Raw genomic sequence first — 144,179 nt, 5'->3', positions numbered from 1 at the left:
CTTAGGTGGGGCTACTATAAGGTGGGTGCATAACTGGCTGGATTACCGTACTCAGAGAGTAGTTATTAATGGTTCACAATACTGCTGGAAAGGCATAACAAGTGGGGTTCCGCAGGAGTCTGCTTTGCGACCGGATCTCTTCAGTATCTTCATCAACGATTTAGATATTGGCATAGAAAGTAACTTATGAAGTTTGCAGATGATACCAAGCTGGGAGGGATTGTGACTAATCTGGAGGATAGGGTCATAATTCAAAATGACCTGGACAAATTGGAGAAATGGTCTGAGGTAAACAGGATGAAGTTTAATAAAGACAAATGCAAAGTACTCTACTTAGGAAGGAAAAATTAGTTTCACACATACAGAATGGGAAGCGACTGTCTAGGAAGAAGTACGGCAGAAAGGGATTTAGGGGTTATATTGGACCACAAGCTGAATATGAGTCAGTAGTTTGATGCTGTTGCAAAAAAAGGAAACATGATTCTGAGATGCATTAACAAGTGTGTTGTGAGCAAGACACCAGAAGTCATTCTTCCGCTCTACTCTTCACTAGTTAGGCCTCAGTTGGAGTATTGTGTCAAGTACTGGGCACCGCATTTCAAGAAGGATGTGGAGAAATTGGAGAGGGTCCAGAGAAGAGCAACAAGAATGATGAAAGGTCTAGAGAGCATGACCTATGCAGGAAGGCTGAAGGATTTGGGATTGTTTAGTTTAGAAAAGAGAAGATTGAGGGGGGACATGATAGCCGTTTTCAGGAATCTAAAAGGGTGTGATAAGGAGAAGGGAGAAAACTTATTCTTCTTGGCCTCTGAGGATAGAACAAGAAGCAATGTACTTAAACTGCAACAAGGAAAGTTTAGGTTGGATATTAGGAAAAAGTTCCTAATTGTGAGGGTAGTCAAACACTGGAATAAATTGCCCAGGGAGGTTGTGGAATCTCCATCTCTGGAAATATTAAAGAGTGGGTTAGATAAATGTCTATCAGGGATGGTCTAGACAGTATTTGGTCCTGCCACGAGCGCAGGGGACTGGACGCAATAACCTCTTAAAGACCCTAGTAGTCTATGATTCAATGATTCTATGATAAAAGGACAAACTGTTTGGGTTTGTTTTTTTGTTTTTTGTTTTAGTGTTTGTTTTTTTTTGTTTGATTGTTTTTTTGCTTAACTTCTTTTCCCTGTCATTTTTGGTTTGCTCAACAACTTCTCCTTGGGACATTTTTATTTCCCCATCAACAACTTTTCCCTTGGAAATGGCTGCCCTTAAAGCCTCCATTTTTTTTTGTTTTGTCTTAAAAATCCTTGGAGTTTCTCATGAAAAAAATGTTTTGGTGTTCCTCGGTAGCAAAAGATTGAAATTAGTCAACACACTTTCAAATTATTACTTCTAAAATGAAACACGTTTGCAAAAACAGCATTTTAATTTCCTGCCCTGTTGCTTAAGTTTAAAAATTATAGTCAACATTTAAAAATTATGTATTTTGTAAATCAATGTATATATTATTTTCATGTCATTTTAATTATATTTTAAGTTTCAAAGTAAAAAATTGGTGCTTAAAATATTAGCATTATAACAAAACCGAGTAAGCATTTACCAGACCTCCCATGCTCATATCAAGCTTTCTCCATACTGTTACAAACGTTCAAACATTTCAAAGCCGTCCTACCAGCTATAATTAACTAAACATTTTCTCTACAATCATTATAAAATCCTGATGTTTGGGAAATGCATAGAGTGAACAACAATAGTAATACCATAAGAAATGATACACAAAACTTTAAAAGAAATTGTACATATATTACCCAAATCCTGAACCATCTACTTTGGGGATTAAACTGTGTTAACAGAAATTGAGTTAAACAGTTTTACGACTAAATTGCCTAAAGTGTTAGGCCTAAACTCAAGCCCCCCCGGCACCCTCACACATGACTTGTTCCATCCGCTGCCTTCCTCATGCTTACCCCTCCTTTCAACCCCTCTTCTCCCAGCACCCACTCCTCTCCTTTTCCTTTCTCGTCCCCCAATGCTCCTCCATTCTCCTCTCTCAGCATGACTAACCCCTCCCTCCCCTACCAATACCTTCCCCCCACCCTCTGCCCTTTCCCCTCATTGTCTTCTTTTGGCTCCCTGGCTGGTCTCTCCTCCAACCTGCCCCTTGGTGCCTTCCCCTTTCTTCTCCTGCCCTGCGCCCCTCCTCTCCGTCAGTACAAGCCCCTTCCTCTCCTCACCCCAACCTTCCCCTTAGCTCTCCCCCTGTCCCTTCCCTCACCGTCCTGACACCTGCATCCCTCAACCCTCTTGTGCTGGATGCGGGACTGCATGGCCGGTGGCTGCCCCATGTGCCTGGCCGGAGCCAGGGCCACGGTACTATTTTTAGTATCCTAGCCCTGGCCCAAGAGCAGCTCTACCATGGCCCTGCTCCAGTCCCGGCACCCGCGGCAGCTGAGGGGGTGGACGGGCCTTGGTGCACAAGCTTCCGGCTTGGGGAACAAAAGGCTGTGCTGAAAGGCCAGGGCTTGCCTGCAGCCTCCGCTCCACCCCTGGGCTGGTGGATTCACGAGATGGAGCCCAGGAGGGTGGGAAGGACGCACCAAGGGAAGGGAAGAGAAGTCAGGCGATTGGGAGGTGCAGAGTCAGGCAGGGGCTTGGGGAGGAGGGGACCCCAGCAAGCATGGAGAGGTGTCCCAGAGGCGCAGGGCAGGACTGGCCCTTGCGCCTCCCGGGGAAGAAAGAAAAGTGGCTCGGTCAGTAGCTGAAGGCCAAACCCAGCTCCCCGCAGAAGGCTGCCTCCTCTCCGCGCCCTGCAGGGCTGAAGCGGTGGCTGCCCATCTCTGCTCCTTGGGGCTTTCGGGGAAGCAGGCCCTGTGTGCCGGGACTGAGCTGAGGCCGTGGTTCTACTTTTAGTACTGCTGTCCCAGCAGCTGCAGCCCCCGGTGCTCCTGGGGGCAGGGCCACGTGGCGGGTGGCTTCCCCCTGTGCCAGGACTGGAGCTGGGGCCACGGTGCGATTTTTAGTACTGCAGCCCAGGCTCCAGCTGTGGCAGCTGCCACACGGCCCCACCCCGGGAGCAGCTGGGCTGTGACTGTGCAGCCGCACTGTGGGCGGGACTGACATTTGTGGCGTGTGCCCCTGCAGACACGCACCTCACAGGGAACCGGGGCCAAGGGAGCAGGTAAGATACTGGGAGCTGGAGGCCTTTTCCCCTGGCGCTTCACAGGCCTGTAACTTGCTTCACTGAGCCAGAAAGTTCTGGGGCACGGAAGTGACAATGTAAACCAGGCCTGGGCAAAGTATGGCCCACCAAGCCACCAGATCCAGCCTGCAGAGGCAGCAGGGAGCTCCAGGCAGGCTCCCCTGCTTGTCCCGCATGCCGCTCACAAACGCAGCTGCCTGGCCCCATTTCCCTTTGTAAACTGTAATCCTGGAGGGGAGGGGGGGAAGTTTCAGGTGCTACCCCCACCCCCAGCATGATCCCCTTGGCCAATTTCTGGTGGAGCTGCCTGTTAGAACAACAGGCAGCCACAAAGCACCGTACCCCCTCTCCTCCTGCTCAGTTATTGACCGAAGCACATGGTGGGGAGGGTTGGCTGGATGGCTGAGACATGGCTGGAGCTCTGCAGGCAGGCTGGTTTGGCTGCTGGATGGTAAGTCTCCAGACTAGAGCCTGCCTCTGGTACTGCCAGTGCTCTGCCCCCCACTCCTGCCTCCCTCTTGCACCTCTACCCCTTCCCAGATCTGGCATCCCTGTCTCCTTCCCAAAGTCTGACATCCCAAAACCCTGCACCTCAGTCCCCTGCCATAAATCACAATTGCCTCCTTCACCCAAACTCCTTCTCAGCCTCCATTCTTCCATCTGCACCCCAATCCTTTACCCCAAACTCCCTTCTGCACCCCATCCCCTCCCCCAGTACATAGCCTGGCTCAGTCCTAGCTGGTGCTGGGTCCGGAGAGCTACCCCCACTACGGTTCTGCATTAAAAGTATTTTAGGAGCTGGCGGACAGGCAGCCCAGCTCAGTTCCAGCTCATGTCGGTCCCAGGAGCTACCTCTGCTGCAGCTGCACAGAATAGTATTTTAGGAGCCATGCTGCCTGCCCTGGCTCCTAAATTACGTCCAGTGCAGAGCCGCAATGGGGGTAGCTCCCAGGAAATGGCGCAAGCCGGGACTGAGTGCTTGCAGTGCTAAGCCTTATAGATGAATTGTATAGTCGACTATTTTTTCGACTGCACAATTAATGAATTACATGCATCTTAACAAAAAGTAATGCTTCAGAGCATGTTCATTTACCTGGTATTTACTTCAGAGACAACACAATTGACTAAGGCAGTTGAATTGTTTTATACTTGCTAAGTGATTTCCCAATAAAATGATTTGCAATATAAAGCTTTGTAAATTCGTCAATGTTGGTTCTGAAATTTGGCCAATGTAATTACAAATAATATTATTGTTCTCTTCTTTTTACTGTCTTGTTTATCTTCTGTTTCGTAACGTTCCAGTAGTGAACTGTAAGGGGACATGGCAACCAGCTTACAGCTCTAAAAGAGGAGAACATTTCCTCCTCTTCTGAATAGTTATCTTCCGCTGCACTGTAGGAATCAGAAAATCATTTTAAAAGATGTCGAAGTTGTGAGTGAAATACTACTTTAAAATGAGATAATTATTTGCATTCTGGGAGAATAGTTTTATTTAATTAAAACATGTCGAAGATATGCAGAGAGTGACAGAGATCCAAGTGTTTTGGGACAAGTTCAGTTGATGAAATTGTGACTTGATATTGCTGTTTCTTTGTGTATTTCCTGTGAGGGATCACACGCCTCCGCCTGCCACTAGTTCAGTAGAGACGAAAATTACAAAACAAACAAGGAAGCAGTAAACTTCTAAGTAGCTGCTTGCTATCAAATACAGACTATTGGACGGGGAGTTAATTTTCTGCACCAGACCCTTATCTAGTAAGTTAAAATGTTGAAGACCTCACTGGAGAGTGAGTTCAGTTGTCTCAGGCAAGTGTTTACTGGACATTCTTTCCTCCTAAAAAGCCACCTTAAAATTTATTGGGCATAACAAGGATGTAACAGTGTGCACATTTAACTGATGAGCCCGGGTCATAGATGCCATGGACCGGGCCGGTTCTGGGTGCAGCTTAGGACATCCGCTCAGAGTGAATTGCTCAAATTCGGGGCTCTCTCTAGCCCCCAGACTGGAGGCCTTCACAAATAGACCATAAACCAGTCCCACAGAGCGCTTCAGCTGCCTGCCTGAAGCTTCACGAGCAAAATCCCTCCGACATCGCACCAGTATGCATGCCCCAGATGGTCAGGGACCTCATACACAGGTGACGGGTGTTAGAACCCAATCTCACCTACCCCGAACAAGCTCTGTCCGGTTCCAAGAAACCTGCCACAGTTCCCAGGTCAACTTACACTCTGGATCTTACCCACAAATCACGCTGAGCCAATCCTTTAGAATCTAACATCGAAAGGTTTATTACTACAAGAAAGAAAAGCATGAGAGTAAGGCTGTTAAAGTATCATACATTACATGCATCGAATCTCCCAGTTCTCAATGCAGGCTTGTAGGAGAGATGTTATAGCTGCTGGCTTACAAGTCCTTGGTGCACATCCTATGCCAGGATGGGTCTGCAGTTCTTCCTGGCTCATGATTCCCTACGAGGCCGCATCTGGGGTCAGAAGCAGAGCTGAAGACCAAGATGGAGTCATCCACATGGTCTATTTATACCTCCTTCCAGGTTTCTTCCAAGCTGGCTAGAGTCAAATGGCCAGGTGTGTCTTTGGACTCCAGAGATCCATTGTTCCCTGGAGACTTGCTCATTAGTATGTCCATAGGCAAACATTCCTGACCCATTACTCAACGACATATAGAGAAACTTCCAGTCTCCATACAGAGCACATATTCATAACTCCACACACAGACATTATCCAGATAAATGAAGAGCATTCACGGAACCAGTAGAAAGTAAGCGTTTTTTTGACACCTAACGTGGCCCTCTTTGTGCCAATTTGGGGCTAATACCTCCCTCCCCCCCATGGCTGCAGCAGTGATCTGGCAGCTTCCCTAAACTTCAGTTAACGTAATACCCCCCAACACAAAATTGATGCAGGGCTGGACCTGCACATGTGGGGCAGGCCGCATCGGGGCAGGCTGCATGGAGAGGTGGGCAGGAGCAGGGGGCATTGGAGGGGCGACAGGAGCAGGAGGCATTGCAGGGGCAGGAGGGAGCATTGGAGCAGGGAGCATCGCAGGGGCAGGAGGGGGCATGGGCAGTGCTAGGGGAGGGATGGCGGGGGTACGGGGTACGGCCATGCTGTAATGGATTGCGTGCGCTATGTGCGCTGTGAGGGTTGCCATGGGGTCAGCCATCCTGGTGCACTGGGCCTGGAAGGCGGCCCAGGCCTCCTGGCGGCATTGCAGGTCCCCCTGGACACGCTCGCGAATGGAGCCCTGTATTCCCTCGACCGCAACCGTGGGGGTGCCGCTGCTGCCGGACTGGAGGGTCCCGCTGCAGGGAAGAGAAGAAAGGATGGGTCAGGCAGGCAGGCCAGCCACTGTCCCCACACCTCATGCCCTCCACCCCTGAGCCCAGGTGACCCCACAGTTGTGTGGCTTGGGCCCACTCGGTTCCCTGCCTACCTCCCGTGTTGTATGTTTGCAAGGAGGACCGCCCCTGGAGTAGGGTCCTCCCTCCAGTATTGTAACCGCCGGTCTGTGTTCTGGCCCTGTGGAGGGCGGGAGGGCGCATGTGTTGCATTCACCTGTGGAACTCCCTGCCGTGGAGACTGTGAAGGCTTTGGGCTAATCACTGGTGTTTGACAGGGAGCGAGATGCATCCCCACACAGTTGCTTGGGAGCACGTCTGGCGGAGGTGGTCTGGGCTCTCAGATCCCCAGTGCGTGGGATATCTCCGGGACGGAACCAGAAGAGTGACTGGGGGGGGGGGGGATATCCCAGCCTTGCAGCAAAACTCAGGCAGCCCTAAAGGCGGCCCGAGCGCTTCCCCCCCTTCTTCCTCCCACTGTCCCTCACACAACGGTAGCCCAGGGACATGTGTGGCCGCAGTGGGGACTTCCCTCGGGGAGCCAGCCAAGGCACCAGGAGCAGGCGAGGGGCTCGGTGGGGGCCACGGTCTCAGGGCTGTGACACTGCAGTTTACCCAGGAGCAGCTGGCTGTGCCTCACAGCCAGGCATGGGACAGTGTTGCCGTTCTCCGTGCTGCACCCTTGGCGGAGGTGCAGGCTCTGGTCTGTGTTCCTGGGGCCCTGGCCGGTTCCAGCCGGCATCCACCCTGCCCCCTGGTCCTGCCGAATGTGTGTGAGCAGCACGGTCCCAGGCGTGCCCTGCAACTGCCTGCTGCGGCCACGTGCCACTCGGTCACAAGGCTGCACGTGGTTGCACGTGCTGCTTGCTGCCTAATGCTACACAGCGTGCAGCTCACGTGGCCAGAGTGACATGCTCTCCCCCTTCTTCCCCCTCCCCCCTCCGGGCGCCTGGCTCTCCCCCTCTAACCCCCGCCATTGTGAGTGCAAAGTCCAGCAATCACCGGTGGATCCTTCCCCGGCCTCGGAGGGGCTGCTGGAGGGGGCCTGCTGGGTGGCAACGCTGGCCTCCTCCTCCGAAGCGCTGCTTTCTCCTTCCTCTGCCTTGGTGGTCCGGGTGACGGGGGGGGGGCGCTCGCAGGTGTCCACGGGCACATCTGGGATTCGCGGGGCTGGCTGGCCAAGGATGGCGTGTAGTCGGTCGTAGTGGGGGCAGGTGTCTGGTCCTGCCCCCCTGCACTCGCTGGCCCTCACGTAGGCCAGGCGCAGCTCCTTCACCTTCGCCCGCACCTGGTCGAGGTTCCAGGCAGGGTGTCCGTGCTGGGCCAGTGCCTCAGCCATGCGGCCGAAGATATCAGTGTTGCGGTGCCGGGACCTCGTGTCGTGGAGGCCCTCCTCCTCCTGCCAGAGGTCCATGGGTCTCCAGCTCCCTGGGGGACGATGAGGGAGCCCGTCTTTTCCAGCTGTGGGGGCCTCCTGCACTGGGGGTGCAGGTGGCTCACCGCCTGGAGCTGCCATGGCTGGCTCTGATGGCTGCTGGGCAGGACGGGCGCTGTGGCAGACCTCAGGCCATAGAGCTCTGTGGCACGGTCCTGCCACGTGCGCTCAGTAGCCTGTGACTGCTTAAAGAGCTCGGGTTCCCAGGAAATCCGGGGCTCCTACGGGGTCTCCCGGCGTCCAAACCGCTTTTTTCCATTTAGCCTGCTTTTCCGCAAAAGTCTTAGCTAGCTGTCTACACTGGCCCTTTTGTGCAACAGTTTTTCACAAAAAGGACTTTTCCCCGAACGGGAGCGGCAAAGCTTTTCCGGGAAAGCGGTTGATTTCGCACAGCAGATCGTCATTGCTTTTGTGGAAAATCAAGCGGCCAGCGTAGACAGCTGGCAAATTTTTCCGGGAAAGCGGCTCATTTTCCGGAAAACCTTGCCAGTCTAGACACAGCCAGGGGGAAGAAAATGGCACAACCTGGGTTGCCAATCGACTAATCAAGTAGTCAATAATTCTATGGACTACTCGATTAATTAAATACCTGCCTCTTAACTCAACTATATGAAATAGGGATGTTATCAGTCTTCGAGAACTCAAGTTGAGAATGTTAAGTGATAGTAAATCTCCATATTCTGTTTTGTAGTGGAGTTCATAGTCAGTGAAAGTTAAGCGCTACATAGCAACACCGATTAAAAAAAAAGAAAAGAATCTCTGGGCAGTACGCTTAGTTCTTGAAGCATTCTTTTATTGTAAAGTGGATAGAATTTGTATACATAATCCAATTACATGGTTTATTATAGCAGTCTGCAACAAAAATAATTAATTGATATGTAGAAAACAAATTAAACCTTTCAAATTTTAATACTTTTCCCTCTTTTTCAGGTATTGTCTCCCATATATTACTTATGCAAGGGAGTCACCATTAATTGATCTCATTTTACGCAATTAAAAGTTAGTCAGTTCAGTCCTAATTTTGTTCAATAGTGTAATTTTCTCAAATCACACTCTTTAAACTTTAAACCAAAGATTTTTAAGCCAAAAAAAAAGCCTTGCCCCTTTAAGGGCAGCCATTCCCAAGGGAAAAGTTGTTGATGGGGAATAAAAAAGCCCCAAGGAAAAGTTGTTGAGCAAACCAACCAAACAAAAAAGGACAGGGAAAAGAAGATAAGCAAAAAAACAAAACAGTTTGTCCTTTTAACAGGAGAGCCGGCATTGTCCTTTTAAGGGCGGCCATTTTGAGCTCTGTTTAAATTTAACATCCCTAACTCCCTCTCTCTCTCTGTAGTTCTGAGGCCCTGCACCTACCAGGGGGCACAAATCCAGCCTGTGACCACAAATCAAAATTGCTGAAGTGACCCCCCACAGTGAAAATTATTGTCCGCCCTTGGGTTAGGTGATTGGTCTTTTGTGACCTTACAATCTGCCAAGTACATGTGGCACTGAGCAGCCTCTGATGATTCCATGTCCAGCCTGCTTGATTCCTAGAACTAACATTGAGTGAGTAGGGGAAATGCAGGGGGGAGAGGCTCAAATATGCAGAGGGGCTGGCCAGGGGCAGGACAGGGTGTGGCGGTGACATCACAAGGCCTTTTTCGGTGTCTCCGCTTATTGGTTAAAGGACCTTGCCAGGTGGTGAACTCACAGAGAGTCCATGACAACAGCCAGGTAGGACAGGATGCGGGGCTGGGGCAATTTCAGACTCCCGTAGCTTTCCGGCCGGGAGTCATCTCGAGGTCTGCTCTTCTTACCTTGAGCGCTCTCAGGCCTCCAACATGAACACTAAGAAGAATCTTCTTGGAGTGTTATACAAATCCCTTTCTGAGAAAAGAGACACGTCTCTGCGGAGAAGGTAAGAGCCTGTGATAGATTTGGCGCTGATGCTGCCTGACCTATCGGGTGCTGGCCAAATGGAAGTTGTAGAAACATTCACATTGGAACTATTCCTTACCAGTGGGGACAGTGGATTTTGTGTCTTTTGTTTCCCTTTTCCCATAGTCTCCTGCCCTGCCTGAGTCTCACTGTTGAGTGGATGAGAGAGTGATAGGGAGAAGATCCAGGACTTTGTTCTCTTTAAGACCCAGCAAATGAGCCAGAATGTATCATCTGCTTGGGGAATTGTTCAGCTTCTCTACATTGGTTGGGCCTGAGCAGTTCCTGATTCTGTCAGGAGTGGATTGTTACACCCAACTATCTGCCCTTTGGCTAAGGAGGTTGAGGATGTGTGTGTGTGTGTGTCACTGCCAGGAGTGTGTAATACGAGGTGCCCTATTATATGGAGTCCTTACAGATGAACAATAAAATCAGTGTTCTTTTCACATATTCGTGCAGTAGAGCCCCATTTTTCCAGCCTTCCATTGTGCAACTTTCCATGTTGACCTAATAACCAGCGCATGCAGGGCCAGCAGCAGGCAACCCTCCCATGGCCACTAGATGGCGCTGTGGCCTCACACTTCCCTACTCTCCCGAATATCTGAATTTTTGATCATCTGGTTTGGTCCTGGTCCCAATTTGACATGACAAGTGGGGCTCTGCTGTGTAAGAGCTAGGGGTTGCCAGATGATTTCAGCAAAAATACCCGACACGCTTGACATTACATCACAATCTCCATTACAATGGGAGCTGAGAGATTGTGCTGGGGGCCTGGGCAATGCATGTAGCTCCCCCTTCTCCGCCTCCCACTGTGCCCCACAGAAAGACACATGGAGCAGCCACTCTGAGCTCTGGGGTTGTGGTAGGCAGGGAACTTGGCACAGGGTTCCATTAGGCAGCTAGCCTGGAACCAGCTCGGTAAGTGCCTCCTGGCCAGAGCCTACTCTGGCACCCCAACTCCCCGCCTTAGGTCACAATCCCTCCTGTTTCAGGTCACTACCTCTCTGCCAGGTCCCCCTCCCCCGTTCATGGGTCACAACTCCCTCCCAAATCCTGCAACCCCTTCTAGACCTCTCCTGCAGAACAGAATCCTCTCCTCCACCCCAACCCTCTTTCCTCACATCCCATACTCTCTCCTGCACACCAGAACCCGACCTTGAACTCCCTTTTACATCCAATTTCTGTTCCAGACCCCACCTCCCCTCCATAGAGAAGTGTGGCCCTTGACCTCTTGGAACGGCCTCCCCATCAAAAATTAATGCCCATCTCTGCTTTAAAGCATCTTTAATTTTATTAGTATTTTGAAAAAATGCTCCTCAGATGTTCATGTACATGAAGTGGCTATATGGAATGTGCTCAATATCCTTTCTTTTGCTTCTATGAAAGTATTTTTAGAGACAGGGTGTGATTTAAATATTTTTTCCAACTTCTGCTATTAACACATAACAAGACTATGATGGTTCTGAAGCCAGAGTAGACAGCTTAGGTCCTAGTTTTTAGGTGGCTGAAAGTTCTTTGTTTCCCTCTCTCCAATAGCAGTAGCTCTGTCTCCTCCAGATTTAGCTTTAACAGGCATGTCTTCATGTGCATATTGACTCAGATCTCTTTAATTGGTAGAGGCTAAGATTTACGAACAAAAGAAAGAAGATCTTGAGAGACTCTTTAAAAGAGGCTGTTGGCTATGGGTGGAAGGAGGTGGGAATGTGGTGCTAAAAAGTAACACAATTTCCAGTTGCATTGACCTTAGAAGCAACATCTGTCTCTCTTCTTAAGTGTCTCTTAACTGTACCTTTAAATATAGTAGGTTCCAAATGTCTTGAACTAGTTCACAAGGTTTTGTCAAACAGGGTGAACTGAAGATAATGACCAAGTTTTATAAATAGCTACTGTAAGAGTGAGGAGTACTTCCAGGAGATGGCAAAAGAGAAAGATGACTGAATAGTTGAGGGAACCATTTATCTTTTCAAAAACTGAACAATAAAATCAGTGTTCTTTTCACATATTAGTACATGTCTACACTGGGGCATTATTTCAAAATAACAAGGCGAGCATCCACACTATCAAGCCTGTTGTGAAATAAGATTATTTCAAAATACCCCCATTATTTCAAAAGAGTTATTCTTCACAAACAGAAGAGATTTAAAAATAACTTATTTCTAACCAACCCGGTAGTGTAGACATAGCCACATGGACTAATCACAATCAAAAGTTGTTGAGTGCAAATGACTGTTTTAAAATGTAAAAAGCAGTTCCCCTATGCACCAAGGAGTAAGACTTGTCTCCCCTTGGAGTACTATTTTAACCCATCCCTTCTATTTCAGCGGTGTTCAGACTCCAGCATCGGGAACGTCGCATCCTTCCCAGGTGGTGGTGTCGCAGTCCTCCCGGGTGATGTCGTCACCGAAGCCCTCCCAGGTCACAATGTCGCAGCAGCCCTCCCAGAGGACATCGCAGTTCTCCCGGGGGACAGCGCCACAGACTTCTCCAGTGGTGGCCCCACACCACTCTAAGGTGGTGGCATCGCAGGCAATGCAGGGGACATCGCAACTCCCCCGTGTGGTGGCTCCGCAGCCCTCCCGGGGGATGTCGCAGCCCTCCCACGTGGGAGCTTCCCAGGCCCCGCCACCCGCTCCTCCCGTCCTCACACCCACTCCTCCGGCTCAGCCCTGCTGCCGTCGCCTGTCTAAGTTACAGAGCCAGGGCCCCCGCCAGGGGCAGCAGTGCTCCTCTCTCCTTTGGGAGCGCATCTCAAACCCAGAGAAAAATCTATTCCACCTGCCCCGGGCGACAGTGGCTGCTGAGTCGGGGGGTAGAGCACAGGGGTCATGCAGCACCGCCAAGCCTCTACCGCCCATCCAGCCTCCCGCTGCTGCGGCCTCTGGCCCTGCCACCACCCGTAAGCAGCCGAAGAAGCAGGTAGCTCCTAAGGAGAGGAATCCACGCGGGGCGCCCCAGGCGAGAACCGGCCCCTTGCCCAACTCCCGCCTCTGCGCCTCCCTGCATCAGCAGCAGAAACAACAACAGCTACAGCCACAGCCACCGCAGCAGCCACAGAGGTCGAGCCCGACCCGTACCCGCAGCCGCACCATCAGGAACCCAGGTGCGGCGGCGAAGCCGGAGCCGGCGGCTGAGGTCCCCACCACGGACTACACCATCAACCTCACGGCCGAGGCGACCAGGCTGCTGCTGCGCCGCCACCTGGAGAACCAGAGCGGATGGAGGAATCCCTTGGGCAGCACCACACCCCTGCCGGGCTCCCAGAGCAGGGCCGGCCTGGACCTGACCTCATTAATAAAGATCTCAGTGGTGAATGAGCAGAACCGCTATGATGATGAAGAGTATGAGGAAGATCCGGCGCCGGGGATCAGGAACCTGAAGCTGGTGTGCAGGTGTATGGAGTGGCTGCAAGGGGTGGAGGAAGCGAGGAGAGAGGGCCAGCTGGAAACCCTGCCCCACCTCGATGACCCCTGAGACTGAGGGGAGGAGAGCCATCTCACCGCCGCTCCTCACGGCAATAGCCAAGCCTGCCCGTGTGGTGTTCCTGGGAGCGGAGTTCATCCATCCTCCCCGACACCTGGTCTTGTGACCATCCCATCCCGCTCCACACTTTCATGTCTGCAGATGTGTCCGGAAAAGGGTCCGTTCTACATAAAAAAAGGGGGGGGGAATAAATACATGTTCACCGTTGCTATGTCCTTTGTATTTTCATTCACATGTTGTGGCATTTGGGAGCGAAAATATTGGGGCAGGAGAATCAATGTTACACACATGCTTCTCCAGGTCCAGCTGAGAGCCTGGACAGAGGCGAGGGACAGCTGTCCGTGTGAAATGCGCTGGGACCCACAGGGGTCTGTTCTACGGAAACGGGGGGAGGAGAGGGTAGAAAAGAAATAAATATTCATCGTTGCTATGGCCTTTGTATTTTCATTCACATGTTGTGGCATTTGGGGAGAGGAGAAATTGGGGCAGGCTAGTCAGTGCTTCTCCCGCTCCAGCTGAGATGCTGGATGTTTTTCTTCTGAAAGCAGGAGCGTAGCAGGTTTAATAGATGATGGCCAGGATCGGGACGTTAACCCCTGTGCTTTGGGGGTGTTTAAATGTGACCAAACATGAGCAGAGAAATGTTCTCCGCTAGTTAACTTATTGTAATGCAACAGGTGCTTCATATTCATATTTTATTCACTCCTCAGTTTGAAAGATAAACAGTGATTACAGAAAGATTATAGGCTGATTGAGAGCCGGAGAAAGTGGATAACCTAAATTTCCTTCAAAGACTAAAATGTCTGGAAGATAGATAGCTCTTACCCGGATATACAGTTTGGGCAAGGGGTGAGTGGGAGAGGAAGGCATTGTGCATCATCGGTATATGAATAGTCTAACACAGGGTTACTCAACATGCCATCTGTGAGCCGACCCATTTATTTGAGGCCTGTGGTGCAGTTTGGGTTTATGTGGGGCTCAATATGTGACCCACAAGTGGGAGCCAAAACAAAAAAAAAGTCAATATAATGATCTTCTCTTGGTATGCGTTTTCGAAGTTAAATTCCTGGGACTGTCATTGCTCATTAAAAGTGCATAAGAGTGGAAATCGGGTCACTATTGCATTTTATGAATATCAGCAGAACTGACTTAATTAGGGCCTGCATGTTGTGTCGTCTTGCCTTAATCTTTGTATTCATGCCTGTCAGTTTGAGAGAAGTTATTTGCATATGTATATGCGACCACACTTAAGTTGGGGCTCTGGGCATGTGCTGTGAGTATCACTGTGGCCCCCAGGGCTTCCAAAGTTGAGTAGCCCCCATCTAACTCAATCACATTATGTCTAAATTAAACACTTTCCAATATGTTAAAGGGGATCTGTCCTGGTTAAAAAATACAACATTTTAAAGTTGCTACACACTAAGCTACTGAACCATCGCCCCCCAAAAAGATAAAATTCTTAATTTCTGTGTATTTTATTAATTGCATATGTTGTTAATTGCATATATATTGAGATTGGAAATAGATGATAGTAAAGATATAAAAGAAATAATATTTTAACTTTTCTATTTTTAATTTTGCATCCCTAAAAGTACTGTGCCCGGGGCAAGTGCCCCTCTTGCCCAATCCTTGTTACAATGCTGATGATCCCTTCTACATGTTTTGTTGGTCTTTAAGGTGCTACTAGACTATTCGTTGTTTTTTAAGGTGAAGACCTGTAATCAATAACCCACGCTATATGCAGAATAACCCTATTGAAGCCTTATTGGCACTCTGCTCAATCTATTTCTACCAGGCCTACATGTAAAATTCTAAAAAAAACCAATAAACAGCTTTCAAGCAATCCCTGGTGGGGCAGAAAATATGCCTCGATGTTTTATTTTTTCCACAAATAAATGATTTTCCCACTCTCTACATTACACTCAATCCAACAAAAACTATAAAGGCCGAGCACTGGCAGGAGTCTAATACGAGCCATTAAAGTAAAATGACTTGTCTCACTGAAGACCTGTGACTTTCCCTGTCCTAGTGCTCTGGTATCAGTGTTTCTAGCCTTGACACTTCACCATGTGCGAGTAATGTTGCCATTACAAAAGGGAATTATGGCCTGGATTTGTAAGTCTACTGTTCCTTTTGCAGCATACAAAATAAAACATCATAAAACAATATGTATGAATTGCACAAGCAAAGGAAAGTCCTGAAAACATTCTAAACATGGTTACAAACCCTAATGTGGTCGGAGACTTGGAAGTCATTGTCTCGAACACCATGGAAGGGGGGCTTTTAGAACTGGCAACTGTGCACTAAGAATCACTTCTAAATGACAGGGCTGTTAAAGGTTTCTTTCCAATGTTTAGTTGGGCTTGTGTATGACGTATAACGCAGACCTGAAAGACTAGGTGATGCTCACTGGTAACCAGTTACCTGGCGCCCAGCCTGATCAGAGCAGCCTTGCCAGGCTACGCCACAGGGGGCAGTCCAGGCCAGCTGGGCCGAAACAAACCTCTTCCCGCAGTGTGGCAGGCTCTAGGCAGATGGGCCAGAGCAGCCTGACCAGGCCCACGTGTAGTTTAACCCAGTGTTACTCAAACGTTGGGTCGCGACCCCCAGGGGGGTCACAAACAACTTAGAGGGGGGTCGCAGCTGGATTCGGTTTTTCGCTTGTGACCCCTCTCCCCGGGCCGTGAGCGTTTTAGGGGGTCATGGGATCAAGGTTTGAGAACCCCTGGTTTAACCAGTTAATATTTTAAACGGGATTTTATATCCCCAGTTTTACAAAAACTTTCCGATAACTAATGAACATTTTGGAGAATTGCACAACAGATCAGGACGTCCAAGTCAGAGCTGATTGATCTATTTTCAGTCTGTTGGCTTTTGTGATGTCATGGCTTGAGTTGTCCAGTCATGACCATGTCTTCCAGGCTGAGAACTGAATTTCTTGGCCCTCTTCAAAGAAAAAAGAGCAAATGGGACAAACTCTTTTTTTCTTTCCTGGTAACGTATAGATAATAAGGATGTGAAATATCATTTAATTGAATAGTCAAGTACCCTCATGAATTTTTATTGGTTAGTCGACTAGTCTATAGTCCCTGGGGGGGCAGGGCTGGCAGCCAGTGTGCTCCTGCCACATTCCCAAGGATCCCCTTGCCATTCCACACTGCTGCCTCTTTATCAGGCTGGAGCTGGGCTGCAAGAGTTTAAAAAACATCTCCCCTATGGCTTCTATCAAAGATGATAGTTAAAGTCTCAGATACCTCCTATCAGCGCCTTGAGTATTCTAGGATGCATTTAGTCAGTTCCTGGTAACTGGAAGACATCTAAGTTTTCTAAGTAATTTTTAACTTGTTCTTTAATCTTTAAACTTACCCCATTTCCGCTAACATTCACATGTTAGGCATCCACCACCATCAATCTTTTGGGTGAAAATCAAAACAAAGGTCATTAACACCTCTGTCATTTGCCCATTTCCAAGTTTTCTGTTGTTTCTGTCTTCATTAAGCAGTTGGTCTACTCTGTCCTGGGTCTTTCTCTTTAACATATTTGTAGAAGGACTTCTTGTTACCCTTGTCTCTAGCTAGATTGAGCTTGTTTTGTGCCTTCGCCTTTCTCCTCTTGCTCCTGCATACATGTGTGTTTGCTTATATTCAGCCGTTGTAAATTGATCTAGTTTCCATTTTTTATACGACTCCTGTTTGTTTTTTTTAGATCATATAAAATCTTCTGGTTGATCCAAGGTGGACTCCTGCCAGACTTTCTGTCTTTCCTACAAAATGGAATAGTTTTCTTCTGGACCCTTAGTTATGTGTCTTTACAAAACTGCCAGCTCTTTTCGCTTGTTTTCTCTTAGTCTTGCATCCCATGGGACCTTACCTACCAGCTCTCTGAAGCTAGGTCTGCACTATAGGTCTAGATGGGGTCAAATGGTGGAAAAGCCTCCTTTTTTGGAGGAGTCCTTATTCCTTGGGGAACGAGGCATATAGGGCTCCCCGAAAGAGCGGATTTGCTCTTCCGCAAAAAAACGTGGAAGAGGAAACATGTTCCCTGGACGCGGCGGGGTTAAAACCCCAGTGCAGACATAGCTTGAGTTTACTAAAATCTGCCTTAAATCAAGATGGTGGGGGCTTATTTAGCTCTATCCACTCAAGAGAGATTGTGGCCTCATTGTGGACAGTTGTCTAAAAACATCCACTCAACGTGTAGCAGAAGTCAGAGCCCACAGAATGTTAGGCATCATTAAAAAGGGATAGAGAAGAAGATAGCACATCTTATTGCCCTATAAAACCATGGTTCACACACATCTTGAATACTATGTGCAGATGTGGTCGCCTCATCTCAAAAAAGATGTATTGGCATTGGAAAAGGTTCAGAAAAGGGCACCAAAAACCATGAGGGGTTTGGAACGGGTCCCCTATGAAGAGGGATTATAAAGACTGGGACTTTTCATTTTAGGAAAGGAGAAACTAATCAGGGATATGAAAGACGTCTGTACAATCATGACTGGGGTGGAAAAAGTGAATAAGGAAATCTGGGGGCTGGACTTGATGACCTTCTGAGGTCTGTTTCAGTTCTATGGTTCTACGATTCCCGTAAGAACCAGGGCTCACCAAATAAAATTAATAAGTTGCAGGTTTAACACAAAAGGAAGCTTTTCTTCACACAGCGCACAGTCGACTTGCAGAACTCCTTGCCAGAGGAGATTGTGAAGACCAGCACTTTAATGGGGTTCAGAAAAGATCTCTATAAATTCATGGAGGTTAGGTACATCAATGGCTGTTAGCCAGGATCGGTAGGAATGGTGTTCATAGCCTCTGTTTGTCAGAGGCTGGGAATGGCTGACTGGAGAGCGATTGCTTATTGTTACTTGTTTTGTTCACTCCCTCTGGGGCATCTGGCATCCACCATTGTCAGAAGACAGGATACTGGGCTTGACAGACCTTTGGTCTGACCCTGTATGGCCCTTCTCATATTGTGTTCAGACATTCAACCTGTAGCAAGTACTAACGAAAAAGATTAAGCACCACTGTAGTGAAAAGTGGTTCAGTTTAATGCTTTTCTACTTCAAAATACTCCTACACACTAACACCCAGGAAGAGTTCGCCCTAATCATACACCAGAAATTAAAATACCAAACCATTGTAATAGTTGACTGACAGTGACACTTCCTTCTTACATTATTTCAAACTCTAAGAAATGTTTGTTTTAAGTTTTAATTGGGATGTTAAAAGATCATTTTTGCTGAGGGGGTTAACATGTAACTGCTGAATTATTCAGCGGTTATACATTTATATGTCAGGGGAAAGGTGGCTCCACAGGAGACGATGTGTGTAGGGAACCTACTTTTAAGCCAGCTTCCTGCGCACACTGGCTCTCTCCTGCCCTCCTCACCATAGAGCCTCTGATACAGAGGCGGGGAGTGGCTTGCATATAACTGGTTAACAGTACACTATCACATCCCTACTTTACAATTCTCATTTTAAAATATCCTCCCAGAATATCCCCCTGCGCAACCTAGATGACAATCAAGAGTAACTGCTGCAACCATTTGTCACTATTTAGTACTAAGCCAACCACTTACAATATTGTGGCATTCTAATTCATTTAAGAACACCTGACACATTTAATCAAGTTAACAATGAAACTTTGCTTTGTTTTTCCAAAACAGTTTCCTAATCAATATTATATGAAGAATAAAATAGTTATCAAAGCTACATAATCATCGAAAATATTAGACTTCTTATTCGTCAGTAGCTGCTTAAGTTTTTCTGCATATAGAAATGATTAGGCAAAATTTTAAAATATAACATGAAAACCAGTTTTGGAACTTGTCTATAGAGTTACAGCCATAATCGCTGTTCTGGTTGATCTTTTCTATACGCTGCTGAAAAATTCCATCTATCTGTTTGCATAGTCTATATGCAACAACCTGATAGAAGTAAATTTTTTCCTTCCCCAAGAAATGGAAGCATCAATTTTCACATTTTGTTTGTTACCGGGGTCTACTCTGTTAATTGTACGGCTTTGAAGGTATTTGCACAAACCTAATTCACAAATACCACAGTAACTTCTTATTCCTGCAAAGAAGTAGTAACCTAATTTACCTCTTCATTGGGAAGTGACTTAATGCAATCGTGCATTAAACCTGCCACAATACATGTTTCGATAAGACATTTAAAATAGTAAGGGCATACTATGCTTGGAGAAAAGAAATTCACTAAGACTTTTAGGGATTGATACCCAGTCCCACAAAATGTATTGGCTAAACGGAAACACGTTATTAGCTAGATTTTTGCCTCCATCCCTGAAACACTGCAACCCTCTCTGAGAAGATGTTTGTGTAATGTGTTTTGTAAACACTACTATCAACCACAACTACATTCTCCATCTTATTTTTCCCCATCAAATAATTATGAAGTAGAACCTGATAGCAATATTTCCAGGCATCTTCTTTCTGGAGACTAAGAGAATTGGTCTTTTAAAATAAATATCTCTTGTTTCCTTCCTGTCAATCTAATGTTAATATTTCTATATTGAAGTGGTACTATTTCTTTCAAATTTCTTTGGCATTTAAGAAAAATTAATACTTTCAAGGTACTTTGCACTACATAGAAATGGCTCATTTCGTTTAACACCTAAATCTGTCTCCAGTTAATTTGGGCAAAAAATGCTAATGGTCTTCTTTTGGGCTGTTGTTTTTTCATAACAAGTTCAGAAAATTTTGGTAATCTGGGCATTGGTATCATCTGACTCCATTTCTTCTTTCCATTATAGTTCCTGCTACAATGTCATAGGCTGTTCTGTTATGGTGAAAAACCAGCAGTGTAATGAATGGCAGAGAAAAAGAAGCAATAGAAAAAATCTTGATCAAAGCTTGTATTGTAGACCTAGAATGAGAAAGAAATCAGTTTAATTTCCAGTCCCTGCCCACAATTGTTATGCTACTAATCCGGTAGCTCAAATGAATGCAGCACAAGGTGAATCATGTGGATTTAGAACTCAAGTATTTTAACGTGAAAACCTAAACTATACCTTGAAGTGACCAGATAACCAGTACTTCATTCTTGGTCACCGCAACGCATCAGTCAGGATTATCAGTTTGATAATCAGTACCACAAAGCAGCCTTTAAAGCCAGAAAGGACTGCCATGCTCTTTTAGTCTACTCTGACCTCCTGCACCCTGCAGACTTCATTATCTTGCACGCCCACCCTGCAGCAAACCCGTATCTCAGAAGGAATAGATCCCTTGAATTCTTTGGTAGTAAAAGGCAGACCCCTCATACCCAAGTATGTACTGAGAGATTTCTCACTGAACATGCTTGCTTTAATAAAAAAATTTACAAAATGCTTCGAAGTAATCTTATTTTAAATTATTTAATTGCAGTCATATTAATTTGTTAAAGATGCCATAAAAGGAAGAATACTTACAATGTTATGCTAACATTGGAGGGTGGAATTGCTAACACAGGATTCGGTGCAATATAACAACAGAGGTATCATGTGTCACAACTCACAGTCCAAGCAGAAACTTCCCTGAGGTTGCCCCACCAGCTCCCCAAATACAGACAAGCTGCAAGAGAAAGCAACTCTTTTATTTCTGCAATCCATCACTGTTGCTTGATCATAAGGTATATAGCTTTAATAAGTCAGACCTGTGACATCTGGATTGCTTTGATTTATAGAAATCTTAGTTTTAATACATTGACTATTTAATTTACATTCTCATACACTAAGTTTACTTTACAGAATAGTTTTAAAATAGAAGGTTCAAAGTTAAATTAGCTTGGGCATCAATTACTTATGTATTTAGTAAATTGAGTAAAGAGCAAAGCAAAAGGAACCAGTCCTGGAAAAAAAATTGGCTCAAATGCTAAAATAGAATGCAACATCGAACAAGATGAGTTTTGCAAGGAAGCTATGCTTGAAATATGATTAAGAGAACTCTCTTAACACCTTGCTTCTAACAGACAGAGAAGGGTTGTGGTCTGATAAATTTTATAGTAACCTCCTAAATGCTAATATTTTAAAATATGGGCCTGTGTAAAGAGATAGCTTTGACATCCATAAAAACCAAGGAAAAGGCCCACACTAGCCTATCTGGTCTTAGTCAAGGATGCGGGAAGACCAAGAAAAGTGCAACCCCAGATTGCCCGATTTAGTTCGTAGCGAAAGAAAGCAATTGACGATGAAACCGCTTGTTATACTGTGTAAATAACCCATGTTTGCTCAAGGTAGTTGTCATTCCCATCTGATTACACTGGTGTCACTCAGGATGAGACAGGTGTTCGTAAGATGGGCTTTTGGAGAGTGTACTGAACGAACACTTACGTTTGCTACTGTCTCCATGTATTGATTGCTTATTGTTGTTTATGTTTTTAGAGCAAGGGTATAATTGGGCCTTTGAATTTAATAGAGTTAAATACATTTCTGGAATATCCTACAAGAATTCCACCAACTGCATGTGTCAGACTGTGGTTGGTCTGTGAGCCAGTTAATGAGTTTTTACCAGTTAATGAGTTTTCAAATATTTGATAGTTCTGGAACAACATTTGACCTAGATGGCCTGTTGATAAGTTAGTATTTAATGTTCCTGGCTAGCTACCTCACAGAAATGGACTAAATCTGTAGATAAGGGCCCTTATCATTTTCTGTAAGTCTTCCATGGATGTGTCTTTGTCTATACTTGGATTTTCAGAAAGCTTTTGACAAGGTCCCTCACCAAAGGCTCTTGTGTAAATTACATGGCCATGGGATAAGAGGGAAGGTCCTTTCTTGGATTGAGAACTGGTTAAAAGACAGGAAACAAAGGGTAGGAATAAATGGTAAATTTTCAGATTGGAGAGGGGTAACTAGTGGTGTACCCCAAGGGTCAGTCCTGCGACCAATCCTTTTCAACTTCTTCATAAATGATCTGAAGAAAGGGGTAAGCAGTGAGGTAGTAAAGTTTGCAGATGATACAAAACTGTTTAGGATAGTCAAGACAGAAGCAGACTGTGAGGGACTCCAAGAAGATCTCACCAAACTGAGTGATTGGGCAACAAAATGGCAAATGAAATTTAATGTGGATAAATGTAAAGTAATGCACATTGGGAAAAATAACCCAACTATACGTACAGTATGATGGGGGCTAATTTGGCTACGATAAATCAGGAAAGAGATCTTGGAGTTATCGTGGACAGTTCTCTGAAAACTTCCACACAGAGTGCAGCGGTGGTCAAAAAGGCAAATAGGATGCAAGGAATTATTAGGAAAGGGATAGAAAATAAGATCCAGAATATCTTACTGCCCCTGTCTAAAACTATGGTACGCCCACATCTTGAATACTGTGTACAGATGTGGTCTCCTCACCTCAAAAAAGATATTTTGGCCTTGGAAAGGGTTCAGAAAAGGGCAACTAAAATGATTAGGGGTTTGGAACGGGTCCCATATGAGGAGAGGTTAAAGCAACTGGGGCTTTATAGTTTAGAAAAGAGGAGAGTGAGGGGAGATATGATAGAGGTTTATAAAATCATGAGTGGTGTGGAGAGGGCCGATAAAGAAAAGTTATTTATTAGTTTCCATAATAGAAGAACTAGAGGACACCAAATGAAATTAATGGGTAGCAGGTTTAAAACTAATAAAAGAAAGTTCTTCTTCACACAGTGTGTAGTCAACCTGTGGAACTCCTTGCCAGAGGAGGCTGTGAAGGCTAGGACTATAATAGAGTTTAAAGAGAAGCTAGATAATTTCATGGAGGTTAGGTCCATAAAAGGCTATTAGCCAGGGGATAAAATGGTGTCCTTGGCCTCTGTTTGTCAGAGGCTCGAGAGAGATGGTAGGAGACAAATCGCTTGATCATTGTCCTCGGTCCACCCTCTCTGGGGTACCTGGTGTTGGCCGCTGTCGGCAGACAGGATACTGGGCTAGAAGGACCTTTGGTCTGACCCACTACGGCCGTTCTTATGTTCTTATCTTGGAAATTACAGTCTCCTATAATCCCCTTAGTGCCAGCAGTATCTATTTCTGTAAAAACATTAGAGATCTTTATCCATATCCAAATCCGATCCTGGTGGTCTGGTAGCATAACCCAACCACTGTCCTTGGGGAACCTATGGTAGCTTTCGCCCCGCCCCTCCGCCCCACTCCCCATTCCAAAGTGATTTGGAGCCAGAGTGTTTTATCGATTCCATCACTTCTAATTTCTTTACAATATACCTTCTCATTAATACAAAATACTGCTCCAATATTTTTATCTTTATTTCCTGAATAGCACATGCTCTTCAATACCCATGCTCCAGTCATGACTACTATTCCACTGTTTCTGTTATCCCTATAATCACTTCCTGTGCCAGTGGTACTAGTTCCTCCCGTTTGTTACCCACACATGTTGTTTCTGCTTGGCTTGCCCACATTCTTCATCTGATTAGATTCAGTCATTCTACAGTCAATATTGCCTGTCTGTTAGTACTAATGCCATTTCCTCTTAATGTCTATTCTCCTTTCCTCCACTGCTATATTTTCTCTCTTGATTTTATTCCCAATCAATATCAGACTCAGAAGAAAATGTTGGTGGTATAGGCTGCATCTACACTACAGGACAAGGCCACCATAGTTTCCATAACGTAGAAATATTCCTACCATTTGCAGCACTGTGTGCTCATTGTTGCTGAGCACATTCAGGTGTCTCTATACAAGTTGTACTTACTGCTTTAACTTAGGGATGAGAGACTAGTTGCGTCACTACTCAAATAGTTGCTTCCCACCCATCCCCCTGCTGCCTCTGATAAAGAGGCAGCAATGAGGAGCAGGAGCTGGCGCTGGTGGGAGCTGGCTTAAAAAATAATTCCTGCCCCTCCCCAGCCCTGTTTCTGCTGGAAGGGGCGGGGGAAGTAGAAGTGTAACTTGGAACTGGGCATGAGTTGGGAGTCAGCTGTCCCAGCTCCTATCCAGTCCCAGACCACCGGCTCTGGTTTTTAAATGGAAATTCCATCAACTTCTCAATTAGTTTAGCATCTCTAAAACTGATAAAACTGCTAGTGTGGGACAGTGACAGCAATGTAATAGTGCTCTGTACTGATAAAGTTATTCCCACACGTAAGAATAATCTAGCTCCTAATCAAGGTCCAACCCTATTAAACTAAATGCTATGCAAATATGTAGGTGTCACCCCTTCTCTCAACAGTTTATTCAGAGAAAAATTATAAAGAGATTTAAAGAGGCAAGGAGGCGAACACAAGAATAAAAACCTGAATCATGTGGTTACACAGATTAGGTATGTTGCAGCCTTGACACACCAATCGTATTTCAAATTCACCTTTCCTGTAATTTCTACACACCCAGCCGTCACTGCGTCCTTGGAGAGAGCAGCAGACTTATGCTTGGAATGCCACCAGCACAACCTCTTTTTGTCCTTCCGATACATACCCTGAGTATTACTGTGTCCCAGGGATGGTCCTCATTCCACCAAGTTTGTGGTGTCTATTGTATCAGTATCTTCCTTTGATAGGAGGCACTCTGGTCCACCCACTGAAAATCTAGAGGTCTAGCATTTGCTTGTGTCTGTTTATCTTTGTAGCAATTGTAGACGCGTTAGACGCTTTTTAAATTTGTTTCTCTTCTGCTCTTACCCGTACTCGATCATCTTGTATCCTGTCCTCGGTGTTCTGAGAAGGGGGTATCGTGGGCCAGATGCAGCAGTCTGCAGTGGTACCTCTGTGGTTCCACCAGGTGCCTCCCCACCTCCCAGGATTCAGTTTCTCCCAGGCTGGTCCATGCCCCGTACTGGGATCCCTTCTTCCCAAGCATTCTCCCCCTGAAGATTCTTTTTCTGCCGTCCTACCACAGAGACCCAGCACTGCCTTGGGCAGCCAGGACTCTCAGGCCCTCTAAAGAGGGATCCCTGTGTAGCTCCTTAGGAGGGTTGATTGAGCTTGGAAGACGGCAAAGCGTCTCTTAGGCCTGGGCCCTCAGCCCTCCACATCGGTCTCCCCTGCAGGTACCTGAGTCCTTCCTGCTCTGCTGTCTGTCCCCGACAGCCCTCGCAGTCTAATGTCAGAGCCCCCAGTATCCCCAGCACCAGCCCCTCCCCTGTCCATTGTCTTCTCTCCAGGTAACAGGGTTGGCTGGGTCGCTCTCCTCTCCCCATAGTTCTCCCCTTGCTGGAACCAGCTGGGTCCGTTGCCCGGGTCTCCCCTCTGCTGCCCATTGTCTGTCTGGACAGGACCAGTTGTGTCCTCTGGTCAGTCACTAGGGCTGTACAGTTCTGGGCTGGACTTTGCAACGACACACTCCCTGTCCTCTTGTCACTTGTAACCGGTACCATCCTGGGGCACTGAGTGCCCCCTCTGCACACCACCCCCTTGCATTCCCCAAAACTCCTCATTTCCTCACACTGCTGGACACCCACCACCAGCTGGCCAGGGCTGAAGCGGGTGCCATGCTGAAGTTGGGCAGGATAAGGCATCCGGGGGTGGTGGGCTGGGTTTCTGGTGTTCTCATGGAGAAGGTGGGGGACAAATGCTAAAATGAAGCCAAAGCCATTTTACATCCAGCTTGATTCAGTCCACAACTGTGCTACATCAGGACAGGTGCAGAGGTCTCACTGAGTCTTGTCATAAGCCTCTGAGGTTGGACGGGAGAGGGGGGCTGGTATTGAATATTTAATCCAAAAAAATGTACTGACTGGTTTATAGTTACCCAGTTGTTGGTTGTGAGGTTTCTTTCTGTTCGGCTTTTTCCTTTGTGGAGTCTTCTTTCCCCTTCCCCCTCTTCCACACATGGGGCACTGCTGTTCTTCCTGCTCCTGCTCTGTGATGAGCACCACCTTGTCTCTATTTCAGAGGTGGCCATGTTCTCACAGCTCAAACTCAGAGCACTGTTCTACCAAGCACTGTCTCTGTGCCCTTCTCTGTTCCCTAGCTCTACAAACCCCCAACTAACCACTTCCTCCCCTAATAAAACCCTTCCCTGTACAATGGAGATGTGCCAAACGGGGGCTTTCCCTTCTGCAAACTGTCCTTCCCCTGGTGGTCCCTGCAAAGGCAGTGGTGGCCTGGAGGAGAAATGGCTATTTTCACAATGAGCAGCAAGCTAGTAGCAGCATTTCCATCTGCTTCCTGGCTGGGTAAACCACTGCTGGGCCAGACCTGCCCCGTTTCTGAGGGAAGCATCTTCATGGCTCTGTTCACATCCCTAAGGAAGGAAAGGCCCTGGGTGCTTGCACAGTTTCCCCTTGGGGACTGGCCCAGCACTAGGCCCAGCTCCTTCCAACCTGAGATTTAGTTTCCCTGGCGCTCTCCCACTGAAGGCAGGCAGTGTCGCACTGAACACTGCCACCAGCTGGCCAGCCAGGCACAACATGGACGTCAGTCTGTCCTGCTGGCTGCAGACCTGATTATGGGATTCTCCTGCTAGATGTGCGGGGGCGGGGAGGGGAGAGCTGAAGTCTTGGTGTCCCCCACATCCCCATTTCTACAGAACAGGACTTGTAGAGGGGGTGCAGAGCTGCTCCAATCTGAAGCACGTGAGTGGCAGGAGGAGGAGGGAGGAGATAACAGCAAAACAGATTTCCCTTAAAGAGACAGAGCACGGCTTCTCAAAAACTTGGCCAGCACATGCACATGCTGTGTCTGTGACACAATGTCAGTGAGCGTGGCACAAAGTCTCTCTCACACACACACACACACTTTCTCCCTGTAGCCCCAGCCCAACCCCTTCCCCTGAGACCCCGCACCTTCTGGGGGCCTAGAACCGGCCTGAAATCACATACCAAAATTTGTGAACTGGGCCCCCCGCCGTAAACTTATTTCCCACCCCTGAGCCTTTTTCTGTTACCTTGTTGTGCCTTTTTTAACACCCCGTCAAAGATGCCCCAAAGCAGCATGGCAAGCCCCCCCATCCCATTCTCCTGACATTCCCAGTCCAAGAGCTTGCTGGCAAAGTTCCAGGAGTCCAGCTTAGCACCATGCAAATTAAGACTACGCACAGCTAGTCAGCTTGCATCCAGTTCTATGTATTATCAGACCTGCTGACAGACAGTGACATGTCTTCTTTAAGAAAGAGCACAACATTATGAGCAATTGTTAAAAAAAAAAAGCCAACCACGCGCTCCAATGTACAGATCATTCATAAGGTGGAAAAAAAATTTCTTTACATTTTATGCCAGGAGGATTTTTCCCCCTTTTTTCAAAAATGTTGGGTTGTACAGAAAGAGATCTAAATCTACATCAGCAAAACCTAAAGGTAGACCAGATCACCTGCCATTTGGGACACTTACATACATGGTTTACAATGCTGTCATCTTACCCAATACTGAGTGCACTGGAACTCATCCAAAACAGGGTAAGATCACTTGTCACAGTGAAACAGCTATAAAAGGCAAGTTGCATTTTTGTCCTGCAATACACAACTCTCATGCAGCCGTCCAACACAGTACAGCAGACTTGACACCGCTCACATGTTCCTGGTTTTCTTATTAAAGAGACTTTGCCAAGTAGTTGAGGCCCAAACCCATCAGTGAGGAAACTGGAACAGGTGTTTTAAGTGTGTTGATTGAGAAGGAAACCCAAAAGGTTTGTAGCCAGGAAACAGGAAGGGAAACTGCCAATTAACAGGAAGTAGCACTGACTGAATTTGATTCACTGTTCAGTGTGAATAAAATGATTTAAAAAAAAAAGAAGCAGCCTCAGTGTTAAAAAGCACGTTGGATTTTAAAAGATTATTAAAACTGAAACCGCTAAGGCACAGCATTGTAACTGCACTAAACCAAACCTTGCTGCCCCACCCTTGCCCCTTCCCTGAGGCCCCACCCCCCACTTGCTTCATCCTCACTCCCTTTCACCAGGCTGCAGCAGGGGGTTGCAGAGGGCAGGCATACAGGGTCTGGGCCAGGACTGTGTGCTCGAGATGGGGCCAGAAATGAGGGGTTCAGGGTGCAGGGGAGGATTGAGGTGCAGCCAAGGTGAGGGCTGAGCGGGATGGGAGAAGAGGGATTTGGGGTGCAGGAGGGGATTTCAGGCTGGGGCTGAGGGGTTCAGTGCCAGGAGGGGTGTGGGCTCCGGCTGGGGATGTGAGTTCTCAGATGAGGGGTTTGAGGTGCAAGAGGGGGCTCTGGACCAGGGCAGGGGTTCGGAGCAAGTCTGCGTGTAGGAAGGAAATTTAGTCTGTGGCAGGAAGTGGAGGGGGCAGGGTCCCAGCAGAGCCCAGTTTACCATGGCTCCCAGGAAGCAGCTGCCAAGTCCCTGAAGCCCCTTTTCACATAGTGGGTGGCCAAGGGAGGCTCTTCACGCTCCCTCTGTCCCCACAGGCACAGTCTCTGCAGCGCCCATTGGTTGTGGTTCTCAGCCAATGGGAATTGTGGGGTGGTGCCAATGGGGCTGGGGGCAGCATTCCCTCACCATCCACCTAGAGAATGGGTTCCCAAACTGGGGTGTGTGAAGAAATTCTGGGGGGAGGGGCGAGAGGTGACCCAGCCACACACACCCTGTCAATCCCACCCCAGGGTTTCCTGCTATTTTGGGGGTTGGCATGAGGGTTTCTCAAAAATCAAAAAGGGGGCGTGATGCAGAAAAGTTTGGGAACCACTGACCTAGAGGCTGCAGGGACCTAGCGACCACTTCCAGGAGCCATGCAGAGCAAGGGCAGGTATGTAGCTGCCTTAGCACTGGTCCCACTGCGCCACTGACCAGACTATCAATGGTCTGGTTGGCATGCTGCCCGGAGCCCCCAGGCTCCCTTTTTGGCCGGGCGTTTAACTCCAAAACCCAACTCCTGGCAACCTAGTTAAGGCTTCAGTTCAGGAGGTTTCAGCCACATTTGAGAAGATGACCAGCCTCTCTCTCCTCATGGCGAGGTGGGTGGAGCATCCTGAACTGCAGGAGAGAGGACTCCAGAAATGGGTTTGTATTGCAGCCTGGTGTGGGGGCTCATGTGATAGAAGAGGTGTAGATAGCAACACAGAGGAGGCATTTTTTAACATCACTGTGATCTTGAGTGATCATTTAAACTTCTCACAGCTTCGCTCAAAGCATGGGGTCACAAAACAGAAACCAACAACAGTTAACGTTATGCAGCAGCACAATGACAACCATCTGGAAAGGACTTACAGGCGTCCATCTCAGAACACCTACATATATTAATCTTTATAAATAGAGGAGTCTACACCAGGAACTGTAGAAAAACACCATTCAAGGAAATTTCGTAATTTTCCTTTGTAAATTAGTGTCAACTCAGCGCGCCATGGAATCCAGTTCACCACTTCACAGAGCTTTCAAAGTTACAAACCCCTGCAAGAGTGGACTGGAGTTTACCAGACCTTCTTTAGAAGTCTCTGTTTTTCTGCCATTCTGGTTCAAACCCCTTTTTCCACCTTCCCCAAAACTAGAGATTGGGTGGGTGAAGTCAGTGAGATCCAATTTGCTTTGCCGCTCAAGATGGCGAGAAGGCGACCGCGTTAATGTCTCTAGACGCTTTAAGGTGAAAGCGAAATTGTGAGGCAGGTTCCGCGGCTGCTGCTGTCAGAGTCACTCAGCGGGGAGGGGAGGCCGTCAGAGTTCATCCCTCGACGACGACGCATCGAGAGGTGGCTGGGGGACCAAGGCATCTTTGTTCTGGGCATTGCTGTGGATCTGGCCCTGTTGCCGGGACTTCCAGGAATGGGCTCTGTCCCAGTCAGTTGACACAGTCTCATTGTCCCAGATCGTGGATGTCTCTGTGTCACTGAGGTAACCCGGCTGCCCTGTGTAATGGGTGGGATAAACAAGCAAGGGCTCTGCTGAGAAGGCTTTCAAGTCTCTGGGCTCATAATATTCCTTGTATTTCTCTCTAGAGAGCGTGGGGTTAAAAAAAAGAAACCAACAGCGATTAGTGTTATGCAGCAACACAAGGACAACTATCTGGAAAGGATCGCACACATGCAGCTCAGAACACACCTGTATAAATACAAAGATTCTACACTGGGAATTGTGGAAAGACGTTTCTGGTGTAGAAACCAAATACCTATGGCTGAAATAATTCACCCAGCCCCACCGTGCTTGCTTTGCCTTTCCATGACTTATGAGCTAATCTGCTGAGCTAGGACCAGTCGGTAGGGTTAGATGCTCATCATCTGGGCAAAATAACTGAAAGCTTGAGGTGAACTGAGCAGTGAGGATAGTATTAGTCCTTTTGGAAAAGATATTTTTATGCAAGAAAAGAAAGGATCCTAAAGAATCAGAAAGAAATTCAGAAACCACACACTTCGCTCCCAACTGGAAAGCAGCCAACTCTGCAACGGGACTGCCATGGCTCCTTCCCCACTCTGGCACGATAAATGCAGGAATAGGAGCCAGGAAAACTACCCGAAACCCTTATCTACCAGGCTTTGTATAAAACTTCCCCCCCAAAATCTTAAAGTGTACAGACATCAGATCCCATTTCCCAAGCCATAAAACAATAAAACGGATTTATCTAAACTTTTCCCTACTTACAGAAAGTGAAGAATGGTTTCAATAACTGGAGAGGAACTGCCCCAGCGACAAAGGAGGGGAAAACCCCAAAAATCCTTTGTCCCACCTACGTTTTTATGGGGTGCCTGCCACCTGGTTTAGGTAAGGGACATAGTTCCCCAGGATGCTGGCTAACCCTCCTGATCATGACAGAGAAATGCAGTTATCTGAACAGCATATTTGCATAACAGTGTTTGGAAGCGTATCAGGCCCATCTGGAAATTCTCCTGGGACTGTAGACCCACGGTGGCAGAGATTCCTGGGAGTTGGCATTCGATATGCCAATGAAAAATTAATTCTTCATTTCTGATTTGCACTGGTTGGGTGGGATTTTTAGACGAGTTATGGGTTGGCCTAATTCTGCTACCACTGAAGTCAGTGGTAAATCTCCCCTCATCTCCCGTGGGAGCAGAGGTAGCCGAGAGATAACAGAGGTTATGTCCATGCCACCAGTTTTCTCACAATCTCCTCCGGGCATCGGTTCCAGCACAGCTCTGCCAGGGCTCGAAAACTGGTTGCTGATGTTTCAAATGCCACAACTTCCAATCCCCTCTAGACCTATTCAGGGCCACCCAGTGGTTACGATCACTAAGCCTGTATACAGGACAAGATGACAATTGCCAAAAGGGACCCTGCAGTACCTGTTGGAAATAGAGACCAATGATGCTGCACCCCAAGTTCTTGTAGGGAGATGTCAGACTGGGTAACTGGCCTCTTGGGAACACGATTAGAGGGAATTTGAAGACAGCATTTAAAAACAAGGTGAGCTTTCTTACAAAACAAGGAGATCCATCCTCAAAGAGATTCCACCCGTGTTTTGAGACCAACCCCACTTTCTGGGGCTCTCAGAGAAAGCCCTACAGAGCTCTCCCCATGAAGAGGGAGACAGTGTTGATATGTCCGGCTGGAAAATGGTTACAAAAATGTGACTTCTCCCTGCCACACACACCTTTGCAAGGAAAATCCTGGATTCTGCAACACAGGGCAGTAGTAAGGTGCCAAGTGGATTATGAAAAGGCCCTAAAACCCAGAGTTGTAAAGAGACCTTCCCGGGTACTATGCCAAGTAAAGTATTCCAAAGTCGGCACTATCTAAACCCGTGGTGTCCAATCAGTTTTGAAGCAATAGCCACTATAGTAGCTACTGATACAGCAAACTAGCCACACTCAACCAGCCAAATAGCCACATATAGCTGACAGCTAGCATGTTAGATACCACGGATCTAAACAGTCACCATTGGACATCTATAGAGTTACTTCCAATCAGAGATCTCCAGTTGCTTCAAAATTAGGAATTCATGAATGCCAAAAGACCTCTCTGCAGGAGGATATTATTACAGAAACTCAGGCACAGGAAGGTCAGAAGATTGGCTCTATATCTGCAGCAGCGCTGACAATATCCAAAAATCATAATAATATCCAATAATGTCCGGTCCTCTGCTCCACCTTCTAGCTTACGCTAGGATGATGCACTGTACAAACAGCAACAGAAGATCCAGGTTAAGATCAGTTAGCAAGGTACAGCTCATGCAAAGCCAGCTGACTTCCCAAGGGATTTTACTTACACAGGGTGCTTGTTGTACATGATCGGCAGGAATTCATCCACCGGCAGCATCTTGCTAAAAGGTTCAGCTGCAATTAGTTTCTGGGCCCCTTCAAAGGAGATTGCATAACCCAGGGTCCAGTAAGAGTAATCTGCTTCTACAAGGTTCATTACGTTAGGCACGGCCTTCTCAGGGCGCTGCACCTGAATCCTTTTCCGACCAATGTAGCTGAAGGAGAGAAGACCCCATCAGAGTGGTTGCTTCCATGGTCACCTCTATAGGACAATCCTGCTGTAACTGGGACAAGAGACTCAACCAAGGGTGAGCAAAGGGCTTGAAGTCATGGGGGACTTTCCACAGACTTCACTAGCCTATGGGTCAGGTCCAAAGTGCACCCCACAACTCAAATGCTACTCCTGGAATTCTCCCGTGCCACAACTACAGGTCCCAAAATGCAATGCACTGGTCGAGGGCAGTGAAAGGTTTAGGGGGAAGACCACTTACATGAGCTCCCAATCTAGCTGAACTTGCTCGATATCATCCATCAGTTTCATGAGCTTCCTCTTAAACTGATGCTCAAAGCGCACGTCGTCTTCGATAACAAGCGTCTTCTCCAACTCTCTGTTCACTACCTGAAAGGCATGTTTTGCAATCAGACCAAAATGGCTCATGTGCTGCCGAGGGACCAGTTCTGCTTCCTCTGAAGCTACACCGTGGAACCCACTGGGAACAGGCCTGAGCGCCCATGCTGTTTGATCAGCATAAAGGACCTACATCAATGGCTGTTCTTCAGAATGGGGGACATTCAATTCCACTTGGGGTAGAATCAGAAAAACCTCATAGATGAAATTCTGCAACAACATTTGACCTACAACAAAAAAGCTGCTCCAGTGTTTGAAAATCGCAGCATTCACGGCGATCCTGGGGTATTTACACCAAACTAAGAGACTACCTAAAAATAAAACATTACTTCCTGCCCGCAGCATCTCAATGTAATACAACCGCCAGAGCCCAGACGTTTTTTACCTCTTTCCAGATATAGAAGTGGCTAAGAAAACAGCCAATTTCCCCCCTGGTTAGTGGCCTGGAAGAATAAGGATCCTTGTAACCAGGCATCATGTCAATTTTCAGAGCTTTCAGCTGACTTGTATTCAATGCCCTGAGGAAAAAGAGAGCTACTTTCAGTACCAAGAACCTTCACAAATGTTACTATTTACTCAGGCACAGACCCAATGACATTGATTAGCACTGAAAAGGCTTCCCCGATCTAGGGAAGGTCCCCAAACGGGCTGTGTATTTGTAGCTGGACCCAGTTTAATTTGATCTAAATCATGCCAAACATAAGAGATCATTTAAGACACTCACCCTTAACAGTTTCAAGAAACTGCAGAGTTTTAAAAGGGTCATAGTCATATTGTCAAGAACACTGTCGCTATATTCAAACTGGAAGGCTATAGAACCTCTAGCTCACTTTTCATCATGGTAGGATTTTGTTTGCTTTTTCATATCTCTAGAGCATTCAGTATTGCATTTTCTTAAAGTCAGTTTCACTTTCAAGTTCTAATTGTCCTAGCATTAGAAAGGTCACTAAGGTAGAAAGACATCAGAAGACCCAAACTTCCTAACTGTGTCACTGATTTCCTGAACATCCTAGGAAAAGTCACTCAGCCTGGGACTTTCACATGGGATCTGGGCAGTTGGCTCCCTTAGTGAACCACAGCCTTAACCTCAATTTTCCCATGCATAAAATGGAGATTGCTTTGAGAATCACAACAACAAAATCTGTCTCTTGTGTTTATATTACTATAAGGTAGCACAATGCTGCAGCACTGGGGTCGTATATATTGCAAGGGAATATTTAAATGCCCCCAAAAGTCTTCATTATGATTCCCTATTTAATATTATGACATTTCTTCTCTCCAAACTTTATCTTGAAGAGAACTTTAATTCTGGGCCCAAACTGACTTATTGGTTCTTTCACGGAGATTGGGCAGAATAAGAAAAGAATAAAACAACAGCATGTTCACATTTTTTTTCAAAACTGCATCAAATAGCACATTAAAAATGATAACTCAATCACATGGCATCAAGGAGAATTGACTGAAGTCCATCAAGGTAGCACAAAGTTCTGCTACGAAGAACCAGATCTTTCCAAAGACTCACTTGCCATCCACAGCCTCTACTATCTTGACTGCAATCTCCTGCTCGTACAGTGTCTGCAGCATTCGATCCCGTCTGTCTTTTCGACGCTTCAAGTTGATCATGAAAATCTAGGTTGAGAGAGAAGAACATCAGAAAACTCTTCCTCAGTCAAAGTCCAGATCCAAACTCGTGTCAGAGCTCAGCAGGTTTTAGACCCTGTTAAAGCTCCAGGAGCATTTTCATTTCAGAGCACTGTTTTTGGATTACTATAAATGTATCATGGTGATAGAAATGTAGCCGTGTTAGTCAAAAAACAGGACTATGTAGCACTTTAAAGACTAACAAGATGGTTTATTAGATGATGAGCTTTCATGGGCCAGACCCACTTCCTCAGATCAAATAGTGGAAGAAAATTGTCACAACCATATATACCAAAGGATACAATTAAAAAAAATGAACACACGTGAAAAGGACAAATCAAATTTCAGAACAGAAGGGGGATGGGGGGGAGGTAAATGTCTATGAGCTCATGATATTAGAGGTGATAATTGGGGAAGCTATCTTTGTAATGGGTAAGATAATTAGAGTCTTTATTCAAACTTAAGTGTAAAGTGTCGAATTTTAGCAGTCATTTATCGTATCAGCTGAAATTTTGCATATTTTTCTCAGTCCAGCTGCTGATTTTTATGGGAAGGTAGAGGAAAAAGACAATTCAGTGAAGTTTATGCATGTGTGTAAGAGGGAAACGGGGAGGAAGAAAGCATTTTTGCCTTGTTAATAAAAAACATCAAATCTGACCTTCTTGGATCAATTCCAGCACCTCCCCTATTTGGAGAAGAAACCTGAAATCTGGCCGGGACATTAAGTCAATGACTTAAGGGGTTTTGAAAGTTTATCCATAAGATCCTAAGGGTCAAAATCATTTTTTGAAAATAGGAATTAGGCTCCTAAATCACTTAGGGGCTTTTGAAATCCCCATAATCCCTACCCTATGATGTGTCTGTCTACATTCTGTTACCCACTTTGATGTGAGCGAATTAAGAGTTTTATAAAACATACCAGGCACACGGAGCACACTGATTTGTTACGTGGTTAAGATTTGGTATATTCCATTAAAGTTCCACTTGCCCTGCAAATGCCCAAGCACAGACTATCCATTCAATCTGGGCTTGAATCAAATCCCCTCAGAGTCGAGAGAAAGAACTGTGTTAATTTCCGTGGGTTCTGAATCCCTCAACCTCTGGCTGGCCCTTTGCACAGGTGAGTTAGAAAGGTCTTTTATAACATGTCAGTGCATGGAGTATGCTCTGTAATGTGTGTTTGGAATGAGAACCCTACCCTGTTCTCTACACTGGGCCAAGAACTGGCCCTGACACACCCTCTTGTGCCCTGACTAGAGCCTTTCAAACCCACCTGACCCGGACAGGACCTGAGTACCAGCAGCGGGTTGAGTCTGAAAACAACCCCTCCCTCTCCGGTTCTGCTCAGGTCATCTCTGATCACCTCCTCCTGCCGGTGGGATCAGCCCACTGCTGCCACGTCACCACTCTGCAAGTGATGCCGAGTTCACCTGCCAACGAGCCACAGTGCTAGGGGAGGGGAGGACTTGATTCCAGTCCTCAGGCCAGGAGCACAGGGAGGCGGCAACACTCCGCCCCCAGAATGCCTACAGTAGGCGCTCTAGGGGCGGAGTATGGGCATGGCCAAGCTGGCGGTTTGGGAAGGCTGTGCCTAAGCCGCCGGATGCCCATGAGTAGGGGCCTGACAAGAAACCTGTATCCGAATCGGAGAACGCAGGTTAAACCTCCCTAGTCCAGCACCCTTGGGACCTGAGCGGTCCCGGACCAAAGAATTTGCTGGACCAACGGAGACCAATGCACCCAGATCAATACATTTTCTCGTGGCTGCCCGCTGCCACCTGCGGCTCTGCTCTCCCTTCCCCCGCCTTGCAGCTCTGCTGTCACCTAAGGGTTCTGCTTTTTCCCCACAGCTTTGCTGCCTCCTGGGAGGGCTCCGTGCTCTGCCCGGTGGCCCTGCTGTTGCCAGGGGCTCTCCCCAGCAGCCCCGCTGCAGCCCAGGACTCCTGTGCTCCGTCTGCCTGAGTCCAGCAATGCACCCGGTCCCTGGACAATGCCGGACCAGGCAGTGTTGCCGGACTAGGGAAATCTGGATTAGGGAGTGTCAGCCTTGTAATATAAATACACAGGTGGCAGAGATAAGGTTGTGAGAGCAACATTAACTTTGGCATTTTACTGACTTCTAAATGCTTCACTTTGCAACCACAGCACTCTTAATGCACAGCTGTATGCTGAATTAGAAAGCAGGGGCCAGTTGTGCACTTTGGATCTGGAGTTGAACTTCCCCAAAACACTAGGATGTTTGGATCCAGGCTCTTCTTTGGGCCAATATCTGCCCAAAGATGAAGTTGACATGGTAGAAAGCACAGATCTTTACTAATTGCTGTGTCTATCTTTGGATTACCAATGTGCCTATCACCCTAATATCCGGACACAAGTGAAGCAGGGTCTGCAATGCTGGGTATTTTTAATTACTGCAGATCCTGGACATTTTCTGCTGGTTTGGTCAGAATCAGAGGTGTGCTCCCAAGATGCATCCCGGGCTGGTAAACAGAGATTTCTGGCAGCAGCAGTTAGTCCAGGCTAAGCAGACATATTTTGCCTGGGCCCGGGTAGACTGCAGCCCTTCCAAGCACCCACATTCCTAGGTAAAACACAGACTGCCAGGGATGTGCTTCTCTCTTCAGGCAGCCAAGAACAAGTTCAGCCCTGAGGCCAAATAAAAACCAGACTAAGTCCCAGCCTGGTGGAACGGCAGTAATACTAATAAAATATCAGGCCATTTAAGTGCAGCCACAAGCAACAGCCCAAAAACACACACAGGAATCCAAACATAGAAGACCAAACAAATACAATCACACAGAATCCAGACCTAAATAGCCTCGTCCATAGAAATGTCAGACCGATCCAAGAAAACAAAATACAAGGCTCCCCCAATTTCAGTGATTCCCTCAGTGATTACAACGTCTCTGGCAGCTGCGCAAACAGGCACTGCATGACTCCTCGCAAGGTTTTCTGCCTCAACACAAAATGTCTTAAACCCTGGTACTCCGAGTGGAGCACAGGTCATCTACAAGTATCCTCCATTTCACTCTGTCTTGAGACAAAACTGCTAATGGACTCCAGAAGTGCCCCAGTTGTTGCTCTTCAATCTTAGTTTCAATTTCAAACCCAAAATGTAAATCCAGGTTATCCACAGCACAGTTTCTCTCCTCCTCTCTCAGGGTACGTCTACACTGCATCCCTAGTTCGAACTAGGGATGCAAATGGAGACAATCGAAGTAGTTAATGAAGCGGGGATTTAAATATCCAGCGCTCCATTAACATGATCTCGCCGGCGCGCTAGTTCGAATCACAGCTGATTCGAACCAGGAAGTGCGCGCCGGGACGCGTTACTAAGGGCTTTAGTCCGAACTAATGCGTCCCGGCGTGTACTTCCTGGTTCGAATCAGCTGTGATTCGAACTAGCGCGCCAGCGAGATCATGTTAATGGAGCGCTGGATATTTAAATCCCCGCTTCATTAACTACTTCGATTGTCTCCATTTGCATCCCTAGTTCGAACTAGGGATGCAGTGTAGACATACCCTCACTCTCCAGTTCTCCCCCCTCCCTCCCTGTCTCTTTCTGTTAGTACTTTGCCTCTGACTGCACCTGGCCAGCTCTAGCACCGCAGGACAGGAGTTGCTGGAGGGATGATTTCTGCACCAGACTTCCTGGGCTCTGCTTCAAACATGTTCCCAACTGTTTTGGGTAAACTAAAAACAGAGGCCAGAGTGGACAAGTGGCTCTCAAACAGGAAAATGGAGTTAGGACTCCGGACCAGCAATACAGACTATTCAATGAACACGCACAGACCCCGTTTCACAGACTTTGAGCCACAGAGCTACGAATGTACAGCTTGAACGCCTGACTCTCTTCAGTCACCCTCACTAACAGCTTTGCAAGGGCAACAAAACAGCGTCCTTATTTCTTCATGGAAAGCAGGAGAAATTGACCCCCCCACACACACACATAATGAAGTTCTTCAAGAATAAGGAAGCTCTCTCCAAGCACCCTGAAGCCCTACCCATAGAACCCAAACCCTAGCTCCAAGTTCCCTTCCCTCGGTAGCCCTCTCCTTAGCTCCAAGAACACTACCAACAGGAATCCTAACCTTAGGCAAGAACCCTGCTCTAAATACCATACACTTAGGAACCTGAACCCCAGATGCCAATACCCTACCTATAGGTACCCTAACACTACCCCAAGCACCCTACCCCCACAAAGTCTAAGCCTAACTACAAGTATCCTCCCCCCAGGAAACCTAATCTTAGCGCAAAAGGAGCTGCCAACCCCTGGAAACCCTAAGCCTATGGCAGAGAGCCCTACCCCCAGCAATCCCAACCTCACGCCACATGCCCTCTCAATAACCCTAACCCTAGCTCCAAGTGCCCTACCCACAAGAACCCTAACCCTACATCAAAGTATCCACACACAAGAACCCTAAACCTAGGGCAAGGAGCACCGCTCACAGAAACCCTAACACTTCTTCCAAGCATCCTACCCTAACGCAAAGGCAGGGAACCTACCCATAGAAATCCTATCCCTAGCTTGAAATGCCCTACTGATAGCAACCAGGACCATAGCTCCAACAGCCTTGCCCATAGGAACACTAACCCCAGGGTTGAGAGCCCTACCCAAAGAAACTCTAACCTGCGCATGGGAGGCCTACCCATAGAAATCCTAAACCTGCCTCCTAGGAACCCCACCCCTCGGTCGGAGAGACCCACCCCATGCTAACCCTCGCTCCCCTTCCTGCCACCACCCTGCCCCTCATTGTGCCCCATCCCCTGACCTGGGGGGAAGAAGCAGGCCCGGGGAGGCCTGTTGCGGAGGGGAAGCAGCAATCAGGCCCCTACTCTCTCGCACTCACCACAGTGGCCGGGAGCAGCAGGGAAACGGAGCACTCCCTCCGCTCCCCCCTTCCCCAGTACTCACAGTTCCCCGTTGGTGGATTTCGCCATTGGATTGGCGAGGGTCTCCTGTACGTTCAGGCACCGTGCCCTGGTACCACATATTCACCCCTGCTGTAGAACTCTAATGCGTCTTGTACGACGTATGGCATGTGAGCATCATTCCAAACATGTCAATCTGCTGAGCATTAAAATCTCATTGGATTGCATGTGCTATCGTATGTAGAAGTGTGTTAAATTTCAATTAATCAGCTAATTGATTAGTCCATAAGGGGAAGGGCGTGCTCGCTATCCCTGCTGCGCCTCTGCCTTTTAAATGTATTAATAGCTCCGCAGGGCTCTTACTAGATTTCAAAAGGAGAGGCGCAGCAGTCAAGACCCGGTGCGATCATGGGCTTTCAGTCCCCGTTTGCGCCATTTCCCCTGCCACGCCTCTGCCCCCCATGGAGACGGTGCTAGAGGGAACCGGCTTTTAAGCCGGCTCCCCCCAGCTCCAGCTTCTGATCTCCTCCCTTGCTGCCTCTAATACAGAAGCAGCAAGGGAGGGGGGAGCGACTAGTCGAGTAGTGACTTAACTACCCGAGATAAGCCTAGGCTTATTGAGTAGTCGTCTAGTCGCTTACATCCCTGGTTATGACATTATACTATGTATGTGCTGCTGAAAGATGCTGTGAAGTTGGAATCACCCACCGCTAGCGTTTTCCCGCCAGCAATGAAGAAGCTATACAGCGCTAATGGCCATCAGCATAGACAACCGGCAAGGTTTGTCTTCACGTGGGGACATTCCAGCAAGTCAATGATTCATAAACACTGAGACTCAGCAAAGCAGGAAAGGGGATGTATCTATCCCAGAGGTCACTGAACTCCATTTTGGGAACAGTATTTTTCACAAACTGGTCTGGCTACTTAGCTTGAAGCAAACGGTTCCAGTCATATACAGTAAACTTCTGATAATCCGGCACCTTTAGGACCCAGGGGGTGCCAGATTATGAAGTATGCCGGACTATCAGAAGGGGGGGCTATGAGGGGTCCGAGGTGGGGTGGGGGGGATGCCACCTCAGACCCCTCATAGCCCCCCCTTCCAATAGTCCGGCTCTGCCCCAGGAGTCCCTGATTCAGCCGCTGCTGGTCAGTTTCAACAGCAGCTGAATCCAGACGCCTGGGACAGAGCAGCTTGGGCATTGCCAGGTTGGTCCCACAGTGCCGAGGAGTGGCGCTGCTGGACCAATCCGGCAGCACCCCAGCTGCTCTGTCCCAGGGGTCCCCAAGTCAGCTGCTGCTGAAACTGATCAGGGGCTGATTCCAGGAAGCCAGGGAAGAGCAGCTCTGCCTCAGGCTTCCTGTAGTCAGCGGCTGGTCAGTTTCAGCAGCGGCTGAATCGGGGACAGCTGAGGTGCTGCCAGGTTGGTCCCGTAGCCCCAAGGGGCAGCGCTACTGGACCTACCCGGCGGCACTCCAGCTGCTCTGCCCCCAGTTTCCCCGATTCAGCCGCTGGTCAGTTTTAGCAGCGGCTGAATCTGGGAAGCTGGGAGCAGAGCAGCTCCAATGGTCCAGCTGCCCGGAGCACTTCCAGGTTCCTGATGGTGCCGGACCATCAGGAGTGCCTGACCATGAGATGCCAGACCATCGGAGTTTTACTGTAAAGAGAAACCATATAAGGTGGGGAGTGACATCATGATTTGTCTTCACTTCTCCACAACTCAACGTCTGAAGCCCCTGGAAGACAAAGGAATTGGAACAAGGAAGGGGGATCCAACCTGCACAGCACGTGCTGCTGATGCCTATTAGCCTGCTTGTATCATCAGTCAGGGTGAGATATTGCTAATTCAAATCCTATCTATCTAATACATTAATCTCCTTTGTGTTATTTATTTATGTGCGGGGTAATCTGCTTTGGTATGTTTGCTATCACTTAGAAGCACTTAAAATCTATCTTGCCATAGTTAATTCATTTGTTTTATATTTTATCTTAAGTAGTGAGTTTGAGTGAAGTGTTTGAGAATCCTAACCAAAGGCTGCTGCGTATCTTCCCCACATTGAGGTGGGAGCAAATTAATGAATGAGCTTGCATCATGCAGATCCCTGTGCAGTGAAAGACAATAGAATTCTGGGTTTATACTTCGGTCGGGGGAGGTCTAGGTTGGATATTAGTTGGAGAAAACTATTTCACTAGGAGGGTGGAGAGGCACTGGAATGGGTTACCAAGGGAGGGGGTGGAATCTCCACTCCTGAAATATTTAAGTCTCAGCTTGACAAAGCCCTGGCTGGGATGATTGAGTTGGGGTTGGTCCTGCTTTGGGCAGGGGACTGGACTTGATGACTCTTGAGGTTTTTTCCAGCCCTGGGATTCTATTATTCTAGGGGTGCGAGGCTGGGGAGCTGGGAAGTAGACGGGGTCCTCCGGTTTGTCCATGAGTGGCTTTAGTAAAGCACGCGAGTAACGCAGTTGGGTGTGAGGCACCACCTGCTGTCGTGGTGGGTGACAAAAGAGCCTGGAGAAGCTAGCTGAGTCACCAGCAGAGCAGTGTGAGAGGCCAACTGAGGTGAATTGTTAGGGGGCACAGCAGTTTCACTGGCTCCCAAACTGCACCCTGGGAACAACAGCCCATCTCACCTACCTCATCAAATCCCATCTTGTCTGGGTGTTTTCGGGGAATGGAGACATATTGCGAAGGCTCGACTGGAGGATGATCAACTGAGAGAGAACAGAAACATTCACAGCGCTGGTTACTCAACTGCCTTGTGGCAAAGAAACCCAGTAAATGCTCTGTCATCGCTTTTCACCAGTTCCCCCGGGACCGAGAGGAACCTGGGCGTGGCGTGTGATGATACGGCCTAACTAGCATCATGTGCCAGTGGCGCGCCCAGACGCCATGTGACTGCAAAGGGAACGCACAGGAGCACGTCTGTCTTCAGCTCTGGCAAAATGTAAATAATGGTTTGGTGCAGGGTAGGGGTTGCTGCTGGTGGAGCTTTGCTGTTGCTGGCAGGAAATTATCCGAGGAGGAGCTGGTGGTGAGGGAATTACAGGAAAAAAAAAAAAAAAAAAAAAAAACCATCAGTAAAAAACTCCAACTCTACGACAGATTGCCCCTCTTCACTGCTGTCCAATCTTCAGAACCGGGACAGAGCGGGCTGAGAGCTCCCGGAGGCCAACGCCACCCAGTTTTAAGGAAATGGTGCCCTCCAGCAGGAGGCAGGGTAAGATGACATGAAGTGGGTAGGGAGCAAGGGGTCCCAAACACTGCAGACCTATGGGGTATCAGGCTGCTAGATCCATGGTTGCCCCTACAAACCCGTGTGTTGATCTCTGGTGCTGCGCAACCCCTGGAAGCACCTTTGCGGGATTGATCTGAGTCCTGCCTTAACTGCTCAGCAGCCCACCCAATTCACAGCTCCTCTGGCTGAGAGGAGACTAACTCTTGTGTCTAATGATCGGTCTGGTATTTCCCGGCCAGGCTGGCTTCCTTGATTTGTGTAACCTTGGGCTAAACACACCGATGGATCCAAGAGGAGATTTTGCCTACGCCCTGGCAGGGCTCATCTCTAAATCTGGTGCTGAGATCTCTGACTGGCACAAACTGGGGCAATCCCAACCCTGGAACCAGCAGGAGCTGGGAAGGGGCCGCACTCGTATTATCCAAGTGCCGTACCATTGGGAACACAGCCATCATTCCAGGGTGATAAAGGAGGGGTCTGGAAGCCCAGCGCTCATTCATTTCTAGGGCCCAGATCCTTTTGGGTGGCTTTGAACATCTCTGCCATGATCTTTAATCCAGGCTTTAAGGACATGGTTAGTATAAGGATGCTGCTCCCTGCCACTGCCGTGAGAGCACAGCTGGGCATCCAGTGAGCAAATTCTTTCCACACTTCCAACACCACTTGTACTGGCCCCCAGTGAACATCACCCGGTGCATTTCACTTGGACTTGAATGGCCCCTTCGAACACAGGCTACGTGAAGCGAAACTATCCGTCTGATCTTGTCTTTAGCTGCGATGCTCAGCCCAGCTTTCCCAGACCTGAAGAAGAGCTCTATGTAGCTCGAAAGCTTCTCTCTCGCACCAGCAGAATTGGAGCCAATGAAATATTTTACCTCCCCTGCCTTGTCGCTCTGCAGGTCAAGAATGGAAGCAACACTGAGGCAGGCGGCAAAGGGCCACCACTCAGCGAGAAAGGACTCGGCATCCCAGGGATGGTTCTGCAGAGACGGGGCAGGCTCAGACTTACTCATCGCCTCGATTGTCACATGGACAAAGTTCTCCACGTCTTCCTGTAGTGTCTGGTGCAGTTTCAGCGGCACCGGGAGGAAGCCGTAGTGTTCTCGGTTACAGATGTACATTTGAATGCCTGGGAATAAAGGGAAAATGGAAACAGAATCAGGTCTTTTAGCAGGCTGCTCCTCGGCTCTGCAAGGAGAGAAAACAGAGGTTATTTGGCTATTGTGAAATCCCAGGCAACCGATTTCTCCGCATCCCATAAAAACAGATTGCATGGCATAATTTCGCCAGCCTGTGGTTCTCTCCTGGGGGAGCCCATCTCAGAGCGCAGGAGCGGGATCCTTCTCACTTTCCCACGCCCTTTTCACTTCCAAGACCTCACACGCTGTAAAGACCATCCCTATAGCACAGGGCAGCGGCGACTCCAACCCAGCGCAGTCTATGCCACCCCCAAACGGATCAGAGACAGGGACGCATAAGGAACGCTCTACTCCCCAAAATCCTGAGCCAACTGCTTGCTTCGTGCTCCCTCTTCTGGCCAGTCCAGGAACTAGATTCAATACCCACGGCAGCTGAATGGGGGTCGCTCAGCTTTGGATCAGGACCAAAAGACAGAGCTGATCTGAAGTCTCAGACAGTTACGTGTCCAATGGACTACGCTAAACAAAAAGTCCTTGGTTAGAACGGGGGCAAAACACTTCAGGGAGCATCACTGGGATGCTGCAGCCTGGCACTGGCACATCTCCTAAAATTGGTTCCACAACCTGAGCACGATCCTGCCGCCTTTACGCACAGTCAAAGAGACGGATGTGAAGGAGGGCAGAGGATGGGGCCCTGCTGTCTAGCCATACAGGAGAGAGTGTCTCAGATTGCAAGGCGGCAGCAAAGGCAGGCCCCCAGCCTCTCTCAATGAAGAGTCTGAGGGTTTAGTAAGAGTGTCCAAGAGGGGCAGGGTAATGGCCAAGTACCAGAAGGGCCCCCCCGGCTACAGGCATCTGCACGCCCTGCTGATCCGCAGGCATTTCCACCCACTGCCGACGGAGCAGCACTACTGTAGCCAGCAAATAAAGGCTCGGCTGTCGTCCCTCTGCACGGTTACGATTTCCTCCCAGGTATAAAGCAGCTTGGCACCAAGTCATTCTGGGCATCCAATGTGTCTTGCTGGCAAGGGGAATCCATCTTCCCCTCTGCCCTGCCCTGCCCTTGGGAAACCGCACAGATCCATCAGCAAGATCCATGCACAAGCTCGACGGAGACTCCCCACACAGGTGAGGACTGCATTCTGCCCTGGCTGGACTCCCTCTGGGCCAAACTCTACTTCGTCTTATTGGTGTAAATCCAGAGCAACTCTACTTACTCCAAAGGCTCCTACTCCAAGCTCTTCCTCCTGCTTTCAGGCAGGATGCTTGCCTCAGAGGCTCCTAGGAGCTCTCCATTTAGGCACCACACCTAGAGCATCAATTTGCTGTTTGTTGAACTACTCTCATCATTGGCCAGCGTAAGGTAGAAAGGGAAACCAACTTCCAGTCTTGGGGGATCCCCAAATGATACAGGGCTGGGTAAACCCCTTTCTTTTCTGCAAGTGGAAATGGGGACGTGGGTGTTGGAGGGAAGCCAGGCCACCCTCTGCTCTGGGTTCCAGGGCCCTGCAATAGCAGCGGCGTAGAAGAGCCTCCAACACCAGCTGCAAGCCAGATACAGACACCCTGGGCTACCTCCCCACACCTTCCACATCCCCTTCCTTCTCTTCCTCCTAGTATCCACTGATGCTTGTTCCTCCTGACCTCCTTGCAGCGCTCCTCTCAGCTCCTCACCTGCTAACTAACTGCAGAGAAGCCTTTTTATAACCAGTCTCAACTAGTTCTTTAATTGGCCCCAGATGTTCTAACTAGCCTAGGCTCCCTTGACTCTGCAAGCCGACATAATTAGGTCCAGGTGCTCAATTGCCCTGATTGATTCTGGCTGGTTCTGGATTAGACCCTGCCAATTCCCCTGGGAACAGAGCTTTACTCAGTCTGTGGCTAACATGCTTCCCTTCCATTACTCTTTTGCATCCCTCTGGCCTGACCCTGTCACATTACATAATATAAAAAACAGAATTTGATCCATTGACTTCAGTGAGAGCAGCATGCAGTCAGCCAAGGGCAGAACTGAGCCCAGACAGTGTATTATCGGGCATTATTAAGCTGTAGAGCTGCGCCAACAGAGTACAGATGTGAATGCCATTCCTGACTCAGCAAATGACTTGCTTTGTGACATTTTGCACTTTGCTGTTACTCTCTGAGCCTAAGTTCCTCTCATCTATAAAACAGAGATGATGATGCTTATCAATGTTACTAAAGCACTTCGACAGCTATGGATGAAAAATGTCACAGAAGTGCTACGTTCTTATAAAAGTACTACTGCTTTCCATAGCCAAGAACCTGTCATACGACTGAGGGGAAAGGAAGAGTAAAATTGGAGGGGGAGGTCAGAATACCCCAACCTCCAGCCTCATGTTAGATCTCAAAGTCAGAGAAAAACAAATACATTGCTGATTTCAGTCCCTTTACATTCTCTAGAAATTCTCTATTGAGCAAAATCCTAGTTTTGCTGGATTCAATGGGGAGTTTGTTAGAGACTTGAATGGGACTAGGATATGCCCCCATGTCATTAGTAACTCATTTGGCAATAAGCTATGAATACAGCTCTGTGCATCAAAATAAAGACCTTGCTTTAGAGCCGGAGGGCTTGATCGAAAGCCCAGTGAAGCTGACGGAAAAGCCTCATTGCTTCAGAGGGCTTTGAATTGTGTCCTTTGTCAGTTACCTGTTGTCTGAAAGCTGTTGAAATTCAGACACTCACAAGAGTGGAAAGATTCAAACTTGATACATTTCCAGCTTTGATTTTTTAAAAACCAGTTCAGAGCTTGCAAATAAGTTAAAAGCAGCTACCACTGGGCATGTCTATATTTTAGATTATTAGTGGCTAGCCATAATCCCTACTAGTATTTATAGAGAAGTGGAATGGCCTGCTTTTGTGTCTGTTACGTTTCAGCTGTTACAAACGCCCCTGCACGAGTAAATAGGTGACTGGATTTCTTGCCAAAACACATTCCACTGTCAGGAATCATTAAAGCAAATGGCAGAGTTTAAAAAAAAAAAAAAAGCTATCTATTGACATTAATGGATTTGACACTGATCGAATCAACCCGTCTTATCTGGCTCACTGATCATCACTCCCTATCCTCCACTGCTTTCAGCCCTGCAGCGGGGGCTGGTTCCAAACCATCTCTCCTAACACAGGCCAAAGCTCTGATCTATCTTGAAATGGTAGCACTTTGTGGGGAAACAACATCTCTCCAACTCCTGTTATGGGGGATAAGCACCACTCCTGGCCCCGAGAAAATACATGACGTGCATATATGCAGGTGTTAAGAAAGTTGTGCGGCAGTCTAGGAACACGCGGCACTTGGCGCTGCACATAGTGCTGCTGTACACGTCACACCTGAACAATTAAGTGCCAGGGAAGAAAGGTCGCCTGGTAAAAGTTTTTGTTGCCAAACTTCTGTTATACCTTTAATGAATGCTCACAAGTGTTCAAATGAGCACCTTTGAGTTTTCTTCTGTGCTGCCCCCACACGTGGCAGGCACTTCTCCGAGAAAATCGACAAAGTTACCTCATTACCACTGTCACGGCCCTCCCCCGTGCTTTATGAAAATTGGCTTATGAATATGAATAACTCAAAGATGCATTAGGCAAAATGCATCATGTGACATTTTAAAAGTTAGAATCTGCTGAATCTGTATATTCTATTTCTGTGCATGCATCATTCTTGCATGTGAAGATAGAAATATGAAGTGTGAATCTGTTTAATTCTTAATGTGCCATTAATGATACTCCAGAAACATAAGAGCCCAGTGCTCAAGGCAATAAGGGGCAACTTAGGCTAGTGAGTGGTCTGCATGAATGGCCCTCCTTCATCGCATTGGGCCACAAGATTGTCATAACCAAGACAGTCTCCCAGGATAGGGTAGTTTTGCTATCTATGCTTGTGTACCTAGAACTTGCCGAATCTTCCAGTTGAACCATAGCAGCACTCTGATTGGATGCAGAGGAAGCATATGGCTTTCACTATGTTGTGTTCAATCAGTGTGCACCTCACTTCACATGCCCCTACTTTTAAGTGTGTGCCACTTTTGTAATCCTGGTAGGGAAAAAACTACACGGATAAAAATCTTCAATGGTAAACTAAATGTTGATGGGTCACACAGAGAACCCCAATGTTGCCCGTGGGCTACAGGTTGCCCAACACTGTTTCAAGGCAACAATCTGTAAATGGGTTTGTTTTTCCTGTAAACCCAAACTGTGGTTGGTCTTACAAAGTAACGTGACCAGGCCACCTGATGCTGAAACTCATTCTGGATCTGGCACTTTCCACTCAAGGTGAGAAAAGTTTGAACTGAACACAAAGAATTCCCGCGTTTTGGAAAAGGGGATATAAAGCCAAACAATACAGCCAGTGGCCAGATGCCAGGAGACCCCCACTTCTCACTCAGGATGTCTGCTGGAAACATCTAAAACTGAACAAGGGGAAGGATCAGGCCCAAGCTGGGAGGCTGCCCAGCTTGTGAAAAGGAGTCTTAGAACAACAGTCAGGGTAAGAATCTGCATGTAACAAGTTTCTTGGGGTATTAGACTTCATTGGCGTGTTTTGTTTTATTTTGGCTTAGTAACTCACTTTGATCTGTTTTTACTTGCAATCACTTAAATCCTACTTTTTATATTAAATAAAAACACTTCTACTTATTATCAAGCCCAGTGTAAAGTTGGGGGGAGCCACAACTGTGCATCTCCCTCTTTCCCTGATAAAGAGAACATCTTATAAGCTTTTATATACTGTACGACGGATTTATTTGGGGGTTTAGTCCCTTTTGAGGGTTGTGTTCCTGGATGCAGTCAAAGTCCTATAGCAGAGCCCTCTCAAAGCTGAGCTGGTTTGGACCTGTGTTGCTCTTCTGGGGGGGCTGTGCCTTGGCGTGGGCTATACTGGCAGAGAGAAAGGAGGATCAGGGCAAAACTGGGAGGCATGGTCAAATCAGTAACTTTAGATGCCTATATACAAATGCAAGAAGTATGGGTAATAAGCAGGAAGAACTGGACGTGCTAATAAATAAGTACAAGTATGACATTGTTAGCATCACAGAAACTTGGTGGGATAATACACACGATTGGAATGTTTGTATGGAAGGGTACAGCTTGCCCAGGAAGGATAGACAGGGAAAAAAGGGAGGAGGTGTTGCCTTATATATTAAAAATGAACACACTTGGAGTGAGGTGGAGATGGACATAGGAGACGGAAGTGTTGAGAGTCTCTGGGTTAGGCTAAACAAGGGTGATATCATGCTAGGAGTCTACTACAGGCCACCTACCCACATGGAAGAAGTGAATGAGACTTTTTTAAACAACTAACAATATCATCCAAAACCCAAGATTTGGTGGTGATGGGGGACTTCAACTATTCAGGTATATGTTGGGAAAATAATATAGCGAAGCACAAACTATCCAATAAGTTCTTGGACTGCATTGGAGACAACTTTTTATTTCAGAAGGTTGAAAAAGCTATCAGGGGGTAGCTGTTCTAGATTTGATTCTAACAAATAGGGAGGAACTGGTTGAGAATTTGAAAGTGGAAGGCAGCTTGGGTGAAAGTGATCATGAAATCATAAAGTTCTCAATTCTAAGGAAGGATATAAGGGAGAACAGCAAAATAGAGACAACGGATTTCAGGAAGGCAGATTTTGATAAGCTCAGAGAGCTAAGAGGTAAGGTCCCATGGGAATCGAGACTGAGGGGAAAAACATCTGAGGAGAGTTGGCAGTTTTTCAAAGGGAGACTATTAAGGGCCCAAAGGCAAGCTATTCCGCTGTGTCAGAAAGATAGAAAATATGGCAAAAGACTGTCTTGGCTTAACCGAGAGATCTTGCATGATCTAAAAATAAAAAAGGAGTTATATAAAAAATGGAAAGTAGGACAAATTACAAAGGATGAATATAGGCAAACAGCACAGGAATGCAGGGGCAAGATTAGAAAGGCAAAGGCACAAAATGAGCTCAAACTAGCTACAACAATAAAGGGAAACAAGAAGACTTTTTATAAATATGTTAGAAGCAAGAGGAAGACCAAGGACAGGGTAGGCCCACTGGTCAGTTAGGAGGGAGAAACAGTAACAGGAAACTTGAAAATGGAAGAGATGCTTAATGACTTATTTGTTTCGGTCTTCACCGAGAAGTCTGAAGGAATGCCTAACATAGTGAATGCTAGTGGGAAGGGGGTAAGCTTAGAAGATAAAATAAAAAAGGAACAAGTTAAAAATCACCAAGAAAAGACAGATGCCTGCAAGTCACCAGGGCCTGATGAAATGCATCCCAGGATACTCAAGGAACTGATAGAGGAGGTATCTGAGCCTCTACCTATCATCTTTGGAAAATCATGGGAGACAGGGGAGATTCCAGAAGACTGGAAAAGGGCAAATATAGTGCCCATCTATAAAAAGGGAAATAAGAACAACCCAGGAAACTACAGACCAGTTAGTTTAACTTCTGTGCCAGGGAAGATAATGGAGCAGGTAATTAAGGAAATCATCTGTAAACACTTGGAAGGTGGCAAGGTGATAGGGAACAGCCAGCATGGATTTGTAAAGAACAAATCATGTCAAACCATAGCTTTCTTTGATAGGATAACGAATCTTGTGGATAAGGGGGAAGTGGTGAATGTGGTATACCTAGACTTTAGTAAGGCATTTGATACGGTCTTGCATGATATTCTTATCAATAAACTAGGCAAATACAACTTAGATGGGGCTACTATAAGGTGGGTGCATAACTGGCTGAATAACCGTACTCAGAGAGAAGTTATTAATGGTTCACAATAATGCTGGAAAGGTATAACAAGTGGGGTTCCACAGGGGTCTGTTTTGGGACTGGCTCTCTTCAATATCTTCATCAACGATTTAGATATTGGCATAGAAACTACGCATATTAAGTCTGCAGACGATACCAAGCTGGGAGGGGTTGCAACTGCTCTGGGGGATAGGGTCATAATTCAAAATGATCTGGAGAAATGGTCTGAGGTAAACAGGATGAAGTTTAATAAGACAAATGCAAAGTACTCCACTTAGGAAGGAACAATCAGTTTCACACATACAGAATGGGAAGCGACTGTCTAGGAAGGAGTACAACAGAAACGGATCTAGGGGTTATAGTGGATCACAAGCTGAATATGAGTCAGCAGTGTGATGCTGTTGCAAAAAAAGCAAACATGATTCTGGGATGCATCAACAGGTGTGTTGTGAGCAAGACACGAGAAGTCATTCTTCCGCTCTACTCTGAGCTAGTTAGGCCTCAATTGGAGTATTGTGTCCAGTTCTGAGCACCGCATTTCAAGAAGGATGTGGAGAAATTGGAGAGGGTCCAGAGAAGAGCAACAGAATGATTAAAGGTCTAGAGAACATGACCTATGAAGGAAGGTTGAAAGAATTGGATTTGTTTAGTTTAGAAAAGAGAAGATTGAGGGGGGACATGATAGCCGTTTTCAGGTATCTAAAAGGGTGTCATAAGGAGGAGGGAGAAAACTTGTTCATCTTGGCCTCTGAGGATAGAACAAGAAGCAATGGGCTTAAACTGCAGCAAGGGACGTTTAGGTTGGACATTAGGAAAAAGTTCCTAACTGTCAGGGTAGTCAGACTCTGGAATAAATTGCCCAGGGAGGTTGTGGAATCTCCATCTCTGGAGATATTTAAGAGTGGGTTAGATAAATGTCTATCAGGGATGGTCTAGACAGTATTTGGTCCTGCCATGAGGGCAGAGGACTGGATTCGATGACCTCTCAAGGTCCCTTCCAGTCCTAGTAGTCTATGATTCTATGATCAGAGCTTCTGACCCAGCAGTACTGGTAGGCAGGCTCAGTGGCATGATCAATACACTGGGTGTTAGCCCCAAGGGGGCCTCTGTGTTCAATTGCGTCATAACCATCAGCAAATCCCTCCTCAGAACCTTTCCTTGCAGGATACCTACAAAATGCTTGATGGAGGTTTGGCTGCTAATATGCTGGGAGTCCTGCTTATCATGCAGACCAATGCAGTCTCATTGTTCCCTTGTACTCCCTTGTCTACCTGTATCCATCTGGTGTCTCGTCTTATACTTAGATTGTAACTTCGTGGGGGCAGGAAACAATCTTTTGTTCTGTGCTTGTGTGATGTATTGGATTGTGGTTTGTCTCTACAGATTAAGTGCATAGGAGCTTTTATGGGATTTTGTATTGTGGAAGATAACGAGCCTTCACTCTGCGTTGCGTTTAAGCAACAAGTTGCCAGAGGCAGTTTATTCGAGCAATATTGCAAGGGAAGACAGCATAAGCAGATCTTCAAATACAAAACAATTAAAAGCCAATATGTATACCTTTCTGTTACATATAACATCAAACAATTACTTCCCTGCCCACTCGGTTCCCATTGGACACTGTCTTATCTCAAGGTTCTCACTGAGGTCAGCATTCCGCTCTTATCTATGTGAGAGAGACAGAGAGGCGAACACAGCGTCTCTTCCAGCTCTCGCGTTAGCAGGAGTCAGAGTGAACCAGACTCTTGCTCTGCTACTGACAAACCCTGAAATGGCCACCCAAATCCCTTCTCCCTTAGTCCTGCTTCCACAGTATGTTCTCTGTGTATTGCTTTTGCCGCCAAGCTAAATGTGGTTTCTCAGAAAGAGCTGTGGTGTAACTTGTCACTGCTGACGATCCACAGTTCACAGCTCTTGGAGAGAAAGCCAGGGCTAGGTGCTGGCCGTGAGGCGGGCTGGCTTGCTGGGGCTATCCCAGTGCAAAGCAGGGAGCTGTGCAGGCTTAAGACTTACCAGTCAGAAGGGAGTGGGACAAAGGTCCCTACCGCTGACAGGTGCCAGCTGGAGACCTGAAGATTCACTGGGCACTCCTGGAATGGACCACAGAGCCCCTGGGACTGTGGCCGTTACAATGGGAGTTGCCAGCAGTAACTTGACACAAAACCCCAGATGACACTTAACTGTTCAATGCTGTGAGAGAGAACAAGGGTTTCATTAACATCTTATCCCCTCCTGGGCCCAGCCTGCCCTTTTCAACACGCTCATAGCTAGGAAAAATACAGGCAGCTACTGCAAAACAAACAATCAAAACAAGCCAAACCAACCTTCCCAAAGAGCTCTGTTAACGCCGGCTCCGCCTTACACAGCTTTGCTATTCACGACTGTCATCAAAGAGGAAATTAAGAGTCCTCACTGGTGTAGTGCTAGTCTGCTGTTCAAGGTACTGCATATTCTCCACTGAGAACGGATTCATTGTTGTCGTCTTTAGTGACAGCTGTAGTAGGTTGTTTCATGCTCATATTCAGCATTTCATAGGGCACTTTACAAGAGCTAATGAATGAAACCTTGTGAGAGCCTTGTGCCCTTTGTGAATGGAGACCTTTGCAAATAGGGAAACTACACATGGAGAGAGTTGGTGATTGAGTGCCTCTTCCCTTCCCCCCAGCACAGTGATAGAGCTAGACTGGGGCAGAGCAAAGGAAAGAAATCAAGAGTCCTGATTTCCCACAGTTCAGCTCAAACCACTAGATAACAATCCTCCCATGCGGCAGCAGAGCAGCTCTCATCAACATCACTGGAAGCTACACATGGGACTCCCTTCCTCTATGCTCTGAGTGTCTCAAGACACTCATCCATCTGACCTGCAAATCCAAAACCCAGAGCACGCAATCCAGCCAATCTGCTAATGCACATGGTTCTCCTTGCTGTAACCGCCTGCGCTTTTTATGCCAGACCCAGATTTCCTGGCACTGCTCTGAAAGGAATGAAACTTGACTCCACATCATTAAGCTGAAAGTAATGCTGAGTCGGAGACTGTCCTTTTGGTCTTTAGGTGGTGTACTGTGGCCTTCTTCTGGATCAACGTGAATGTAAATCAGCTGAGAATCTTATCCACTGTGCTTTGGGACTTTTGGTTAGAGCTGCCTCCGTGGGCGCATTGTCAGACTGTTTATGGGCCTGCCATCAAGAGAAGACTGTAAACCATTGACACAGACGGGAGAAGAGGACTCTGGGAAGCATTTCTCTCCTTTTTGTCATATCATTTGAAGCCTAAAGCGACACTGTCAGTTAGGTGAGGCCACAGCAGCAGGAAAGAGGAGGAAGTGAAATCTTGCAGAAACCTCTGAGTTGCTCCCGGATTCAAAATTACATCCTAAGTTGCCCTATATTCCTTGAAACACGTCTCACTGGGGCTCATCCACATTGCAATTAGAAATGGGTTCAGGAGTATGTGAAGGAGAAAAAGAACCCTGGGGAAACCGCCCTCTTTTCCTTCGCTCCTGATGCAGAAAGAAGACCTCAGAGGGCCTGTATGAGAACTTTTCCTGCAAGAATTTTACATTAGAAATCCCAGGGTCCTGGCTATCTTCAAGACCTTATGGATGACTGGAGAAATGGCAGGTTTCTGGCATCAGAGGAACCTGACTGAGATGGGAAACTATGCTTTAGAACTCTCTGAACAGTGAAGTGGATGACGGTTGGTTGTTTATGTTAACTCGAGCACTTGGGAGAAAAACTCTTTGTTAAAATGTTAGCATCCTATTTCTTCAATTAAGGGTCAAGGAAACTCCCTAGGGAATTCTCTAGCCAAAACAAGGAGAAGCACACTTGATCATTTGATAATTCTAAAACTAAATAATTAGAAAATACTGGCTTGATCTAAAGAGAGAGAGCACGAGAGTGAGCATGAGGGAGAGCGCACACACGCAAACCCATCATTTCCCCCCTTTCCGTGTCACCTTAAAGCACGGATGGGCAAGGTGCGACCCAGATTCGGCCTGCCAAGCCATTTGATCTGGTCTGTGGCCCAACGGCCACTCCCCAACCCCCAAGCCAATTGAGACCCAGGGGCAGGGGAGTGCACAAAGTCATTCGTCTTTCAAAGCAGCTGGCGGCTCCCTTCCCCTGCCAGGGGCACATAGCGCCTAGAGGGAGCCACCAGCTGTTTTGAACAGCGAATGAATGCCTGCTCCCCCCCACCCCCTCAGGCCAATCGGGGTCTGAGGACAGGGGAGCACACAAAGTCACCACCCCCTGGCAGGAGCACCAAACACCTAGAGGGAACCATTGCTTCTGCCCAAGACCTTGCACCTTTCTCCCTGAGCCCCTGCTTTTTCCAGGGAGGCCCAGAGCCGGCCCACAACCACTACCAAAATTTGTGAACTGGCCCCCCTCTGCAAAAATTATTGCCCACGCCTGCCTTAAAATATACCCATGCTCCTATACATGCTTATCTGATAGGGGCACAGCTCCGACCATTCAGCACTTTCACAGGGCAGGCACTTTTCCTAGCACGACCGCATGTCTATTGGACTGGCTTTGCCACGCACATGAGGATTATTTCAGGTGCACTGTGGGAACGCCTGTGCCTACTACTGCATACTTCCCCGGGGGCTGAAGCCTGGGCAGGGGACTGCGAGTGTTTTACAGGAGGCATCGTGCTTTGGGATGTCCTCTCATATGAATGTCCGATAGAGAACTGGCTAATCCAGTTACGTTGACAGTCAGGCAGTTCTAGGTACAGGGCACAAGGGCCATGCAGACAGATCCCAGTTCCAGCCCAGACACTGCGTTGCTTATAGCACCCTCCCGGCCAGGAACCAAGGACCGGACTGAGCCCTGCCATTAGCCATTGAGTTTTATGGGAATCTGCAGAGCTGGATTTGGTTCCATATGTGGACACATGAACCCCGTGTGCAGTCAACGTTGCTTCAGCCCACATGCACACTTGGACAGCACATTGCAAGGAAACTAGGCTGAAACTGCAACCTGAAATTGGGCAGATTCTGTGCAATTTGAGGTTGCAGAACAAAAAAAACGCCGGCAGCTTAAATTATTTCCACAGATCAAATGCAGAAACTGCCTGAGCTGCTGCTGCACTTCTAGTGTTAATAGGTCACCTCCAGACATTTAGAAACAAATGCTTGTTCTGATTCACTATGGGAGCAAGGATGTAAGCCCTCATAACAGGGTTTTGGGGGGTGTAGCAAAATCTGAAACAGCCCCCTCACATCCATAAACACTGAAGGGAGGAACTGGAGCAGGGAGGTAAGGCTGGAGAGCGAATTCACCCCACAGCGGCTGCTCCTGTCCTACAAGCCTGACCCCAGTTCCCCACTCGGAGCACACAAGAGGGAATTCAGTTTCACTCAGGTTTGGTCTGGTCTCCCCTCTCTCATTATGGACAGGTTGCTGGACCCATTCTGAGCAATGCTACAACTCTGTTTGCAGGCTCTCTCATATGGGGGCCCTGGAGCAAACTGCCCCTCCAGCCTATCCTGTCACAGGTGCATGAAGGGAAAACCTGCCAGTGGGAGGCCCTACTCACACCCACCAGCTGATGAATGGATGCTCACTTAATGCAGAATTGGTATGCAGTTGCAAATGTAACACTGTTTCCCCGAGCTTGAACCAAGACATTAACTGGATGTCGCATTATAAAGCCAGCCTTCCATGCATTTAACACCTCATATTTACATCCAAAGCTAAGTATGGGACACTCCCAGACCACTTAATTAGCCTCATTAGCACTGGTCTTACAACTGGTATTTTTTTCTTCCGTTCCCTGTTATACAATACTTGGTTTCATTTATTCCTCTCCAGCTGATCATCGGATGAAGTGGGTTTTGCCCACGAAAGCTCATCAGTTTGGATTTATCTGTGATTTGAAATTTCAACCGATAACCCTGCTCCATCAACCACAACTGAGCTGTTCTTTGTCAGTTGCTGGTTACTTCTGATAGGACACTTAGGTCACGTGGTACCCTCTCTGGTACCTGATTGGACCTGAAGTAGAACCGGGAACGAGCTTGGTGCCTGGGATAGAACTGGTGGCGTGGAAAGGGAAGAGGAGGTGAAGGAGCATGAAGAGGAGAAGACAGAACTGAGGCCCTTTGGTTGCATATGGCAGGATGGCACAGCTGCTGCCCAGGGCTGTACTCGTTCTGTGTCCAGAGAGGAGGCTCCCAGTTAAAAAAGGGTTTCTGAGAAATGCAGCAGCAGAGAAACACATTGGCTATATGTTACTGAAGAGCACTGAGTTTGAAGGGTGTAAGTCAGGGTGGAATTCAAGTATTAACCCCTGAACTGAAGGGAGTTTGCACATCACCACTGATCAGACTTCCCTGCCCGTGAGCTCCCCAACAGACCTGCCTGGCGGCTGGAGAAGGCAAAGACAATGATGTCATCAAAAGTCCAGGTGTAGTCTTGGTGTGGAGGATAAAACATCAGCTGGTCTGAGGCCTCTTTCCTCAGGTCAATGAGGAATGTGGAGTGAACCATCGGGACAGCAAAGCAGCCCAACCTCTTCCATTCCCTGATCAGGGCATAATCCGGGGTTTTTCTATAATAGCCCTGAAATGCAGAGAGAGCAGTTTCTTAGTGAGAGACATTTCAAATTCCTAGCCCAAAAACATTCCAGCCTTTTCAGCAGAGCCTCACCAACGTCTTAATCCCAGGGGCTGTTTAAACTTCACAAAACAGCCCCACTCTTTCTAATGGGCTGACCCAGCCTCCTGAACACAAGTACCCCCAAGCCATACGGCTAGACCCCATCTTCCCTTTTCAGCAGCTAATGGAGCTCTGTGCTGTATCCCTGTGCAGCTCCTTGGCTACGTCTAGACTACAAGCCTCTTTTGAGAGAGAGTGTCTAGATAGCAACCAGCGTTTTCAAAAAAGAGAGACGCTGTTTCAAAAGAGAGCACCCAGGCAGTCTGGATGCTCTCTTTCGAAAAAGCCTTGTTTGCATTCAATAACACCTTTTTTCAAAAGAACACTTTCAAAAAAAGGCATTATTCCTCGTAAAATGAGGATTTCCACGATTGAAAAAATTGTATTTAAGTATGAAAGAACGCGGCAGCAATCTAGACGCAAGGGAAGTTTTTTGCAAAAAGGGCCACTTTTTTCGAAAAAATCCTGTAGTCTAGACACACCCCTTGGCAGCAAAGCCAAGCGGGTCAGGTTTTACTCCATGACTCTCTAAACCTACATTTGCAAACACACCTCCAAGACCAATCCTGCGAAGTGAAGAGCATCCTCTATTTCCACTGAAGTAAATGGGAGAGGAGGGAACAGAGCAGCTCACAGTATCAGGTCCTTAAATAAATCAAATCCCCTTCCTGTTGCAGGGCTGCCCACAGAGCGACGGGGGCGGGGGCAACGAGGTAGCTGCACGAGGGCCCAGCAATTTAAAAGGGCTGCACCGTTACCTCACGAGCAACCAGAGCCCCAGGTTCTTTAAATTGCCACCAGAGCCCCAACAGTGCACGCCTTGCAGCCCTGGTGGTGCATGAGGGCTGGCTGGGAGAGGCTAGCCCCAGCCCCGCCCCTTCTGACCAAAGCCCCGCCCCTTCTGGAGGGCCTGGAGCCAGCTCCCCTCAGAGCCTGGCAAAGACTCTCATCAGCAGGGCTGTCAGGCAGACACAGTGCTGCTCTTGATACGGCATCCGTTGAAGTCGATGGGAATTTTCCCATTGGCTCAAGAGCAACTAGAACAGGCCCTTTGCCAGCAACGGGACAGATTCCTTCCACTGGAAACAGGGCGGGTTCAGTTTGTCGTCTTCCCGCAGCTCTGGGCTAGTGGTGTGAGACGGCGGAGTCACCCCAGTGGAGAACATCTTTCACGTCCACGAGGGCTCCACCACAGGAGATCAGTGGGCAGGCCTGGCCAAAGAGTTTGTGGGGCCCAAGGTGTGTGGCCAGGCGGCTCCCAGCCTGGGCAGTGAACGAGCAGCCGGGCAGCACGAGGCCCAAGGTGACCACCTTGCTCGCCTTGCCCTAAGGCCAGGCCTGTTAGCAGGTCACTGTGTCCCCCTCCCAGCTGGATCTTCCATCATTGTGGGCTGGGTTGTGGTTAGGGGTTTAATTTGCATGTGAAATGCTGCTAACAGTGCCAGTGATGAAATGAGACCTAAAACTCAGTCTGAGACGGCCTTAATACACTGATCAGATCTCTGACGATAACATGGACTGGGAGGGGAGCCATAGCAAATTCTGGTCTTTTTAAAGTAAAATAATAACTATGAAATAAAACAACCATCACCATCATTCCTGAATGTTCCACAAGTATCCCAGCACTAGATGGAAGTTGAGCAGACATCTTTCAGTGCCTTTCCTCTCTCCATATAAACCAGCGAGGGGCGCCCTAGGCTAGTGAATGGGCCGCATGAGCGGTTCTCAATCTCTACGGGCTGCAAGTTTGTCGTAAGAAGAGGTTACTTACCTCGTAACTGTAGTTCTTCGAGATGTGTTGCTCATGTCCATTCTGATTAGGTGTACGCGCGCCGCGTGCACGGATTCCGGAGCTTTTTTCCCTTAGCAGTATCCATAGGGCCAGCAGGGAGCCCCCTGGAGTGGCACCGGTATACCGGTGCATATATACCCCTGCTGGCCCTCCCACCCCTCAGTTCCTTCTTGCCGGCTCCTTCCGACACGGGGAGGTGGGTGGGATGCAGAATGGACATGAGCAACACATCTCGAAGAACTACAGTTACAAGGTAAGTAACCTCTTCTTCTTCGAGTGCTTGCTCATGTCCATTCTGATTAGGTGAGTCCCTAGCCGTGTCCCCCCTCCGGAGGCGGGGTCGGAAGGTGACTAACTATTATTTTATCATTCTGTAGAACACAGAACTGCCATCCCAACAGCAGCATCCTCCCTCCCTGGCCAGCTGCGTGATTGCATAATGCTCTGCAAAGGTGTGCACTGATGACCAGGTTGCTGCCCTGCAGATCTCCAAGATCGGCACGCAGGCCAGGAACGCCGCCGACGTTGCCTGGGCTCTAGTGGAATGTGCTGTTATGCGCGGCGGTGGTTTACCCGCACCCTCGTAGCACAGTCGAATACAGGAAGTAATCCACGAGGAGGCCTAGTATGGGACGCATACCCCCTTTCGCCTTGGGTACCAGGAAGTAGCGGGAGTAGAAACCCTTTCCCCTTACGTCTGGAGGCACCCTTTCTATGGCCCCTAGCATCAACAGGTTAGACACCTCCTGCTGAAGGAGCGTCTCGTGAGAGGGGTCCCTGAAAAGGGACGAGGCTGGGGGATGGGAGGCAGGGTAGGAAAGGAAGGGGATAGTATATCCCTGCTTCACCAGGTCTAGGACCCAACGGTCCGACGTGATCTTTAACCATCCCTGGAAAAATAGGGAAAGACGGTCCCCAAAGGGCGGACAGATAGGCGCTACTGGTACTCTGCTCTCTGGCGTACCTTCAAAATGAGGGCTTAGCTTGGTGACCGGGGGACGGCCCTTAGCTTCTCTCGGAGTCTGACCGTGGCCCCCTACGCCTGCCCCTGAAAAGGTCAGGGCGGCCATTGTTGTGGCCTCTCCTGCGACCTCTGTCATTGTTCTGCCCCCTTCTAGGGTAGGGTCTAGCCTGGAAAGAGCGCCTCTGAGGCGCTGGGGTATGTATCCCTAGCGACTTCAGGGTTGCCCTTGAGTCTTTCAGGCTATGCAGCTTGGAATCAGTCTGCTCTGAAAATAAGGCCGGCCCCTCAAAGGGCAGGTCCTGAATGGTGGTCTGAACCTCGGGTGGGATGCCAGACACCTGCAGCCAGGCACTACGCCTCATCACCACCCCTGTGGCCATGGTGCGGGCTGCCGAATCGGCTGCGTCCAAGGCCGCCTGGAGAGAGGTACGCGCCACTGCTTGCCCCTCCTCCGTCAAGGCCCCGAACTCCTGGCGGGATTCGGGAGGAAGCTGGCTGGCAAATTTTTGCATGGACGCCCACGTATTAAAAGCATAACGCCCCAGCATCAGTTGCTGGTTAGCTATCCATAGCTGGAGGCCCCCTGAGGCATAGGCCTTCTGGCCAAGCAGGTCCAATCTCCTAGGCTCTTTTGCCTTCGGAGTGGGGCCTGGAGGCCCTTGGCGCTCCTTCTGCCCAGCGGCCTGAACCACTATGGATCCCGGAGCCGGGTGGGTAAACAGATACTCATGCCCCTCTTGGGGTACATAGTATCGTCTCTCGACCCCCTTCTGGGTCGGTGCAATAGAGGCCGGCGTCTGCCACAGGGTTTTAGACAGCTTGTCCACCGTTTTATTCAGTGGGAGCGCCACCCGACCAGGGCCCGCTGCCGCTATGATGTCCACCATCGGATCTAAGTCCTCGTGAACCTCCTCGTGCTGGACCGCAAGGTTGACCGCCAGCCTCCGGAGCAGCTCCTGGTGCGCCCTGGAGTCCATGGACGGGGGCTGAGGTGCGGGGTCGGCCAGGGCCTCGTCTGGCGAGGACGACGAGAAGTCCCTTGAGGGGATTGCCTCCTCGGTCAACTGTGCCCCCGGTTCCCCCTGACCAATAACCGGGGGTCTGGGCCCCGACGCCATGGGCGAGCCACTTCCAGGCGGGGGGGCTGTCAAGGGGGTGGCAGATGGGGTGCTACTTCTTCGAGATGACCCCGCTGCCGGCCCCGAAGGGGGAGGCCCCTGGGCCTGATGGTATGCCCAGGGCGTCCAGAAAGCCCACTGGGGTTGCCCCTGCGACTGCTGCTGGGCCATCGGATCCCGGTGAGATGATCTGACCGACGAGCGGGACCTATGGCGAGGCCGCGACCTATATGAGGGCCCAGTCGAAACCACTGACTCAGCCTCCAACTCCGAAGAGTACTCTGATGCTGACCAGGGAGGCGCTGATGAAGACTGCACCCTACGTTGGTCTGCCATGGCCGATGGCTTGCCCCTGTGCACCACACGCGGTGCCGGTGGTGGCATGAGTGGAGGCCTTTGCTGTGGCGGTACCACGCCCGGGTGCATCTGATAGACCGGTGCGTACCCCTCTGGTGCCGTCACGTGCATCGGTGCCGCGCTCTGGTGCTGTGCTCCCAAGGAGTAAGCAGGGATCGGTGCCGGGAGCGGCAACAGCGTCGGTGCCGTGCGGGGCGCCTGTTGTGGCACCGCAGGCAGCACGTAATACGGTGCGGGGCCCTGCACCGACCAGGGAGCCATCTGCGGCACCGGACTCTGCACTGGTGCCGGTGCCGTCGGCGTAGCGAGCCCACACGCTCCCGGAGTCGCTGCCGGTGCCGTGGGGAGCGGGCCCGGGGTCGGTGCCGGTGTTTGTCCCGGCTCCGGTGCCAGTATTCTCCCCGGTACCGGGGGAAACTGCTGCTGCTGGGCCAAGGCCTGCCCGTCGCCCAGAGGGTCCCACGGCCCAGCCCTGTCCTGCTGGGGGGCACTTGAGGCCTGTGCCGGCGCGGTCCGCTCCTGCGGTACCGGGCCCTCCCCTTCATCCACCGCCATGTGGATGAGGTTCCGGGCTGCCTCAAAAGTCTCTGGGGTGGAAGGCTGACGGACCTCTCCTAGCCCCACTGACTGCCCAGGGCTCTTGCCCTTGTCCGGGCTGTGCCTCTTCCTAGAGGACTTAGAAGAAAGGTGCCCCTCCTTAGGGCGCACCTTCTGGGCACTCCTCTCTGCCAAGCGACCCCTCGAGCTCTTGGAGGCCCTCGACACCGGTGACGGCGATCTGCGTCTCGGTGCCCTGCTGTCCGACGGTGCCGCTGTCGGTGCGCTGCGGGCGGAGTGAGGCCGCTCCTCGCCCTGAGGCTGCAGTGCCGACTCCATTAGCAGGAGTTTTAGTCGGAAGTCCCTCTCCTTCTTAGTCCTGGGTTTAAAGCTCTTGCAGATAGAGCAGCTTTCAGCTCGATGAGCCTCACCCAGACACTTTAGGCAGTCAGAATGAGGGTCTCCGCAGGGCATAGGCTTGGAGCAGGAGGCACAGGGTTTGAAGCCCTGGGGCCCTGGCATGCCCTCCCCTCGCGGGAGGGTTCCACTGCTCCCTTATCTAAATAACTATTTACAGTACTTAACGACTACTTAACTAGATAAGAAACTTCAACTGCGAACTATAATACAAGGATAAGAGATAAGCCGCTAAGAGATAGGCAATAGCCTGAAGCACGCTCCAGCTATAGTCACGGGCGGTAAGAAGGAACTGAGGGGTGGGAGGGCCAGCAGGGGTATATATGCACCGGTATACCGGCGCCACTCCAGGGGGCTCCCTGCTGGCCCTATGGATACTGCTAAGGGAAAAAAGCTCCGGAATCCGTGCACGCGGCGCGCGTACACCTAATCAGAATGGACATGAGCAAGCACTCGAAGAAGAACCAAGACAGTGTCCTGGGATAAGGTAGTTTTGGTAATTGCGCTTGTGTACCTAGAATTCATGGGATGTGCGGACTGAACCGTAGCAGTGCTCTGATTGGATGCAGAGGGAGCATGTCTCTCACAACGTTGGGCGCAATTAGCACGCACCTCACTTCATGTGCCCTTACTTCATGTGCGTGTCATGTTAGTAATATCGATAAGGAAAAAACTACTTGGCTGAAAACCAGCAGAACCTGGCAACCCTGTGCATGGGCAAGAATAAACAAAATGTCTCATAGGCCACACACAAAACCCCAGTGAGCTTCAGGAGTCCCACCACTGATACGAACGGTGCATCATCAGGAACGGCTCCAGCTTCCCAGTTTTGCTGCCAAGTCATCCAACAGATATTTTCCTGCTCTGCGTTCAGGTTGCTACAGTCGCTCTTGCTGTTGCTGCTGCCTCACCCTAGTTTTCAATGCTTGTGCTAGCTGCTATTCCTACATGGTCCCCAGAAGAAACGGACCAGGAGGAAGTGCAAAAACTTGGAGTGACCAAAAAAAAGTGGCTATTTTGTTTTCATTCTAACCATTATTTAGCAGGACGTCTGTAGATCGTATTTTCATCTTGGTTTTCTTTTCCTTACTGTCTTCTCTCAGCTAACATCATCAATAATGATGGAAAACTGGAAACTCATTACCAAAGTTGTAGTGATCTGTGCCGAATCCTCTGCTGGTGCAAACTGGCTGTGATCTATTAAAGTCCACAGAGCAAAACTGATTCATGTCAGCTATGAATCTGCCCCTTCTTTTTGAAGGTCTAAAGGGATGTTACCAACAGGATTGTCATCTTTTTTTAAAACGTTTTTTATCCCCATGTTTATCAAAAATTGCAAGTAACGGACTCAAGAATTGAAAATGTTTAGAATGCTGTCCTGCAATTTTATTTTATTTTATTTTATTTTATTTTTTTACTTACATGAAGTCTTTAGTCTGGCCTGCAATCCCAGTGACTTAATTGGAAGAATAAGAAGTTGCAAAATTGACCACAGAGCAAGAAAGAAGAGGGTTCTTTCTACACGTCTTTTTCCCTGTAGCAACAATTCTCATGCAAATCTCATGTACAGAAAAGGAGATATCTATTGACTCTGGGATCTCTCAATCTCACTATGGCTCTAAAATATAGTAATTTCTACAGTCTGCAACATTTTTGTTACTAATATACACCAAAGTACAGATAGGGAATAAATTAGTAAGAGTTCCATGAATAGAATAGGGACTAATTCTCCCCTTTTAAATCAGTTAGGGGAATACTGCACTGTATAAATCTGGTCGAAGGACAAGGAGACATGTTCACATAATGAAGTAGTATATGGAGAAAAGTAAATTCTTAATTGATTTGTGCCAGAATACTGGAAAACCCAGGCTAAAATTATGTATCCATGGTCTGTAACTTTATCCAGACTACACAGAACATATGGAATTACCTCAAAAAACAAAAAACAGTGCAACTGTGGGTACTCTGGTATTTTCTTACGTACGTGGTGGGATTGGGCCATTACACAATATCATTTTTTGGTGACAACCAGCCTCACTCATCAACCACATTCAGTCTCCTCGGGATTTAGCCTTTTCTGAGGAGAAGCCCCAGCTGAAGAAAGAGGCCCTAGAAATTTGTCTGTACTCTACATCTAGGCTATATGCCACTTTGCTCACTGCTGTCATTTGATGCTAATACAAACCTAAGAGTCTTTACAAGCCAAACGCGTTAACTGGTTTTCCCTCTTTTTTGTGCTTTAACAGATGCTTGAAAGGATTTTTAATGATGTGTTTGCTTTCGTGGCTGAGGTCTCTATAAACCAATTACTGAATCTTGCTTAGCACTGTGCAAGGCTGGACAGTAACTGGGTTACGTTAACCCCTTTGGGTCTCTATATTGCACCAACATTAATACAACACCCCGGGGAAAACTCAGACATGAAGCAGCCCCCGGATGCTGTTCACTAACCCCAGTGATCATGTGACTTGCCTGAGGGGTGATGCCACACCAGAAATTAGAATAGAGAGAGCGGGACTCCAGCATTGGCGCCACCACAGTCTTGTTCTCCGCTATCAGCAGGTTCAGGGTGTCAGGATTGGTGAGCAAGTTATCTGCATCTACAAACTAGAGAGCAAGACGGGAGAAAGGACTTTATAAGCAATAAAACCTTAAGTCACTGGTCGGAATCCATCCCGGGTTGACAGTAACTGTAAGGTGTGATGGCTACTCAGAGGTGTGAAAGGAGCTGATGGGCTCCGTCGATTTCCCAGTGGACAAGAGCCCAATATAAAAACACCACATCCAGCAGTGGTGCTAATTAGCGGCTTCTATGGGATGAGTGACTGAATTTGTTTCTTTCCCCTACTGGGGGTCAGGAGCCCATGGGGGAGGCTTGCATTGCCAGTGCTCTGGGTGTCATGGGCTATGTGAAGAGACGGCAGCAGTGGCTGCTCAGAGCAGGCACTCCCCACCCATATGGAGTCACAAAAAGACTGTTGATCACTGCTGTACAGTAGCTCAGATCCCACCCGTCTGTGCTATTCCGCCAAACTTCTTTCCGAGATCACCGGCTGTCACTGATAAAGGCTGGGCTTCACCCAACCAGGTTTGAAAACGGGCACCTATCACCAGCAGGACTGTTCACCGACACACACAGAGTCCCAGCCTAAAACTCAGATCTCTGTGCTTTGGGGCCCATGCTGAGCCCCCCCTGTAGTCAGAGGTGCTCTGCACATTAATCAAATTGCAACTGAAGCCTCACGTACCCTGCCCGTTCCTGATCAGATCACAGGTGTTTCTCAAGCCTAAGTCAGAGCAAACAAAGAGCTCTTCTCTGGGAAGGGAGGAACTTTTGGTAGCCATTTGGGGGATTGATCAGAGCCCTAAGCTCGTTTGTTTCCGCCCACTTCCCTTCTCGGAGCCTGACTGCAGCACAGCCACCTACAAATGTTCTGCCCGACTTCAGTAAATAAACCAAACCTCTCTTTTACCAGGATGTAGTCAGACCACTTCTCTCTTGCAGTTCGCAGGGCTGCCTGCCTGAGTTTCATCACGTGGGTAAACCTGAAGCTCGACCAGTGTTTTGGCCCAATTTCATCAGGGTAAGACCTATGAAAGAAAAACAGTTACTGCCTCTTGGCTCTGTCCATGCTGCAGTGCTCCAGGTCATTACATTTCCCTTCTGACTTCACATAACAGGAAAACAGACGGTCACCTCGGCCGACCCAGGTGGTAGGAGAGCAGAAATAAAAAGGCAGGCTCTGAGGAAAAGCAATTCCAAATTTATTCCAGGAGTTTGTACACTAGGTGCTACAGAACACAGCGTGCTACAGTACTTCCTGCCTAACCAGTGGCCATGGTGAAAAAGAGACAAAATCAAAAACAGCTTCTCGTTCAGCAACTCGGATTCTTGGCTGGTGTAAGCCAGTGTCGCTCCACTGAAGTCGGTGGAATGATGTTGATTTATGCCAGCTGAGGATCTGCCTTCATACATCGACTCCCCACTAGATCTTAAGAGTCACATCTGTTCGCATTACTCTCTTTACCCATCAGAGCCAACACAGCTCATGGAACTCAATCTGAATTCTTTTATTGTTAACTAAGGCCCCAGCTGGACAAACGAACACTCATTGAGACAAGCCAATAACAAGTGAAGTTATGCACGTGCTTTATTGTTTGGCAGCTTGGAGTTCGTGTTTTAAGAACAGAATCTTCATTACTGAGGAGGATGTGGGAGAGAGTAAAAAACTCAGAGCCAGATCCTTAGGGGATATAAGCAGATGGGACTCCACTGACCTCTGCGGAGTGTGCCAATTTACAACAGCTGACAAGCAGGTGCCAAGAAAACTCAGAACTGGTAAAAAACAACCTTTTTTAAAAAACCCACCATACCTAAATGAGGAAGTTTCCAAGATTAAAATAAAAAAATCCAGTGGAAAGGGGATTGCTACTGAAAATAAAACAAACATTCCCCTGCAGGATTTGTAAGACAAACTCCAGAGCACTATGCTGGTGCAAGACGCTGAATGCAAAAGTGCCAGCATGCAAACGTGAATTCACTGTCCTTGCTCAGCACGGGAGGAAGACAACAAAGTATAAAACACATTAAGAATAGTGGAAATTAAATTACGTTCTTAAAAATCTTCTGACTCATAATTTTTTGTTCTTTAATATGGGTGTTAAAGAAGGTTGGACAAAAATAAAGGCAAGTAGTAATGGGTTTAATCAGCAGCAAGGTTAGACATCAGGAAAAACTTTCTAATGGTAGTTCGGCTCTGGCATGGGCTTCCACAGGAGGTTCTAGAATCCTCACCATTAGAAAGTTTGCAGAGCAGGTTGGACAAACACCAGCCAGGGATGATCTAGGTTTACTTGGTCCTGCCTCAGTACCTCTCAAGGTCCCTTCCTGCCTCACATTCTTATGATCTTCTTTAAACTCAACAGAGTCTCTTTAAGTAAATGATAGTTTCCCTCAATATTCCCTTCCTGGGGCTTGCACTAATTCGCTGGATGGAAAATTGCTGAATATTTAAAGCTTGAAAGAGAATTTTGACAAGGACTGGGAATTGGAGCAGGATTCCCTCAGGGTCCTGGAAAATAAGGAACCAACCTGAAATTCGTTGTACCTTCCAGGGAGAATTTTTGGGTGTCTGAGAAGCAGGCTCAGATGCTACGTGGCTGAACAGGACTGCTTTCTGCTGACAGCTCCCCACCAGGCCACGTCCTAAACTTTAAACACGGGAGCAGTCCCATGGAAGTTAAAGACTTGCTTAAATGCTTCCCTGACACAGGGCCTTAAAGAACCAAAGTGTAAATCCTGCAACAATCTTTTCAGTCATTTAACGCAACATATCTCTGTTACATCCTTTGGCTTAAAGATTAACACAGTCTATAATCTTGACACTGAAACCCCCACACATCTTAAGAAATCACTGGCTACGATACTCACTGAGGCTCCTCCATAGGCCGCCACTCCACATAGTGATACAGTTTTTGCACATTCTTCAGCCACTCTCGGAGGATCTCCGTGGTGTTATCAATGTTGTGGTCAGTGGCTGCCCTGGAGACGTAAGGGCACAAAGAATCCCATTAATGGAGCATCTAAACAGCAGGCAGAGGCTGGGCCAAATTTTAGCCCACCAAAGACAGGCCCCCAAAAGAGCAGGCATACGCTGTGTATAAAGAGCAGAGTGCACCTGTATGCTGGCTGGCAGCCCTGTAACTTTCCTACTGCCCTAGCACAGGACAGACTAGGCCTGCCAGGAGCTCAGCTAACCTGCACTGGGAGGGAGGGTAAAGTTCCAAACCCTGGCAAGAAACAGACACACAAGTCTGTGCAACCCCTGCTTAGGAATCCCCTCAGAAGTTTGCGTGCAGCACCTGTCAGGGATGTCTGCACCTCGCTGGCCTGGGCTAAGGGGCTTGGACTAAAGAGCTATTTACGTTAGGGCTAGGAACCTGCAAGGTGGAAGGGTCCCAAAGCTCAGGTTGCAGCCCAAACCCAAATGTCTACACCACAATAAAACAGCTCCTCAGCCTGAGCTCGGTGAGTCAGAAGGTGTCTAACTGCAGACCCTGAGAGACCCTCCAGAGCTACTTGCCCAGGGGGCTAGGGAGAGTTAGGTGGGAGACAGACCACTTCCAGCCCAACAGGTACAGAAGCACAGCACCCAGGCAGAGTCTGGTCCTGAGGAGGACTGGCAGGAGACAGGGGTGCTAGTACAATGTATACAGTGTGTGTGGGGGGGTAGGTTTGAGAGCCACTCAATCCAACTGTAAAGCCTGTATGTGATGGGAACCACTTCAAGCCAGGGGCTGTGGCAGCCCCTCCTCCTCTTCCCCCCCCCCCCCCACATACCTCTAGTTCCAGCACCCATGGAACACAACATAGAAAACTCAAGTCCTACTTGTTCAGCTCCTTAGTGTAATAAAATGTCAATGTAACGCCACACACTGAGCCGCACTGGCAGGTTCCTGCTCCTACATGGAGTCCATGTAATTGACGTGGCTCCGCGGGGAAGCAAGAGTCCAGTTGTGTGGATTTCACTGGGCTGAGTTTCACGGGACACACAGTAGCCAGCTCAGGAACGTGAGCATGTGAACTGCTCTGTTATGGATCTGATCCTGGCCCGGAAGAGTTCATTGTAGCTTTTCCATTCACTAGCATGATGCAGGACTGGGCCTCTCTGCTCTCTGAAGAGATCTGACACAAGATCAATGTTCTCCCTCGCCTGCGGTCTGACAGGTGAAATGGAAGGGAAGCTGGTGGAATCTCTTTTGGACCAGCAGAGAGGGCACTAGAGGGAAGCCTCTATAGCTGGGGCATATGCTGTACCTATTCTATAGGCTATGGCAGCAGTTCTCAACCTGTGGTCCGCGGACCATGGTACTGTAGGGGGTCTGAGGAAAGTTTAAAATAGAAATTAAAATAAATGTACAGAGCCTCTCGCAGCCAGCACGTCCTTCAGCTGCGGGAATAACCCAGGTTGAAGAACATGCTGGCGAGGAGCCTGCCGGCAGCCAGCAAGTCCCTTAGCCCGCACTGCTTCCCGAGAGGGCTGAGGGACACGGCTCAGGAAGCAGCACAGGCTGAGGGACATGGAGGCTGCAGGCACAGCTATACTGTTTGGGGCGGAGGCCATAAAATGTTAATAGACTGAAAAGGGGTCTACATGCTGGAAAAGGTTGGGAGCCACTGGGCGAGGGCTAACACCTGTTCCCACGGGAGTTTAGCCACTGACTTCACTGAGACAAGAATTTCAGTCTCCAGAACTGTCTGTCCAGTGGCATTTGTAAGCCATAAATTCTCAAACACAACACAGTTAGGCATTCCTTGGATCGCACATGCTCGGAGATGAGCAATTTGACTCACCTTCACTTTTTCATGTTTAGACCTTCAAAAATAGGCCATTCCCAACTTTTTGTTTGTTATTGTTCTTACAACGGTTTACACTTAACCCCGTTCAAAGGCAGCATTCACCCACTGTTTCCACACTGGGATATCTTAGCACAGCAGCATGCATCTGTCCTTGGGCTAAGAAGGGACTGTGGCATCTCCAATACTGCTCTTTGGAAACGTGGGGAAATCTTGACTATTTTATGACAACCACAGCATAAACAAACCATCTACTGGCAGCCATGTGCCCTGAATTATGAAAGGAGTGTCAGGATTTCCCTTATAACCTCTGCTTTTCTATAATCACATGGACTTCTGCCACAGTCACCTTTCAGGGGAGAATGGGACATCCAGTAAGTTGCAGATTGGCAATAGATCCAGAGCCTTTTAACTTAAGCTCTCAGATCCTAATTTAGAGGTTGTTTATTTTCCATGGCACTAGGAAAGGAGTCTGATGGTCTCAGTCTAAATCCAAGAGGACAGAGTGTCCACATCACAAAAACACTGCCATTTGCTCCCTAATTGGCTATCTACGGTGGTGCTCTGAATGGGCTACACTCTGCCCTACAGAAATGGTTCCCAATGGAAGCACGTTGAGGCACACGGACAGGGCAATGGGTAGACAGCATATGCTCTTCTTGGTCTGTCTGAACAAACCTGGATTAATTTACTTTAATGCTCTGCGGTCGTACGGGGATAAATCCAAGTAATAGAGGGCTGATTATGAGAATACCATAGTACAGAAGCCTTCATTGTGCTCAAACTATCAACATTTTAAAAACTAATCCTGAAAGGCAACTCCATGCTAAAAAAGCCTCTTTGGAAAACTGACACTGAGTAAATGGCTTCATTTTTAAAAATAGCATTTGCTTGGGCAAACTGGTGTTGCCCCTGATTCCAGCTTTTAATGGTGTTTCATTAATGACTTAAAAGTTCAAAATTTCACACCCACTGTCTACAGCACACAATCCTCATTCAAGTTCAGTAGCGACCAACCATAAGGTTATATTAAGAATGGTGGTTAGACTCCCCCTCCTGATGTAAAGTAGTAAAAACAAAATCAAACTGTACAGGTATCTACAGACCCTAAATCAGAGGCACCCAGATACTGCCCAAGCACAGGATTAAAACAAGTTTCCAAATATTCCACCAAATTTGCATCCCATGGAGCAAATGGCAAGAGCCCCCAACTCCATGGTTAATATGGCCATGCTGGAATGGAGCTATTGTTCCCAGCATGCAATGTCTCATCCTGATCCAATTGCTCAGGCTAAGCGGCTCCATTAGTGATGGAGCACTGCATGCTGGGACCTGTAGTCTGCACATCTTGCATTGCTGTATGAAAGAAGAGTGGCCTAGGCCCATGATGATGAACTTACTGGGCCATGTTAGCCATCCCTATCCTTTGATTTACTTAAATTGCCATAGAATTAGCAGGGCTCAACAAACTGGCTCTCCCACTTGCCCGTGGCGAGCAGATTTTGGCAGCTGGTGAGCTGTGACAGGACGGAGCTGCCCTGTGGCGGGAAGGGCGACTGGCACTTAGCGGCTCCACTCTGGGCTGCTTCCTACCTCCACTTCTCCTTTCACGTCCTTGTCTGAGACAGGACAACAAAAATGGCTGCCCTTCGCAGGTGAGCCATAGCCTGTTACACCTGAAAAGGCTGGTATAGGGGGCTCTGTCTGTGAGGCAGAATGCTTTCCATATAAGGGAATGCAGAATAATTATCTCCCCCTGCTCGCTCCACCCACTGCAGTAAAAAAATCAGCCAATGGGCTGACTCGTGGTCAGGCCTGCTACTCCACCCACTGTGGCAAAGATCAGCCAATGAGGTGTTAAGTGACCAGGCAATAAAACAGGCAGCCGAACCCCCTCTGAGTGGGGAATCGCATCGTGTGAACGCCTGGCCTGATCACCCAGACGCCTTGCACCCCCCGCTCTCGAGTCTTACTAAGCGTACTCCGAGTTGGTCGACCCGCGTGGAGACAGTTTATGAGCATGTGGCTGGTACTTGTGTTCCTGCTGTCTCCAGAACTGGTATAACATCCTCCCCTGACATTATCCCCATCCTGATTAATTTCAGTACCCTTGTTGCCTGTTAAGTGACAGTGGGTTAAAGAGTCGTTGTGTTAGTTTACGAATAGTGGTTGTTAAGGTTTTTGACTGTTCTCTTGTATAAAATAGTGTAAGTAGTTAACTTTATGAACAATGTCAGTATTAATTCAACTGTTCCGAACCCCTGGGCAATTATTGAGAATTATCGTGACTTAGAAAAGCCCCAGGGAATTGTCTTATTTTGTCTGGTAATTTGCTTCTTTTTTGTTCTGATGATTGTTTGGCGCCTGCGTATGTGACTGAGTTCTGAGTCACTAGGTGTCGGAGTCATTAAAATAAAATCAGTTTCCCTTTTTGTAACCCCAAGTTGTGGTCTCATTCTTTCCGGCATCCCTTTCGAACTTCGCGTATTGCGGGGACCGACAGTCCTCTGCCCCCCTCTGCTCTCTGCTCCACTCCCCGTCTCCCTCCTGCCTTCTCTGACATCCTCCGTCTCCCGTTCCTCTCCTCCACTCTCACCCTTCATTCCTCCGCCCACCGCCGTCTTCTAGCTCACTCCTCTGTTCTCCCTTCTCCCCTGTCGCCTCCCTCCTCTCTTCTGCTCTCCTCTGCTCCCCTTTTGAATGCGGCACTCTCTTCCGCCGGCACCTCCCCCTCCCACCCCCGACGTCAGGGACGCACGCACACTCTGGCCCCACCCTAAGCCCACATGCGGCCCCACCTCCCACTGTCCCAGGACTCGGCCCCCCCACTGCACGCCGCTCAGCAGGGCAACCACATGGGAGCAAGCAGCGCAGACCACTGTCAGAACACCACGCTCCCATGCAGCACAGGGGTCGGTGCCGCTGAAGTGCAGGGTGGGTCATCCTCGCCACTGCGGAGCAGCCCTGCCCCGTCACAGAAGCAAACATGCCGTCCTGGTCATCCCATTCTCCAGGTGGCGCGCACCTGAGTGGTGGGAGTCACACAGTGGGGGTGGCAAGTCCCTTTTTTGTCTGGCAAGTAGGGTTTTCTATAATTTGTTGAGCCCTGATAATTAGCATATGCCATACTGCCAGCCCCAGATTTGAGCCCTCCAAAATCATGAGCTTGGCTGATGAGTCATGAGATGCTTAAAAAAAATAAGGAAGTTGTTCTTGTTTCTCAGCCTCCAGGGGGCACTCTGATTTTCGCTGCAACTGTGACGGCTAAAAATGTTCATTTAAAAAGACAGTAATTTGAGTATGATGATAAGCATCACTCATTCATACCTTACAAACTCCTGAACAATCTTTCCACAAAATATGCCTGAAACTAACAACTCGCTGATCATTAATATTCTTGGCTGACATATAGACACAGCATGTATTAAGAGTTATGGCGATATACTGAAATTATTAATAAAGTGTGTATAAACCAAGCATGTCAAGGAGAGTTATCTGCCCTAGACAACTGAATGTGCATTTGATTCTCTGACCATCCTGGTCTTCAGGCAATGAAAGTCCATTTTTACTATTAGGTAAACAGAGCTCATAGCCAACAAATTAGTGAAGAAAGGACTTGGCACATCCTTGACCACCAGACTCCACATTACCTTCCTCACAGCTGAATACATTTTACTTTGAGGGGAAATCATCAGAAAAATCTATTTTAAAAGTTTTACTGGTCTATAAAGATGGGGGTTCTGGTTCTGAAATGATAAGCAATTGAACCAACTAGTTGCATACAATTGGTTATATTTAAAAAGTATAGTAGTAGACTATAGAGTGAGGTCTTTTCAGAAATCCTATGACACACGGGTAGTTAATATCACTGTGAAATGTAGGTATTAACACTATATGAGGAAATATGGATTAAGTTTCTAGTCTGCAACCAACCAAGAGGAGAAACAGGATTTCCCTCAGACTGGAGGGAAGTCTCTAGTGAAATTAAGCAAGGAGTAACCAGAAAGAATGGAAACTCCATTTACACAGAAGTCAGAGGTGGGATGGAACGCCCCACAAAGACAAAAACAGTAGGAGGTCATCCTGCCTCTTGAAACAAGTTTGTTTAACTCAGAAGCCATCTTTGGCATCCATCACTAGACAGACAAAGGAACAGAGCTCTTGCTAGCTGAGAATGATTAGTCCTGCAACCAAGAAGAAAGGAAGGCTGATGCCTCCAGAAACTGAATATAGGTGAGAAAGTATCTTGAATAAAGCCTGTACTTTGCCAAATTACGTTTTAGATTTTTAGATTTCTCTTTTCACTTTTATTTGCTTGTAATGCCTTCTAACTTTATTCCTTTTACCTGGCATCATTCCACCTATCTCCTATTTTTAATAAATTCATTTCATATTCACTATAAATAATCTCAATTCTGTGTTTAACTGGAAGGGGTTATTTACTTCAGTTAGATTGTTAAACTGTGATATGCTTTTGTCTCTTTAGAGCCTTATTCTTTCTCTGAGCTTTCTAGGAGAGGGCTAGACATGGCAGAGCATGTGGTTGGGGGGAATGCAGGCCTGGGAGTATGTTGAGGTCCCTGTGCTGGTTGTAACCAAGGCTAATGGAAGGCCAAGTGGGGCTGTGGAGCCGTAGAGAGGCAGCTGGGGTGAGAGCTGCTGAACCAGGGCTGTCTAGCACATGGACTCTTTGCAGTGTGACCTGCATGCTCATAGGTTGTGCCAGACTGGCAACACGAGAGCAACAAAATATTGTAAGACCCCCAGGTTGCAGGGCAAGCGGTGACAACCCCATACTGGTCTGGACTGTTCCCCAAACCATAACACTAACAGTATGGCTAGACTACATCTTTTTTTCGGAAAAAGCTACACAAAATGCGCTCCGCATTTTGCGTAGCTTTTTCCGATTCTTTTGTCAGAAGAGGCTTTTCTGATATTTGGCCCATCTAGACTGGGCCAAATGTTGGGGGGGAAAACCCCTTTTGGAAGCCTGTTTATGTAACCCACACACCTACTGGAAAGAGGAATACAAGGGCTTCCGAAAGAGCGTGTTTGCTCTTCTGCAAAAAAAAGTGGAGGAGCAAACGCATTCCCTAGACATGGAACAGTTCTTCCGGGACTGTGTAGTCTAGCCGTACCCTAAAATTCTCCCACCATAAATGTCTCCACGAGCTGGGGCTTGAAATAAAGCATGAAATACTGGGAGATGTGATCATGGGTCTCATGAGAATGGGTAACAGTGCAGAGCAAAGGGGAAAACCCTTTACTATCATCTTCCTCTTTCCTAAGGATCCCACTGACATCAAAGGGATTGGCTCAGCCCTCAAGGATTTAGTAGTAACAAGCCCAATGAGGCTTATTGAAGTCAGTGGCAAAACTCCCACAAGTGTTGGTACCACAGGAATAGGTCTGGTCAGGCACCTGACGGACAACTCCCTCCATTCCAGCAGCATGCTCCACTTGTGCTTGTCAGTAAGGGTAGAAGCTTTAACACAGCGAGTGCCCTTTCCCTTAATTCAGGTCATTCAACCTTGCACCGAGAGATTTTAAAGCCCAAACCTGGGTTTGGTTCACAGAAAGGTTCAGTGAATAGGGTTGCCAGATGGTTGAAACAAAAATACTGAACACCCCCCCCCCCCAAAAAAAACCTCCCTCCCTTCCAAAAAACCCCTAAGTACAACACATAGCGAAAATAAGCACGCCATTTAAATCAGTCACAGATTTAATTAATGTATTACTGACAGAGGTAAAGAAAATTTCTGTTATGTAAATTGCACAGTATTTTTAGCCTAATGTCTGTTTAAACGTAGTTGTTTGTGTGTGCACGTATGTGTGTGTATTAATTTAAATTCTGGCAATTCTGCCCTTCCCCTGCACAAAAATGAGGTTACAAAAAGTTCCACCAGCTTTTCACTCCCTTAGCAGCCTATTTTGAATACCCAAATTGTTTACAGTTTATTTACCTTAAGTGTGGTGTTGGAGGAGGACAGGACAATATTTTGCTGTTTTTCACCAATGCAGAAAAGGAAACCCCCGCAGAAGGAACACCGTGTGCCTTTTAGCCTCCCAGTTTCCATGCACCACTGTAACATATGCAGTGGAAAAATCTAGTACAAATGGCCTGCAGTAGTTTTCCTACGGCATTTAATATTCCCTAACTCTTCACCTGGATAGAGCAGAAGGAAGAGCTTTTACTGATGGTGTAGGCTGTAATTTTAAAATATACAGAAAAGCAGAGTAACCACTCTAGCCAATTGATTTTCCAAAACAGAATAAGTGCAGATCCTCTTTCTTTACATGAATGCTTAAAAGGTCCTTAGTTAGCCCTTTTACAATAAAGATCAAACAGTGGAACAGTTAACCAAGGGTCTGGTTAACTTTGCAGGAGCACAAGTTAAATCAACTGGCATTTTACTATTCATTGCAAGACCACTAGGGCTGAGACCTTAGAACTGTATCCAAAGTCCATTATAGCCAACAAAAAGCCTCCACTTAATTCTATGGAGTTGACATCAGACCCATAATGAGACGCTAACAACAATCATGCCATCGATAGAAAGGCTTCACTCGACCATCTTTTCATGGTGACGGGATTCCTAACACAGTGAATGCTAGTGGAAATGGGGTAGGTTTAGAAGTTAAAATAAAAAAAAGGAACAAGTCAAAAATTACTGAGAAAAGTTAGACGTCTGCAAGTCAAAAGGGCCTGATGAAACGCATCCTAGAATACTCAAGGAGCTGATACTGGAGGTGACTTCAAAAAGTCATGGAAGTTGGAAGAGATTCCAGAAGACTAGAAAAGGGCAATATAGTGCTCATCCATAAAAAGGGAAATAAGAACAACCCAAGAAACTACAGACCAGTCATCTTAACTTCTGTGCCAGGGAAGATAATGGAGCAAGTAATTAAGAAATTCATCTGCAAACATCTGGAATATAATAAGGTGATAAGTCACAGCCTGCATGCATTTGTAAAGAACAAATCATGTCAACCCAATCTGATAACTTTCTCTGATAGGATAAACAAGTCTTGTGGATAAGGGAGAAGCAGTGGGTGTAGCATACCTAGGCTTTAGCAAAGCATTTGATACAGTCTCGCATCACATTATTATCATCAATAAACTAGGGAAATACAACCTAGATGGGGCTACTATAAGGTGGGTGCATAACTGGCTGGATAACCGTTCTCAGAGAGCAGTTATAATGGTTCACAGTCATGCTGGAAGGGCATAACCAGTGGAGTTCCACAGGGGGGCTATTTTGGGACCAGTTCTGTTCAATATCTTCATCAACGATTTAGAGGAGGGCATAGAGAGTATGCAGGCCTGGCCAAAGAGTGTGTGGGCCCAAGACAGCATGCTGAGCCGCACGGCCCCGCAGATCCTGGCCGGATTGGCAGGGCCAGGAGCTGGGCAGCATGGGACTCTGAATGTATGGGGCCCAAGGCGACCACCTCGCTTGCCTTGCCCAAAGGCCGGGCCTGAGAATACACTCATTAAGTTTACAGATAATACCAAGCTGGGAGGGTTTCCAAGTGCTTTGGAGGATAGGGTCATAATTCAAAATGATCTGGACAAACTGGAGAAATGGTCTGAGGTAAACAGGATGAAGTCTAATAAGGACAAATGCAAAGTGCTCCACTTAGGAAGGAACAATCAGTTCCACACATACAGAATGGGAAGTGACTGTCTAGGAAGGAGTACGGCAGAACGGGATCTAGGGGTCATAGTAGACCACAAGCTAAACATGAGTCAACAGCGTGACACTATTGCAAAAAAAGTAAACATGATTCTGGGATGTATTAGCAGGAGTGTTGTGAGCAAGACACGAGAAGTCATTCTTCCACTCTACTCTGCGCTAGTTAGACCTCGGAGTATTGTGTCCAGTTCTGGGCACCGCATTTCAAGAAGGATGTGGAGAAATTGGAGAGGGTCCAGAGAAGAGCAACAAGAATGATTAAAAGTCTAGAGAACATGACCTATGAAGGAAGGCTGAAAAAAATTGTTCCCCTTGGCCTCTGATGGTAAGACAAGAAGCAATGGGCTTAAACTGCAACAAGGGAAGTTTAGGTTGGACATTAGGAAAAACTTCCTAACTGTCAGGACGGTTACACTGGAATAAATTGCCTAGGGAAGTTATGGAATCTCCATCTCTGGAGCTTTTTCAGAGCAAGTTAAACAGACATCTATCAAAGATAATCTAGAAGGTGCTTGGCCCTGCTATGAGGGCAGGGGACTAGACTTGACAATCTCTTAAGGTCCCTTCTAGTTCTAGTATTCTGTGATTCTAATGCCCTAACAGAGTGAGCCAGGGATGAAGTGTTCATGGCACGGTTAGCTGTTGAATATATATAGAGTCCTTCTTGTTTGCAGCAGGGCACTCAGCAAGGCTCCCTTTTGAAATCTCTCTCTATATTAATGGTTTTCAACCTGTGGCCCAGTCAGCACAGAGCTGCAGCCCATGTGACATCCTCAGGGCCATACAGATAGTATTGGATGTGGCCCACATAAGACACTGTGGCCCCCATAAGCAGCCTCCGATGTCAAACAGGATGAGAACCACTGCTCTCCATTCTCTGATCTAATCAAGAGAAAACTCTGAGGCAAATAGTTAAATTCACTCGCCCAAATTAGCCAACAAATGTCATGCACAACTCCCTTGTCTTTACATATTGTGTATGTGACTGAAGAAATGTCCTACACCACACACAAAACAGGTAATTCCAGGAGCAAAGGGATATATCGATGTCCAGTCACCTAAACTGCTTCTGGAGTTGAGCATGCAATTTTCCCTCCATTCACTGGGGGTGCAGATTTGTGTAAGCCACTTGGCACAAGTGTGCATAGAAAGCATACGGGACAAAACCTGCCACTCCCGAATGGGTGCAAAATACCTTCCAGCAGCAGAATCGATGTAACAGAGGGCAGCAGTTGAAGTGGTATAGGGGGCCTATAGCATCTCCATGGGATGGAGTCCACCATGGTAGAGACTCTGCGATTCTGGAGGAAGGGGAAGGATTTTATAAAGCTTGACAGCAACAGAAATGTTAAATGAGTCTATTCAAGCCAACTGTTAAACCAAAGCGAGGTGTTTATTCCATTTAATCACTGTCCTTCACTGCATTAAAATACAGGAGAACCAGGAGCCACTAACTGTGTGATCTAAATCCCACTGGAGTCAATGGGAGTCTTTCTATTGACTTCCATGGACACTGGAGCAGTCCCATGGATTTATATATTTTAAGGCAGAAAAGACCATTTTGATCATCTAGTTCGAGCTGCTGCATAACAGAGGCCAAAGAATTTTACCAGTGACTGCGGCAAAGCAAGTGGCTTGCTGTCAACCAACTGCAGCGAAGTATAAAATGCTAATATAGGTGTTGCTAATGAAAAATACATTTGATTTTAAACATGATTTCAGCATTAATAATCTCCAGTGTTATTGGCAACAGATAAAGATTTTTAATAGTGTCAGATAAACTAAAAGTGTAGGTACAGGAGGTAGGTGGCTTCTGCTGCATATGACCTATTCAAGCAGAGGAGGCCTCCAAACACTTTGGATTATACAGCCAGAGCTTTTATGGAGGGTCTGATTCATCTTTTTCAGTGAGGAATAACTCCACCATAACACAGGCCCAGTGGCTGACATGCTGTCCTTATTAATCACTGTGTTTATTTCTGGTGTAAGTTGAGTCATCCCAAAAGTAACCAAAAAAAGCAACGGAGTCCTAATGTGAGCCAAATATGAATTTGGCTTTAGAATTCCCGTAACAAGTGGTAAATAAAGAACAGACAAGTCATTTGTTGCTGCTTTTTCATTAGGGGACAGTGATGGCTGCTAGAATTAGAAAGCCATTTAAAAAAACCCCAAACAACTGCCATCTTCCTTCAAACCAAAGATGAATCTTGCCTAGGACACTATCAAGTGGAAAGATGCTAGAAGAGAATTTCTGGCTCCCAAAGGAAGAAATATCAGACATGGTGAAAACGTCTGAAACCAGGGACAGAGGACTTTTACATGCACAAGCAGAAATTAACAGGAAGCAACCACTGTAAGTTAGTGGACAGAGTCATGCACATTTTTCAGGAATATCACTGCTGTACCACCTTCTAGCGATGGGTCTCAGCACAGTATCCAAATAGTAACTCTAACTGCACCTAAATGAGGTTTACACATGGGAAACCAAAGCCCAGAGAGGTTATGTTATTTACATGGTGTCTCACAAGAACTCTGTGGCAGGGTTGGGAGTAGAATCCAGTTCTCCTGATTCCCAGCCCTTTACTTCAGCTACAAAACCATCCTTGCCCATTAGGGAGAAGTAATTGATCAACATTTGATCATTTTATTTACAACTCCTCTGCTCTCCCCACAGTAGCTGAAGTATTGGTGTACCTACCAATGCAGCAAGTCAAGTGATGTTCACTGCCCCTGTCAAGGCAGAAATGGTGAACAGCAAGAAAAAGTGAATGAAGTCCAGCACTGTGGGCTGAATGCCCTTACTCACCAGGCTGTGGAGGAAACTCAGGTAAAGAAGAATTCATCTCCTTTTAAATTCACTTGGATCTTTGGGAATTCCAGCATTCCTTCCTGGTTTGCTAAGACTGCCCAGAACCCATTCTTCTGCAAAGTTACAGATACCATTAGCGCCACGGCTGTCTATGGTGTCAAAGAAAGTGATGCATTATGGGATACATCCAGCTAGCCAGGTAATGCCAGTGGATTTCACAGAACCTATTATTTCCGAGCTCCAATTCAACAAAACACTTCAGTGTCTGCGTAAATTCCAGCGCAGTCATGAGATGTAAACACGTGCTTAACTTTTCACATGGACTTGAGTGTTGTGCTGAATTAAGGCCATAATGCTGAGCTGGGTTTTCATTTTAACACTTCATCTCTAAGTATATCCCTCCCAGGTCTCCGCATAATCCTGAAGTAGAGAGAGTTTGGGTCTCAGGTAAATCATAGGGAATTGTGTGAATGAGGGACTGCTAGTGCTTTGGGCCAGCGAGGACAGACACACGCCTCAGGCTGGGCAGCAGTACAGGAGTGTAACCTCACAGAATTGGAATGCAACACGTTCGATTCTTCAATAAGCCACTTTTCATGTTCTTCAGCTGCTTGTAGCTGGTGTATTTCATTAGCAGCAGCAAAATGTAGAAACTTAAGCAACCTTGTGAACAGAGGCAAGCAGGATTCATGTATTGAAATGCACAAGAGGGTCACTGTTTTGGCACAAGGGGGGAAAACTCTCAGATACTTTTGGCGCTTTCTCTTCTATCATAGCAGGAGGTGCCTCTGTGGCTAGGCTTGATCTAGAGGAAAAGACGAGATTAACTGGCTCCCTAAGAGCCATCTCCTCAGCGTAGAAGTGGAAAAATAACACCTTAATCCACAATGAAGAATAGCTGAATATAGTAACACCATCCACATCTCAAACAGCCACTGCAGGCATTGTGCACCTGCTCTAGAGCCAACGGCGCTGTCTCATCTCCTGCCCAACACACAAATTCTGTTGCAGACGGACACCACACAGAGCTGGTTTGAGGGGCCCCATTGTGGCGTCCTCAAATCCTTCAGTCTCTGTGCTGCAACCTGTTTCTGCTGCAGACAGGGCTCTCTGGAGCCTGCCCTCTGGATGCTCTTGCTGGGGGTCCAATACATTTTGCAGAGTACTTAAGTATCAAAGATCTGCATTTATTAATAGATCCAGGCCAACGTATTCAATGTCGTTAAGCTTCATAGGCACCGGTCACATGAGAAACAAACATAACAATGGCATCGGTATCCCACAGTTTGCCCTTCCATATCCTCTGATCCTCCCCTCACGTCTGTCGTGCACTGGAGGCCAAAAACTGGCCCCCTATGGATTCCCTTTGCATACAAGGAATCCCCAATTGGCACTCAACCATGGGGATCTCAGCCATTTCACTCCAGGCTCCTTCCCTTCTATTCCAGTCCTCCCCACGGACTCCACAAGCTGCCTCAATACTAGAGACCACTCAACATGCAGCTAAAACTTGACGCTGGGCCTGAGGACACTTATATGAATGCTTGACTTCATAAGGATGATTCATGAGAATTAAGTCAATCACATTTAAGTGTCTGGGGCTTTTGCTGACCTCTGAATCAGTTAAGTCAATAGCTTCCTTTAACAGAACTCTTAAGGAATGGTTTGTTTCCTTCAATGTCTAAATGAGACACTGTAAAACTGCTCAGATGAATAATCAAGAGGAAATAGGCAAGAAGAAATGTGAGGACCCTGAAAAGGTATTTCTGGAAATTGAACAGCTCCTGCCTCAAATTCTTTGGACTTTGTAAATTAGGCATCCAACTCCCATTCATTTTCACTAGAAATTTCTCCCTAAAATATTAACAGGTGCTCAGAAAAATCTAGAAAACTTCATTCAAGTTTCTAATCGCCATATGTTGCACCTAATCCAAAACCTGTGGAAATCCATGGGAAACCGCCCAATGCTTTGGATCACACCTACTTGACATTTAATTGCTCTGAGAAACTTTCAGATTCTCATAATATATAGCATAATTATATGTTACTCTGAAGAAAGTGAAACAATTACATTCCCACACGCAAAACATTCTAGATGGTGATGGGTTGTAGGGTAGGGAAGTAGTTCTTGTCTGCAGCAAAATTTGCTGCCCTTTGTTGTCTGTTCCTCTTTTGTTTCTTTTCTACTTTAGGTTAAACATCAAAAGCTTTGTACTTGTGCTTATTATTTTGCAAAACTTTTTCTTGGTTCTAAAATAAAAAAAATAATGCAGGCAATAGGGATACTGGCTTCAATACTGACTCAGCAGCTATGTCATCTTTTGAGACACTGAACTGTTCCTGAATAGGATTATCTTCATGTCAATTTTAACAATGGCATTTTCTGTATGCAATTAGCTGAGCTTTGTGTACGCTGAAATTTTCACCAAGACTTTTGAGAGTCTCTCTAGGTCAGCGGTGGAGAAACTTTTATGGGTCGGGGGGCTGCTGACCCACAAAAAAGTCTGTCGGGAGCTGCACACAAGTGAGAAGCAAAGTAAGACGCCCCAACGTAGAAGGAGAAAGACACTCCTCACATTCCCCTTGCACACTGGAGCCTAGGGGGGAGGCTAGTAGATTTTGTATGCTCCATTCCTGCAGGTGAGCAGCAAAGGGGCTGGAGCGCCAGCGCAGGCTTCCTGGTGCTGAGCCTCGGGGGGCCAGATCCAGGCAAGCTGGGGGCTACATCCAGCCCCCGGGCCTGAGGTTCCCCACCCCTGCTCTAGGCAAAATAGTCTTTCAAATGGTTTTGATTTTTGAACTGTTTTACTTTCTATTATAACTTAATCTCATAGGCTACCCTGCATTAAAAATAATTTTAAGAAATCACATACACTATAGCTTGTAATTCAAATATTACAGAATTAAGAAACTGACTCCAAGCAACATTTAAAGTGTTTTTTGTTGATTTGGGAAAATCAAGTAAATAAACAACTTAATGAGGGAAAATAAATTATTTTAAAATTCAGTTTTAATAAGTAATGTTGTTATTAATAACAAAAGGTTTGGTTCACTTAAGACAGCGGTGGGCAAAAGGGTGGATCCGGCCCGCGGAGGCTGTGCCGCTCCCCCCCCCCCCCCCCACAGGCCAATTAAGGGCAGGGGCAGGGGAGCATGCGAAGTCTCCTCCAGCCCTGCCAGGAGCATGAGGCGCTTTGAAGCGCTGCGCGCTGCTCGCAGGGCGGGGGTGAGAGCGGAGAAGACTTCGTGCGCTCTCCTGCCCCCAGGTCCTAATCGTCTTGGAGGCGGGGGAGCACATGAAGCTTCCTCCCGCCCTGCCAGGAGCACGTGGTGCTTTGAAGCGCCGCGCGCTGCTCGCACGGGAGGGGGGGGAGAGCGGCTTAGGGGCAGGGAAGTGAGGGAAGTCTCCTCCCAAGCCAGGGGCATGGGCACCTTGGGGGAACATGGGGTGGTGGCAAAGGCTCCCTAATCATTGTCTGGGGGGTAAGAAATCCAGAAATATCTTGGCACTGCCCCTTCTGCTCAATGCCCCACCCCTTCCTGTGCTGCCCAGGGCCACTTCAAAAATTTCCGAAGTGGCCCCCGGCAAAAAATTATTGCCCACCCTTAAGTTAAGAATCCATGGAACCAGTTCCTCAGTGCGTGTAAATCAGGAGGGTATTGATGTTAATGGCAATGCCATGATTTACAGGACATGAGTGGGGTTTTTTAGACTGAACAAATAAGCCTACCAAAGGAAAACATGTTGCTGATCTATAATAACTATCAAAAGATTCTTCCTGATGTCTAACAGACAACAATGGCAACTGCATATGGCCTCGAAGAAGCCAGGAATAACATCTGGATCCCTCAGAGCTGGAGGAGTAAAGGAATGGACAGGGTGGTACGTTCTGATTCCAGAAGACAAAGCAAACATAGCACCTCGAGGCGAGAGTTACGTCAGACTCCAATGTGAAGGAAAGGAATGCAAGAGCATGCAGTAAATTGTGCTTCCCACGGTGAGGACAAGGGGGTAACAAAGCGAGGGTCTGCATGGGAAATGTTTTCGCTTTCTGCTTTCTTTCCAGAACTCAGGTATGTCCTGGATGTAACAAACGTGCTGAGACTTTAATTAATGCCTGATAAGGGACTTTTTATATATGACCAGGTACATAGGAAGGGAGTTTGTTTCATTTATCTGAGGCATCAGCAGCTTTCTGGTCTCGTGCAGACGCCTTACAAATAAGTAGCATGCTTTTTCCAAAGCATTAGCTGCAGTCAGCTAGAGAGTACTTTGCAAGAGCAAGTACATCCACAGATGAACGAACAAAACTGACCCAAGAGGCACTAGGTAGTGGGGCAAATGGAGATATAGAACTATCCTGCTAGACCACTGTTGTGGAGACAAGGCACTGCTAGTTTTTAAACAGGAGGTGCTTAAACAGTCAACCCCAGAGTCAGTGGGGATTTTCTGCCAAACCCCTGGCTTCTCCCAAAATCAGCCAATGAATATTTTGTCACTGTGGCAGGCGGAGGAGCACCGCAAACAACCTACTCATAGAAAAGCAGCTTTTAAGCCCTCCAGACTTAGCAGCCAGCATGCTGCTGTTTGCCTGACTACTCCAGGTGCACTGGGGTCTGTAGAAAAGAGAGTAAATAGCATTTTACAGAGAGCATTCCAAAGCTGGGAATAGTCGCCCGGAGGCATCTTCCAGTCCAGCATCTCCGACTTTAACACTTGTCAAGCTTCCAATATGCCCTTCATCATGGAGCAGCCTGCAGAATACTATCTGCTGGGTTTCAGGTTTGCATTTATGTCCATATGGAGCAGGCAGCCCCGACCGTTCAGATAAATGAACCGGTGGAGGTTGGGAGGAGAAAACCAACAGGCTTGAAAAGGCTGCATGGCTTCCCCAGAGCACAGTGAAGATAATTCTGGCTGGTTTAAAGAGTCATTATTAGCTGGAGCATGGCCCTTTTGAAACTATCTGTCATTCTCATTCACAATACCAAGTACTCCACCACATTCCATACCTTTAACTGGTCCACCAAATGGGGTGTACAGAAGAGGAGGGGCTCCTCTCCCAGCAGGTGACAGGAAAGGAGCGTTAAGGCTACTAGGAAAATGTTGATTCCAAGCAAGGGTCAAAACAAGAGATTTAGACACTGCTGATTTTTTTCTGCAAATAGCTCTGGTGCATTTTTCAGCTAATTTGCTATTTACAGACAAAAAAAATTCACCCAGCTCTAGAGCTGACTATATCCTACTCATTCGCTGTGGTGGGTGTGGCTTGTTAACTCCACCCTGGAGATCAGAAAGAAAGAGGTGGAAGTGTCTCTTCCCTCCAGGCTTGGTTCAAAGAGGCCTCTGTACAGAAAGGCTAGGAACAGCCCTCTAAAAACTATAGAAGGTGATAAAAGCCATGGGAGAAGAAATGTCAGTGCTCTGAAAGGATGCTCATTAGTCCCCTCTAGTTATGTAATGGGAGAGTGGGGATTTGCTCCCCCATGGAACAGTTATATAGGGCTTGCCCACAATCCCAGAGAATGGACGAGGATTCCTGGGAAGCCAGAGCCATCTGCATGGGGGCTTTGTGCTTTTACACCAACTCTGGCCCGCAGGGGCTTGAAAGACTTCTTCCATTTACTGCACAACAAGAGAGCTATCACCCAGACACACAGGAACACCACTCACAGAAAGGGGTAACCTCCTGGTCTAATCTGCCACTAGACAGAAACTGGATGCGAAAGCTAACGATGGGCCCAAGTTGCACAATTTGGATTCAGTTCCAAGTTCAGGAATGTCTGGATCCAGATTTTCACTCAGGCCCATTTCCCCATTAATGAGAACATCTCTCAGGGACTGAATCTTACTCCCACTTATGTCAATAGCAGAATTTGTATCCGCTTCCAAGAGACTACAGATCATCTTGGGTGTCCTGGGGACTGAGGAGGTTTCAGGAATACTGCAAATCTTTGTATGTCTGCTGCTACGCTCCAGACAAGGACCTGACCCTGGGAGGCGCAGAACTGATCAGTGGGGAGGAGGGCAGGAAATGTTTGGCCCTTCACAAGATCTGGCCCATGGAAAGCAGGTAAAACCTCAACTATGCATCCCTGGTCATTGGCAGATTAGATCAGGATTCTCACACCATTTCTGTTGGCACAGTATGCCTGTCTGTGTGCTGTCTGCCATTCACAGTTCTGTATGTATTGCTGTGGTGCAGCTGTTGGAAGAAACCTGGTTGGTGGACCCTGCACTGTAAATAAGCTCTCTTACCCATTTGCATTCACAAATATGACTCTGCATTTCTTCCTCATGAAAGAAATCACTGTTTGGGGACAGCAAGGGCTGTGAGATCTGTCGGAATAGGCCCCAGCTGAACAGATTAGACAAGTGAGAAGAAATCCTGAATGTTGTTGCTGAGATACAGAGAGTACTATAACCACCACTAGGAGCCCCAATATTGCAGCCTTCTTTCACCCCAGTTTTGTCTAAGTAAGAGTTAGAGTATCAGGCCCAAAGGCAGGGCTCCATACTTGCATTACAAGGAAGGTAGCAGACTAAATAGGTTCAGCTAGGATTTACGATTGCCCCATCTAGTCTACACTGCTGCCACCAGCTGCAGCCAATACCTGATATTTCAGAGAAAGGCCAAAGCAGCTAACAACACATACTCAAATGGTCTATGAAGAGAAAATTCCTTCCTGATACCCAATGGAGATCAGCTTGGAGCATGAGGTTTGGTTCCCCTTCTCAGCTTCCACACTAACAAATGGTATCAGCTGTTAGAAAGTTACCCAGTCCTTTTCAAAACAATCCAGGTCCCGTATTAGAATATATGTTGTCCAGCAGCGGACAGTTCCACAGGTAGCTATGCAAACTATCAATGAGTATCCCCTTTTATTTGTTCTAAATGTTCTTATCATTTCAGCTGCTCCGTAGGTATCATCCCTCTGGAGACGGTAAAGGAACAACCAACACGTGACAGTCACATTGCCTACTGAACGCAATGAGAACCATTTTATATAGACTCACAGGAAGAGATCAGGCTGCTTTCCACTCAAAACCCATTCACAGCTCTAATCCATATTGTGTAGCATGCTGAGAGAGAGAATGCCCTCAAGAGGGACTTGTTACATAAATAAATACATTTAGAAAACAAAACAGATTCTGCCACTGATTTCCTTCACCAATGAACTTGTCTGTCACACTTGTGCCTCTTAGCTGACAGTCAGTCTGCTGCCCCCTACACAGCCTTCTATCCCTACTCTCTGCAGTTGCCTACAAGATTCAAAGGAGAAATGGATGGAAAATGGACTCATTAATTCGGCTGCAAGCGTTTTCAATTAGTGTCACTTGATTTTCAAAGCTCAGAATGTACCACCTGGGAGCACAGAGGAAAACATTACACTAAGTGGATCATTTCAGCATGAACTGTTTGTACTCTGTGACTCCTAGGAGTTTTATTCTTTCAACCCTTGCTTAACCCATTCCGACCAGCTCTCATTGACTCTGTAGCCGTAAGCCCTAATACACGTCTCCTATTCCTCGGGTTGCTTGGCCATATGGTAATTGTAGACTTGTCTCTTGCGAGTGGATGTATTCCCTGGGTGCCCACTGTTCACACTAATTAGGTCCCATTGTTATTTCTTATATCTGGAAGGAGAGTTCATTGAATTACATTGTGTGCCTAAGGTTCCACATATATGTGACCCCAAAGTCTGGACCTGTGGAGAGTACCAGCAAATGTGTCCCTGCATAGCCACGTATTCCTCAGTAGTGGCTGGTTGAGTTTGTTGTGAGTTTTTTTTTGTGGGGGGGAAAGGGGGTTGGAGCTGGGCCCTCTGGGGCCACCTAGTGTCCATCTGCTGCAGTGCACAGCTTGGGCTCAAACATGAAACCTTCCTCCTACAGCTCTGCTCCAACCCTGGCCAATCCATCCCTTACCCCGTCTCCTGTCCAAGCTTCCTGTGCCTCTCCCTTCAAGTCTTCCCTTCTGTGGTTTTAAAAGCTAACATCAATAGCGTGCTGTCCTGGGGATTTTCCATTCTCCCTAACATGCGCCCTTGCAAAGGGACAGTAGAGAGAACTGATTTCTAATAGAATACAAAACACAGGACTGTGTAGCACTTTAAAGACTAACAAGATGGTTTAATAGGTGATGAGCTTTCGTGGGCCAGACCCACTTCCTCAGATCAAAGTTTGATCTGAGGAAGTGGGTCTGGCCCATGAAAGCTCATCACCTATTAAACCATCTTGTTAGTCTCTAAAGTGCTACACAGTCTTGCTTTTTGTTTCAGCTGCACCAGACTAACACTGCTACATTTCTACCACTAACAGACTATAGTCACTCTGTGGCTCCTTCCAGGTGAGATTAATTCAGATGCAGACAATCCTACCAGCCTGGTAGAGACATGGTTTCAGGCTTGCCGATCATGGTGCATACACAGAAATATCAGCATTCACGATAAAACAATTTTCATAGTAACAACTTCATAATATCAACTAGAATCCCACAAATCATCACAGGACAGGAGCACGTGCATTTTGGAGGATGCCAGCACAGCAGTTCTCCTCCAGGACACTCAGACTCGGCTCATCATTCTTTCATGTCCCACCACATAGCTATTTCAGTGCCATTCAGGCGAGCAGTTCATCCTTTAGACCAGGGTGGGGATCCTTTTTTGGGGCGACAGCCACTGACCCACAGAGAAATTAGTTGGGGACCGCACATTAATGAGAAGAAAAAAAAAACCCACAACAACCTCCCCCCTCACGGATGTGGCCCCCGACTGAAAAGGAGAAAGACACTCCACATTCTCTTTGCACAGCATGGCCTAGAGAGGCCCAGCCTCGTAGATTTTGTGTGCACCAGCCCCACAGTGGGGTAGTTGGGGGGGCTGGAGCACCAGTGTGGTCTCCCCAATCCTAGGATGGAGGCCTGAGCCATGGGGCCAGATCCAGGCAAGCCAGGGGCCACATCCAGCCCCTGGGCCTGAGTTTCCTCACCCCTGCTGTACAGCCATATCTGCTTTCCAGCTGTTTGTTTCCAAATATGGGCATGACTTGTACACAGAAGTCATTCAATGTTAACCCTTCACAACAAATTATGACAACAATACATATATACGCTATGCATCACATGAACCAGCAACCCCTCTCTCTCTCTTTCACTCTCATACAGTTTTGGGGTGCAGAAAGCTCAGCTACTAACTAAGCTGGATATAAAACAGCATGTTGTACAAAAGAACTCTACAAGTTACTCCTCTGAGCTAAGTCAAAACCAAAACCATAAATCACAGCCTCTGAATACTGGTGGGAGAGAAAAACAAGGGGTTTGTATTCAAGACCCACAACCACAACAGTTAGGGGTCTGGATCAGATTCAAAACTAGAAAGAACCTGATTTTCTGAGGGGGTGCAGATGAAATGTCACAGGAATGACCACCCGAATAAAAATCTGGCCTAAAGATGGTAGAAATTATATGAAAATAGGTAATTTCACATGGTCAATACAATCCAAAATGGTAAGTATCAATTTCTCACCATTTGGGACCAAAATCTAACAAGAACTAATTGTGACATTTCTGTGCCATCATATCCACATATGAACCCCTAGCCATGATCTGGCTTGAAATCACACCATAAACCAGATACAAACACTCCATTTCCAGACTTTAAATCGTATTATAAACAATGACTTGCTAGCCCCAAAAGGCAGGCTTTAAGTCCTCTTGAGAAACTTGTCAAAGACAGAAAGAAATGTCTCAGAAAAGTAGTCATGTTAAGTCTGTATCTGCAAAAACAATGAGGATGCCTGTGTCATCTTAAAGATTCACAGATTTATTTGGACATAAGCTTTCGTGGGTACACAGCATTTTGTCAGATGCATGGAGATGTCCCAATATATCTGCCAGTCTTTAAGGTGACACACGACTCCTAGTTGTTTTTACAGAAAGGGATGTCACTGATGAACGTGTCCCTCTTGTTCTGCAAAATGGAGCTTTCTTGACAGCTCTGGCATGAGGCGGAAAAACCTGGCAGCAATCTTATTTTGAATGAAGAAGTCAGAGCTGAGGTTTGCCAAGCAGACATCTATGAGCTCACCAGTCTGAAATAACTCATTGAGAAGAATTTTTTATGGGTACGGTAACTAAATTAGTTAATGCTAGAAACAGGAATCCAATATTTCTCTCACAAGAGTTATTCTACCCCTCCATATCTTAGTCGTGATACACCATGTGAGTTAGCCCCTGCATTAAGTAGGAAATCGTGGAGAAGTGCTTAGCAGCACAGACTTTCACATTCAAGTCAAGCCCTTTGAACTTGTGTCATTTTAGTGTTTTGAAAAGACAGTATGACCCAGACATCAAAGACAGCCTTCCCATGTAGGAAAAACACTTGAAGATGCACTAAACCCATGGCTAATTGTCATCTTCTGTGAGCTTCAGAACTGGCTGTGGATAAGCTTTTCCAGTAACCTGACGTGCTTTGGGTAGGAGCTAATGAAATTAAATGTTTTTAAAGAGCCAGAAAAACAGTTGTTGAAAACAACTGTGTCAGATCAGAGATTTGTTGCCTTCAGACGCTACAACACTATATGTTGTGTGGTGTTGCTCATCCAGACCAAACGACTGCCACCAGCTCCAGTTCTTTTGATATCGCTTCACACTGTTGTCCAAAAGTGATGTGAAGGTTATTTAGACCGATGCCTATTTCAAAGGGTAAGCGTGACTGCTGTTGGCGACTAAGAATGCGAAAGATTAACCTGCCTACAGATGTGGTCGTCTCATCTCAAAAAAGACATATTGGCATTGGAAAAGATTCAGAAAAGGGCAACAAAAATGATTAGGGGTTTGGAACAGGTCCCATATGAAGAGAGATTAAAAAGACTGGAACTTTTCAATTTAGAAAACAGGAGACTAAGGGGGGAATATGACAGAGGTCTATAAAATCATGACTGGTGTGGAAAAAGTGAATAAGGAAAAGTTATTTACATGTTCCCATAACATAAGCACTAAGGGTCACCAAATGAAATTAACAGGTAGCAGGTTTAAAACAAAAAGTTTTTTCTTCATGCAGCGCATAGTCAACCTGTGGAACTCCTTGCAAGAGGATGTTGTAAAGACCAGGACTTCAACAGCGTTCAAAAAAGAACTAGATAAATTCATGGAGGTTAGATCCATCAATGACTAGATCCAGGATGGGCAGGAATGGTGTCTCTGTTTGTCAGAGGCTGGAAATGGATGACAGGAGAGGGATCAATTGATGATACCCTGTTCTGTTCACTCCCTCTGGGGTATCTGGCATTGGCCACTGTCAGAAGACAGGATACTAGGTTAGATGGACCTTTGGTCTGACCCAGTACCGGCCATTCTTGTGTTCTTAACCAGTGGGGGCTGGAACAGCTCCCTGCCTGCCTGCCTGCCCTGCCTCCACTTTAATCGGTTAACCGAATAAATGCTACATTTAACAGGTTAACCAATTACATGGGGTTTTATATCCCCATTGGTGATTGCCTTTTACCCAGGATTGGAGAACTTTTATGAATCCATACATAGCGTTCCCTCATTTTCAGCCAATCAGATTATTCCTTTTGAGAACATTCCAAACATTCCCCCACCCCGACAGCAGGCTATGTAAATGTACCATTTTCCACAGATGACCCAGTATTTGGACTTCTCAACAAACCACAACTGAGTGAAGCTGTAAATGATTCATCAAAAAGAATAAAGGTATGATTATAAATGACTGTGTGTGGCTGTATGCAACGATGAAAGGCTTGTTTTCTGTACACAAGGTTCCAAATTCATCACCCACCTTAAAGACTTGCATTCAGCTCCAGCTGAGATTGTCTCCTTCGTATGAATGATTTATAAAGCAGAGAACGAACTCACTGAATTTCGTTTGGCTTGGGGAAATTCCCCAAGAACACAGTGAGAGAAACTGTTATAAATCAATATACACTCTAGATAAACAGTTGATACTTTCAGAGTAACTTTTGTGTTTTACTCTTTAAAATATTTCTTTAGAACTAGATCGTGACCCAGGTTAACCTAGCCATGCAATAAAGTTGGGCAGGGACTAAGGAAACTCTCAGAACAGCATCCTGGTGCACTTCTCAGGAGAGCACAGATCCTGAAATGGGGTTGCTCTCCCTCACATCTCTTGGGAATAACTCAGGCCAGGTCTACGGGCGGAGAGGGGGGGGAGAAAATTGATTTAAGATACTCAAGTCTCCACTGTGCAATCCTGTAGAGTACTGGAATCGACGGGGGCAGCATCAGCAGTCAATTTAGCGAGTCATTACTAGACCCGCTCAATCAAACCCCAGAAGATCGATCTCCAGGTAATTCTAGATGTGCTCCTACTGAAAGGGGGGAGCAAAAGGAAGCAATGGCTCTACCACCTGGTGAATTGGTTCCCAGAGGGATATTCTAGACTGGGGTGGGTAACCTTTTTCATGTGAGGGGCCATGACCCACAGAAAAATCAGTCGGGGGCGGCACACAAGTAAGAAGCAAAAAAAAAACCACTCCTCACTGACGTGGCCCCCAACTGAGAAGTAGAAAGATACTCCCCACATTCCCCTTGCACACCAGACCCTCGGGTGGCCCAGGCTAGTAGATTTTGTGTGCTCCAGCCCATGAGAGGGTAGCTGGGGGGGAGCTCTGAGTCTCAAGAGCCAGATCCAGGCAATCCAGGGCCACATCCGGCCCTTGGGCCTCAGGTTCCCCACAGCAAGTCTAAACACCGTAAGGTGGGGTTGCAAATTGCTCTCTCCTTAGCATAGCTAAGAAACGCTTTCTGAGAGGCAGCACTCAGACAGAACACTTGCCAGTCCTCCCCCGATGGGTGTGAAACTGTGCACTTCCCCTTCCTATGGGGTGCTTTTAAAGTCACTCAATATCCTTTAATAATTAGACACGTAGGCCCAGATTTTCAGGAGTAACCAGTGATTTGGGTTGATTATCTTGCGATAACCGATTTCCAAAAGACGCCGAGCACCACTACACAACATCAGGCTCCTTTAATCTGCCTCACTTTGGGCAACCATTAATGGTGGCCTCTAAAATCAGTGGTAACTTTTGAAAATTTTGTTCACAATTATTTTATCTCTATATAAATCTGATATTTTGCAGCTGGTTGCTTATTATCTCTATCTAGACTTTTAACCAAGAATTTTACATGTCTATAACATTTTTCTTGTAGTCTAGTGCCATTTTGTTTTTAATTGCATGTATTCTTCATATTCCACTATGCAAGTGTGCTATCGTTTTAGTTATTTTTGCACAATGATTTCAACATCTACATTAAAGTATGCTCTGCTGTGGTGTGTAAGTCTTGATTGGCCATTACGTTTGTTTGTTATTGTTTTTATATTACAGGCAGTCCCCGGGTTAGGTACAAGATAGGGACTGTAGGTTTGTTCTTAAGTTGAATCTGTATGTAAGTCAGAACTGGCGTCCAGATTCAGCCGCTGCTGAAACTGACCGCCAGTTCTGACTTACATACAGATTCAACTTAAGAACCCCAAGTCAGCTGCTGCTGAAACTGATCAGCCGCTGATTCCAGGAAGCCCGGGGCAGAGCAACTGTGCCTCGGGCTGGTCAGTTTCAGCAATGGCTGACTTGGGGATGCCTGGGGCAGAGCAGCTGGGGTGCTGCTGGGTTGCTCCAGTAGTGCCGCTCCTCGGCGCTACTTGACCAACCCAGCAGCACCCCAGCTGCTCTGCCCCAGGCGTCCTGATTCAGCCGCTGCTGAAACTGACCAGCAGCGGCTGAATCAGGACGCCTGGGGCAGAGGGCTGGGGTGCTGCCGGGTTGGTCCAGTAGTGCCCAGAGCAGCGCTGCAGGACCAACTGGCAGCGCCCCAGCTGCTCTGCCCCAGGGTTCACAACAAAAGCCTGGTCTGCTGGGGGGGGGGCACACTAGCTGCGCTCCCCCCCCCAGCAGACCAGGGACAAGGGGATCAAAGCCGCAGCGGTGGGGTGCCTCGCCTCTGAGGCTTTGCTCTGGCGCGGGACCGCTGCGGCTTTGCTCCCGGTGCCCCTGATCTGCTGGAGACGGTCCCCAGCAGACCAGGGGCACCGCGAGCAAACCCGCCGGGGCTGTGGCTTTGCTCCCGATGCCCCTGGTCTGCTGGAGATGGTCCCCAGCAGACCAGGGGCACCGGGAGCAGCTTTTCTCGCCCCAGAGGTCGAGGTGGCTGACCGCTGCCTTCAAGCTCCGGGGCGAGAAAGCCCCGTTCGTAACTGCGGATCCGACATAAGTCGGATCCGCGTAAGTTGGGGACTGCCTGTATTAAAGAACCAAATATGTTTTAAAAGTACATTATGCTAAATATGCTATCTTTGCAAATGAGGTGATGCTTCTATTAGATAAAAGGAGCAGATAATCACACTCATTTTGAGAACACTCATTGTCATATGAAAAATAATGGGAATTAGGTGTCTAACTAGTATCTGTAGCTTTCAAATCTCACCCTCAATTTCAAGCTTCCTTCTTATATTGCTAAGTAGCCCAAATGTGGCCCTGGGTTGCACCTGGCAGAGACAATAATTCAAGGGACCTAAGAACCAAAAAAAAAAAAATCCCCTTTTTCTTAATGTATACCCAACATGCCGCAGGTGGCATTTGGCCAGGACTCATCACTGAATTTGGTCCACTGGCTGGATCCCTGTAGCAGCAGCCAAAGAAAGAGAAGTAGGTTCTGCTGTTTTTATTTCCTTCCTGCCTTCCACTTTGGGAACACACTGTTGGCAACAATTTTCACTTACAAAAACACAGTTAAAGTAGAGTTATTATTATAGCTATCAATCACATAAATATGTACAAAGGTAACACAACTCTCTGCAGCCCACACAAAAGCCTCAGTGAAGTGCGTTTGTGAAGGAACAAGCAAATTGGGGAAACATCTTCTAGGCTATGTCTACACTACAGACTTCTTGCGTGAGAAGCTTTTTGCGTAAGAGTTCTTCCTCATAGAAGGAGGAATAGCTACACTGGAAAAACCCCTCTGTTCTTTCATTTTACTTGTGCAAAAATACACTTGAGGGTGGATGCTCCGCAAGTTTTTGTGCAAAACTCTGTAGAGTAGACCTAGCCCTATAGTTCAGAATGTGCTATTACTGCTTCTGGGAGAAGCTGTTGCTGATGCTGTTGTTGCAAAATTTACCCATTTTGTCAGCTCCTTGAGGGGCCAGTGGAGGAGAGAACTGCCTACAAAGCAACTCTCCCACCAGCTACCCCCTCCTCCACAACAGAGAAGGGGTATGAACTAAACAGGATCAGTTCAAGTTCTTCACTGATCTAGTTAACCAATTAAGGAGTGCAGGGGGTGCTGAAACACCACCACTACCCCCCACCACGGCCAGGATAGAGCAGCCCCTGCCTGTACCCCAACTCTGGCCCACCACAGACAGGGTCTGCTTCGGACGCCTGGAGCAGCCCCTCCCTGAGACGTGCAGGCTGCTGCAGACTGAGTCAGCTCAGGACACACAAAGCAGCTCCTGCCTGAGACACCCCCAGGCCGCCACAGACAGGGGTTGCTGCAGGTGCCAGGCCCGCCATGGGCAGGGGGCTGCTTCAGACACCTGGAGCAGCCCCTGCCTGAGGCCTCTTCACAGGGCTGGAGCCCAAGGCAGGTGGGGAGCTGCTCCAGCCCCCATGCTTAACCTTTCACACCCCTACACCACACACACCTGGGATTTACCTAGTAATGTTGAGGTCACAGCAACAGCTGCCTTCTCGCCTCATGAATTTCACAGCAAGATAGCCATCAAATCACACCACACCTCACCTCCTTGGGCAGCAAGACATAGCTGCAGACTGTGTCCATGTTAGAGAGAAAGCAAGGGGTGAATAAAAGCTCTCTCAGAGCCTGCCTAGTGACCCAATTGCACAGCAGCACAGGGGTATTTTCCACGTGAATATTTGTCTTGCTTGCGTAAACCACTGGGGCACAGAGACCTCCTGTTAGCCCTGGCTGGGACACAGGCTCATGCCCTTCATTCTGATTCATACCTCCACAGCATGTGGAGCAGCATGACTGTTGCTTATGGGAGGCTGCTGAAGTTTATTTTGCAGAATGTTTGTGGTGAATAATGCATGGAGGCAAATAAAAAGCCAGAAGAAATGGAAGTGTTTACACTTGGCAGCTTCCGCATCACAGTGGGTCGAAGTACTAGCATTTAAGAAAGCACCACTTGCCTTATCTCTGATTGCCCTCAGAACAACTGAATTTCCTCTCAGGACTGGAGTGATTAAAAGTGTCGAGAACATTCTTCAAATGATCGTGTTAAAGAATTCACTGTCTCTGCTTCTGACCCAGATCCCAGCGATCAGCCATGTTAGGAGCAGGCAGCATACAAGCAGGATAAACAGGTCTAATACTTACTAACAGATGCAGGAGAGCACCAGATATTAGAGTATTGTTACTGCCAAAAGTGTCTACTAAGTGTGTGCGTCTCTACATTTGGCCAGAGAAAATTCGGCTCTTGCTTTCAAAAGCATGTGGACTACAAATGCCTGAACGACATAAAAGGAAAGTGTTGTAGGTGTTTGGGTCCAAGTTGTTTTAAATTAGGCAGCCAAAGCTCAAGCACCAAAATTACTGAACATTTTTTAAAAACGTGGGCCTTAGTCTCTCTGTGCCTTGTTACATCACTAAAACTCTATGGGCACCTTACTCTGTGGTCAAATTACAATAGTAAAACAGCAAGAGTGGTCTATGGCTTGGATGCTAAACACCAAGCTTCGGCCATTAAAATCAAGTTCTCTGAACTACTCCAGAATGTTTAGCACCAAAGAAGGCACCTAGCCCTGGTCTATACTAGTAGGCTACGTCTACACTGGCATGATTTTCCGAAAATGCTTTTAACGGAAAAGTTTTCCGTTAAAAGCATTTTCGGAAAAGCACGTCTAGATTGGCAGGATACTTTTCCGCCATTTTCTCGATCGGGGCTTTTTTGCGGAAAACACTACTGTGCTGTTTACACTGGCCCTTTTGTGCAAAAGTCTTTCAGAAAAAGCATGAGATCGTCAGTGCTTTTCCGGAAATTCAAGTGGCCAGTGTAGACAGCTGGCAAGTTTTTCCGCAAAATTAGATGATTTTGCGGAAAAACTTGCCGGTCTAGACACAGTTGTTTCAAAATAACTCCCCTTATTTTGAAGAAACAAATGGAGCATCCACACTACCAAGCCCATTATTTTGAAATAAGGGTCTGGTTATTTTGAAATAACAACTCCTGCTTTCCATGAGGAATAACGCTTATTTCAAAATAGCAGTAGTGTGGACGCTCCACTATTGCTGATTCGAAATAACTACTCCCCAGAGTCATTCAAAGTAATTCCCAGTGCTTCCTGGGGCTCTAAGTTGAGGTAGCGTGTTCTCATTAATGGAGCCTGCCTCGGACTAATTTGAGGCTTCTCTGTAGTGTGGGCATGGTATTTCAGAATAGTTATTTCAAAATAAATTCTTTCGAAAAAATTTCTTAGTGTAGACATGTCCTTAATACAATAGTTCATCTGATTCTCTTGGTGTCACAGGAGGCTGAACTGCAGAGCAGATGAGGAAAAGAAAACCATGAGCAGGTTTCTGGCCACCCCCAAAAGCTTCTAGTACCTCCTCTGAGGATGTTACAACTCACACAGAGAGCTGCTGGCCTGCTGAGATCACTCACTATCTCACGATGCGGGGGACTGTTAAGGCAAGCCAATCAGGATCACAGTCTAACAGATGGAAGGAGTTTTAAACTGGAGGCAGAATAAGTAGCAAATGGCATTATAGCTCATTGCTGGCAGCCAAATGCCTGATAGAGAGAGCCAAGCCCTTTGGAGGAAGACAAAAGTCTGTCTCGGGATTAAGGACTTTTGATGCATGCAGGCCACATTTTGCCTTAATCCACCCTAAAAATGAGAGCAAAATCATTGTCAATGTACACCATGCTTCCTTTGCAACACAGGAAATTAAAGGCAAGCAAACAAGCTGAAATAACATTAAGTCTGAGACAATATCCCAAGGGAAAGAAATTGCACAGCACCCTGCACTCTGCTTAGTCCTCTTTATGCACTGCCTTTCAAGCATTCCACAACACTGGCCATCATTGTGACAACTGTGTGGACAGCTCCCAGGACTCAGTTCACTGTGTGTAATGAAGCCTTTTTTTTTTTTTTTTTTAAACAATCCAGTTATAAAGAATCCCCACAGAAAATCCAGCCTCATTGTCCGACTCTCAGATAAATAACCAGCTGTTGCAATGCATATGCACAGCAGAAAGAAACCCTAGGAATGCTCCTTGTCTTGATGGATTTATTTCTCAGCTCTAATGTAATTTTATAACAGGATGGGGTGGGGGGGAGTTAAAGGGATATTGTAGGGGTTTTTTTTGGAAGGGGGCGATGTTCAATCTAGCTGCCTCTCTGCCCCTTCTCTGCTCTCTGAAACACCCCGACAGGTCTCAGGCCATGTGCCTTTACTTCTCCTGGGATGGAATTCTGCAATTTTCCCACTTTTAAACCAGGCTCTGGGCTCTGCTACCCTATGTACGAACTGTATTTACCCAGCAGGTCTGAATGTGGTTCTTCCCTTTGGGTGTCTGTGGCCAGTGATGTACAGCAGAGCTGGGGAATCTTTTTTGGGTCAGGGGCCAGTGACCCACAGAAAAATCACACAAGTGAGAAGCAAAGTGAGAAACCCCTGACAGAGAAGGAGAAAGACACTTCCAGCATTCCCTTTGCACACCAGAGCCTAATGGGGCCCAGGCTAGCAGCTTTTGTGTGCTCCAGCCCTGTGGGTGGGTGGCGGGGGGCTGGAGAGCCAGCACAGGCTCCCCACTGCTGAGCCTCGGGGGCCGGATCCAGGCAAGCTGGGGGCCGGATCCGGTCCCTGGGCGTGAGGTACCCCACCCCGATGTACAGCGCAAGCATTGTTTGTTTTAGGAGTAGGAGCAAAGCAAAGAGAAAAAAAGGCTTCTGAAATAATCTGCATAAGTGTCTACCTTACCTAAGCTCTACCATCCTGCGATGGTGACCTAGGCAGGCCTAGCTTCTCCAGACACGCCAGAGGGTGCCTATGTCTCAGTCTGATTCCCCCAAACAACTGCCTCATTCTCTTCAGAGAAGCCTTTTTAAAATCTGCCAGAGTTCTGAATTCTCAGGCTTTGTCCTTTCTGAACCAAACCTGCAGCGGAGGCAAAACATCAAAGCTAAGAACTCTGGCATTTTCCCTTACCAATTCTCAAATGTTTTGCTCCAATATGGCTATCCTGAGTCATTCTTTTCCTTCCTGCCTGCTTTTGAAAGCAGCCCTCTACTAAGCTTGTGCAATACATTACTTGCAGCAAACATTTGAAAACCAGGACAACATATGATCTCCATACCATATAGTTTTCAGATGGTTTAATTTAGAATAGCTTCACTGAGGTTAGTGGACTGGATCCTTTTTGGCTGTTGTTTTCCATACTAGTTTCTCCCTTGTTTATCTCTCTTAGTGGCTCTGCGTTTATTTTCCTTGTGTGAACATCCTATTTAAAAATTCTTTACCCTAAAGTATCTTACACTTTATATCAAAGTATCTATACAGAATAATGCCTCCATTCCAAAAGGCACTGACCAAGTCCAGCTCCCACTAAAGCCAAGAGGAGACGAGAGTATTTGTTACTTCTGTGGCTCAACCTCTACAGTTGTATTGTACAGGTTGAACCTCTCTGAACCGGGATTCTCTGCTCCAGCAACATCCCTGGTCCAGAAGGCTGGAGCCCAGTAGCAGGTCTGCTGTGTAGCAGTGAAACCGGGAGCCCAGCAGCAGGGATGCCACCCGGTGACAGCACTTCAAGACAAGGGGGTCCGGGGAGGAGGGCAGGGCCATCCAGCAGCACAGCCAGGAGCCCCCAGCGGCGCAGCTGTGCAGTGAGACTAGGAGGCAGCAGGGCTGCACCATGGGGCTGGGAGCCCAAATGTGGGGCAGCACAGCAAAGAGTCTGGTGAGGCCAGGAGGCAGCCCAACAAGACTCCTGCAGGGGGGCTGCACTATGGGGCTGGGAGTCTGGCAGCCGGGCTGTGCTTGCGCTGAGAGGCCAGTGGCAGGGGGAAGCCGGCTGGGAGACTGGCAGTGAGGCCATGACTGGAGGATGTGGCCCGGGGAAGGGCCCAGAAATTACCTTCCCTGGTCTGGCAAAGTCCAGGAAAGTCCATCTTGAACTAGGTAACATGAACTGTACAAGTGACTTACTCTACACAAATTACAGCTGTCACATGAGACTACAAGAACATGATATATTATTACTGCAACACAGAAACATGAGAGGGATCAAATTGTGTTCTTCATTATACAGAATTTTTTTGAACGGATTTTGCATGAGGAAGGCATCATTAAGATCCTGTGAGCTTTTAATGAGATTCAGCACTGATGGATAACCAGAAGTAAAACAGCAAAAAATCACCCTATGAGTGACACTCGTTACATGACAATTAAAAGCAGCAGAAGCATATACAAATTAGGATTGCCAGGTGTCCAGCTTTGAACCGGACAGTCCAATATTTGAGCTTTCTGTTCAGGAAACAAATTGAGAAAATATAAATTAGAAAATATAAATGTCTGGAATTTTCTAAATAAGACGTAATATAGATTGTGATATAATGTCAAGTGTGTCCGGTATTTTTGTTGAAACCATCTGGCAACCCTAATAACAATGCAAACAGCTGCTAGGTATTACCAGGCTAGAAATGTAATCCTTTAAACCAAGGGTGGGGAACATTTTTTGGGTCAAGGGCCACTGACCCACAGAAAAATCAGTTGGGGGCCGCACACAAGGGAAAAGCCAAAAACAAAAACCCCTCACATTCGCTCCCACCCCAAAGCCTAGGGGACCCAGTCTCGTAGATTGTGTGCGCTCCAGCCCTGCAGTGGATTAGTAGGGGGGTGTAGTGCCAATGCAGGCTTTGCAATGCTAGGGAGGCCCCACAGCCTCGGGGCCAGATTCAGGCAAGCAGGGGGCCGCTTCCTGAATCCAGGAAAGCCAAGGGCCTGTTTAAACAGACAATCTTTGGTGGCTGTTCCTTCAGACACAAAGGGAAAAGCTCTTTAACCTTTATTTTGGAGAAAACTGGGGTGGAGGGAGGGATTTAAATAGAACTGAATATATGCCTACATAAGACAAAGTGTATGTGGATCAGGCATGAGCAAACAAATCAAGTCTTGACAGAAATGTTCTTCACCGAGAGAGAGAGAGAAAGAGGGAGCTCGCACAGATTCACACTCTACATATTGACAAGTTTCAGAAGCAACGTTACAAATATACAGCTTTCCTACAGGAGAAACACTATATAAAAAAGCTTGTTATGTTTGGCAGATTAGGGATGGGAGCACACTGTGATTTTATTGTAGACTCCAGAATTTAAATCTATTGGGGCAACATCGTACCTTCCTGATTGCTACATCCAAATCCGTAAGAAAGTACTCTTCCAAAAATCACACTGGGTTCCCAGGAGCAGAAATCTCCATCTTGCAAGGACAGAAGAAGCCAAGTAAGTTCTGGCATTTAAGAGAGAACGTCGGTTTTAACCAGACCTACTAGACACACCAACAAGCTGCAAAGATACTTTAGGAGGTAAAAAGGCGTGACTACTTTGTATATAAAGCATCTCAATACCAACTCTTTCTGACCTTGGAAAACTTCCAAGAAACATCCTCCAAGCTAACCCAGTATAAAGAGGAGTGGGTGGAGGACAGAAACAATAGGACATGGCCTTTGGAAAGTGATCCTTGAACCACAGATCCAAATGATTATTACACACATATATTGCTAAAATTGAATTCTACTGCATCTGCTTGGCCCTATATTGTAAGCTTGCTGCCAAGATTCTGAAAAGGCAAGTATATGTGCAGGTGCATTGGAAAGTCACACAGAATAAATAGCTATTTTGTTTTTGTTTATTCGCCCCACCATTTAGTTGCCAAAAGTTTGGTTCCTAAATAAGTAACTGCAGTTTCACAGGTATGGAGCCCCTATAACTGCTAGTGAAGTCTAAATGAAAGTTGATCCATTATGTAACAAGCCAACAGGCATCAGAATCCCTGTCTACCTCAAGAGCAGAGCAGAATTTTTATTCCCATTACTTGTTTTACTCACTTTGGAGAAAAGGAAGTAATTTTTTATTTTAATTACTTCAGTCTCACTCTTGCCTAATGTCTTCTGAATTCAGGGGGACCACTTAAGAAGTATGGTGTTATTCAGCAGGAGTAAGAGTATCAAAATCTGGCCCTTTAAGAAACTTTATGTACAAGAAGGGAAGCCACAGGCTATGTCTACATTACAATGATCTATCAGAAAAAGGTATGCAAGTTGCCATTACTGATCCATTTTGGTAAAAAATGACTGCTGACATTTTAACTCGGTGTTCTTCCACAATTCTTCAAAATTGATAGCTGCAACATATCTGAGGACAGTGATGCAGGCTAAAGTCACAACAGTAATTTTCAAATTTCCTTTCACGTGTTTCTGTTAAAGCATTTCATGATGTCATACAGTTCAACCTGCGAAGACCTGAATGTGAGACATGCAAAACAAGAAAATCATTTCTTTAGCATAAAGGCAATTTTTTATCATCTCCGTTTCCTGGTTCTACATTTCTGATACAAATAATTTACAGTACTGGAAATGAGAAAGCAATTTCAGCAATACAGCAACAGTCAGGAACTCCTGATTTCAAATACTAGGTCTGACACAGATAATCCTGAGGACCTTGTGTAGGCCAATGTGCCTCAATTTCACCACCTGTAAAAGATGATGATATGCTCCCATCCTCAGCCTGTCATATCTTTTTAAATTGTGAGGTCTTTAGAGCAGGGGCTGTGTTTGTAGAGCTTAGCACAATGGGACCTTGATCTCAGTTGGGATCTGTGTGCCACCGCATCATACCTAAGGGCATAAATTCCAAGCAGAGTCTTTATTATATGATAACACAAAAGAGAGGTACTATATGAAAATAAAAGTCAACCCATATGTCACTGTTAAACTAACAAAAAATTAACTAAGAAGCTAAAACAGACAAGTCATGATTTGTCATCCAAACCAAATGATGTGAAAAAAGCACACGGTGAAGAGTAAGTTTATTTTATAAAATACTTCCATTTATAACATAAAAAAGAGATTTTAGAGATATCAAAAGAGTATCAATAGATAGATGAGCACATAAAATAGCAGATTCCAAACTCCAGCATTCTTCAGTGAGGAGTATTTGGCATGGGAAGTTAAAATGACCCTTGCTTCACTATCGGAAATTCCTATATATGTACATTCCTTCATATTGAATAATGTTATGAACTCACATGAAGGAAAATATTCACATTCTACTGGCATCAGCCAATACAGATTGAACCTCTCTAATCCAGCACTCTCTGATCCAGCATTATATTAGTTAGCCAGATGCCCACTTATCATGAGCGTGGGCCAAGTTTCCCGCAGTCCCATCAAGTTTGTTTACAGCCACCAGTCTTGGCTCTGAAGTCCATGTCTACACTGCAGGCTTCTTGCGCAAGAACTGTTTTGCACAAGAGTTCTTGCACAAAAGTACTTGCGCAAGAGTGCGTCCACACTGCCATATGCTTTAGCACAAGAGCATCCATGGTAGTGTGGATGCTCTCTTGCACAGAAAGCTCTGATGGCCATTTTAGCTACAGGGGCTTCTTGCACAAGAAACCCCTGTTGCCTGTCCACACTGCCTTCTTGCGCAAGAGCTCTTGCGCAAGAGAGCTTATTCCTCGTGGGGAGAGGAATAACTCTTATACAAGAAGCCCTCTTTTCCGACACTTTCCTGTAAATTTACTTGTGCAAGAACACACGTACAGTGTAGACGCTCCACAAGTTTTTGCGCAAGAACAGTTGTTCTTACACAAAAAGCCTGCAGTGTAGACGTAGCCTGAGTGTTCTGTGCTGTTATTTTGCTCTAATTTACACCTAAGTGTCTTCTAAGAGCTAAGTAAAGCAGTGGAAGTGTTGGTAATGCTGCTAGACAATACCGACCTCCTGTGGACCGGCAAATTCTGTGGTTCGGCACTGGTCAGATCTCAAGGTTGCTGGACTAGAGAAGTTTAACCTATAACAGGCTAATCCTGTACCAGTCTTGACATTATGTAAACTGCATCACCATTACCCTGGTTTTATAAACTTCCATTGTTAGGTCACGTTACTGGCACCTTTAACTGTTAGTGTTGCCAGTTTTACAGTGCCATCAGGCAATGAGCTACTTTCACTCATCTGGGATTAATCTCAAGCTGCTAGCAAACAAAAGTCACACCTACCACATACTCTATCATTTCCAAACCAGACCTGTAAAAGTTCATCTCACAACAGTAACTGATTTCTGCAGTACAGAGACTTGACTTCATGTGCATTTAAGGCTTGACCCTCCGCTCACAAAACTCAGTGAAAATACCCCCATTAACCGCATCCATTGGATTAGTCCAACCATCAGGGCCAAGGGAACTCTCGGTGACAACAGTGAAACCGGGTCCAAGACTCAGAAAGAATAGGAACAGAGGGATGAAACTAAGGCCATTTTGCTTTCTTTACAGTGTAAGGCTACGTCTAGACTGGCATGATTTTGCGGAAATACATTTAGCTGAAAAGTTTTTCAGTTAAAAGTATTTCCGCAAAAGAGCATCTAGATTGGCAAGGATGCTTTTGTGCAAAAAGTACTTTTGCGCAAAAGCATCCGTGGCCAGTCTAGACGCGATTTTGCGCGAGAAAGCTCCGATCGCCATTTTAGCCATAGGGGCTTTTTTGCGCAAAACAGTTCTTCCCTGTCTACACTGGCCCTCTTCAGCAAGTATTCTTGCGCAAGAGGGCTTTTTCCCGAGCGGGAGCATGAAAGTATTTGCGCAAGAAGCACTGATTTTGTACATTACAAAGTCAGTGCTCTTGCACAAATTCAAGCGGCCAGTGTAGACAGCTGGCAAGTTTTTGCGCAAAAGCACCTGCTTTTGTGCAAAATCTTGCCAGTCTAGACACACCCTAAGTGTATATGACAAAGATCTCCAACCTTCTTGGCAGTGTCATTATCAATGTGATCTTCGAAAAAAGCCAGGAGTCAGTGAGATGAAGCTACACAGAAGTAGTTTAGAAAGGAAAGGACTTTGTGCCAAAATATTACAGGTCTGAGGCTGGCATTCTAAGTTCTACTAGACACGGTCTGATGGTTGGTCAGTCAGGTTCTAGCTAGCCATATTTAGCACTCTTGCAGACAGCACATTTCTTACTTGCAGCTGAGTGGACCTCAGAGAATTAGAGCTCAATTCTCTTCTTGCATATACTGATGTAAATTGGGAATAACTCTACTAAAGTCAATAGAAATACAGTGGAGTAAACTTTCTATATGGTAGATCAGAAGCAGGCCCACATGCTCCTTAGAAAATGCCTTCTGATCTGTTGAAGGCAGATGTGGAGAATCTCTCCTGCACTGGCCACATACAGTTCACTGGTATTAGCTGCTAGCGGGCCACCAGTTGGTTTGTTTACGTGAGTGTCCACAGGCACATAGCCCCACAGCTTCCAGTGGCTGCAGTTCACTAACCCTGACAGGTCGAAGGTTCCCCATCCCTGATCTAAGGGGATGGCAACATGGCAACCAGAGATGTGACTGCAGCAGCTGAGCTGAGCTGAGCTAAAAGAGACTCAAACAGCTCAGTACCACTGGGAAGTGACTTTTGCAAGTAAGGTTTTGGCTTCAACATCAGATTGACCTGGGAGACCTGCCACTAGGCTACATCTACACTGTGGGTGTTTTGCGAAGAGGAAATGCAAATGTAGCACTCATTTGCCTACCTTCAGTACCCGGCATACTGGATGAAAATAGAGTAAAGAACAGAATTATCAATTATATAGATGAACATGTCTTGGAGGAGAGTCAATACGACTTTTGTAAAGGGAAGCCATGTCTCACCAATCTGTTAGTAAAACATACCATTGTATTTGTGCAAATTAAACTCGCCGTACTGCAGCTTCATTTTATTCATAAATAAATCTCTGTCCAATATATACAGCTCATAACATTACATTTCTATATAGCTTTTACTTAGATTACATGAGTCATGTAGATTTAAACATTTACAGGCAGTCCCCGAGTTACGCGGATCTGACTTACGTTGGATCTGCAGTTACGAACGGGGCCCTCTCCCTGGTCTCCAGCAGACCAGGGAGAGGAAGCAAAGCAGCGGAGCACGCGGGCAGCGGACAGCCCAGACGCGTCTGGGCTGTCCGCTGCCCACGTGTTCCGCCGCTTTGCTCCCCGTCCCCCTGGTCTGCAGACCAGGGAGACGGGGAGCAAAGCAGAGCAAAGCCGCGGAGCCCAAGGGCAGCAGACAGCCCAGACGTGTCTGGGGTGTCCGCTGCCCGCGTGTTCCGCCGCTTTGCCCCCGTCCCCCTGGTCTGCAGACCAGGGAGACGGGGAGCAGAGCAGAGCAAACCCGCGGAGCCCGAGGGCAGCAGGACAGCCACGGCGCGTCTGGGCTGTCCCGCTGCCCCCGTGCTCCGCGGCTTTGCTCCGGATGCCTGTGGTACAGCAGCTGGGGCGCTGCCGGTTGGTCCCGTAGCGCCGCTCTGGGCGCTACTGGACCAACCCGGCAGCACCCCAGCTGCTCTGCCCCAGGCGTCCTGATTCAGCCACTGCTGGTCAGTTTCAGCAGCGGCTGAATCAGGACGCCTGGGGCAGAGCAGCTGGGGTGCTGCTGGGTTGGTCCAGTAGCGCCGAGGAGTGGCGGCGCTACTGGACCAACCCAGAAGCACCCCAGCTGCTCTGCCCCAGGCGTCCCCAAGTCAGCCGCTGCTGAAACTGACCAGTGGCTGACTACAGGAAGCCCCTGCTCCGGGCTTCCTGGAATCAGCTGTTGATCAGTTTCAGCAGCAGCTGACTTGGGGATGCCTGGGGTTCTTAAGTTGAATCTGTATGTAAGTCAGAACTGGCATCCAGATTCAGCCGCTGTTGAAACTCATCAGTTTCAGCAGCGGCTGAATCTGGACGCCAGTTCCGACTTACATACAGATTCAACTTAAGAACAAACCTACAGTCCCTATCTTGTACGTAACCCGGGGACTGCCTGTATTACGAGTTTGACTGGAGAATAAAATTGTGCCAGTATATTTCTCTGCAAGTTAGCCAAACAATGTACACACAGTCCACAATTTACAACTGTAAACAACAGCAAACTGTATTGCAACCTGACACAGAGTGAATTTTTTTTCCAAAAATGACAAAGATGCCCTGGTAGAGAAGATGATGAAAGTCCTGGACCATCTACTGCTACATTAAATGAGCCAGCCAAAACAATTAAGTGGTAATAAAGTATGGGGACACATACTTGAAAAGTGGATTTTTCTTTGCTGGAGCAGATAAGTATCCGTTGTTGTAAATATAATGTGTTAAAATAAAACCTATTTTATTTACAATAGTTGATCTTTTCCTAATTAATAGAGAGTAAGATTGGGTCTTTAATGCAAGAATGTGAAATGCTAGATCTTATGTTATTTACTTACACAGCACAGAAATTCAGATTTCACACTCCAAAAAAAAAAAAAAAAGAAATCAAACATACAATATAGTGTTCAAATTTGGACAACGATTCTGTTTTTAAATTAACAAATAATACAGTTTTTCAATACTTTTATTAACATTGTTGTGTTGCTTTTTATTCAGTTTTATACACTGTACATTTATACATAGGGCCCTACCAAAGTCCTGGCCATTAAAAATGCATCATGGACCATGAAATCTGGTCTCCTCGGTGAAATCTCATATTTTGTGTGCTTTTACCCTTTTCTATACAGATTTCACAGGGATGATCAGCGTTTCTCAAACTGGGGAAACACAAAGGATTTAGGGGGGCACACAATTATTTACTTAGATTACAGGAGGGTTACCTAGGGAAGTAGTGGAGTCTCCATCCCTAGAGGTGTTTAAGTCTCGGCTTGACAAAGCCCTGGCTGGGTTGATTTAGTTGGGATTGGCCCTGCCTAGAGCAGGGGGCTGGACTTGATGATCTTCTGAGGTCTCTTCCAGCTCTATGATTCTCTGACTCTATTTTAGGGGGTCATAGTATTGCCATGGGTGGTCTGTGAAGGCTTGCCTCCCCCAGCCTAAGCCCTGCCCCTTCTGCTGGGGCCCCGCCCACCAAAGAAGTCAAGCCGCCTCCCCATCACAGGAAAGCAGGGCAGAGCCCCATGCATGCATGGCCCTAGCCTCCCCGGCCCTGGAGCACTGAGGAGGGCACACAGCTGCAGCATCATGGGCCTAGAGCACCAGGGAGTGGGGAGGATGGGCGGCTCCAGTCTCCCTGGCCAAGAGCGCATGGAGGGCAGGCGCTGGGGGCAGTAACGTTCCACTCCCAGAATGCCTAGAGTAGGTGTTCTGGGGGCAGAGTGTGGACTATGCCTTCCCCCACCTCACATACCAGCCGCCCATGGTACTGCCACCCTTATTTTTGTACTGCCTTCAGAGATGGGCAGCTGCAACCACTGGTCTCCAGGTACCCAGTTCTGAAGGCAGCATCACTGCCAGCAGCGGCGCAAATTAACCTTGCACCCTCTTCCCCACACACGACTCCGTTGTGAGTCAAGACCCCTACAATTACAACATCATGAAATTTCAGCTCCAAATAGCTGAAATAATGAAATGTATGGTTTTAAAATCCTCTGACCGTGAGAGTGACCATGAATTTGGTGAGGCCCTATTTATATATTATGTTTTTCTTGTCTGAACTCTACAGCTTCCTCCCAACATTTTTTTAAAGTGTGATTTTACTAAAACTTTGGTTTCAAAGATCTTGAAGCCTTTCTTTGCATATTGCTAGGGATTTCTATCATGTCAACTGTTTACAGTAAAATAGAAAGGAAACACGTACATTGTTTATTTTCAGTGTTACAGTTTATATGTCGGTAATTAAAATTAATACTCTTCTTAAGGAACTGTTAGTAATTACTCTCAGGGCCTATTACAGCTGCACAGGTGGACATGTTAAATGGACTGTGTCAAGCACAGTAGTCTGGAAATGCAGTGAACCTCAGAAAATGCCTCTTATTGTTTGCAACTTTATCTAACACCCGTCCTTCTCTACGAATCTCACACTAGTGGATATCTTGTACTGATATTCCCCGTGTCTAAGCTCAGTGGAAGTTTTGCTATTGACTTCAATGGGAATAGCCCTGTAAGATGATCTACCTCATGTAATCCTCCAACAATCAATCTTTCTCTATGGCAATCCATGAAGTATAGAACTTCTTTTTCAATGCACACCAACTTTAGACCTTCTTGCTTAATTTTTTTTAATGACATTTTTTCCTGGGGCATTTCCAGTGTTAACCACACCTCACTTCTGTGCAGGGCCCTTTTCAGAATACCTCTCATTTTTTCAGTCCCTTGTCTTTCTTAGTTTTGATAATGAATTGTGCCATATTATTAGCCATCTTCTATTGTAATTGCATGGGCAGTCCCGTAGAATGCTTCTGTTACAAGGGGGTGGCGACTTTAAATAAAATCACAGGAACAGTCAGTCACAGTTCATGTACTACAGGGGTGTAAAATTATACTTACGGTATACATACACAATTACAACACAAGAGACACGCCAAGAACTACCTTCTTTAGTTATCAGCTTTGAATTTATCTCCCTTTAATGTGGGGCTTTAATGTCAGGTTAACATATTTAGCTGAATTGCAGGCAAGGTCTAAGATCCAAGAACACTTAATTCTGATGTTTTAAGCAGTCTAATAACTGAAGTGTAAATCTAAAACGTCTACTGACAGGAGAACAGGATTGTGTGCATGCTTAGCAAACCATAGGGCTATGTCTACATTCGCATGATCTTGCACAAATACTCTTTAATGCAAGAGTTTTTGCGTTAAAAGTATTTGTGCAAGAGAGCGTCTACACTGGCATGTGCTTTTGCGCAAGAGCATCCGTGCCAGTGTAGATGCTCTCTTGCGCAAGAAAGCTCCGATGGCCATTTTAGCCATCGGGCTTTCTTGCACAAGAAATTCATGTTGCCTATCTACACTGGCCTCTTGCGTAAGGACAGTTGAACAAGAGGGCATATTCCTGAGCGGGAGCATCATAGTTCTTGCGCAAGAAGCACTGATTTCACACATTAGAATGTCAGTGTACTTGCACAAGAACTCCCCAGCAGTGTAAACAAGCAGCATGTTTTTGCGCTAAAGCAGCTGCTTTGGCGCAAGATTGCGCCAATATAGACACAGCCTCCTAGTCCAGAGACAAACCTCTAAAATAAGCTAAATCTATTATACACATTAGTCAAACACTTCACAACACACAGATCCTTCAAACATACACTTGTTGTTCATTTACTCCCAAGATGCCAGCTTATGGCTCTAAGTCATATTGCTGGGTCATAGTTAAAAACACAATGCTTATGGTGACATCATAATGCACAAAACAATCTTATTTCCAAATAATGAAACTCAAGGTTTAGACCCAATCATTTCACTAGTCACTAATTTTCTGTAGAACAGTTGAAGGTAAATAACCACTATATCCCTGAAACGCGTATAGAAATATTTGTCCATATTTGATTAAGTCATTTAATGCAAATTTCCATTGGTATTGATGGGGCTAAAAATCTAGTCTTCCTTCTTGAAGAAGCTCACTGAAATCAATAAGAATTTTTCAATTTACTTTAAAAACCTTTGGATCAGGTGCAAGCCCTAAAACAGCAGTTCTTAGTTTAAAGGTTGGCCCTCATAAAAGTTCTTACTTCTTAGAATCTTATCTACCAGCTTCTCTTGCTCCAGTCATGTATAAATAATGTCTGGCTGAGTGGAAAGGATGTTTTTCCCTTCAGAAACCAGCAGGCTAACCCAATTCAAGGCCAATTTCTTTCTCTCTCACAAAATACATTGTATTACCACATGGCTGATGAGCTATGGTCCTCTTAATGTATCTTACTAATGCTGTTGGAAATTATTCTGTTTCTTTGCCCTCCAGCACCTATTCAGTAGGATCACTTTCCAACCCAGGCAAGTACCACCCCTACAATATCCCCAAAATACTGATATTTAAGACCAACAAGCACTGACAAATCAGTTCTTTTATTGAGCTTTGTTATTTCATTTCTTCAGATTTATACAAATACTGAAAGGCACCTACACTCTTGAGCAACCCTAACATCACACCACAAATACTTCAACATAACTAAAGAGCATGATCTGGTGAAAAGCTTGGTGTAGTAGTTCAAAAGCTTGTCTTTCACCAAGAATCCAACTGGTATAATAATGGCAATAATATAACAGTGTGTCTCTACAAATACTTTGGGTTTTCATTTTGCCTCCAGGACAGGATTTTTGCATAGCAAATAAGAATTTTCCCCAACAATCAGAACTGTGCAGGTGGGCAAACTTCATCAAAACCATTTCCCCTCCCCTCCCCAACAAAAACGTGGTTTCAGTCAAAGTTTTCCCCGCCTGTAAAAATATGAGCTGTAATCCCCACGTCTGCCCTGCCCTCCAAATGCATCATTGACCATCTACCTGCAGTGCGTTCGTGGCCTTTATAACTAATACACACATTCCATAGTCTGGGGTGCATATGCAGCTCTCTGGCAACATGCTAGAGAGGCTGGAGGACATCTGCTCCTAGTTTAATGTATGAATCCATGGGGAGATTACGGAGAAGGGAATTGGTTCTGCAGCCCTCCCCTCTTTTCATGATAGGGCGGAGTTATCCTCCCACCTCCACTCCTCCCCCTTCGCCCCCCCAAGAACCTAAGCCACGCTGTCAGCTCCTTCCAATAAATTCCTTTCTCCATAAGAAGCAATAGCTCCAGGGAAAGTTTACAGCTATGAACACAAAGGGTTAGGCAAAGCTTTGCTCTCATCCTGATCCCCACCAACACGATAGGAAAGATAATCATTTCCACTAGAACCTCTAGTAGTAGGAAATCACAGAAAGGGATCAGAGGGAGGCCCCTGGTTGAAACCTCTTGCCAGAAGAGGTGCAGTTCCTCTTGCTAAGTCCTGAAACCAGGGAGCGTTTACAGGTTCAGCAAAGACAGACTCTTGCCCTAGATCAAGGGTTGTCAACCTGTGCTCCGCGACCCATCAAGGAATGCAGACTATGACTAAGATTTCCAAAGGGTGCCACACCTCCATCTGAAATGTTTTAGGGGCCTGAAAATGCAAACAGGTTGAAAACCACTGACCTGATTCCTGCAGTGCAGAGGGTTACTTGTCCCTTTGCCTTATTATTATACACTCCTGGCCTCCAAACTGCCACCCAACCTGCACCCTCCTCTGCCTCTCTACTGCCCCCTAAACCAGCACCCCTGTGCCTCTCTACTGCCCCTTAACCTGCACCCCCTGTGCCTCTCTACTGCCCCTTAACCTGCACCCCCTGTGCCTCTCTACTGCCCCCACCATGCACCCCCTGTGCCTCTCTACTGCCCCCTAAACCAGCACCCCTGCTGCCTCTCTACTGCCCCTTAACCTGCACCCCCTGTGCCTCTCTACTGCCCCCACCATGCACCCCCTCCCTAACGCCCAAACCTGCACCCCTCTACTGACCTCTGCACTGCCCCTCCTATTCTCCAGGTACAGCACACACGCCCCTCCCGACCTCAGCCCCGCTTCCCTCCTAACCTGCCCCCCATCCCATGCCCGACCCCCGCCGGCTCTGCCCCCACAGCCGCTGCCCGGAGCGCGCGCCGCTTACCAGATGGCCAGGCGGCTCTTGGGGTAGCGCAGCCGCTCGAGGCAGCCCAGGCTGCGGGGCAGCGCGTGGGCCGCGTTCCTGGCCAGGAGGGCGATGAGGACCGTGGGCGGCTGCAGCGCGGACTCCGGCAGAGGGGCCGGGGACTCCGGCGGCTCCAGGCCGCCCCTCGCCCACAGCAGGCAGCCCAGCAGCAGCCGGAGAGCGGGCAGCGCAGCCATGCTCCGGCCGCCAGCCTGCGCCTCGCTCCAGGGCGGTGGGGGGCACGGCCGGGCCCGGCTGCGGGGCGGGAGGCAGAGGGGCTGGGGCTGCGCGCTCCCCGCCTGTGTGCTGCCCTCCGTCTGCTTCCAGCCGCCCCGCGCCAAGCAGCGCAGCCCCTGCCTCTGAGCAGCTGAGCCCGCCCCAAACAACCCCGCCACACGCGTCGGGGACATGTACCCGCCCCCCCGGATCGGCTCTCCCGGCCTGACTGCGCTGATCGGGACAACCCCCCCGGAAAAAAGCCCCGAGCTGGGAAAACGGATTTGTGCCAGGCCTGTCTGTCATCACCTGTCCAGCCCCCCGTCTCTGCTGCGCCCCGACGGCTCCAAAGCACCGGGTGCCTGAGGAGTGAGCGTCCCGCCTTGGCACTGGGGCGTTGTGGTCTGAGACCTGCAGCCTGCCTTGTAGAACAGGCACTTCCCTTCCGCACGGGTTAAATCCCACGGAAGCTTTGCAGGGTTTGGGCCCCCGGCGTAGCAAGAGCTAGAAGCAGCCAGGATAGGAAGGATCGTACCAACCCAACCATTTCACAGAATCGCTTTGCACCTTTCATCCAAAAGAACAGGACCCGAAACAGAGAGACAGGGATCTCGCCCCCTGCAGGAAGCAGACACGGAGAGCCTGCTCTGACTGCAGCCAAGTCAGCTTCTTCCACCTCCCATGGTCTGGTGTGCAGTGTACTGGCACACACCTTCCTCTGCCACCCCCAATACAAGCCGCAACATTTCTATCGCATCCCAGTGGGCCTTTTCTGAGACCTCGCCGAGCTGCTGGTCTTTCACCACTACCTACTCAGGACCTGGCAACTAGTCCCAGTAACCAGGTCCATGGGAGCCACCAAGGGGGAGGATTTCCTGCACACTCCATCTCAGTGTGCAGGTGGCCCAGTCCCCCTCCAAGTGCCAAAGATTGGACTTGGTTGGTACCACCAGGATCAGAGACCTGGACTATGGCCAGAAGGACTGGGTGGACCCCCTGGGACTGAGCCGGCACCTGGGCACCCCATCCCTCCAGTCCCTGTCACCAGAAGGTGATTGCTGCCTTACCACCCATCTGTCTCACTTTCCTGAGGTAGGTGCTAAGCGAGGGTGCTCCCCACCATCCCTCACCCCTGGCCTACTAGATCCATTGGGCCCCTGCACCATGAATCTCCTCTATACACCATCTGAGCCGATTGCCCAAACCATACCTAGGAAACAGCTATACGTTCCATGGAGGGCCCACGGCTTATTAGCTAGTAGCTCCTTCCTGGAGCCATGAGTATGGGCACATATCTGACACAATTCACCACTTCCCTCAGCACCTGCCCCTGCTGTGGTGAGAGGAAGACCCTGTTGCACATTTACAATGAATGCACCAATTGCTGCCCTTTCCTGGCTTCTCCTTAAGTTCTGGCTGCACCCTGATCTGTGATCCCATGAAGTCACAAGACCCCCCCTCGTCAGCCTCTTCCTGGCACTGGCCAAGCTAGCTGTCCGCAAAGCTGAACGGGGAAATGCTCTGCAACTGTGGGGCCTACTTCTGGCCCTCCCTTAAGTCACATTTCTGGGCAGAGTTCCTCCTTTCAGGAGCAATGGGTTCTCTGTTCTCCATAGTTCTCTGTTCTAGGACTCCCCGCCCCCAATCCCTGCTTTTGAACTTGTGACTCTTGCTCCCATCCCTGTTTTTTCATTTGTTGTTCCCTGCCAGGGGCAAGAGCTGAAGAGAGACATAAGGGGGGGGGGGGGGACAAGCCACGTGCTGCCCTCCCCCAAAATCCTTCCCGTACAAACCTCATCTTGGGGGAGTGCTAGAACAAGTTGACAAAGGAAGTTATTTTGTACTTAGAACACAGTGGAGTAGCCAGATGAAATCAGCTAGCATTCTGTTTCTAAATAAAACTGCAAGAGGAAATTTAGATAAACAACATGCAATTATCCAAGTTGGAATTTAGCTAAGACATTAAAATGTTCACTGCATTTCATTATCTCACCTCCCCAGAAAGGGCCATCAGTGCAACAGATTACAGTTTTAACACCACCACCAGATTCTAGAAGTTAGTGGATCTGAGAGACAAGGTGGGGGAGATAGTAACATCTTTTTTGGACCAGTTTCTTCTGGCAAAGGAGACAAGTTTTCCAGTGGACATGGAGTTTTTCTTCAGTTTAGCATAAGTAGTTAGCAGGTATTGTAAGGAACCACTCAAGGTACAGTGGTTCATTAACACCTCCATAGTCATAGGCCAAAAAGGGGGATTACTATGTTACAGATTATTGTAATAAACCATGAGTTCAGTATCTGTTAAGATTGATTTTTAGCAATGTTATGAATTTAAACTCCCAGGCTTCTTTTGAGAAGGAGGACTGATAGGCCAGCTATAGTAATCACTTTACGAAAGGTGTTCACACACAAGTGATAGCAGGGTTTTGTCCTTTCATATTTTCCTGTATGAATTAAGAATGTTAAATGGCATTTAATCAGATAACCAAGTAGTCGATGGAAATTCCATCAACTACTCGATTAGCCGGTAAGAGGAGAAACTGCAGAGCCACAGCGGGGTAACGGGGGGGAAGCAGCTATTTGGGTAGTGATTCGACTAGTCACTTACATCCCTAGTGTGAATTCAATTCAGAGTGTAGTGTCTGAGATTTGTATCAGGGGCTATAGCTCCTACAAAAATGAATAGAAATTGCAGGTACTGACCCTTCTCAAGATAAAATCTTGAGTACCTGGTGTTCCTTCCAGCTCAGTTGAGTGGGGTAATATTGGCTCTACCCACTTAACACAGAGCCAGCACAGCGCTTACTCCCACCTAGAAGGAAGTAAAGAGCCGGGAAGGAAGAAACACAGTTCTCTCCCTGCGTAGCACAGCCCCTTCCTTGTAAAGAGCTAAATGTAAAGGGTCAGCATAGCTCCAACCTATTTTAGTTAATTCACTATGGGGTGTTTTCAAAAGTTAGTGCATTATTAACCAAACAATACAGTGGCTTTCACAGAAGCCAGGTATGGTTTAAACACTCTTCATATTGCTTGCTTCTTAGTGTCTCATTAACGACATCGAATGCCCTTTTGGAACAAAAGTTACCATTCTGAATAAGACTGTCTCACAAAGTATCCTGCCTTCAGCAGCATCTCATGCTTTCAAGGAAGGCAGTTCCTCTTCAATGCTCCCCCAATCCCATCCACACACAACTCACCTGGCCACTTGTGCGGTGTTGGTACATGGGCATAATTCCCTCCAATACATGCTGGAGATTAGTTTGAAGCATAAGGTGTGTTTATCCATGTATAATAAGGGTCTGACACAGGAGCAGTGGTCAGACTCAACTTCATTTCCTACACCCAACAACATCAATCACTGGGTTACAAAAGGTCAGATTTCTAATGCATGGCAAGAGGCAGCAGCTAGTTACAACTCATAAAATTGTTTTGTTTATTGCTGATTAAAATATCCCATTGCTTTTTTTAAATCCAGCCAGTGAGTTGGACTCAAGACCCAATCCTGCTGTAACAGGACTGTTGGTTACTCCAAGGGTTGAGGTACTAGCATGTGTAAGGCATATTCAGGAAAGGGAGGGAAAAAACAACTATTCTGGCTATGAGGAAGCAATTCAGAGATGTTCCTTTGGCCATAGGTCCCAACCAAGGAAATAAAACAAATGCAGACATCTCCCTTGAGTCTACTCCAGGTGTCCATACTAAATAGTTTGTGTATGGGTACATTTTTTGATAGTACCCTAGTCCCCATTAGTTCAGGCAAGCAGCAAGTTCCCTGAGATACCTAGATCAGGTGTGCTGTTCCATGGGTCAGCTGAGGAACAGCTTTTGTCCCCTATTAGAAATATACCACTCACAAAGCATGTCATTTTTTTCTATTTTTTCTTTACCTAGGAGGCACAGCTGTTAATTCCGCTTTCCAGAAGCCAAAAAAACCATTGTGCCAGCTCTTCCCTCCGAACCTGGGAGCTCAGACAATCTTTGAAAACCAGCCACCTCTGTGTGCCCTCTGAAAGGCTTTAAACCCTTCATTAGTCACAAAGGAACAAACTACATTTCTTAAGACAGTCAAAGCTCCTGAAAATTGCCAGCATAGCAGGAGCACTATTTGACTCCAAGGGGGTGGGCAGGCACTAGCCTGCCCACTGCTAAAGACCCCTCCCCCAGCCTTGTAGGAGGGACCACTGGACCCAGTAATCAACTGAGTATGGGGGACAAAAAATGAAAAACAGGGGTGCAGGTCAAAGGTTTAAAACAAGGATCCAAGAACCCAAGACAGACAGGAGAGTAACAGGAGCAGGACTGGTCTCTCAATGACCTCCTACACCAGTGTAATCCACACTCTGATTAAATGCTGGATGTCCTTGCATTTATCCTTCACTAGTGGACCCAGCAGTTACCATATCATTGTAACAGGATATGGGACTGTTCATTTTCCACTATGCCCAACCTAATCTGAATACCTCAGTCAAGTCCCTTCTTGTTTTTCTCTATAGCAGGCTAAATGATTCCAGGCTGTGCCTTCCCTCTAAGCATTTTAGTTGCCTGTCTCCAACTGTTTTCAGTCTCTGACAGATCTTCCTTGTGGTAGGGGGCATTTAATTGATTCAGTTATGTCTTTACCAAATGTTTTCTATTATTTAATCAAACATCTATTTTAAATGCTTCTGCATACTGAGGGGACACTAGCACTGAGTTTTGCTTTCATGCCTCCTAATCAGCGGAGGATTAACTTTGCAGTTTGGGCCCGTGTTTGAAATTCTACAAGCCAGGGGCAACTTCTGGTAAGGTGAAATTCTACAAGGAGCTTGCACTTTCTGTTAAGGGAATCTTGGCATGCATTTAGCTGCAGGAGGAGGAGTGCTCCCAGCTCACCTCCTGGGGCTTTCTTCAGGTTGCTGTGCTAGAAGCAGGAGCCTGGCAGGTTAGAGGAGTTGGCTGGGGGAGGGCACTGAGACTTAGAGGGTAAGAGGGGTTGCAGCTGCACTTACTCCAGTCACTGAGTGTTTCTCCCTTTTGGCTTTCTAGGTAGGGAGGTACAGTTCACAGCCTGCTCTAGCTCCTGGTTGCCTAGGGGAGGGCAGAGAAGGAAGGCTCACAGGCTGTGCACTTTGCCTCATCGCTAGGTGTGACGGCACGTTGGGGGGTCCCCCGTCTCCTGCACCCCGAAATGGCACAAACAGACTGCACCAGCCGGTGGAATAGAGGAAGTTTATTGCCTCTCCAGGATACAGCACAGATGGAATCTGGTCACAGAGCTGGGCTAGGATGCCTCAGGCCCCCTTGAGTTGGGGGGAGACTGGGCCCCTAAACTCCAGCCCCTTTCCCTAGGCTGTCTCCTCCATGCTTCCAGCCAGCCAGCAACTAACTTCCAGCCCTGCCCCCCAGCCAGGGCAGCATCCACCTTCCTTTGTTCCTCTCCATGGGGGGTGTCTGGCCACTGGTTTGCATAGTGACTCATCCTGTTTTGCTGGGTCGTGGTACCCACGGCAGCCAGTGGGGGTTACCCCAGAGCCAACAGCATAGAAACCAGCTGGGTACCCCCACTACGTCACACTAGGCAACAAAAAAATAAAAAACCCACCCAACACCAGGGGTAAGTGCTGCTGCAGTCCCCCACCCCTGAAATGTCATCCTGCCCCCCCATGCTCATCCAGCCCCGAGCCCCCTCCTCATACACCCCAACCCAGACTCCTGCATCCCTGTCTCCAGCTCTTGCAACCCCCCTGCCCTGAGCCCCTCATGCACCCCAGCCTTCAGTCCCGCGTTCCCGCCCCCCATTTCTTACAGGTACTGTTCTATGGAGCCCACCCCCCCTTCGCCCTCCGGGGGGGGGGGTTGCGATAAGACAGTGCCTGTACAAAACCTGAGTCACTCCCCCCAGCCCGGGGGCAGGGGGGGGGCGCGCGCAGCTGCACAGCCGCTCCTGGAGCCGGGTGCCGCGATCCCGCCTGGCGCTGCAGGGCTCGGCGGGGGCGGGGCTGCGGCTCGCGCGGGGGCGGAACTGTGGCGCGCGGGCTGGTCCCCGCCCGGAGCACGTAGCGCAGCGCACCGCCCGGAGCGAAGCCGCGCTGCACGCACGGGCCGCATGGACGCGCCGGGCCCCCGCCCTAGCGGGCCGCAGTGGGAGGCCCGGGGGGCGCCGCGCGGCAACTGGCTGGCGACGCACCCGAAGGTAACGGGCGGCCCCGCTCTGGCGCCCAGTGGTCTCGCCCAGCCCGGGGGGTTCGCTCCTGAGCGCCCATTGGCCGGGAATGGGCCAGTGGGAGCTGCGGGGCAGAGCCGGTGGCTCGTGCTCCTGGGGGTTCCTGAGCAGCCCAGCGCCGGCCTAGGGACCTCGGTCCCACTCTGGAGCCCCCGCCTCCATCCCAACCGCCTCTGCCCTCATCCTCTGCCTCGCCCCTCCAGCGCACTGGCCCCCTCACTTTTGGCCCTTCTCGGGAGCCTTGGGGGGCACAAATATAAAAGCCCTGGGCCACCAAAGAGTTAATCAGGCCTGCTCGTAGGCAGTGCCCTGCAAAGTGCCAGTACCTGTGCTGGTAAACACCCAGCTGGTACGGCACCCTGTTGCCTTCAGAATGGGAGTTTTGATTAGACCAGAGGCCGTAATATATACAGTGACCCTCAAATGTCTGTACAAGTGCAGAGTTAAAAAACTGAGTTGTTAGAAGTTTGTGTTCAAGTAATAAACTCCTCTCAGATTGCTTTTTCTGCTTTTACCCTTTATTGGGGTCACGGTTGCATATTTATGTTTTGATAGTTGAGGTCTACAGCCAACAGCTATCTCTGCTTATTTAAAAACGTATCTTTAATGTGACTCTTGTCTCACAGCTACCAGTTAATTTATCTTTGGCTGCTGGAAGCCATGTTATTTGAAAATAAAGGTTGAATAGAATGGATTTTTTTTCTAATTTCCCAAGGAGTTTTTCTTGGGTTCTTGGAGGAATTTTTCAAGCTGACAAATTTGATCTCGGTGTCTTGTGGTAGCTTTTCACCACTATTCTTTTCTCTTGTTCAGAATCACCATTGAAACAAACGCATCCAAGAAATAAAACAAAAAAACTTGTGAGCTACCTTCTTTTAGGGAGGAAGAAGAAAAGGAGTATTCAACTGTAATAATGTCTAACCTGAAGTTTATTTGTGTGATGATCTTTAAGACCCAAAACCTAGACAGATAGGGAAAGTAGCATGTTGACAGAGATTTTTATCTGATCTCTTTTCATTACTTATTTGTATACTATTAATTTGAATGGTCACAGAGAACTTTTAAAAAGAGCATAGTGTCTTCCCTGAAAAGCACTGACTGATTCCTTAGGACATTATGCTCTTTTTAAAAGTTCTCTGTGACCATTCAAATTAATAGTATACAACCTTTGTGGTGGTTTTTTGGGAGGTTTTGTTTTGTTTTGGATGTCTGTAAAGCACCATAGGCCCCATGGACACAAACAGTTATATACAGTAAATGAGTTTCCTATTACAAGTTCTTGGAATATTCAAAGCTATCAAATCTCTTGGTTGGAAGAGGAACTTTGACTATTAATGTAATGAACTTCTTAAGAATTTAGCATACGGAGAGACCTTACCTTACTACTTATAATCTGAGCTGTTCAGTATATTAGCTTGTTGTTTATGTCTTCATGTAACACAAGAACCAGGATTTCCCAATTAAATCAATAGGCAGCAGGTTTAAAACAAACATAAGGAAATAGTTTTTGTACTACCTGTAATGGGGATGATCTGAAGGTCAGAAGTATAACTGGATTTAAAAAAGAGTGAGATGAAGTTCTTGGAGGATAGGTCCATCAAAGGCAAAGATGATCTGCAATGTCCCTAAACTTCTGATAGCCAGAAGCTGAGACAGGACTCATTGGTCTGCTGAAGTGTCTGGCACTGGCCACTGTCAGAAGATAAGAATATTGGGCCAGATGGTCCATTGGTCTGACCCAGTTGGCCATTTTTAAGTACTGTGATAGAAACAGAATCTTTCTCCACTAAAAGGCTCTGTTCCAGAAAGTTTTACAATTCTTGTAAGGCCTTTTTATCTGGGCCAAGTGAAAATGTAACTAAAATATTTGAAAAGGAGTTTTTGGTTGTTTTTTTGGGGGGAGGGGGTTGGTATTTAATCTTTCTGAATCTTAGTTGCAGCTGTTTAAACAGGCTCCATACTTTTCATGCTTTTTTGAGAGGTTTTATATATCTGCACCTATGGTTTATGCTCTGCATTCTTTGATTGTTGTGACATGTTGGGTTTCAGTTCATGGAGATGATGTCATTGGATGTGGCTGACAGCACTCAAGTATATGCTGCGTTCTTGGTTTACTTGGACCTCTTAGAAGGTAATTCAATGAAAGTATTTTGCTGAGCAGTCTAGGAAATCAAATTAACATATCTAGTCTTCTGATTTTCAAAGACATACATGCCAGCAGCACCCATTCCATTCTCTAGGTATCCCAAAATTAAACACAGTAATTAGCTACACTGAACAAGCAATGTGTGACTGGGTCACAGGGCATCAACTGGGATAGTAAGACTATTGCAACTTGTGTTGAAGACTGGTAGTTTCAGGTATTGAGAGAAATTTAAAGTTTTGCCCATAAGTTTGTTCAGATCTGCCATCATTAATTATATCCCTCCAAAGCAAATGATTGATCATTGTTTGCATGAATGCTCTTGTATCACTGCAATTAATAATCCTGAGTAAATATTTTTCCCGACTACAGTGATTGAGCTGTGCTTTGTTAATTTGTAATCTTGCAGTTATCAGCCAGTTTCTCAGCATCTTAATTTTTTTCACGTTCGGGTTGATACCAGGTTACAGTCATACATTAAAGAGAATCAGGACAAGAAATGCATGGATTTTTTTTTGTCTTTGTAAAACAAATACTTAGGGGCCAACACTTAATATGGTAAAAATCATCATAGCACTGGTGAAGTTAGCAGAAGTATGCTGATTCACACCAGCAGACCAGTGGTTCTCAACCAGTGGTATATTTCACCAGCTCAGTGTTTGCCCAGTTTTACAGCAGACTACATAAAAAGCAAAGTCAGTACAAACTAACATTTCATATAGTGACTTGTTACTGTTTCATATGCTACATCGACAGTTCTCATAGTGTGGGCGAGTTCATTTTAGTGGAGTTGCCAGGGCCAGCATTAGGCTTGCTGGAGCTTAGACTGGAAAACTGAAGTCTGAGACCCACTGTGTGGGGTGCTGAAGCTGAAACCCAAGTTTTTAAGTGAAGTGAAACTATGAAAGGAAAAAAAGACCACAATAAGTTGACTTTCTTCTTAAACTTATACCACCCGTAATGATGCAACCAGAGAGAAACTTGTGTTTTGTGCTTTGGTCCTTTTTCAATTTTCAGGCAGAAACTGGCATGAAGTGACATGCGTTGGACTAGCAGAATTCCAGCTCATATGTCTCCATGGTCGTGAGAGAGAAGCTGAGAATTTACAGTTTGTAGTGCCAACACCTGTCCACATGTCATTCACTCATGAGAGGTAAGCGAGTAACCATAGACTACTTGGTGCTGAATTACCAGCAAGAAAAAAGAGGATGTAAAAGAGTTATCAGTTGCTAGAAAGCTTTAGAAATGCATTTTCTGCCAAACGAAAAGATGACACCCCTCTCTCCTCCTCAAAAAAGGTAGAGGAAAATCAAATTTAAATGCATGAGCTGAGTTATGTCTAGTATTAGGAACATTATAAGGCTGGGGTTTTTTCCCTTTAGCCTGATAAGTTTCTTTTGCTTTTTCCTCACTTGAAACCATACTTCTTAATGTAACAATTTCTGCAGAAATTGGCAGTGTCCCCATTGGAAAAAAATACTTTGTATTGTTTGAGTCCTATCTGAAGTATTCATGGTGGCCACCTCTAATGGAGTTTATATGGATAATTATTTTCAAGTATCTTGAAGATGATGAAAAAGCTTGCTTTCTACTGCTTTTGTTAGATACTGAATCACAGGAATGGACTGCTTTTTATTAAACGTAATCCTGGATGCTGTCAGTCTGAAAATCTGCTTCTACAGGCTAAAAACAGTTTTATAAAACTGCATTTTCAGAGCTATGCTTTTGTATTAGATTTCTGAGGAAAAAGTGCTGTATAAACTAGGGATGCAAGTGACTAGTCGAGTGACTGCTCGACTAGTCGCTTCCCTGCCCTTTTCCCCTTCCCCCCACTGCCTCTGTATCCGAGGCAGCAAGGGGAGGAAGCTGGTGCTGGGGGGAGCCGGCTTCACAGTTTCCGTGAGGCAGAGGCAGGGGCAGGGGAGGCAGAGCCTCAGCAGTCTGTGGGAGCTAACCCCGCTGCAGTTCTGCACTTTACATGTAGTAAGAGCCCACTAGGCAGCAAGGTGTGGGAGATCAGGAGCCAGTGCCCATGAGGAGCTGGCTTTAAACAGGCTCTCCCCAAGCACCGGTTCTGCGTGCCCTTCCTCACCCCCACACTGCTACCTCTGATGGAGGGTGAAGCCGGTACACATGGGAAACCGGTTTTTAAGCCAGCTCCCCATGTGTATCGGCTCCATGGACCCCCCTACACCCCCCCCTTGCTGCCTCCTACAAATGCAGGGAGTGGGGCAGGCAGGAGTGATGCTGAGGGCAGCTGTCTTAAAAGCTGCAGGGGAGGACAGGGCAGGCTGCCATGAAGCAGCCTCTGTGACCAGTGGGCAGCTGGTCCATGAGGGGATCTGGTTTTTAAACTGGCTTCCCTCATGGACCAGCTTCATCTGCCACCTCGCACTGCTGCCTCTGATAGGGTAGAGTGGGGGTGGGAGCACACTGGCTGCTGGCCCTGCCCCCGAGGACTATCAAATAGTCATGTAACCGATAACATTTTGTGCAGGTGCATGACAATTCAATTACACTAGGCCTAACATGCGCTCTGCAATATAAAGCTTTTATATGATCTTTATACTGATCTTTATATGATCTTTATATCTTTACCTCAGTGCAGCTGGCTCCCTGGGAGAGGGGCTGGGAGCTGGCTTATAATCTGGCTTTCGGTTTGTATCAGCTCCTTGGGAGCTGCCTGCCGCCCCATGCTGCTGCTTCTGATCAGAGACAGGGTGGCAGGTATGTGCAGGAGCCTGTTGCCCCATGTGTAACTGCTGAAATTTTCAGATATTACACCGTTACTTAATTATATGAACTTTAACATCCCTACTATTAATATCTTTTTTTGGCACAATTACATTTCCCAGTGATGTTATAGGTGACTGACTTGTCTGAAGCAAACAACCTTGCATCACAATAATAAATGTGTAGTAGATTCTTATGGGTGTCTCTTCAGCAGGAATACATCTGTGGCAGGAAATGTTTACTGTGGCAATTAGTCATGAAGTTAGAAGTTTTCTAATTGTAAATTAATTGAAAAATCTTATTACCATTCAACACATCAATCATTCTGTTCTTATGGATGTTGTTTTGAAAAGAAATATCACAAAACTGTATTGTAAGATGGCATGACTCACTGCTCTGCTGTGTAATTGAAAAGGAAAAGCTATTGAAAGGAAAGCAGGAAGACAAAACATTTGCTGCTGTTCTGCTTCTTGTGAAGATGCTTCCCGTCCTCTGTGGGGAGGGATTTCTGCTTCTTGTGGTTTTGGGGGTTGGAGATACCCAACCACCCTCACTCATTGTGGGTCTAACAAACTAGGATATTGGCTTTTTTCACTGCAGTTGCTTTGGCATACTATCTCATTTCCCTGCACATTAGTGGGAGTTTCTAGCAAAAGAAATAACACGGATGATCAAACTGGATGGCTACGTCTGGACTGGCATGATTTTCCGCAAATGCTTTTAATGGAAAAATTTTCCGTTAAAAGCATTTGCGGAAAAGAGTGTCTAGACTGGCACGGACGCTTTTGCGCAAAAGCACTTTTTGCGGAAAAGCGGCTGTGCCAATCGAGACACGCTTTTGCGCATAAAAGCCCCGATCGCCATTTTCGCGATCGGGGCTTTTTTGCGCAAAACAAATCTGAGCTGTCTACACTGGCCCTTTTGTGCGAATTGGATATACTGTCTACGCTGGCCGCTTGAATTTCCGCAAGAACATTGACAATACCATGTAAGAAATCAGTGCTTCTTGCGGAAATACTATGCTGCTCCCGTTCGGGCAAAAATTCAGTTTCCAATTGTCCAGCTGCCCCAGCACTTCTGGGTTCCTGATGGTGCCGGACCATCAGGAATGCCGGAGCATTGGATGCCAGACCAATGGAGTTTTACTGTACATTGGTTTGGGGGTGAGGATTTGTCTCTTACTTGTGATAGTAGGCAAAGTAGTTTTCACACAGATGTGGAATTGGAAAAAAAATCAGTCCTGTCTCTCTCATGTACCTTCTGGTTAGTGACTGAAGGACTGAGTTGTAGCATGAGTGGTTGTTTTGGGTAAATTGTTAAGCAGAGGAGTATGGGCTATGGGGCTACAATTCATGGTTGGGAATTGAGACCTGGGTAATACTCTGTGTCTGTTACGTAATCTCTGGTCACTCTTCTGCAAAGCAGAGGGAATATCTACTTCCCAAGAGTTGGGCTTAGTTCAAAGCCCCTTAAGGATACGTCTACACTGCAGCCCAAGCTTGGGACCCTCCTGGCTCGCAGAATCCTAGAACTCGGGCCGCAGCTGAAAGCCGAACATCTACAATACACCACAGCTAAACAGCTCCTTCGCCGGAGTCAATTGTGGGTGTTTTAACTGCAGTGTAGACATACCTTAAAATCCCCCACTGGGATATGTAGGCATTTTAGAACTGAAGACTGAAGTGGTATTTTGTCACAATATCTTTTTTTATATTATGGAATCCAGTTGCTCTTATACAAAGCAGATTAGGGATGTTGGCTGACGTATCATTGAACAGTCAGTGTAACCGCATAAAATTGAAGCGGTCACACAACTATTGACAGTCGAGGGCGGAGCCGGCAGCCAGTGCGCTCCTGCCCCACTCTGAGGGAGCTCCCTGCCACCTTGCGCTACTGCCTTTATCGGTGTAGCAGCACAGGGTGCCAGGCGGGAGCTGGTCCATCAGGGAGCCCGTTCAAAAACCACATCCCCATGCAGACCGGCTTCCTGCTGCACCGCACTGCTACTGCTGTACAGAGGCAACAGGGAGGCGTGGCAGCAACCCCTGTCCGTGGGGTGTCCGAGCTCCCACCTGCAGAGCAACCTCTGTCCTCCAGGAGCTCGGGCCCCCACCCCCCTTCAGAGGCTGCTTCATGGCAGCCTCCCCTGCACTCTCCCCCCGCCCCCCTGCAGAACTAGTACTGGGAGGAACCGGCTTTTAATCCAGCTCCTACCTCCCGCCCCCTCCCCTGACTGCCTCTTGAAAGCCTGCTCCCCATGAGTATTGGCTCCAGTCTGCACTCAAGGCAGGGGGCAGGTAGATCTGGTGCTCATGGAGAGCCTGCTTAAAGCCAGCTTCTCGTGGGCACTGACTCTCGCTCCCACCCCTCACCGCCTACTGCCTCTGATACAGTAGCAATATGCAGAGACAGCGTGGGGGGAGGGGTAGTCAATAGGATTAACCAATAAGCCTGGGCTTATCAGCTAATCGTTTACTCCACTATACGATAACATCCCTAAAGTAGATTGAAAGTGTATGTGATGGGGGGTGTGTGTGCAAATTTAGGGTCTGATTCTGGTCACGCTGACTTCAGTAGTTGCTAGATCTAATTTGCTATGAATATGCAAAGTCCTGGGCTTGAATTTTAGAAGCAGTCAAGCAGAGTTGCGAATATCCTGAAAAATTGTTTCCTTAAATCTAGGAGGAGGAGAAATCTCTTTCACAAGCAACTTTGATGTCATTTGCTTTGTGGGATTATCTGCGTGAGTGTATTTTCAGGACCTTTTCTCTCTTGCGGTGCTTCAGTTTCTCCTAGTTTTTCTGTCCATGGATTTTTTTTTTTTCCTCTCCTAATACTTCTATTGAAGACTGAGCTCTGTTGCTGGTGAAACCCCAAACCTTAGCAGCCTCTGTTGAACATTCAATGACTTTTCTTTATTTAAAAAAACAAACAAATGTGCAGGATATTTTAGCTCGGCAGACTTCTCACTGTGCTCCCAGCAGCACAAATGTTTGATTGTTCTTGAAACTCTCCTGGGGCTCTAACTCCCTTTCAGTTTACTAGGCAGTCACTGGCATGAATCCCTGGAAGCTGGCATGTGCTGGATATCTGTTGTCACTGAACCTCTAGTCCAGATGATCAGGGCTATTCCGGAGCTTCAGGCACCAAGTTGATTGTGTATTGTAGTGCACAGTTTCCTTTTCGTAAAACTCATGATTTTGCTTTTGTAAATGGAGCACATATACAAGACCTCATTTACTAATCTAAGTGAGGTTTATTTGGACAGCGCATGCTGCAGAGCAAAACAGAAGCCATGATCTATGATTCTGACCTTCAGAAAGCACCCTAGGATATTGCCATCAGGAGTTAAGTTTCTTGGTGTACGAGCCTTATTGTTGGAGCTTTTAATGCTGCCATGTCAACAGTGACCACAGGCACTGGATAAAGTTGCTCATAAAGAGCAAAAAAATTCAAATGCCCTCTTGCTGCAGGTTAACCCCACCATGGCTTTGAACTTTTAGGCTACATCTTATTGAAATAATGTGGTGGATTATACTGAATTTCTTAAAGTTAAAAATAAGGTTGTCAAAGGGTGCGTATACCGCCCTGTTGGAGGGAGGTGATGGGCCTACAACTTCTGTCAGACTGTTAATTGTCATGAGTTGGAATTTCTGTGTTCTTGTCATGTGGCATTATGCAAGTAGTTCGTGTGTTCTAGAACTAAGTATGCTGTATCTTTTTAGGAAGAGGGTTTGGCCTGAAACGGCCTTGTCTCATTTACTTCAGTCTAATTGGGAACAACTTTTAGGCGGGGAAGAGCTAATTTAAGGTGTTTGATCTATAAGCATTTCTGCAACAACCCCATTTTGCCCTACACATACAGCACTTCCCTGTGTGGCCAATCTCTGCTTTGCCACCAGCAGTGTTTATAGTAACGCAGGAGAGTGAAAATACAGTTTATGATCGTTATATATGTTGTGTAGAGTGGCTCGCTGGCCTCCCTTTGCATGACACCTGCTGTGTGTGGGGCCCAGCTGTAAAACCTGCAAGGAAATCTTTGTTTTTCTTCTTTAGTGAAGCTGATGTATGACTTTTTTCCGCAAAACTCAGACAGCCCCCGGAAAACACTGTGCTTAAAACGTCATAGGTCTTCCCGCTGCTTTATCCTCTGCCATGGCCCATTTGATTCCTCTTTGATCTGCTAAGCTTCTCTATGGGGTGGAGGAAGATAACGAAAGCGTGGTGCTTTTGGAAACCCTAATCTTGAGCCACAGTGTTTGTCTTGCAGGGGGAGAGGGGAGCTCAAAGGTGCACCAAGAGATGGCGGTATGGGGACATGCTGTAGGGATAGGATGGCTCTCTAGCAATATCCTGGACAAGCTCTCCACAGAAGGCTATTGGAAGACAAGATGGTTTTCAGGGATGTTTATAGACAAATGTTACCACATCAGTCATTTAACCCGTTGTGCACTCTTTCCCATTGCTCGTCACTGCGCTAATGTCCCAGACCGTCAAATCAATTAGTAGACATGTAAATAATCAGCATGTTGTTCCTAAAATGAACTGAGATGGGAGCATTACTGCTTTCTGTGTATTGTCCTGGATTTAAAAAAAAAAAAAGTAAGTAGAAAGTAGTGATGGCAAATGTTAGCTAACTATGTCTTCCTTTGCCTGGAGGCTGCATTTGAGGATAATACACTGGGCTGAGTTGCAAGAGATGTGACTTCATTTCCTGGCTCTGTCACAGACTCACTCGATTTCTCTGTGCCTTATTTCACCCATGCGCACGATGGAGATAATGCTCCCTTTCACCGTTCGTCCATCTCGTCTATTTAGATTGGCAGCTTTTCAGTTTGGGGGCTGTCTCGTGTGTGCACCGTGTCTGGCACAATTTGGCCCCCAACCTTGGATAGGGCCCCCTGGGTCAACCATAGTATAAATGATTAATAAGGTGGCAGTATATCCAGCTGGTACATACTGTGCTGTATGGAAGTGAGGTCGCTACCTGTTAACATATTGATGAATCCAGTTCCAGCAGGGCTCTGGGCAAATGGAGTTTTAAAATCAAAACAAAGGCTCACTTTTCCTTGGACATAGAAATACATTTCTCTACCTCCAGAAATATCACCCGTACCAGGGCTGACTGACAAGATTGTATCCTAGGACCTTGTCGCATATTGCTAATTATAATGCTGAACGTGTGTATACTAATAGCTTTAAGGATAAGTTAAATGCAATAGCATGCGCTCTGAAAGCTTTGTAAAGTGAAAAGGCTGGATAAAGAGAGAGCTGTGTTGAAAACGTAATGCTTTCTTTCTCTCTTCTGCTCTCTCAGCTTTCTGCTTTTTGCCCCGGTGGGGGAATGGAGACTCTAGGCAGTATGGCGGTATCGATTAGGCATTGAGCAGTGTTGCCACTGCAGAGCACCCATGGGAATGTATTTTAAAGGTACAGAAACCACAGGGCAGCAGAAGTGTTCACAATTTGCTGTCTGGGATGTCCTCAATGCTATAAATCCTGGGAAACAGGAGAGAGAGCAAACAATTTTAGCTTTATACTCTGCTGAAATGATTGTGAATAGATTCCTAACTGATTATATCTTCTTTCAGGCTCAGAGAAATCATGAAGAAAGCTTGTATCCCACAGGAGGAAACAGATTCCTCACTGTCAGTCATCCTGGCTATAGTGGAGTCAGATTCCACAGTAGTGTATTATAAACTGACCGACGGTTTCATAATGCCAGATCCTCCTGATGATACTGAAGACAAGGATAATAAACAGTGGAAAAAGAAAAGAAGGAAGCTTTTGAGGTGACTTTAAGACAAATATGAATGGTTTCTTGGCCTCTTATTTTCACATCTAAACAAAGCTAAAAAGTGGCATTTGTGTATGTAAATTAGAAGGTATAATGACTTATCTGCCGCATCACAAATCTTCAGTTACTCTGGAGAACTCAGACTTCTGCAGTATATTTGAAAATAAAATATGTAACTTGTTTCAAGGCACATTACTTCTTCCTCCTAATACATCTTGGGTGTTGGTTGGGTGGTTTTAGGTTGGTTGGTTTTTGAGAAGCAGCAGTTTTCAAAGCTTTTTTCCCCTCTTTCATACACACCCACCCCTACATTTGTGGCAACACCTCGTGTAAGTTTTAAAGGTGAATATTTAAATAAAATAGGGCTGTTCTTTAGTGTAGTGTGGTTAGAGTGAAAATCTCAAACATACATTCTGTGTCGGTTAAAAAGACAGTGGTCACCCCTAATCATGGCACAGCACCAAGAGCATTTAAAATACAAATTGCACCCACTACTTGATTTTTGGTATAGTTAGAACAAAATAGAGTAGGCTTTATCCAGGAATATTTTCTTTGGATTTAAACATACTGCAACTAAAAAAATTACCACCATAATGACTCAGAGGGATAGCCGTGTTAGTCTGTAACTTCAAAAATAACGAGCAGTCCTGTGGCACCTTAGGAAATTATTTCAAAATAATAATATTCATAAATAACTCCCAAAATAACGATTTCAAAATAAGCTTATTCCCCAAGGAAATCAGGAGAAGTTATTTTGAAACAACCAGCCCCTTATTTTGAAATAGTGGGCTTGGTAGTGTAGACGCTCCGCTTGTTGTTCGAAATAACTCCCTAGTGTAGACCAGGACTTAGAGCAGGGCTGGGCAATAATTTTTGACTGGGGTGACTCCAGAAATTTTTGAAGTGGAAGGGGCAGGGCTTCAGGCCGAAGGGGCAGAACCAGGACACTTACATGCTTCCTCACCCACCGACCCTGTTTGGTCTGGGGGTGGGGGAGTGCGTGAAGTCTTTGCCCCTGCCCCCTTCTGAGAACTGCCAACTGTTCTTACAATTAGCAGTTCCTCCTAGGTGCCCGTGCCCCTGGCAGTGGGAGGAGATTTTGCACACTCCCCTGGGGGGTGGAGGGAGCACACAAAATCTGCCCTTGCCCTGCAAGAGAGCGACCCGCCAGTTGAGCAGCAGCTGGTGGTTGACTCTAAGAGCTGAGCCCCTTACAGGGTGGGAGGAGACTTCACGTGCTTCCCTCTGTCCCAAAGGCCCTGATTGGGAAGCCTCTTGCTCCCTGTTGTCTGGCACACGGTGCCTAGAGTCAACAGCCAGGTTTGACTAAAGCACCACACGCTCCCCCATCTCTAGGCCCTGATTGTCCTGTAGACAGGGGAGCAGCAGAACCTCTGCGGACCAGATCAACTTGCCGCATATAGCCCATGTAGGTCCTATTGCCCATCCCTGGCTTAGACTAACAAATATGTTATTTATATCATGAGCTTTCACAGATAAAACTCACTTGATCAGATAAGTCAGGCTACTAGAAAGAGGCATCACCTAATGATTAAAGCCCAAGACCAGTGTAGTGACTTCTGCAATCTAATCCTAGTGGCCAGTCATGAAGATCCAAACTACATAAGCTACTGACATTTACATGTGCTTACTATACCACAACAGTAAACAGTTACCCCTGTGAATGAAAACAGGAGCGGAAGGAGGTTAAAGATCAAGGGATCGGTATGCGGTTTTAAATGTCTGGACCTATTTACATAGTCAAGAACAAACCATTTGATGAGAAATTCAGTCTTCTCGTGTTACAGCATGATCTCTCCATGGTTAACGTTTTGGTGTGGAAGGCTCCTTAGCCTCTCACGGTACGTCTACACTTGCACCCTAGTTCAAACAAGGGATGCAAATGTAGGCGACTGAAATTGCTAAAGAAGCGGGGATTTAAATATCCTGCGCTTCGTTAGCATAATCTCGCCCTCGTGCTATTCCAATCACCAGCTGATTCGAACCAGGAAGTGCGCTCCGGGCCACATTAGTTCGACTCAAACCCCTTGGTTCGAACTAAAGTTACTCCTCAAACGAGTTTGAACCAAGGGGTTTGATTCGAACTAACGCATCCCGGAGCACACTTCCTGGTTTGAACCACCCCCCACCGCCTCTCCAAAGCATCTGGCCCCCGACTGATTTTTCTGTGGGTCAGCAGCCCTCAACCTAAAAACGGTTCCCCAGCCCTGGTTTAAAGTCTTTTGAAGAAATAACGATGCCTAGGAGCTACCAATGACGCATGTTTTTCAATACCATATAGTGGGATGTAAGTGACTTGTCGCTTTCCTTGCCCCCACTTGCTGCCTCTATCAGAGCGAAGCAGCAATGAGGGCAGGCAGCAGTGGTGCTTGTGGGAGCTGGCTTAAGAGCCAGTTCTCCCCCAGCATCATCTCCATGGGAGCAGGGAAGGCAGAGACACAACAGGGGATTGAGTGCTAGCTGGGACAGCTAATTCCTGGCTTGCGCCTGGTCTTCCCCTCCTCCTGCTGCACTTCAGCCTGTTAAATGTATTACGAGCCTAGTAGATAACCCAGCTGTGGCTCTGCAGTTTCCCTCTATCAACTAATTGACCAGTCAATTAGCTGATTAAATGCCATTAAACATCCCTACCATATAGATTGTGCTACAGCTGATGTGCCATTTAACCACTTTCAACCCAGTCTGACCAGTACCAACTGGGGCCATGTTCTCCTCCATTTTTAAAGAGTATGCAGTACAATAGGCCTCCCAACTTGAGTGTAACCCACATTATCTCTCTGGTGTAGCCTCCGTGGGCTAAACTAGTTGCCTGAATAATGTTTCAGCTGGTTATGGTGTAAGGGCAACAAAGTTAAAATTGCTGGTAACGCTTCTGTGGGAGTTTTCCATTCCTTTCAACTTTTCTTTAAGTTTAACCTTAACTTGGAATTTTTGACTTTCTAATGCAAGGTCCAGATCAAAAATGGCTTGTCCAGAGCGCACACAAATTCACCTAGAGTTAAGGCTCACATGTGGCAAATATCAAAAACACGCCTTGTTCTTGACAGATTCAGGAACAGAGGAGGATCCGGTTTCAGGCTCAGAATGAAATGCCAGTTTAAACCTTTACTTCCTCCTTGATAAGACAGGCTAGAAATTCATGGTGCTTCCAGAGTTCTAAAGATGTTTAGGTTAGTCAGACAGGCTGGGGCAGCAGTGGCATCCCATAGCCAAGACTGGGACAGTAAGTACAGCAGGATTTTTAGCCCTCCCTTCACTAAGATCTTGCTGGGCAGCCCTGCACACTGTAGTTAACTGGTGATATGCTGCTGAAGCTCCACTGAAATCTATGGCACATACACACGCTTCAGCCCATGCTGTGTTGTTCAAAGAGACTTCAGTCCTTATCCAAATCAGAGCATTAAACTCTGCAACGCCACATCTCACCTCTAAAATGGAGGTAATGTTATTTGCCTGTCTGTCCAAGGTACCTATATCCAAGCATCTCCCAACTCTAATGTAACCCTGGGCTGTCATGTACTAAGAAGTGCATGTGTTTAATCCTGTCCCTGATGGTTATATCCATTGCTTATGTGCATTTTTACTACACCACTTTTTAGGGCCAAGGCCTCATCGGGTAGAAATCAGTGTGGTTGCATTGGTGTCTCTGGAGTTACAGCAATTTACAGCAGCTACACACAGCACCTGCTTCTGGCCTGCTAAGGTTTGCACCTTTGCCATTAAGCCATCACCTGTTTTAAATTGAATTAGGAGGATGGGGTACAGCTGATGGGTAAGTGCCCTGATCGGTTTTGGATAACTGAACTAGACACACAGCCAGGCACTGTGTCTAGATAGTATAGTATGTGCCTTTATGTAGGTTTTCACACTCAGAATGGACGCTTTTTATAAAGTCTCTTCTGACCTTTCCCTACAGAAGCTCTCCTGCGTCTAGTCATGGGGAATTTAAGAGAAGAATTTCTGTCTCATTCTAAAGCTTGCTCCACTCATGAGGAAAAAGCAATCAGTCTCTTTTTTTGGTCTGAAGCCATAATGTATTAAAAGGTAGCTCTATTGATTCCTGATATGCTGCATCTGGCCATGTGACACCCATGTTTTATGAACTCTGCTGTTTATTCCATAAAGTAAATCTCACACTTCGTTTGGCTACATACCTCCAGCTAAATTGTCCTTGTATAAGCAGGTTCCTACACTGGAGTTTGAGTATTTATGTGCTGGAAAAAAGTTTTAAAGAAGTTTGCAGAGTACTCTGTCCAGGGCTAAGTGTATACTTGTGCTGCATGCTACCACTGCCATTTCTTTCAGGGAAGAGCTGTGTAGAGTCCATCTGAGAAAACACAAGTGTGGGGGGGGGGGTTATGTCTATAGCTTCTTGCCGGTTACTGCTTCCAACCTTGCATCTTCCCCTGCAGTCTGAGAGCGGGGAGGAAGTGTACACGGGGCCTAGTGCCATCACACATACCTCATTTAAGAACATAAGAACGGCCGTACTGGGTCAGACCAAAGGTCCATCTAGCCAGTATCCTGTCTGCCGACAGTGGCTAGCACCAGGTGCCCCAGAGAGGATGGACCGAAGACAATGATGAAGCGATATGTCTCCTATCATCCCTCTCCAGCCTCTGACAAACAGAGGCCAAGGACACCATTTTATCCCCTGGCTAATAGCCTTTTATGGACCTAACCTCCATGAAATTATCTAGCTTCTCTTTCAACTCTATTATAGTCCTAGCCTTCTCAGCCTCCTCTGGCAAGGAGTTCCACAGGTTGACTACACGCTGTGTGAAGAAGAACTTCCTTTTATTAGTTTTAAACCTGCTACCCATTAATTTGAGGTACAATCCAGAAAGAATGGCAGGTTAAGAGTGTGCTGTCGACCAGTCCCACTCCCAGCTGTTGGAATTTTGCAGTGATGCTAGTGGAATCCTGCTAAAGCAGCTGCAGCTCATTAAAGCATGCTGGGTATAAAGGAGGCTAGTTAGTAAGAGGCTGCAGATTCCCCCAGGGAGTGATTTGAAAATGAAGGACCCAGGTAAGGGGGCAGGAACTGAAGAGTGGAACACATTTTCATATGCACCAGTGGTATTTGCGGGACATGGGATTTGATGAGGGCTACAAGAGGAAGGAAGGGGAGCGAGATAACAAATGGTTAGAGGAACAAAGATGAAGGGAGTGTTAGAGGAAGGAAAAGGTTGAAGTTCTCTAGAGGAAATAAAGCAGCGCAAGCAGAGCTGGTGTTTGTATTGTTAGGGACCAGGGCAGCATACAGCTCCTCTTGGAGTGATGTCAGTAGGGCCAGATTCTCCCCCCCCCCGTCCCCATCCCCATCCCCGTCCCCCAATGATTCTATGGAATGAGGTTTAGGAGTCTTTGGAATGGCCCCTCCTGTTGTAAAGAGGAGCCCACTACTCCTGGTGCATCTTTTAGATTAGTCAAAGCCCGATCACTAAGAGCACGGCCTTTCCATACTCACGGATAGGAGAGGCCCTCAGGCTCTGGAGGAGACTCGCTGGTTAGGTGTGTTTGGTGCCACCTTAGACTAAGACCCCTGGTCTTGCCTCATCACCCACAGGAGACCCCCAGGTGGTGAAGCAGGATCACAGGAACCTTCTTAACAACATTTTAACAGACTCCTTCACCGGGTGGGCCTGTTTCCAGAATACAGACGCCCAGGTAAAATGCCAGCAATGCATTTACTTACATCTTATAAAAGACAAATAACTGCACCTGGGATTTCAAAATTTCCCAACCCCACGATGTCTTTTTCCTTGTCTCTCCCTGTTTCTCTGAGGGTACGGCTAGACTCCCAGCTTCTTTCGGAAGAAGCTTTTTTGGAAGATCTCTTCCTAAAAATCTTCTTTCGAAAGAGAGCATCCACACTGCAAAAGCAGATCAAAAAAGCAATCTGCTTTTTTGAAAGAGAGCGCTCACACTCATTGGACCCACTCGCATAAAAGGCCACCCAGAACCACTTCTGGCAGTGCATTAGGTCAGCAGTTACTTCCGGGTGCTGTTGCCTAAGGCTATCTGAGACTCGTGCTTCCAGGGACCCTCCCCTTGGACAGCCGTCTCTCAGGTTCTGCTGTGTGCTTGCCTATCTCTCTAAGGGACAGCAAAGCTTTGCAGCGTGTGCTCTGGTTGCCCAGGTTGGTTGGATGCCACAGCATTTCTTTTCTCTTTTTGCCATGGAGCCAGAGCTGCTCCTAGGCATGCGATGGTCCCACGCTGTCATGCTGCAGCTTCTGCGGCAGTTTCAGCAGACCGTCCTGCCCCAGCTTGACTCTGAGCTCATCTCTGAGGCCCTCTGCTTGGATGCAGGAGCAGTGCCCTTGCCCCTGGTCAAGAGACGAATTTGGAGGCTGGACACCAGTTCTGACTGGTGGGACTGCCTCGTCATGGAGCGGTGGGACGACCAGCAGTGGCTCAACAACTTCCGCATGCAGAAGGCCATGTTCTTGGAGCTGTGTGCCTGGCTTGCCCCTGCCCTCCGGAGATACAACACCCACCTGCGGCCCGCCATCTCCCTGGAGAAGAGGGTCGCAGCTGCCATATAGAAGTTTGCCACCCCTGACAGCTACTGCTCAATGGGACACCAGTTTGGCATGGAGCAGTCCACTGTCTGGGTCCTCCTCATGGAGGTAAGTCACTCCTGCGGGGGGGTAATCCTTGAAAAGGGGGACTCGGGAAAGGGGAGTGGGGGTGGGGACAAGGCCCGTCCCTGGGGTGGGTTGTGCCATCCCGCCCTCACAGCCCTGCTACTGGGCGGGGCGGCCTCAAAGAGGGTGGCTCCTGGGGTTTGGGGTGGGGGGGAGAGGAAGAGAACAGGCACCTCCCATGGGCTCTGGCACCCCCTCTCATTCTATGTTTTGTGTGTTTCTATGTCTCCTGCTGCAGGTGGTGAGGGCCATCAACTCCGTCCTGTTGTGCAGGGTCATCTGCCTCGGACACTTGGACCCAATCATGGCCGGATTTGCTGCCCTTGGCTTCCCATGCTGCGGAGGAGTGATCGATGGGACCCACATCCTGATACGTACACCACAGCATCGAGCCGCCCAATATATAAACAGGAAGGGCTACTTCTCCATGGTGCTGCAGGCCCTTGTCGACCACCGGGGACAGTGTTCTGATATGTCAGGAGGTTGGGCCGGGCACATGATGCCCGCATATTCAGCAACATGAGCCTGTACTGCAAGCTGAAGGCTGGGACATTCTTCCCCCAGCAGGACTTTTGCATGGGGAACGTACAGAGGCCAATTTGCATCGTAGGCGACACGGCCTACCCACTGATTCCATAGCTCATGAAGCCCTACACTGGCCACCTGAACCCAAACAAGGAACAATTTAACACGCACCTGAACCAGGCCCGCATGCAGGTGGAATGCACCTTCGGGCGCCTCAAGGCCCGGTTCAGGTGCCTCCTGACACACCTCGACGTGGGGAATGCAACATCCCCAAGATGGTCTCTGCGTGTTGCGTGCTCAACAACCCGGTGGAGAGCAAAGAGGAGGCCTTCCTCCCGGGGTGGGGGACAGGCTGGTGGTGAGGGGAGGCTGTTTGAACAGCCCCGGACAGCTGCCATCCGCCATGCCCATCAGGTCGGGGTGCGCATCCTGGAGACCCTGAGGGAGAGGTTCTCTGAAGGAGCCCAGTAACTCTCCCCAGGACCCCCCACTGGGAGCTTGTGCCTTGCCCCTACTACCTTTCCCACCACAACCCCTTCCTTCCCCTGTTACATAAGAATGGCCGTACTGGGTCAGACCAAAGGTCCATCCAGCCCAGTATCCTGTCTGCCGACAGTGGCCAGCACCAGGTGCCCCAGAGGGTGGACCAAAGACAATGATCAAGCGATTGGTCTCCTGCCATCCTTCTCCAGCCTCCGACAAACAGAGGCCAGGGACACCAATTCTATCCCCTGGTTAATAGCCTTTTATGGACCTAGCCTCCATGAAATTATCTAGCTTCTCTTTAAACTCTGTTATAGTCCTAGCCTTCACAGCCTCCTCTGGCAAGGAGTTCCACAGGTTGACTACACGCTGTGTGAAGAAGAACTTTCTTTTATTAGTTTTAAACCTACTATCCATTAATTTCATTTGGTGTCCTCTAGTTCTTCTATTATGGGAACTAATAAATAACTTTTCTTTATCCGCACTCTCCACACCACTCATGATTTTATAGACCTCTATCATATTCCCCTTCAGTCTCCTCTTTTCTAAACTGAAGAGTCCCAGTCGCTTTAACCTCTCCTCATATGGGACCCGTTCCAAACCCCTAATCATTTTAGTTGCCCTTTTCTGAACCCTTTCCAAGGCCAAAATATCTTCCCAGTACCATTAATAAAGACTCCAGTTTTGAATTGAACAAAAACTTTGTATATTGTTTTTTGTAATACAAATACGTGGTGCAGTTGGAAGTGCCACCTCGGGTCCAGGAACCTCGAAAACCTCGGGTTTGGGTGGGGCTGGTGATAACAGCAGGGTGGGCAGGATGGGAGGCTGCAGCGGGGTCAGGTGTGGCAGGGAGGTCTGGGGAGGGGACACAGACATGGCAGGGGGAGTGGGAGTGGAGAAAGCAGGAATGGGGAGAGGACCTGGTGTACCATCACTTCTTGGATGGTAGCACACATGTTTTCGCCCTGCTGTATAAGCTGGTCCCACATGCGATTGCACCACTCAGCGTCATCGCGAACCTTCTGGGCCAGTGCTTGCTGCATGTCACGCAGAACTGCCATGTGCTGTCCTCATGAATTCTTCCTGGACCCTCCAGCGCTTGCAGCTCCCCCGGAGTCGGGCGGCTGCCTCTGATGGCAAGTCCAGCTGTGACGGCTGGTCCAGCTGTGGAGAAAACAAGGGAGAGGTGATCAGTCAGCCAAGCAGACGTTGAGGCAGTGTTCTCTTCAGTGAGCAAGGCCTATGAACAAGGCCCTGCCTCACAGAGGCCCCAAGATGCCCAGGGGACCATGCTGCCCACTTCCCCCATCCACCAGACAAGCAAGCCAGGGAAGTATCTGCCCATGGTGGGATCCCAAGGGCGGGAGAGGGCCCTGGAGCAGCCTGGCCCTCCCTGCGGCCCGCACATGCACCTGCATCTAGCAGCGCTGTCTGTGGAAGCAGGTGGTGCCTCGCGTGTAGGCATGGCCATGTGGTATGTGCCGCACTCCTCAGTCTGTGTGGGGTCGTACGTGCACCCTTGTGCCCAGCCTGCTTCCAGTGGTGGCTGGCCGGGGGGAGTCCTCCCAGGAGTTGGACCTGTGTAGGGCTTCCCCCCAGCCTGTGAGCCGGAGCCCATGTGTGCTCCAGGGCCAGCTCCTGAGACCACGTGGTGCACACTGCCACTGCACGTGCTTGAACGTGCAGGGATAGCAATACGCTGTCCAGGCCGAGCATGCTGAGCGACGATCGCACCCCATCCCCTGTGCTCCTGTCTCCCCTGCGCTCTGCCAACCTGACAGCACTCACCTGATGATCCCTCCCCAGTGTCAGATGATGCCTGGGAGATGTCCAAGGCCTGGGGTACCGGTTCGAGGTGGAGGGTGAGGGTGACGACACTGCTGGTGTCCTCTTCCTCATGCAGTTTCCGTCCCTCCTCGTCATCCTCCTTCTCCTCCAGGAGCTCCGCCGGGCGACCACGGGTGTCTCCAACCTTGAGTCCACCAGATAGGGTGGGGACAAAGCTTGCCTACCACACAGTATCTGGTGGAGCTCTTTGTAATAGGGGCAGTAGCAGGGTCCTGCCCCGGAGCGAGCGCGGCACTCTGGCCCGTGCGTACCCTTGCTGGAGATCCTTGACCTTGCTCCTCACTTGGTCCATGGTGCAGGGGTGGTGGCCTCTGTGGGTGAGAGCTTTGGCCATCTGCCCATAAATGTCGGTGTTCCTGCACCACAAACTGAGATCCTGGAGGGACACCTCCTCACCCCACTGCTCCAGGAGGGCCTGAATCTCAGCCCTAACCAGCATGGTGCCCAGCGTTTGGTGCCCCTGGGTGGGTCCTCACAGCCCTGTTGGTGCGCCCTGTGCTGGCCGGGGGGTCTCAGCAGGCTTGTGGCTGTGCCATGGCTCCTACTTTGTGTGGCAGGGAGAACCGTGCAGTCAGAATACTGCTCTGAGACCGGCTTCCTGACACGAGGCCTGTCCCGGGGACATACAACTTTAAGAGCTGGCTGGAGACAGGAACTATAGAGCTGTGATTACTGTGGACAGAGTGTCCACTAGGGCACCTGTGCTTTTTCCTGGAGGCCTCTTTTTTAGAAAAAACTCCCTCTTCTGTGTCCGCACACGCCTTCTTCAGAAAAAGCTCTTTCGGAAAAGGTGTTCTTCTTCATAGAATAAGTTTACCAATGTCGGAAAAACCCCTGCGTTCTTTTGATTTTTTTCAGAAGAAGGCAAATGCAGTGTGGACGTAAGTGAATTTTTTTTTTTGGAAAAACAGTTTTTCCGAAAAAAACCTGTAGTCTAGATGCACCCTGAGTCTCTCCACTTTGACTGGGCTGGCCCCAAGCCTGAGGAATGAAAATGATAACTTCTGCCATGCCAAACGACAACCCATGTGTTTCTCAGTTGGATGGATGAATTGCATAAGGGCCTGGTTAACTACATGCTGCTTAGTGTGAGCTCTACAGTTAGTGTGTGTAATTTATTGCCCTGTTCATTTGCCACCTAATTAATCATCGTAATCAGTCAGCCTGCTACTCCTCCCCTGTTTATCTGGCCACGGTGTGCAGCTCACGAATCCTCCAAATTTCCACATCTCCTTGCTTCAGTCATCTTTCCAGATGTTCCTGCCTCTGCCTTGTCACCCCTTTCTTTCTCGAGTAATTTCCTAAAACAGTGTGGCTGTGTCTTAAAATCAGGAATAAGGGACCTTTTGGGAAAGGCTTTATTTTCCAAAAGATCCCCATCTAGACTGGCACTTTTTTCTGGCAAAGCCCCGAGCCGGAAAAATACGGCAGCCATGTTCATGCAAATGGAGCGGGGGAGATGTAAATCCCAGCTTCATTTGCAATTCCAACTTGTCTCATCTACATCCCTTTTCTGGAAAAGGGGTGCAGTGTAGACACAGCCAGGTTCTCTCTGCATTCTTCCCCCTCCCCTCATCACGACCAAACCCTTTCTCATGAGCCATTGTTTATCACTTTAGGCCTCCGGCTTTCCAATTCCCCTCCGCTGCTGCTGCTCCCTGTGGAATGCCCATTCCATTACTAAAAGACTGTGACTATCCATGATATTGTAACTTTCTGTTCCTTCCAACCGTGGGCCCGCCTTGAAACCAGGATTGCCTGGGACTGATGTCATTTCCCCTTGAATCCACAGAGCTGGTTACCACCTTACGGCCCCACTGAAAATGCCAGCCTCGGTACAGATTGCACCTGGCTTAGAGAAGCAAAAGGCCAAAGAATAGAAAGCCAGTCTGTAACCTTCAGAAGATTGCTTTTCCCCATTGGAGGCTCTTCCGCATGTGGTGGTTTTTGCTTGGTTCTACTGAACAGAAAATAGTCAAATATACCTGCTGCGATGACCCCGCATCAACACCAGAGGGCGCTTTCAGCTAACAGCACAAGCACCAGCTTGGGAGTTTGGTGTGTCGTGAAAGGTCTTTTTTAGAAATCTATTTAAACTTTTTGGAATCGCCGATACATACTGAAAAACAAAAAGAGCAGCATCATGCTGCAAGGTGGTTGGGTCCCTTTTTCTCTGTTGTTGGAATGTAGCTGTAAAATTATTGTCCCTGTTCGTTTTAATAAAATGTTGAGCCATAAATGACTAGCTTTAAACATGGAATGTGTGTTGGTTTATTCTACAGCCAAGTTTTACGTATAGGCCTGTGCCTTCTAAAACCCTAAATTAGAAGGCTGTCTATTCCAGTACCGCTTGCTCCAGCAGGGTCATGTGCTGTGCTCAATCCAGGATCAACACAGCACGGAGGTTTCAGATGAGGGGGCCGTCTGTCTATCCCAGTCCTGATGACATGGTGACTCCCTTAGTGAAATTATAGCCTGCGTAATACAGGAAGCCAGATGAGATGAGTGTATGTATCACTTGGAAGTCTGCACCTTTATTAAAAGCTACGTTTCCTTTTGAAGTGTACGAGACTGACAGTGCAGCATACTGAAGACCTGGGTTCACCCACAGAACAGGTTCAGCCACGGCAGAAGCATTTGCAGCTTCCCCACCCCTGCTTTGCTAATGTGCTTCAAACCTGCTGGAGACCAGCTCTGAGCATGAGAGAGTAGTTTCGAGTCTGTGGACTTGTTCACACAGGCACTTAGCAAGTGGCAAGCCAGGTCCACGTGCTGACTTAGTGCACTGTATAAACACACACACACTGCTTTGTTTATGTCTCCACGTAGACAAGCCCCCTCTCCCTTCAATTCTTAACTGCTGGGATGAATGAGGGTCTCTTGTCCCCTAAGGGCTAGGCTGATACTCTTATTTCACAGCTGCTGACGGAGTGGCTGGCATTGTGACTTCCACTCACTGCTGAAGTTTAACAAATGCAGTCAGGGGAAGCATGGGTATGGAATCTCAGCCGGGTGGAAGCTTCTAAGAGCAGAACGTGCCTACCAGGCTGAGTAACCGAGTGTTCAGGACACTAAGTGCAGGATAGAATGTGTCAAACAAACCTGCGTAATGTGGAGAGGCCTCCCAACTCTCTGCTGTCCCAAGCGGATTTTTCCACTGCAGCACCTCTGCAAGGGAGACAGAGCCTGTAGCAAGGGAGGCCTTGGCAAGCTTCACAGCTGAGCTCCACAAAAGATCCGTTTATTCAGCAAGCACATTTCACCGCTCCGATCCTGTGGGATCCTCTAAACAAACAGCCAAGACAGTGAAGTCTTTTTCTTTCCAGCCCCCTTCCCATAAAAATCTTCAAAAAAATGTGTCGTAGGCAAGAGAGAGGACTGCTGGTTGAGGCCAAATTCCACACTTGTTAATGAGCAAGCACGACTCCATACATGTGAATGCCATTGCTGCTGCTTACGGAGAGCTCCCTGTATTATTACAGCAAGGCATAGATTCTGCCTAGACATTGTCATGAGACTCCACCACAATATAATAATCTTGAAATCAGTGTGCTATAGGATGAGTTGGCTGTAACCCGAAGATAATATATCTAGTTTTGCCATAGAATTTTTCTGGTCTGTAATAGATTGCTAGACACATTGCATTTAACTGAAAGCTGTTGTTTACGCTAAATATCCCTGGAGAATAAAAAAATGAAGCCAACCATAATTTTCCTCTGACAATTTCATCGGCACACCTCAGTCCTTACTGGCAACATTAGTGCTTTTCCTAGCTCTTTCTTCATAAAAACCCCCAGTTGTGTCAAACTGTGTTGAGAGAAGTATCTACCAGGGAATGAGAACAATATTCAAAATCAAAGCCATCCAATGTGAAAAATATTCAAACTCATACTACCCAAAAACTTATTCTGCATTGCTCTACATACGTTACTCAAGCACACAAGAAAAGAATGAGCAAAGATGCTAAAGGAACAGTGACCATTTTATGTCATAACAGCTTCTGGGATAGAAACTAGTGAGTTACAAAATAGGAAATAGTCCAACTTCTCAAACTTTTCAGTGGTGAGTAGAAGGGGTGTTTGTTTTGGTTTTTTGACTTTTAAACATTAATTCTGGCAGTTTATAGATACTGGAATTAAGTCATTTTGTTCCAAGTTACGCATTTACCATCTTCCCTCTTTTCTTGCCACCTCCTCAGCTTGTGGAGGCAGGTGTGGGCTTCTTCAAATCCCCTGTCTACACATGCAGGGTCTCTCTTCTGACCATACAAATCATAAAACTCCACCCAAAGGTGTGCTATGCATAGGCAGAGGGATATTTTCCATTTCAGAGGCTCTAATTTATCAAATCAAAACCATTTTTCACTGAAAACATGAAATCATTCTCATTAAGGATTATTTCCATGTAAAATATCATGTTTCTGTTCCCAGCCATTTCAGCATTGAGCTTTTAACCCACAAGATTTTTTTT

General features: G+C 47.3%; 2 protein-coding genes across 4 annotated transcripts; one reads left to right on the top strand and one right to left on the bottom strand.

The window, feature by feature from the left end:
• Positions 1-27,104: 27,104 nt before the first annotated feature.
• On the bottom strand, positions 27,105-113,776 carry COLGALT2 (collagen beta(1-O)galactosyltransferase 2). Of its 3 annotated transcripts, none has more exons than XM_075936772.2 (12): positions 113,065-113,488; positions 67,937-68,047; positions 65,979-66,096; positions 64,978-65,112; positions 57,020-57,224; positions 43,784-43,903; positions 42,174-42,250; positions 34,547-34,653; positions 33,410-33,542; positions 32,888-33,015; positions 32,405-32,611; positions 27,114-30,178 (listed from the first exon to the last, which is right to left on the bottom strand). In XM_075936772.2, the coding sequence occupies exons 1-12, from the start codon at positions 113,280-113,282 to the stop codon at positions 29,902-29,904; spliced, it is 1,836 nt and encodes a 611-aa protein (XP_075792887.2). In that variant the 5' UTR covers positions 113,283-113,488; the 3' UTR covers positions 27,114-29,901. The 3 variants fall into 3 exon arrangements, with proteins under 3 accessions (XP_089636722.1, XP_075792887.2, XP_075792889.2); XM_075936774.2 differs by lacking the exon at positions 113,065-113,488 and adding an exon at positions 113,611-113,776 and having other exon boundaries at positions 27,119-30,178; XM_089780596.1 differs by lacking the exon at positions 32,405-32,611 and having other exon boundaries at positions 27,105-30,178; positions 113,065-113,495.
• A 5,518-nt stretch (positions 113,777-119,294) lies between these two features.
• Positions 119,295-130,368, top strand: TSEN15 (tRNA splicing endonuclease subunit 15). Its single transcript, XM_075936769.2, has 4 exons — positions 119,295-119,473; positions 121,553-121,634; positions 122,664-122,799; positions 129,971-130,368. The coding sequence occupies exons 1-4, from the start codon at positions 119,387-119,389 to the stop codon at positions 130,173-130,175; spliced, it is 510 nt and encodes a 169-aa protein (XP_075792884.1). The 5' UTR covers positions 119,295-119,386; the 3' UTR covers positions 130,176-130,368.
• The last annotated feature ends 13,811 nt before the right edge of the window (positions 130,369-144,179 follow it).

This window comes from Pelodiscus sinensis, chromosome 9 (assembly GCF_052426305.1).
Source record: "Pelodiscus sinensis isolate ZL-2025 chromosome 9, ASM5242630v1, whole genome shotgun sequence".
NCBI lineage: Eukaryota > Metazoa > Chordata > Testudines > Trionychidae > Pelodiscus > Pelodiscus sinensis.
Note: the sequence above shows the minus strand (reverse complement) of the source record. Positions and strands in the feature narration are given on the sequence as shown.

Coding starts and splice junctions, on each gene's coding strand:
- TSEN15 (XM_075936769.2), top strand. CDS start 119,387: ATGGACGCGCCGGGCCCCCGCCCTAGCGGGCCGCAGTGGGAGGCCCGG. Junction 119,474..121,552: donor GGCTGGCGACGCACCCGAAG/GTAACGGGCGGC, acceptor GTTGGGTTTCAG/TTCATGGAGATGATGTCATT. Junction 122,800..129,970: donor ATGTCATTCACTCATGAGAG/GTAAGCGAGTAA, acceptor ATCTTCTTTCAG/GCTCAGAGAAATCATGAAGA.
- COLGALT2 (XM_089780596.1), bottom strand. CDS start 113,495: ATGTCCCCGACGCGTGTGGCGGGGTTGTTTGGGGCGGGCTCAGCTGCT. Junction 66,097..67,936: donor CGGCCTATGGAGGAGCCTCA/GTGAGTATCGTA, acceptor TTTCTTTCATAG/GTCTTACCCTGATGAAATTG. Junction 33,543..34,546: donor GTAGAGGCTGTGGATGGCAA/GTGAGTCTTTGG, acceptor CTTTTTCCTCAG/GGCATTGAATACAAGTCAGC.